Here is a 127,889-nt window from a genome sequence, read left to right as displayed (position 1 = left end):
GAAGCTCTCTCTCAGAGCAGGACACAGAGCAGGAAGGACACCTGCCTGTGTGAGGAACTCCCAGAGGGGCTGGGGGTGCCATTTGCTACTGCAAGGTGCAGAGAGAGGAGACCAAGTGACAGAGGGTCTGTTTGTCTCACTGAGGAAAGCCAGGAGGCTGAGCAATCCCCCAGAAGTTTTGTGAGTACAGGGGTGACCCTACTTATGTGTTTGCTTACTGGTAGTCCGCAAGGGGCCCAGTTTAGTAAGGGAACGCTTCATGTGTGAAGGTAGAGCCCAGTGGGCAGGATTTATATTTATGGTTTGTTTTGTATCCTGAAATGGTCACCCCTGTGTGCCTTTAAAAAGAAGAAAAGTGTCTGTTGTGGATCCTGCAGCTTACATATATTTGAATGACTTTAAAAGGCTTTCATTTTTAGGGGTTACTCCCTGTAGGGATAAATTATACAGTACAAAACATCCGCTCAAGCTAAATACTCAAAGAAACGAGTTCAGTTCTACTGAACACACTGGATATATACATATGCATGTATCCAGTGCTAGACTAAGGGTTCCTTTGTTAATCCTGTATCCATAACGCCAGCTCCCTGTATCTTATTGTTGCCTTTATAAACCCGCTCACCATTCATATTCTGTGGCCCGGGTGCATCCTGCTCCAGACCTAACTCTTCTGCTTTTGGAGTGGTTAAATCTCCCCACACAAGTAGAGTATATACCTTAAAGATTTTACCCGTCCGGCGTTGTGACTAGGGTTGCCACCTTTTCTGGAAAAAAAAACCGGCCTTCCTATATTTTTATCTTTTTTCCCTATTAATAACATTGGGATCATCCATAATTTTTTTACTGGCCAGGCCGGTAAAATACCAGCCAGGTGGCAACCCTAGTTGTGACCCAGGTGCTGCCACCCTGAGTCCATTACTAAGAAGCACGTATTCACCACATACACCATTCGTTGTGGCGGAGCCTTTCGAAGAATAGCTTGTTCTCAAATTATTTGTAAAAAAGATTTCTTCAGTTCTACTGAACACCAATGTTTTTATTTTATTAAACCCCTGGCCACCAATGTATTATTTTAATAATCTATAACAGGGGTCCCCAACCCAGTACCGGGCCACGGACAGTCTTCAACTGGGCCGCCAAGCCTCGGGGACAATTAACACGGTCCGCTGAATTAGATGCTGGCATGCCAAATTGGATGCAGGCGCGCCAAATTGGACACCGACACCCCTTTTTAGCGCTGATGTCTGTGTGGCCTTTTTACTGTGGTGTAAGATAGGCGGGATCTGGGATGGGGCTGGGGAGGGACGAGGCCCAGAAAATGTTGTACAGGGCCCTGTGATTTTTAATGGTGACCCTGATTGGGGTTATCTCATGCTGATTACAAAGCCTTTATGCTTGTATATTACTCTGTCATGTTGTAATCTTTATATACATTAGCTTTATTAGTACTGAACTGAATGTACTTGGGACACCGCAAAGCTGCAATCACAAAATACTGATATTTGGCTTTGGTTATTTTTAAGGATATATGATACGAAAACTACACCCAAAGAGTTATCCCAGCAATATGACTCATCGACACAGAACAATAGCTTTTATTATGAAGCATCAGGAAGGCTGCCAATGAACATGTAATCACATGGATTTGGAAACTGCAAATTATTTGCTACAGCCCCAATAAGATCTACATTCCACATGCAACCATTAAAATAATATAAGTAATAACCTTAGAATAAATAGTCCTACTGGTTATCAGTGTTTAGAACCTGGTGTTCAGAATACAGAAAATGTGTGTATTCTCCAACCTTTCTTCCCTATTTTTATCTGTACATTTGTTTACCTTTGTCTAATGTATTTCCATCGATATCTATCAACTAGCTTGTAGAACAGGGTCACATACCTCAAAACATTTGAAAAATGTAAAGATGGACAAAAACATCTGCCAAGCGACGTGGCCATGCACATTTTGGACACACCCCCTAATTACTGTGTCCATTTTACAAGATTTGTCAGGTTATGAACGTTTCTGGGAGTTTCAAGACCATGTTTTAGTTGTTATAATAGTTTTGCTAATGAAGCTGAAATGGCCTTTTAAAATGGCCTTTCCAGGTGAGTTGGTTTCAGATAATTCACCAGAAATAAAGACTTTTTTCAACTACTTTTTTTAATTTTCTATGTGTTACTGTTTTTCTAATACTGAAGTGTAAATTTAAAATTTTTCACCTTTCTAAAGCAGCTTGGAGGAGGGGTTGCTGACCCTCTACTGTTCTAAATTGATACATTAGTGATTAGTTGATACATTTCTTATCTTTGTCCCAGCTGAGCAGAATACCTGGGTTTCATTACAGGCAGCTGTTAGAATTGATACAATAGTTGCTTATACTCCAGAGTTGCTGCTGAGAAATGTATCAATTAAATGTTGCAAAATTGTAACAGTTTAGAGTCTGAACCTGAATTACTGAGCTGCCAGACTGAAACACCACAGACAGGGACATTAAAGTTTAAACTTAGATTTTGGCACAACAATAAAAAATGGAAAGTAATTGAAAAAAAGTATTTATTTCTGGTGAACAATCTGAAAACAATTGAACGGAACTAAACTGAGTTTAGACTTGTTTATCTTCTTAGTTACAATTTATTTTTTCTTATCTTAAATTGTTACAAATGTATCAAAGTTCATCTGCTCAATGTCTGGGCTCTCTGCCAGAAAAGTCTCTTATTTTAATTAAGTTTCAGAAGCCTTGTATATTTTTCTGGCATCAGTGCAGGAGATGAAAGAAAAACTCAGGACATTTTAGTGAGAAAACCAGGGTCTGTGGACTGAGCTGTAAAAATTGGGTCTGTCCCGCTGAAAATAGAGACATTTGGGAGGTATGGTCAATCTACACCAGTGTTTTTATATTATTATCATTATTGTGAGTGTTGTATACTGGCAAGGGATTATCTTATGAAATACAACTTTGAAGTATTCTACTAGGGACCATGTGCCCTTTCTCAGGTTTGCCTTAACGGTTAGCCTTTTTTTTGTGTGTGTTTGTGGAATGGTACTACAGAGCTGTCAACTCCCTCAATTTTATTGAGAATTACCAGATTTTCGGTTCTGTCCCCGGTCTCCAGTCACTCTGATTCATTCCCATGATTTCTGTTGATTTCTAACGATTTGCAGCAAAAATCTGGTTTGCTACTATGGCTATACAGATGATCAAATACTTTCAACAAGTAGTGGCAATGATAACAGTAGTGTTGTAGTCACACACAGGTCCCAAACTCTATGAAATGCAGTTGGCCTGTGAAGCAACAGAACTAAATCATTAATACATGGAAAACCTGTCTGGGTTGCTAGAAGTCATGGAAAGCAGATGGTAATAATTCATTAAACAGCTGAGTTAAACTGTAACATGTCTATCTATAGCTAAATGGAAAAGTGGATCATTCTAGAGGTAAAGTCTAATGATGGACACAACACATTGGAATTTTCAAGGAGTTAAAATTGTCTCTTTTTTTTAAGGCAGAGGCTTTTTAAACTGTCAGAATGATCACTATGCATTCAAATTCAGTCTTAATTTGAAACTGCATGGGTCCCAGGAAATTATGTTATTAGATGCCCAAAGGCCTTGGTTCAGAATTTGATCTATTAAAGACATGGCTTTTTATAGTCTTTCAAGTAATGTTGAATCAAATAAGTTCCATTTTTCCTTATCTGGCCTTTCACTTGTGCTGCTGTGAGCTACTGCTATTTATAGAATTTTTGGGGATGATGTCACTCTGCAGTGACTCACAGCATGCCTTCTCATATCTGACCAGCAGATGGCAACATCTCAAATGAACATCCTTTACATTTTTCAAAAATGATGTTCCATTTATTTGCAAGTTGTGACCATGTTCTGTAGCACTCTGGGAAAAGGCAGAAACAAAGAGTGACAATATAGTTAAAAATTATATAGAATTGCATGGATCTTCACTCACTATGTTATATTTTTTATCTATAAGTTACTTTGGTATGTATTTATGTATAACTTTATTTATATAGTACTACTAGGAAATGTAATGAAAAAGAAAAAAGAAAGAAAAGAACCTTGTTTTGTAACTGTATCAAATACTACACCTCTGTAGTTCAACCACTTCTCTCCAAATATAGTTTCAATTTGTTGTATAGTTTAGAAAAGGATACCCTTAATTATTGCAGTAGTCCGAATTGAAACTATGTTGGTAATCTTTCAAATAAACTGATAACACCAGATTAGCAAATTACAATGTTGCTTATTGTTACAGTCTAGTGAATTTAACTCCTCTCTACTGGATATGGCAAATCATGTGCAACATTCACCTTCAGACACCTTTTAATAATGATTCTAATAAAGAAAAAACTTTACAATTGGTATCATTTGTTATTTTATTCCGGTTTGACCCACACAGTCGATAACCAATTGAACTAAAGATTAGGAGTTGGTTACTCCCCATTCAATCACTTATAATTTAAGGTGCCGTTTATCTTATAAGGATTCCATTTCATTCAAAAAATTCATTAAATTCACTCTCAATATTCTTAATCAATTTAACCAATAAAAGGTTTACTATTGTAATTCATTAAAATGTACAATATAAAGTGACCTGTGCAATCAATTCAATGTTGAATAATTCTAATGTGCTCTGATTAATAAAGTGCCATGTGCAATTAATTAGTTCACTGTTCCATTTAGTGACTTGTGCATAAATTAATTAAAATCTAGGAGTTAATCACTATGGTCACAATTAAGAAACCTCCTGGTTATCAACCTCTTGATTAAAAGTTGAGAAAAGTGAAATTGTATAGAGGGTGGAGTTGCTCCCAAGAATATAACTATAGTTTTTTCTAAGTCCCTAGGAGCACCACAAAGATGTAGAAGGACAGGACCTGTAGGGCTGCGGTCTCAATTGTACCTTTCTATCTGTTTGAAAGAGGCCTCCCCGTGTCATCTGATAAGAGACACACATGGGAGGGAGGTCACTAATCCTGTAGATGTAGATCTTACATGGATAATCTAAATGATAGGATCTAGAGACATGTTGTGTTTCATTTAAAAACAGAAGTCTATCTGCTAGTGACAGGCAGGATCGCTACCCAGAATCACAGGAGACTCACTGTTACCTGACAAATGGTGTTTTCTGAACAAGTGTCACTGGATGAATTCCCCCTACAATCGCCTCAGCAAATACTTATCCATCTGACCGCAGTCTTGCTTCTGCCATAAGGGAACCTTACAGTTTAGCTTGGATAATCATAAAGGTATGACTGATTCCACCAGCAAAAAATAATCTTGGTCCTCCTCTCTCTCACTCAGGGCCAGAACTAGGGGTTGGCAGAACAGGCACCTGCCTAGGTGCTGGCCAGGTACCTGCCAAAGGGTCTAAACTTTTGCATTCATATTCTGCAGTTTGCAATTGGTCTTCATTTCTAATTTTTTTCTGGTTTTTCATTTATTTCACTTTTTGTAAAGCAGCTCATCACTTTTTTATTCCAGCAGCTATCTGTATAAATGTAAATTGTGTAAGAGTGTCACAAGTTTTATAAATAAACTAAGTACAGAAGAATTTTGTGAGTTATAAAGTAAAAGAATAGGTTGAAGACATTTTCAACACAAGTTTGTCATGATTTAGAAATATATACTGTATTGATATGTACATGCAATTTAAAAAGCAGTGCAATTCACATCTTTTTCATGCAGTGGGCCAGATATCCACAATATTACATGTAAATGCTTGTACAAGGGTTGAGGCTTTTGATGGCTGCATTCAGTTCAAGGACCAACTTCTGGACAGCCATGGATAGTGTTCTATCACAATTCCTGCTGGTATTCTAACGTATCCATTAACAACATGACAAACATTTTTTATGTGATTCATTTTAAAGGAAATTTGTAAAAACAGCTAAAACAAGACACCAATTACATAGATGTACTCAGTACCATTGCTGCAAAATAGGACATTTGGTTATTGTGGAAAGCTGTTTGAATGCTTGGTATTCACTATTCTATATACTGCACAAAACTGCAGACTCATTCTTCATGTAGAAATCCGATCATTAATACTTCCTCTACTTCAAGCTGTTTCTTAATGTGTTATTGAATTGTGCTCCTGCTTGTGAAATATAGTGTTTCCTACTGGATTTGATTTGAAGTCATCTGAAGCTATTCATGTGTAGCACCTGCAGAAAGGCCAAGTGGATAAGTGATATGTCTCTGCTGCCAAAAGGAAAATCAGATAATGGCTGGCTGAAACATAAGGTGCTTGAAGCACTCCGCAGTAAGCAAACAAACAATGACCCGGTGGTACAAGTAAAATAAATTTAATCATTGATCTTTATATCTTTTCCAAGTAAAGCATTTGTTGCTCTTGTGTAGTTAAATAAATGTGTTACAGATAACATGTGTTTACCAGTATATTCATTTAGTGCTGTAATAGCGCCTACAATGATGTACGGAAACATGGGATAAGAATGATGGATACTTAACTATAATACAAATAACCACACGGACACTTCTGGAGCTGGAGGTTTTAAGGGCCACAGCTTTTTATTTGTTTTTTTGTTTCCACCCAAATAAGCCTCGAAATTATCTCAGACCAAAGAAATACTGTATTTCTGAATGTGAATTTTAGCTGAGCTAAATCCCATCTAATCTCTGCAATTAATTGAACTGTTTTCTTCTTTCCTATGTCATTTCCTCCTAGATGTATAACAATATTGGGATTTACAAATTTGGCTACTTGCTTGGAAAACATGGTATATAAATCAGCCCATCTAGCGCCCCTTATTCCTATTCCCCCATATTACTTTCAATGCTCGAAATCTAAGTTTTCTGTATATGTCCTTCTCTGTGCTCTCTTCAATGACCAGTGAATAAAAGAGTGTCCAATAATGAAAACTGTATATCTTCCTGTAACCAGAATTAACAATGAATTAAACTTCAATTAATGACAGCCGGATGAATGTTTTGTATCCGTCTGATTTCCATCTTCCACTTTCTGAATTTATGTTTCTTTGTAGCCACATAAGGCTAAATGTGTTGCTGCCCCAATTTGGAAGGAGTGACTTCCATAATCATTGGGGTTCAACCCTATCTCTTTTATGGCTAGCTTGAGTACTTTGATAAATTGGAACTTTCATAGAAATTCTCCATGTTTGTGCATGAAAAAGGGGACTTTTTGATTTCCCTGTATCTGTATGAATTCTGTAAAAGCCTTAAACGGACAAAGACCCATGTGATTGAAAGGTCCCAGCCAAAGTATTGTTCCCTTCGATGATACATCCGTTTTTGATTTGCGGATTGTTATCTTAACTTTTCTTTCTGTTAATTGTACATCTGGCATCTCTAACCCACCTGTCGCTTTCTTACTTGGCGACACTAATTCTAAATGCTCCAAAGAAACATATTATAAATAACATTTTGAACATCAGTTTTTCGTATTCTGAATAACAAATTTTTCCAATACCTCTATTAGTTTTACCATCATCACCATTGTAATTGGTTTTATTGTGTCTGTTTTCCCTTCTTTATGTTGCTTTCCTTTTAGGATCTGTTTCACTATTTGGGCTTTTGAGTAACTGATCTTTCCCAATAATTTCTTGAAAATAATCCCTGCTATGTGTTTTTTGATGGATGCTACAGCCATTTGTGATTCCATACAGTCCAGTATAAATAGAATTATAATGTGTAATTCTTCTACTTTTTTGTGTCTTTTTAGAAAAACCTGCCACACGGCCCAGCTTTTTCTATATGTTCCCCAGGTCTTCTCTGCTACAGAATTATTGAGCTTATATTAGATCCCACAAGTGAATCGGGCATTGATGAGAAGTAAAATCTGCTTGTGGTGCCAGCTGTCTGAAGTGTGATATCTGAAATCGTGACAGAGCATCCTCAATGTTATTTTGCTGGCCTGGGATATGTCTTGCCTTTAACCATATGTTAAGTTGTAATGCCTTGAGTATTATCTGTCTTAGTATTTTATTACTGGGGGTGTTTGCCTGCTTGGTTATTTATGACTTGCACAATCCCCATATTATCACATAACAGTAGTATTCTTTTATTCGCCAACTGTGCTCCCCATATTTCTAAGGCTACTCTAAGGCTAGGAAGATTTCTAACAGCACCATATTTTTTGTTAGTCCCTTTTCTTGCCACTCTGCTGGCCAAATTCCGATACACCATATACCTGCATAATATGCTCCAAACCCACTTGCTGCTGCTGCATCTGTTGCTAGTTGTAAGGCCTCATGATCTATTATCTATTAATTCGAAATTCTAATTCGTAGGATTTTACCTCGAGGGTCGAATTCGAGGGTTTATTAACCCTCAATATTCGACCCTTAGTAAATGTGCCCCGTAGTGTTGTAATCTTTTTGATTATTAAAAGCCAATATAATTTTCTTCCCACAACAGGGTGCATGAAGTAAAATCAAAGTTAAATGACCTATGGGGCTGCAATACATTGTATTAATGGCTACCCACAATGTTGATGTACAGTATTAAAGCAGATATCAATCTATTTAACAGGCATTATAAGAAGTAGTTTTGTTAGAGAACTGATAACTAAAACATGATGATATAGAACAGTTTTAAACGTTTGGGATAATGGTAGAGGGTAACAAATTAGGACATACAGTTTGCATGCATGCTTACAGCATTATTATTTATTTATGTATTTATTTATTTATATAGCTGCAAATCATGTTATTTACAAGGCTTTTGTTCTTTTCAATTTCAATTGCTGATCAAAGGCAGGCACTTAAAACATGGTATGTGAATAAAATGATTTGCAACTAAGTTCTTCAAATACCTTTTTCCACATTTGCTATTTCTTAGAGAAAACCACAGTACCAAGAGAAAAGCCACCCAAGAATAGGTAGTGCCATAGCTATAAGCAAACCCAGAACCCCTGTGCTATAAGGCAGCAGTACTGACCTTTGCAACACCATGTAAACGATCTTAAAATGTCTAGTTTAGTGAATGATAATACCATTAGAAAACTCTGGCTTAATTTAATTCTAAAAATGCTATAGCCGTGTTATCTGGCATACATACCTTTAAACCTATCTTCTCTTTTTCTTGTAATCTGATTGTAACTTAGTCTTGCCCAGAACTAAAGAGAGAAAAGCCAAAATCCACAGAACTTTTCAAACATAAATCAGAATATTTGATTTCACACACATTTTTCCTTTGTTCAACAGTTTATGCAACATTAAATTAGATAAAAATGTTAAAAAGGTACTGCATATGGATACAGTGTCCCATTACCCTCTGTTATCACAGGCTACAGAAACTCAACATGGCTTTAACATTTCCAATATGAGTCTTAATAATTTGTATAACTTATTTGACATTTTGTTCACAAATATCTTTTTCTAATGAATGCTTTTTTTTTATACAATGAATGCTTTACATCCACGTATTAACAAGGATTCTCTTGTTTTACAGATCCTCTCACCTCCCATCATTACATTTAGTCTTCTCCTACAATTCACACTCTGTGTCCCTGTACAAATGAAACTACAGTATGAAATTAACTTAGTTCTCATGATTTATGATACACTGCTTAGAGTAACGACTCAAAGGTTTTTTTTGTCATACTTAATGAATAATGAATAACAGCACTGTGCATGGATAACTGTAGACAGATAATTATTACACAGCTCTGCTAATTATAATGATAAAAACTTTTAAAACAAGTTGCCTTAAAAAATCTCCAACAAGCAGTTCTACTTAAACTATACCACTAGAGGGCGGTTTACTGTCACACTGCGATTCCTTCTAGTAATATGGAAAATTAACTCAACATTTGGCTACTATTAAGAAAGATTTTTCTAGTACTATGGAAAATGAACACAACATTCGGCTATAATTAAGAAAGATTTTTGTAGCATTCAGATGTGTTTATGCCTCTGAATAATTTAAGATATCTAACTTGCATATTTACTGGGTGATAGGAGGGACAGTGTTACCATAACAATTTCACAGAATAATGTTTTGATGAAGAAGGCTGTGGAAAATGAGCAACAAGTGTATTTTAAAGGAAAAGCTGAGGTACAAATTTGTTTTGTCACCCCCTGTGACTATAGCCCTCAATCTAAATCTTGGCCATGCCAGCACACCTCCTCACTAAAAAAACACACTGGCCCAGGTGTTTTCTACTCACAGGGACCCCTTGAGGTTGCCTTGTAATGTCTACATGTACAGAATTGAAAAATCGGAACTTAGACACAAAACGTTTTGCTATACTGTGAAGCACAACAAGGATCCAGGGACAGGAAACAAGATGGTGAGGTGAGCTCACTAGAATAGTATCCCATACCAGTGCATTTTTGGACATAGAGGAGTGCTAGTCTGAGGTTAGTGCTTATAATCACTGTAGGATGCCTAACAAGAATGCCATACTCAGTGATTAAGGATTGTCCTTTAAGGGACATTTAATTATTTTCCATAGAAAATAGAAATGCTTTAAGTTATATACAGTCCCCACTAGGGGACTCAGGATTGCATTGGGGCCAGGATCACCCCTGTATGAGGGTTTAGAGATGTCGCGAACTGTTCGCCGGCGAACTTGTTCGCGCGAACATCGGGTGTTCGCGCTCGCCGGAAGTTCGCGAACGTCGCGCGACGTTCGCCATTTTGGGTTCGCCATTGTTGGCGCTTTTTTTTTGCCCTCTCACCCCAGACCAGCAGGTACATGGCAGCCAATCAGGAAGCTCTCCCCTGGACCACTCCCCTTCCCTATAAAAACCGAAGCCCTGCAGCGTTTTTTCACTCTGCCTGTGTGTGCTGAAGAGATAGTGTAGGGAGAGAGCTGCTGCCTGTTAGTGATTTCAGGGACAGTTGAAAGTTTGCTGGCTAGTAATCGTTTTGATACTGCTCTGTTATTGGAGGGACAGAAGTCTGCAGGGGTTTGAGGGACATTTTAGCTTAGGTAGCTTTGCTGGCTAGTAATCTACCTTCTACTGCAGTGCTCTGTATGTAGCTGCAGTGGGCAGCTGTCCTGCTTCTGATCTCATCTGCTGACTGCTGCAATAACAGTAGTCCTTGTAAGGACTGCTTTTATTTATTTTTTTGTTGTTTTACTACTACTACTACTACTACTATAAGAGCCCAGTGCTATTAGTCTAGCAGTGTTGGGGAGTGGGACTGGTGTGCTAATCTGCTGCTCCTAGTAGTTCAGCAGCACCAACTTTAATTTTTTTTTTTTAATATTCATTTTTTTTTTATTTTACTTTTTTTTATTTTACTACCGCTGTAGTAGTGTATAAGTTGACCTTTTAGGCATTATTTGCCCTGTAGGCATTATTTGCACACTGTTTTCTTCAACCCGCCATCTAGCTGTGTGACCTTGTTCACATTCTGTCTAAATATCCATAATATTACCGTCTCCAGAAAAAACACCGGAGTGACTTTTTTCAAGCAGCATTCATATATTTTACGTAATCCGTATCCACCGCTGTAGTAGTGTATACGTTGACCTTGTAGGCATTATTTGCACAGTGTTTTCTTCAACCCGCCATCTAGCTGTGTGACCTTGTTCACATTCTGTCTAAATATCCATAATATTACCGTCTCCAGAAAAAACACCGGAGTGACTTTTTTCAAGCAGCCATAATATATTTTACGTAATCCGTATCCACCGCTGTAGTAGTGTATACGTTGACCTTGTAGGCATTGTTTGCCCAGTTTTTTTTGGCCGCAGCCACTGAAGCACAGAGGCCAGAAAAAATATGCCATATAAATGCTGAAAATAGTCATTTTTTGCCATACGTTGACTCAACGTATATGGCAAAAAATGACTATTTTCAGCATTTATATGGCATATTTTTTCTGGCAACTGTGCTTCAGTGGCTGCAACCAAAAAAACTGGGCAAACAATGTCTACAAGGTCAACGTATGGCGAAAAATGACTATTTTCAGCATTTATATGGCATATTTTTTCTGGCAACTGTGCTTCAGTGGCTGCAACCAAAAAAATGGGCAAACAATGTCTACAAGGTCAACGTATGGCGAAAAATGACTATTTTCAGCATTTATATGGCATATTTTTTCTGGCAACTGTGCTTCAGTGGCTGCGTCCAAAAAACTGGGCAAACAATGCCTACAAGGTCAACGTATGGCAGTTGTTTAAAGAGAACAGTAGATTACTAGCCAGCAAAGCTACCTAAGATAAAATGTCCCTCAAATCCCTGCAGACTTCTGTCCCTCCAATACAGAGCAGTATCAAGCAGATTACTAGCCAGCAAATTTACTATCATCTGTCCCTGAAATCACTAACAGCTCTCCCCCTACACTATCTCTTCCAAGCACACACAGGCAGATTTTTCAGATACATTTTTGCCCTTGATCCCCCTCTGGCATGCCACTGTCCAGGTCGTTGCACCCTTTAAACAACTTTAAAATCATTTTTCTGGCCAGAAATTTTTTTTTTAGATGTTAAAGTTCGCCTTCCCATTGAAGTCTATGGGGTTCGCGAACCGTTCGCGAACCGCTCGCGTTTTTGCGCAAGTTCGCGAATATGTTCGCGAACTTTTTTTCCGACGTTCGCTACATCCCTATGAGGGTTCTGGAAAATGCCAGAGGGGCTGCTGTAAGATGCCATATTTATTTATCAAGCCGGTTGGGGGCTGTTTTGTCCTCTGTGTAATTCAAATGCCAGGGCCCATTTTTAATGCCAGTACAGACATGGTCCACATTAAAAAAAAATTAAATTCGAAAATGCAGCTATTGCTAAATTATGTGAATTTTAATACCTTAGCCATGTAAGTTCAGACCACTAAAACAGCCATTTGGTTGTCATTAATTTCAATGAAATTTTAATTGCTTTGCCCTAATACCATTTGCTACAAAAAAAATGTATGTGGTGTTATTATAATGATTTAGTTAAACAATCCAGGAATGGCATGGCTGTCCTCAATAAAGCAATATACACAGGTTATATATTTTCTTATGCTATAAATATGTGCTGATATTTCGGTTATTACAAAGCATAGATAGCATTAATATTCAGACTCAGCTTCCCCACAAGAGAAGATCACAAAGGGTGAGCAACAATTGGGAGCAAAAAAGTCACCCTATGCACAGTGCTTTTTTTGGCTGTGTGACATCGTAATACGTAGACTAGTAACAGCATTGTAACCATTGTACAGGTATGGGATCTATTATCCAGAAACATATTATCCAGAAAGCTCCAAAATAAGGAAAGGCAGTCTCCCATAGACTCCATTTTAGCCAAATAATGCAAAAATTATTTCCTTTTTCTCTGTAATAATAAAACAGTACCTTGTACTTCATCCAAACTAAGATATAATCAATCCTTATCAGAAGCAAAACCAGGCTTTTGGGTTTGTTTAATGTTTAAATGATTTTCTAGTAGACTTAAAATATCCAAATTACGGACAGATCTATTATCTGGAAAACCCCAGGTCCCAAGCATTCCGGATAACAGGTCCAATACCTGTATATTGTATATGCTATTATTGGCAGAAATCCATTACATATTTTGGGTGTTATTTCAGAAATCTTTTCCAGCTTTGTCGACGAAGCCAATGATTAACTGATATCTGATATAACCCAGACTGTTTTTTTTTTTTTATAAGGCCTTCCAATCTGTCACTTGCTGTTGCCATGGTAACAGGAAGCTCAGGAGCCCACAATCACAACATATGTGGCCTAAGCTCAGGAGAGCTTATTTATGATCCAGTAGTTAACCTTGAGTACAAAAGCCATTAAGTCCCACCAGGACTTTTGATGTACAATCAGCACGCTGTAAATTGCATGTGTCCATTTATACCCCATAGCTACAAACATGAATTGGAGTCATTTCTTTGCAAGTAGTAGTAAGCATGGTTCTAAAGGAAAAATCCAATTGACAGCCCTATTGGTATGTGCTTCATATATAAATCAGTACAGGCAACAAGCTACTGGATACTGTATATCAGCATTTCCTCCAAGAAAGTCTGCATAAACTCATCAATTGACATTGGACTGGAATATTTATGTACAACCCCTTTTTTGAGGCAGAATATGCAACAGGCACAGCAACTAGCATTGTAAATGGTGGCAGATGGTGGCACGAACCATATTAGCTGCCATATATGTGTGTGTGTGTGTGTATATATATATATATATATATATATATATATATATATATATATATATATATATATATATATATATATATATATATATGTGACATGTTTCATTACCCATTGTGTGTTGCATGTGGAATAGGCCAGGAGATGCTCGGGTCCATGCAGTGGCAGAGATCTCTACTGAAGAAGAGATAGTGGCAGCCACACTGCAGGCTCCTTGTGCAATGAAAAGCTAGTTGACAGGCTGCCAGAGCGAGGAAGAGGGGGGCAGTGAGGGGAAGACAGGAATAGGAGGAGGAGGAGGGGGAGCGGACCTGCTGCATTTCCTACAGCAGCGAGGCGTCATCATCTGCATCTGCCCGGGGAAGGAGGGATCAGCAGCAGCAGCCTGGCTTTCATGTCCACCTACAAGGGGAGCAAAGCAGCAACAGCGACCAGTTCCATCTACAAAGGGGGGAAGGGGCTGGATTTGAGGGATACTGCATTGGCTGCCCCTGCCCCCCTCGCTCTTGCAGTCTCTGCCTTTACGCGTGTGGCTGGCGAGCCATGAATTCTGCAGAGCAAACCGTAACATGGCTTATAACTCTCGGGGTGCTGGAGTCGCCCAAGAAAACCATCTCCGATCCGGAGGGCTTCCTGCAAACGTCCCTGAAGGACGGGGTGGTCCTGTGCCGGCTGCTGGAGAGGCTTTTGCCCGGTTCCATAGACAAGGTAAAGGCCCTGGCTGCCAGGTGTGTTTGCTGTGACCGTGTGCCCACTTCTTTCTTCTACACCCCCTGTCCGAGCTGGGCCGTGCTGCTGTCGCTGCTGCAAGTTGCTGCCTGTGGCACATTGCTCTCGGCAGGGGTTAACTGCAGCCGCAGCCCAACCCCCATCTCGTAGGGCGGTGTGACCGACAACTGGGGGAGGAGGAGGAGGAGGTGGGATACCCTGTACAAAAATACAAGAAGTGAAGGCGGGGGCATCACACTAGGGAGCCAACAAAATATTGGGACTCCCTTACTGACTTCAAGCCCCAGAGGAAGATCTTCTGTCTCTGTGTAGTCAAGCAATCATTAATCGCCTCTTCGAATAAAATCTCAGCTAGCTAGATATACATTATATACATAACTACACACAACAGCCTGGCCTCAGGAAAAAACAACATATAATAACATAGGAAGATGGCAGCCACCCAAAACCAAGCAAACATATTGATTCCTGAGGCTTTAAGAGAGGTGTTTTTTAGACTTCCCTGAATTTAAGGACCTGTTCCAAATGAGTGTTTCCATTTATAGTCTGTTTTGGTAAATCTTGTATTGCTTGGGTGACACTGAGGGGGAGGGGGCTGCCAATGCACACTAAGGTGTCACATGCTACTTGGGCAGATGATGCATATGACAGTTTCTCCTAGCTCTTTGTCAGAGTGGGATCTTCACAGCCTGACAGCCAGACAGATACTGCTTTCAGTAGATATTCCATTTGCAAATGAGTTTAAAAGCATTGAAATGTTCAATGTATATTGGAAAGTGCTTAGAATTATAGTCATTGATTAGGCAAAAACAGTGTTGAGGTGGAGATCCACATTAAAGGGGTTGTTCACCTTCTAAGACTTTTTTCAGCTCAGTTGTTTTCAGATAATTTTTCAATAAATATTTTTTTCTATTACTTTCCATTTTTACTTTTTGACTGTTTTTCCAAAAATGTAAGTTAAATGTTTAATGTTCCTATTTATGGTGTTTCAGTCTGGCAGCTCAGTAATTCAGGTGCAGATTCTGAACTGTTACAATTTGCTACATTAGTTGATTCATTTTTTAGCAGCATCTGTGGAATATTAGCAACTATTGTATCAATTCTAACAGCTGCCTTTAATAAAATGCTCTCCCATTGGCAAGAAACAAAATAGCTGATGGGAAAACATACGCAGTACTTAAAGGAAAACTATACCCCCCAAAATGAACACTTAAGCAACAGATAGTTCATATCATATTAAGTGGCATATTAAAGAATCTTGCCAAACTGGAATATATATTTAAGTAAATATTGCCCTTTTACATCTCTTGCCTTGAGCCACCATTTCATGATGGTCTCTGTGCTGTCTCAGAGATCACCTGACCAGAAATACTACAACTCTATCTGTAACAGGAAGAAGTGAGGAAGCAAAAGACACAACTCTGTCTGTTAATTGGCTCATGTGACCTAACCGGTATGGTTTGTTGGTATGTTTGTGAGTACAGTGAATCCTACGATCCCAGGGGGCGGCCCTTATTTTTTAAAATGGCAATTTTCTATTTATGATTACCCAATGGCACATACTACTAGAAAAGTATATTATTATGAAAATGGTTTATTTACATGAAGCAGGATTTTACATATGAGCTGTTTTATGCAATAACTTTTTATAGAGACCTACATTGTTTGGGGGGTATAGTTTTCCTTTAAAGACAAACTCCAGCTTCCAAACCAAAATTTGATAAAGAGGCACACATAACACAGAAACCCCTAATATACCCATCACAGTTATCGGTTTCTTCAATAAGTATGAATAAATGACATTTTCTATGCTGAAATCCAACCCTTTAACAGTTCTTCTCTTCTGCATCATTTGAAATCCTGGCAGGGAAGGGGGGACTAAAACACTGATGTTACAAATTGTAACAACTTCTCCACAGCTTACAGACAGCATGCAGGAACTACATAACCCACAATGCATTGCACTGAGATATTCATTTCCTTATTGAAATCACGTGTGCAGGGAATTGTGGAGTCTGGAGGATGCAGGCTAAGGACAGATGGCTGTTGATACAAAGTAACAGTAGTCTGCCAGCTCAGCAAAGTAGTCAAAGAGATCAGCAGGAGAGAAGGGGGCTAGGTTTAGGGAACTGTCAGAAATCATTAAAAATCATGAAAAGTCTGCATATTTTTTAAATGATGTATATTGCAAAGTTGCTTGAAATTATGTTTACTTTTCAAAAGGCTTAAGTTATGTTTTTGTGGAGTTCCCCTTTATTTCTTTAATTTTTCGAAGCTGCTTGAAGTTTCTACCTTCAGGCAACTTCGGAAAACAAAGCACCATATATGTTTGCCCATCAGCGATTTACTTTCTCAAGCTCTATTAACCATGAATTAATCTGAATGATGAGCAACTGATGTCATGACATGCAACATTATATAAATATAGAATAATTTGGGCTAGTCTGGTTGCAGAAAATGGGGCGGGGGGCTAATGGCTAATAACAGTGTGGTGTGTGCTTTGCTCCTCTAGATATCCACAGAGCTATTAAGGTTTGAATTTGGGGGGATGAACACTTGTCTTTTGTCTTATGAAAGTGTAGTTGTTTCCAACCTCTGGCACCTTCAGATAGTGAAGTGCCTTTGATCAGGGCTGGAACTAGGGGTAGGCAGAAAAGGCACCTGCCTAGGGCGCAATGATAGGGGGGTACTGGGCATATGCCTCTTAAATTGTCTTCTGCCTACCCCTAGTTGTTGTTTGCTCCCCTCTTTGATGGTTTTACCTCCTACAATTTCAATTATTTCCAACGGAGAAGCATTTTCAGGAGAATTGTTGCCCACTGTTGTGTATTTTTTATTGAGGGTGACAAATCTCCCCATCAGCCACTGCCCTTAATAAGGCAGTCCTGCTAGCATGTGTGAATGAATGTCACCTCTATCCTCTAAAGTAAACCAAACAACTGTTCACCACTTTTAACTCTCTACTATGCCCCCCTCTGCACCCATCACCCATTAATGTAAGTGCCCAAGATCTTGGTCATTTCTTTAAAGAAAAAAAAATATCTCATTATACTGAGCATACCATCTGACACCAATTTCAGATTATTTGCAGTCCACTCACTTCCATTTTGAACTCCTTCATTCTGTACAACACTTCAGCTGGCCATAGACGGAAAGATCCGATTGCTCGAATCCTCGAACGATTGGACTTCCCCATCTCTTGACCTGCTATTAACCATTCTGATCAAATAAAGTAGAAAAGAACAGATCAGCCGATGTTCTGCCCCTGACAGCAATTGTACAAAAGTTATGTCCGACAAAACTGGTGACAGTCTCCCACTGAAAATTGTCAGATCGGCAATACATGCAGAAAGACAGAAATCTTTTAACCTGGCCGATCGACCAAACGACCGATCTCCGTTGGACTAAAAATTCGGGACTCTCCACACACAGTCCGAAAATCGTACGAATCGAGGATTCGTACGATCGGATCTTTGCGTCTATGGCCAGCTTTAGGGGCATATTTATCAAGAATCAAATGAGTTGTGTGAGGGTTTTTCTACCTTGGATAAACTTGAATTTCAAATGTCTGCATGTTTATGGAAAAATCTGAAAAAACTTGCATGGAAAAAATGACTGGGAAAAACTTGAATCGATCGAATTTCTGTTCCGAAAACTCGAATTGATTGAGTCTTTTCTAAAATAGTATTTGAATGTGTGAGTTTGGGTGTAAAAAAAATTTGAATTGTGGAAAACATTTGATATTCAATAAATCTGCCTCTAAATTACATTCTAGCCTGCTCAAAGCCCACAACTTGCTCCCTTGACCCCATACCCTCTTGCCTCCTTTATCCAATCTCTGATACACTCTCTCCTGCACTTACCCACCTACTTAACCTTTCACTCTATACTGGTACTTTTCCATCTTTTTACAAACAAGCACTAATCACGCGTATTCTCAAAAAACTTTCCTTTGATCCCAGCTCTCCCGCCAATTATCGTCCAGTTTCCCTTCTTCCATTCACATCCAAATTGCTGGAAATACGTGTTTACAAACGCCTGGTCCAGCATCTCACTCACAACTCCCTTCTCAACCCCCTGCAATCTGGCTTCTGTCCGACACACTCAACTGAAACTGCACTTACCAGAGTAACCAATGATCTTCTCCTGGCAAAGTCTAAAGCTTACTCCTTTATACTCATGCTTCTAGATCTCTCTGTAGCCTTTGACACAGTTGACCACCACTCCTCCTAGACATTCTACACTCTGCTGCCATTAGTGACACTGCTCTGTCATGGTTTACATCTTATCTTTCTGATCTTTCCTTTAATGTTGCTTTCTCTAACTAAACTTCTACTATGTTCCCTCTCTCTGTTGGAGTTCTTCAAGGCTCTGTCTGTTCTCTGCTGTTCTCACTCTATATTACTTCTCTAGGAAAACTTATTCAGTGGTTTGGACTTCAGTATCACCTTTATGCTAATGACACCCAACTCTACCTGTCTACTCCTGACCTCTCTCCTTCTGTCCGTTTCCAGATAGATAGATATTCCAACAAAATCGCCTTTCACAACTCTAATCTGATCTAAATGCTACTGCTAGAGATTAATCTATCTCACCGCTCAACATTAGCTGCTCCCCTATGCATATCCCTTCACTGGCTCCCAGTCTCCTCCAGAATCAAATTCAAACTACTCACTCTTACATTCAAGGGCCTTAAAGGAGAAACAAACCCCTTATTAAAAAAACCCCTACCCTACCCACCCCAAATAGACCCCCCTCCCTCCTCCCCCCCAGCCTAGCTGCTACCCCGGGCAAATGCCCCTAACTTTTTACTTACCCCTTGGTGCAGATTCAGGGATCACAGTTCATGGCAGCCATCTTCCGGGTCTTTGGTAATGTGAGAATGAGACCCGTGCAGCGGCACATGCGCAGTTGGAGCAATTTCCTGGTTTTGACCACTGCGCATTCGACGAAATGGATGGAAATTGCCGAAGCACCAGAAGAAGACATGAAGACCCGGAAGATGGCTGCCGTGAACTCCGATCCCTGAATCTGCACCGAGGGGTAAGTGAAAAGTTAGGGGCATTTGTCTGGGTAGCAGCCAGGCTGGGGGTGAGGAGGGAGGGGGTGTATGTGGGGTAGGGTTTTTTAATTAGGGGGTTAATAAATAGCCAGTGGGATGCCACTCAGAGTGCTTTGTATTCCAAAGTCGCCTGAAGTTTCCTCATGAGGCAACTTTGGACGACTTCGGAAAACAAAGTGCTCCGAGTGCCATACCGCCGGCGATTTAGATTCTAGCCGACTGGAAGGCTTTTCGGGGAGAGTATTCGCCTGAAGAATAGGTGATAAGTTCCTGTGTGTCTCTGCCCTAAAGGAACAGTTCAGTGTAAAAATAAAAACCGGATAAGTAGATAACCTGTGCAAAATAAAAAAAATTTTCTTATATAGATAGTTATCCAAAAATATAATGTATAAAGGCTGGAGTGACTGGATGTGTAACATAATAGCCAGACCACAACTTCATGCTTTTCAGCTCTCTAACTCTGAGTTAGTCAGCAACTTTAAGGGGGGGCACATGGGACATAACTGTTCAGTGAGTTTGCAATTGATCCTTAGCATTCAGCTCAGATTCAAAAGCAAACAGTTATGAGACGGCTCTTTCAAAAAGTGCAGCACAGCCAGGCCCCCCTTCAGGCCTGGACAGTTGTACCCCCTGTGCCCCCTGATGGCAGCCCTGTAAACTAATGTAAAGCACTGCATAACTTGTGGCTCTATATAAATAAATGATGATGAATAGTTAATCGAACAAATGAAGCTCCCAACAATACCTACCCCTTCACTTAAGTTTAAATTGTACTTGAAATGCCAGGGCCTATTTTAAATCCTAGTCTGTTCCTGGCCATGTGCCCCAACCCTTAGATATTACAATGCCAGTTTTTTCAATGAAACATGTGTAAACAGCTTTCTGAAAGTGTATAGTGACTTGACGAGAGAGATAGCTGCATTACTTCTCATTTACTCCATGTCTAGAATGATTATTATCATGTTTATTCGGAACACAGACTGTTTTATTTAATTACGTTATTGATCAGTTCTGTCCTGGGCAAGGGCATTGTTAATGCTTGATAAATTTCTCCTGGAATAAAAACACAATTACATAAAAGTGATTTTAGCAACAATGACAGTAAATATCAATTTTAAATTACTGTTTCGACCATAAAGAGGAAGTAGCCACAATTTTGTGAAAATAATTATGTGGTAATCTAGACTTGAAAGGAACATTGCTTATATACCGGCTAATTGGAATTTATTAGGAAATTAGTTATGGTAATTAGCAATGAGCACATTTTTTTCCGCCAGGCATGGATTAATGGCGAAATTCTTCACTTCGCCATCTGCCAATTTTTCCGTGAAACAATGGCATATATCCAAAATAATTGAAAAATGTTGCCTCTGCAAGACAAGAAAAAGTTTTCCCCATAAGAAAAAACACCCATTGATTTTAATGCATGGACAAAAAAGTCGGTGAGACAAAAAAGTCGCCATAGGAAAAAACACCCATTGACTTTTATGCATTTGCGCAAAAAAGTCACCACAAGAAAAACAACCATTGACATGAATGCATTTTGAGTGAGAAAAAATTGTTGTGTTTGCGTAAAAAATTCACACATAAAAAATTTTTGCCACCTACTACAGTTTGTTTTATGATTTTTTTCCGTAGTTTCGCAAATTTTTCTGTGTAGCAAAATGGGACCGATTCGCTCATCATTATTGGTAATAATAATTGGAAATTAAGTCATTACCAAAGAGCTCTGTTTTTATACTCCAAGCATACTTTGATTTAAGGATGTGTCTACTTAAATGGATACTGTCATTATTTTTATGGTATAGTTTTTATTTATAAATTACATTATTAACTCTGCAAATAATTCACTTGACTATATAAAATGTTATTCCTGAACCAACAAGTATATTTGACATTACTCCAACTTGCAGTAAAGAGTGACTGATCAGAGCACAATTCACATGACTGGGGACACCTGGGAAACTGACAATATGTCTAGCACCATGTCAAATTTAAAAATTACATATAAAAAAATGTGTTTGCTCTTTTGGAAATCTGATTTCAGTGCAGAATTCTGCTGGAGCAGCACTATTAACTGATGTGTTTTGAAAAAAACACGTGTTCCCGTAACAGAATAAATTTAAAGTGTCAGTTGCCAAATTGTGAAAATTTTTAAGCATGCCAAATCCAAAGTAGGTATCTTATTGCTTTATGGATTTGTTGTAATGTCTGTAAATTTTAAAAAGTGTTGTATACACAGTAAAAAAAACTATTAGACTTAAGCCAAATGAAGCTATCAACATTTTTCCCTGACATTGAGTGGAGACATTTTGTTAGCAAACTGTTTGTAAAAATGTTGTGGGTGTGACTAATTCACAAAAAGGTCAAACATATGACACTAACATAACCATGCCTGCTTTTAAACAACATTTTTTGAAACATTTTGGTAGAGGTAGAAAGATGATGGAAAATTGATCTGTGAATAAGTTGATGCAAATACATTTTTACAACTTTTTACTTTACAGTCATTTTTGTAAATTCCCTCCTAAGTGTACATTAAGGGACAGATTTATCAGGGGTCGAATTTCGAATTTGAAAAACTTTGAAATTCAAAAAGACCAACCAAAATTAAATCTAAGTTTTTTTTGACTGAATAGGTCCGTTTTGGATCGAATAGGTCAGGTTTCGATCGAATTCGAATCATATGAATCGAAGTAATAGCTCATTCGATAGAATTCGATTCAAAGTTTTTCCAAAAAAAAAAAAAACCAATTGACTTCAAATTATCTTTGAAGTATTCAGTTTGGAATAATACATCGGATCTCTGGTGGCAGTTAATGAAAGAGATAATTATAGAGAAAGTGTCTGCTTTGGTGGCTTTGTGTGTGAGGTGAAGTTCTATTTGGAGTTGCTGTGTAGGTGGAAGTGAAACCCTTTCTAATATATATTCCTAAAATAACTACTTACTTTTGAGAATCTTAATTCATTTGAGACTTACTGTGTCTCGAGACTGTCAAGCTATTACCTGCTAGAAATGTAACTGTATTCTGATAGTGAAACTTCCACCTAGGGATTTATCATTGCTAGGTGGCTTCACTGCATATAGAAGCCACAGTTGCACCCATTATAGTGTGATCCCAAGGTTTTTAGCTTGCTGCATCTGTCATGGAGATGGAGCAGCAAGCCAAAAATGTATGTGTCTCTGAGAAAGGGCTCCATCATCACTCTGCCCAAGGAATAATTTGATCTCAATTCATCTCTGCTGAGAGTACTGTGACTTGGCTTTCAATAGATAGTTCTGTGTAATAAAATAATTCAGATTTCTGATTCTGAAATCCAAATTAAAAAAACTATAACTATTGCTAGGCTGCAGACTAAACTGCTTATGGAAAAGCAATATTTAAATAGGGTGGGGGTGGACTATATTCCAGAAAATGTTTATTGTGGTTTATTTCTGATTTACTATCCAAATCCAATAAGCTATTTATTACAGTGCCACACACCTTCATAAACTATATACTATTATATCTATGATTTGCAAATGGCTCTCAAGGGAGCTCAAATGTTTGCCCAGGAGCAATAACCCATAGCAATGAATCAGTATGTAGAATTCACTGGTCACCTGTCAATCTTATTGGCTGCTATGGGTTACTGCAACTGGGAATTAATTGCCTTTTATTACATATGGGGGATATGCTTTTAAGTCAGGGCACATATTCCCAAAAACTTCACAGGGATTTCTGTCAAATGAAAACCAACAACATTAGAAAAATAAAATCAAACTAGCGCATAAGTCCAAGTAAGAGAGAAAGTCAGTAGATATGGGACTCAGGGCTCTAAATAAAGCTAGCCATACACAGGCAAATTAAAGCTGCTGACTCTGTCCCAGACTGATTTGACAGCTTGCTGTCCTGTGTATAGGGTTATTTCAGTGCTGTCTAACAACTGCATGTAGTGGGTCAATTATTTCTCATACAGAGTTTGAGGGTTGGACTAAATTAAAATGATAATATCATACAGTGAAAATTAGGGAGCCTTTGAGCAGATTGGGAACCATAAATATTATTTGGGAGCCCCATTTACACCGCAAGCCTCCAGTTGGACAGCCTTGATCTCTATAATCTTGGTCAGGTCAAGATAAATGACTTTATTAAAGATGTAGCGCCTGTGTTTCCATGGGTGTCAAGTCATTTTTTCATGCACTAATGTGGGAGCAGATATACAGAAATATCTGGCTTCCTTTTATAATCACTTTAATCAGTCAGATGTTTTCTGCAGTGCTAATAGATTACAGGTCCCAACAGGAAATTAGTTAGTAATTGCCTATGGGCATCTTTTTGGAACTCTCATTCTCATTGCCAATGTCATTGTGTAACTTCCAATTAAATATAAACCAGTGAGAAAAGAGCTATTATGCAAGAGTCCAAACAGTACAGGACATGAAAGTAATGCATTGTGCCATTTCATATGAGAACCCTTTGTCTGTCTTAATCTGAGTGAATGCAAATTATGTGTGCTGTTAATGAGCCGACGAGAAGATGTTTTCTTTTACACCCTGTTTATAAACATGGAGAACCATGTATATATTATATGTCCCATGCAGAGGGCCCTTCCTGTACCATATTATCCACATTCCCCAGTATTGCCCTGCTTGCTATGACTGCCAAATTGCAGAGTTGTGAGGTGTGGTTGGTCATATATGACCACTTTGTCTTTTTCTCTGCTCTTTGAGACAATCTCCAACCAGCAGAATGTGCAGATGAAATTAGGTCAGATTGTCTTCAACAGTGCATGCTCCTGAGAGAATGGAAAGTGATATCAAGTGGCCAGAGATGTTGGCAATCAACCACACTGCAATTAAATAACAATTACCGGCAAACAGGGCAGTATTTGGGTTGTGCATAGTGCAGTTATGGAGGGCAGAGGGAGGCCTCTGTAGAATGCCTACATTCAGAGCTATCAACTCCCCTGATATTTTGGGGAGTTACCAGATTTTCCGCTCTGTCCCCAAGTCTCCCTTCACTCCCACACATTCTCCCGATTTCTGGCGATTTATAAAGATTTGCAGGCACAAATCCGGTGTCAGCAAAGTGAAGTGTGCATGTGCAGAAAGGTTTAGGTGGTTTCAGGCGAGTTTTTGCACATGTGCGTGACCTAACTTCCACTGACGTCATGTCTGGTGCTGTCACAGACCCTGTAATTTTTGGCAAATCTCCTGGACAACATGACAACTCTGCATATTTTATAAATGGTTTTGTTTTACTTTAATGACTTGTGTGGAATTTCCATTGCCAGAGTATGTTTGATGGTATAACATTGCCAGCTTTCCAGAATACACAGAAATTGGTAAAACAAAGAAATAGCAACTAAAAGAACAGAATTGTGATGCACTCATAGGGCCTAGATCCAATTCCAGCCAGAGTGATATCTGCAAGGAGTTTGTATGTGCTTGCATGGGTTTCCACCCACATTTCAAAAACATCCAAGCAGTTCAATTAACTCCTCATGCAAACTGATCATAGTGTGTATGCATGCGTCACTGTAAAGTGCTACAGAAAATGTTGGTTTATATAAATAAAGGATTATAATAATCTGCGTCTGAGACAGAAAGTGTATGTTTCGATCTACATAGGCTTTTCTATGGTTTTCTAGGTGCAAAGTGTTCCCAATTTCCAGGCAAAGTCCCTGGTTTTGACTTTCTGTCCTTGGATATTTTTATCCTAGAAATGTCCTTCAAGAAAGAATTTTAATGATTGTGTGATCAGAAATCAATTTTCAGTGTCTTTTCTCACGTTATAGCCCATATTTATTGAACTGTGATGCTTTAAATGCAATAAAGTGATAATTAGGCTCATTAAGCAGGCCTCTCTGGTGGGCAGGAGCTCTGTATTTCATAAGGGCCCAGCAACAAAAAGTCTTTGGAAATTATTTTAAAATATTTGACAATTAAGTCTTGTATTTACTGGAGCAAAACTGCATCTTACTTACTGATGTGTATACTATTATATATATTACCACGATAACTACACTGTCTCCTGCTGGGAAGCTATTTCAGCTTGCATATATTCTCATTTTAACTAGAGTACACAGTATTTGTACAGTAGACTACATCCTATACAAATGACAACTCACTTATTTTGTCTGTACTACAGCTATGATATCCATTGCTTTTGCAGTTACTGCTAGTTCTTTTGACAATGAGTAGTTTTATAGCAACATTGGATACACTGAAACTGCTTAAACCTTTTTTTAATAAGATACGTCACATGCAACACTTTACTGGGAAATTTGTTTTTTAAATTATACAAAAGGCTACTTAATTTCCAGTTGAGCTAAATATGACCCACAAGGTATCGCAGATATGTTAGTTGAGGTAAACTCACCAAATGAGCAGATTTACATGGATGTGAATGGCTAGTTTGAGGCATCACAAAAGAAATTTAGAATTAGACCAAGTCACATACTTTGAATTCACTGATTTTTGGTGGCTGCGCACAGGCTCACATTAGATTAAAGGAATCCTGTCATCGGAAAACATGTTTTTTTCAAAACGCATCAGTTAATAGTGCTACTCCAAAAGAATTCTGCACTGAAATCCATTTCTCAAAAGAGCTAACAGATTTTTTTATATTCAATTTTGAAATCTGACATGGGGCTAGACATATTGTCAAATTCCCAGCTGCCCCCAGTCATGTGACTTGTGCCTGCACTTTAGGAGAGAAATGCTATCTGGCAGGCTGCTGTTTTTCCTTCTCAATGTAACTGAATATGTCTCAGTGGGACATTGGTTTTACTATTGAGTGTTGTTCTTAGATCTACCAGGCAGCTTTTGTTAGGGAGCTGCTATCTGCTTACCTTCCCATTGGTCTTTTGTTTGGCTGCTGGGGGGGGGAAGGGAGGGGGTGATATCAATCCAATTTGCAGTACAGCAGTAAAGAGTGATTGAAGTTTATCAGAGCACAAGTCACATGACTTGGGACAGCTGGGAAATTGACAATATGTCTAGCCCCATGTCAAAATTGAATATAAAAAAATGTGTTTGCTCTTTTGAGAAATGGATTCTGTGCAGAATTCTGCTGGAGCAGCACTATTAACTGATTCATTTTGAAAAAAAAATTTTTTTCCCATGACAGTATCCCTTTAAACTCAAGACTAGGATTGCCACCAAGATACTTGGATACAGTAGGAGGGGGCAGGCTGATGATGTAGACTGTAGAGGGTGGTTGTGGCGCAAATTCGAACCAATTGGACAGAGAAGTGGAACGACACAGTATTACAAATTCACTGGCAAATATATTGCAGGTAATTCAGTAATACCTATCCATCCTTGTCTGGTATTTTACTGGTTAGGCTGGTAGAATTATGACATAGGGTTGCCACCTTTTGGCCCGGTTAAACCCAGGCAGGGGGCAGGGCTGTGACATTGGCGGGCTTGTGACACTATACACTGAAAAACTGGGCAGGTAGTTTTGACCGAGGAAGCAGTACAAAAAACCGGGCTCTCCGGGTCAAAACTGGACAGGTGGAAACCCTAAGGGGGCAGCCGTATTTGAGGTTGAGTGGCTACATCTTTCAGTGTATGGCTAGCTTGGGATGTGATTAGGGTTGCCACCTGGCTGGTATTTTACTGGCCTGGCCTGTGAAAATGATGGTTGATCTCAATGTTATTAATAGGTAAAAAAGATAAATATATAGGCTGGTATTTTTTTCCAGAAAAGGTGGAAAAGGTGGCAACCCTAGATGTGATTGTAGGTTGTGTTTTGCTGTATGCCTTCTGAACATTTAAGTAAGGCATTAATTCATCTTTAGGGTTGCCACCTTTCTTGGAAAAAAATATTCCTGTATTCTTTTCCTGTCAATAGGGAGGCATCAAGCATCATTGTGACACCCTATAATGTGAGGTACAACAGTAGGGGGTTCATTGGCAGGGCCCTGGGAATCAATGCTTAGCACTGTTATAAATGTATGGAGCTCCACTGAAGAAATGGGTTTCTGATGGCAGCCCTGCATTTGAGAATGTTGCCTTTTTTTCCGAAAAAAAATCAAAAGTGGCAGGATATGGTGAAAGCAGCAGCATTTTACTTGAAAATACGGATCCTAATAATAACACTAGTAGCAGGTTAATGCATAGATTTCGTATATCGAGACATAAGCATTGATATTGTATTCAAAAGCATTCCAGATGGTGCAGAACTACAAGTACCACCAGATGAGTTACTGGAATGCTATAGTTATCACTGGGCTAATGTACGTGGATAACAGACTGCGCCCATAGCGTGCAAGCTTTATACAGAGACAAGGGTGCAAGCAAAACTCTTCCCCCTGGATCTGAGGGTGGGCGAGAGATGCTCTTCCCTACACGTCATTTCCTGAACTAGGATTTGCTTCCTGGTAAGCAATCAAAAAACACGTTCACATTTGCATGGATAAACAAATATAGAGAGGTAAAGGAAAAGTAGAGGTTGGGATAGAGAACGCTGGTGCGTGTTTGTTTGTGTGAGCGGTGCCCTGCAGGCATGTTGTGCGTCGGTAACCAGCTGTCCGCTCTCATTGCAGGTGTACCCCGAGCCGCGCACTGACACCGAGTGCCTGGGAAACATCAGGGAGTTCCTGCGAGGCTGCAGCGCCTTCAACTTGGAAGTAAGTGTCCTGCTTCTCTTTCCCTACGGACAGGTATATAACACTTGTTCTACGTCCCTTTTGTTTTAAGGTTATTGCGTAAAATCGAATTGCAAGGGAACGTATTGTATGCTCTCTCTTGTGTTCTGGACGTGTGACTCTTGAAACAGAGAAGCAGAAGTCCCTTCACCTCCTCTTTGTCTGTTATTCAGCTGGCTTCTGTTTCATTAGTCACAACCAGCAGTGTACAGCCTACAAACAGATGCATTAATCATGTATATTAGAAAGCTGCTTAAAATGATAGTTTGTTTTTTTTTGGGTGGAGATTCGCTTTAAGTCTCAAAACATATTGCAGTTAATGTAATCATGACCCAGCTGTGGCTGTCTGTCTCTCTTCCTTCACTGGCACCCAGCTGGCTTGCAGATAAAACAAACAAAACAATCTTTTGTAATGAAATGTTAACTCTGAAATGTTGTTTTAGTGTGAGCAAGTACCAGTGTCTTCTTTATGCAGTTTTTAGAGACTGTGTGTTCCGCAGAGTGAGTGGCAAGTAGTTAATTTTGTGTGTCTGTGTGCTGGTGTCATATGTCCATGATATGCAAGATGTATGTATAACTCTGGACATGATCAAGGCACCTACCTAGGGTGCAACGATAGGGGAGTGCTGGGCAGGTACCTGTTAAAGGGTCTTTTGCCTACCCCTAGTATTTATTCACTCTCCCTTCTCCTCTCCTCCCCTCTGCTGCTCTGCTCTGAGTCTCCCCTCCACTGCTCACCCCTCCGCTGATTACCCCTCTATCACTACAGCCCCGTGCAACATCATTGCATATGTGTTCACACGCTCATAGGGGTGGGGGAGCGATGTGGCCGGCTGGCTTGCCCGTGGGTGCCCTGTCGGCTTGGCACGGCCCTGATATTTATGATTTTATTCAACAGCAGTTCTTTCTGTGCGAGTGCAGAGACAGCTACTAAAGTTAAGGTAGAAGGAATAAATGGTTTAACTGTTGTCACTGTATAAAAATGCTTCAAGTTGAAACCAGTTATGACCATAAATGATGACATCACTAAGCACTGTTTATAATGGTATAATACACAAAAGCCATGAATATCTTGTAAATTCTATCCTTATAAACGGTGAGTTCTTATGTCATTTCTGTCACATGACTCACTGAAATTTGTGTATTATAATAAAGTACCCCCAGTTGCAAAATATGAGGATATTAGAAGTTACCTCGGAGTTCCATGACCTTTAAAAAAACACTCTGCCTTCAGCCTCGTGTTTTTATATGGTCATGGAACTCCTCGGTAACTTATAATATCCTTATATTTTACAAGATGCGGTACTTTATTTATTATATAATTTACAGGATGTTCATGCTGTTGTGTCTTATGACTAAATAAAGAGGCTTTATACTTTTTAGTATAGTTGATACTATCATTCTGTTTTCCAGTTTCTTCTGTTCTAAGGCTAATGGCACACATGGCATTTTTGATGGTGGAAAAACCCTGGAGGGGAGATGCCACTCTGTACCCACACAGGGGACGTTTGCATTTTTCAGCAAAAGTTGCTTTATTTACCCTTAGAGACGGGTGATATTCCTGTCAGTGCTACTGACTGGGGGTAGTAAGAAGCCATTTGGTATTTTCCCTCAAGTGAAGAAAATACAACAATTGTATGTCTGAAATATTTTTCAAATTATTTGCTTGTATAGCAAAGTGTCTGGTTTTGTTGTTGGTCAACAACAAAATAGGACTAATGCAACGTCCAACAAGTAAAGATGGGCTGTTTTACCATTACACCAAAAATCAGTCAGTGAGAGGTAATTGTTGCACCAGCACAAATTCTGGACCTTTAATCCATTCCCTGCCAGTGGTTTCTCTGGAACTGTGTAATCATTTATGGACCCTACAGGCTTTTTTTTTGCGTTTCTCATGCATTTGAGATGCAATCAGAGCTTACTTAAACACATCCGCTTATTAATTCAATTATATTTTTCCTGTTGTACTGAAAGGCACCTTCAATTTAGCCCACTTTGCCACAGTAGTGCTAGAATTAAAAATGTTAGTTTACTTAAAAATTGTTGTAGATGCAAACATACTTCAGGTTTTGGAACTCTTCCAAAATAAGTTGTTTCCATGAAGTGTTTTGTGTAGTATAAACTTGTTTGTGAATATTGGGGAACTAGGCCTATTATGCCTAGGGCAACTGAAGTCTGCACGGATTTATTTTGATTTAATCTGTTTTACATATTAACACTTCAGGTGCACCACCATTTCACTTCTCATTAAATTCACATACATGATGTATAATGACAGTTCAGGCATTGGGATTTTGGGTTTGAGGATCAGAGATCCCACTAAGGCACTATGTATAGCTGCAAGTTTCAAGACTTCTTTCAACTATGGCCCAGTTTACAAACTGTTTGAAATATGGATCTTGACATGGTTTAGCCCTCTTGGTAATGTCTAAATCTAGGGAGAGCCAGAGATCAGTTTGGGGGTACAGTAGTTCTTGCATAACTGTATGGGGTCCTTGGCTGGCCTGATTATTTCCCAGGCCCAATCAATAGTTGACTAAACCCTACTTATATATTGATTGGTTATTAGAGCTGTAGCATAATTCTAGTTGCTTTTAGTAACTTGAGGTAGTTTTTGTCCACCCTTGTTATTATTAATGATTACATAATTAATTGTTACAAATTTATAACCAGGTTCTGTTTTTTTTTAATAAATGTAATTTGGCATTTGCATTTTTAGTTTATCATATCAAAATTTAGTAATAAAAACATTGCTTCTTGTCGGATGTTTTCTAAATAAAAGGAATATTTCACTTTTAAGTTAAAGGACCAGTAACATCAAAATTTTTTTTAAAAAAATTCGTTAGTATTCAACGAAAAATAAACACCAAGACAAATTAAACTTTTAAATTTCAAAGCCTTTATTAAGAAATAACTTACCGAAACTTCACTTCCTGTCCTCTGCAAAAAAGGCGATACGTTGACCATCCATCCTGCAGAGCTGACAGTCTGCAGCGCTTCCCCTATTCCCAGAAGCAGCAGCAGCAGTAGCAGGTACTGGGAGAGCTGGATCAGTGGGGTGTGCATGCCACCTGCTCCCCATCGATGTGCCCATCTGAGTGTGCCCAGGGCTGGCAGTGCCCCTGCTGAATCCTCCCAACAGAAAACGGCACCTCGTCTACTCCTCAGTGACTCATTCCATGTCTCCTGCCCTCAGCGCCGTGCAGCAGCAGCAGTATGTCCAGCGGCAGCCCCCACAGCATCTTGTCCAACAGGTCCGTTAGTCTGGAGGCTGCCCGCTGCTGCAGGAGAAGGCGGAAGAGCCATGCAGGCGCCTACCCGGTGTCCAGCCTCAACTCCATGGAGTTGCCTTGCTGAGCCAGTGTGTTGGTCTGGTGCGGGGAGTTGAAATCGCTGACTCTGCCAATGTGATACACCGCCCTGCTGTCAGAGATGTGGATGCTGCGATACTGCTTATTATACCGATTATTGCCCAAGCTCGCACAGATGCTGTGGGGGCTGCCGCTGGACATACTGCTGCTGCTGCACGGCGCTGAGGGCAGGAGACATGGACTGAGGAGGAGACGAGGTGCCGGTTTCTGTTAGGAGGATTCAGCAGCGGGCACTGCCAGCGCCGGGCACACTCAGATGGGCACATCGATGGGGAGCAGGTGGCATGCACACCCCACTGATCCAGCTCTCCCAGTACCTGCTACTGCTGCTGCTGTTTCTGGGAATAGGGGAAGCGCTGCAGAATGTCACTAGAATAGCCAGGAGGAGAAATCGAGCTCTGCAGGATGGATGGTCGCCGTATCGCCTTTTTTGCAGAGGACAGGAAGTGAAGTTTCGGTAAGTTTCTTAATAAAGGCTTTGAAATTTAAAAGTTTAATTTGTCTTGGTGTTTATTTTTCGTTGAATACTAACGAATCTTTGAAAATTTTTTTTTGATGTTACTGGTCCTTTAAGGGAAAATATAACCCCATTTTGTCATGAGCTCATTCAGTTGGGCTAATAGAGAAAAGGTACATAAACAGTATCTGGTCTTTTGTAAATATTTGTGTTTTTGATTTTTACAGAGACAACCCTGATTCCATAGATTCAGAGACACATTTATCAAAGGTCGAATTGATGTGAGTTTTTAAAATCTCCCATGAACTCGAAATTCGGGCAATTTATTTAAAAAAAACCCCACTATTTTGCAAACTCTGATGAATAGGCTCGACCTGAAAACTCGAATTGGATTAGAATCTTAAAGAGTATGATAAATCCCGAAAAGCGAATTTGAATTTTGAAAAAAACTCAAATCAAATTTTAACAATTCCCTAGTCGAATTTGACAGTTTTGACCATAAAAAAACTCAAAAATTCTATTTGAATTTTCAATACGACCCTTGATAAAGCTGCCCCTGAGAGTTAACCATGATATTCTTCTTTGTGTTTGTTGTCTATGTGTTTGCTTATTCCCACTACTGATAGATTCTCACTATAATGCAATTCCTTGTCATTTTCTATTGCGAACTAATGGATTCTGGGACTTGAAGACCCTTTGCTTTCCAGAGAATCTTTGCACGACCCACTATGGACATAAAGTCCTGAAATTCATCGCTTTACAGTGGAACAAAGTGTGTGTGTGGTTGTATTATACTGTCAGCATAAGACATCGTGGGAAATACCATGTTGGATGTATCATGGTTTCCTTCAATCTGTTAAATCCGATGTATAAAAAAAGAAAAATATTTATATCTGGAAGTTCAGATACCTCTTCTATATTTTCTGTTTCATTTTTAGTATAGTATAGTCCTGATCTTATCAACATTCCCTTGTTTGTATATGTTTTTATTTTTATATTTTTTTAATAAATGATCTTCCACTTATTTCTCTTGTCTGCAATTTCAAATACCGTACTATCTGATTGTTGGGGAACTGACCCCGACAATAAAGAAAACCTCATTGTTCAACGAGGCTAGAATTTTTTTTTTATATATATAGTATTCCTTTTCTTTCTATTCAAGCTTTTCCTATTCATCTTCTAGTATGTTATTTAAAATATTGTCTTGCTGTTATGGTAAATTGGACCATTAGCAACCAGATAGCTTCTGAAATTCCAAACTGGAGAGCTTCTGAACAAAAATCTAAAGAAAGAAAAGTTAAAAGAACAAACTAGCAGTTGCAAATTGTCTCCGAATACTCAAAGTTAATTTAAAGGTAAAAATCCTGTTGAAATCCACAGTATGTGCTATTGGTTCATTGTACAGAAATAAATATGACCTGGTTGTTTAATTAATCATTTTAGGAAATCAACTTTGCTGTTTTGAAACAAGAATCGAATTATGGAGATGGAAATACAAAATGCCCTAAAACCCTATCCGTACTGGGTAGCAAGCTATATGTTTGTAAATGTATGTGTCTTAGAAAAGGCACTTGTTGTAAACAGAACCTGTTTAATCACAGTGAATTTAACGTTTGAAACATTTGATATGTAGGTTATGAGTTTTGGGGCTATGCTTGGCCTTCAATATTAGTTCTATTGAACCGACAACTTGCAGCCTTTTTTACACTAAGAGGTTGAGTTTAGGCCTGTAGATATTTTTAGCTTATGTGATTTAACAGTAACCAATTGCTGGCCAAATAAAGAAAAAAACAACTAATTTAGCGCATGCCTACATTATTGCCCTTGCAGGTAAAATGGCACCTTTCACCCCATGCCCTTCTGTTGTCTGGATGACTCTGCCTGAGGCATAGGTTTCTGGACTTTTTAGACTTAAATCTCCTTTTTGAGTTACATCTTTTGCTGCTTTTTGTCAGGTAACAGAACAGTAAACAACCGCATACCTCACAACTGTCTCGTATTCTGTGGGACAGTCGCAAATTTGACAGCTTAGTCCGCAGTCCCGGATTTTTATTAAAAAGTCCAAGTTTCTCTTTGATCTCCTGCACTGATGGCAGAAAGGATACAGAGTTTCTGAAACTTAAAATTAAAATAAGAGGCTTTTTTGGCAGAGATCCCAGACCACGCAGCACCTGCACTTAGATACATTTGTAACAATTTAGGATAAGCAAAGCTACAACTTTAACTAAAAAGGTAAGCAAGTCTCGTGACAGAACTGAGACTCCGCTTAAAGGACAATTTCATCTATATTAGCAAAACTCTAATAAAACACTGCTGACAAATTTGGTTAATTGTACATGGTTATTAGGGGATGCGGCCATAAAATGGGCTTGTTAAAAAATGTTTTGCAATGAAACATGCGCCAGATCTTTTTGTTCCTCTTTCTGTTTTTGAAACGTTGGCAGGTATGCAACAGCTAACCCAAATTTAACCATGGTTTTCAGACTAGGGTCAGCCTCTTCACTGATAGGGATTTTTATTAAAAATAAGAAACTTAACAATAAACAAGATCAAACTTCAAAAGTTCATAGCAAACAAATGAAATTATAGAATCCTCTTCACTGATAGGGCCTCCCAATTTGGTAACCACTGACCTAGGACATTCTGGCGTTCTATAATACTCACTGTATATCTAGTGTGACTTTGCTTCACAATCCAGGAGTGGTTGGTTACCTGCAGGCCCGGATTTGTGTAAAGGCCTCCCAGGCCTTGGGTGGCTGAATTTTAGGGGGTAGCATGCTGCCCAACCATAACCACACTGGTTTAGAAACACTGGGGATACACAGGAGATACAAGAGTGTTTAAAATTTCTCGTGCACCAATCCCCATTGCTCCATTCCCGATGATGGGAATTTGTGCAAATAAAGGGGGGGGGAACGACAAACCGCATCGGGCCTCGGGGTGGCCGCTATGTAAATCCATATAGTCAACTACAAGATTCCTCTGCACTCAACCTATTATCAATATATTTAAGACAGAGACATTTTGTGCATACTGCTACTGAAAAATGCCTTACCCTTTAAACAACACAGGGATTGTTTGTCCATATATTGCAATATATTTAAGCTGGCCAACTACGTCAAAGTCATCCCATATCTGGCCAGTCCTACGCTTAATTTTCATCTGATTCATTAAGAATTCAATTGCTTAATTATACATTTTACAAAGGGACTAAGTTTTACCTGCAACTTACTAGCTGCTTTCAAAGTAAAACTCCCAAACTTGGCTGCCCTTTTATTAGACACCAGTGGGATCACCTGACTATAGCTGGGAGGGGTGGGAGCTACAACATGGAGCTGGTCACTGCTCCTGTATAACTATAACAAACAAGGGAAAGTTGTGCTCACCACTATTTTTTAAAACCATTAGGCGGGGGTGCAATGAGGGTGTGACCACAAAATACATATAGTCAACTACAAGAGGTCCTCTGCACTCAACCCATTATATGGACAAACAATCCCTGTGTTGTTTAAAGGGTAAGGCATTTTTCAGTAGCAGTATGCACAAAATGTCTCTGTCTTAAATATATTGATAATGGGTTGAGTGCAGAGGAATCTTGTAGTTGACTATATGTATTTTGTGGTCACACCCTTATTGCACCCCCGCCTAATGGTTTTAAAAAATAGTGGTGAGCACAACTTTCCCTTGTTCGCTATGTAAATCCAGCCCTGGTTACCTGCATAAGCAAGTGTCTTGTTTAAAGCTAAAATGTGTGCAATTTGGAGTGTTCATTCTGGCAGAACAGTGTTTTTTTCCCCTGGCAGTGAAACACCCAAAATTACCTGTGCATGTATGGACTTTTTCAGTTTCAAGCTCTGATTGTGGCCTTAAGGGGCAATGTAATAAAAGTTGGTAATGGAAAAACTATTCGCAATGCGATAAGTTATGCCTTTGCACGAAAAATTTTTGCTTTGGACGAATTTAATACAGCTTTTGCGAACCCTTAAACTGTTTAGCGACCACTTCCGACAGTGAAAGACCATATGTGAATTATATAGTTTGCGCCAATAAATGTAACAAAACTTCTTACTGAAAAAGTTATGTTTGCGCCAAAAGATTACGACACCTTCAATCACTTCTTAAGAGTGCGCAATTAAAATTCGCAATGCAATAACCGTTTAAGGAACAATATAACATTGCGAGATGTGGATTTTTAGTTTTATTGGTGCAAATTGTTTTTCTCTTTGGGACTTTAATTACATTCCAAATCTCTATTGTGTATCGTTGTTTTCTTTCACTATGTCCTTCAGAACCTTCTATTTTTTGCTGAGGATTTGGTTGTGCACATTGTCTGATCAGGATCCACTGGTGTGTGTGCTAGTACGTAACAAACAACTGGAGTGTCCTTCTTTTTCTGTTTCTTGGGTAGTTTAAACCTCATATTATTATACCATCAAGCAAATTGATGCAGTAATACTGCTTGAGCAAATCGCCTTATAATTGTAGTGCAGGCTAATGACATTCATGCATACAATTCATCTTTTTCCAGCATGCCATATTTACTTACTTTTAGGAAAACTATCTTATTTATTCACTTTCTGCTGTCTGTGCAAGTGAGAGAAGGAATATGTGGTTAAGTGTGACAGCTGCCAGTTTTAGTCTTCTCTCTTTTTTTTGTTTCTAATCTGCTTTGATTTGTGCAGATAATCAAATCAGATTTTTTTTATAAAAAATCATTTTTCTCTAATAAAGCGTTAGACTTATTTAGTTTATTTAATGTTAATTAATTTATTAGTAGACTTAAGATATGTTGATCTAAATTATGGAAAGTCTCGATATCCAGAATACTGCAGGTCCCGAGCATTCTGGTTAAGTCTTATACCTGTACAAGCATTAACTTCACTGACCATTCTGCTAGTTAAGTTCACAATGACAAATCTCTGACCAGTCTTAGCAAATTAGCAAGTGTTCTGCACCCACAATTGCAAGCTGTACTGTTACTGTACAGCTTTATATTACTTCAGTATTTAGCTGCAATTAGTAGAGCTTTACTGAGACACAAAAAATGTCTTTGAGTTGGATTATTGTAATACAAAGGATAACCAATGCAGATTGTACCTTTTGTTTCCAAAAGCAAATAAAAAAATGCTATTAGTTTAAGAGCTAAGGCAAAGTTTAGAGAGGGAGAATTTTATGACAGTGTTTGATCACAGATTTTTGAAGTAATGTAGCTTTTAATGTCTCCAGAATGCATGTCTCTTGGTTTAAAATTTCTAGTGGGCCAAAATGTTGCTGTATATTTCGCTTACCACCTATACAAAATGGCATTACGTTTCTCAGTGGGCCAACGGTATTTAAGATGTGTTTTGTAATACTGAAATTGCAGATTACCTCTCTAGATTCAGACTTGTAACCACTGGAAAAGTTTAATTCTCCATGTTTTAGAATTCATGGATGGTTCATTCACAATTCAAATACTGTCAGGTTTGTGGTTGTTTAGGGTTACCATGGGAATAATTCCATGGTAAATTTTGGTTTACATATTGTAATAAGGTTGGACACAAGGTGAAAGCACTGCAGCTATTGTCTAAAATACTTATATGAAGTCTTGGTCTTAAGTTGCCATACTACCTTTCCAAACCAAAGGGCATCTTTTCGGTTCTAAGTGAACATAGAACTCTGCAGTCTGCCAGATTGAATAGGAGCATATTTTTCAAAGTGGGGAAGTGTGAGCTTGTATCAGCCCCAGGGTCTTTTCATTTCACGTTTTAGCTTGTATTCCCCTAAATTAGTTTCATGACTTCCAAATGACCTTATGCAATGTCCTATTGGGAAAAAAGGTATCAGAATGTTATAACAAGCCTATAATCGTAACAGGCAATATATATGGAACAATCTTTTGTTTCCATATTTGTTTTCTAGACATTATGTAGTTGTGAGCAGCAAAGATTGCTCTGCTGATGTAACCTCAGCCGCAGTAAATAATGTCCTTCATTGGCCAAATTATTGTTAAAAAGGAATACTAAGTAAAAGATTTTGGAAAAAGCTGCTCCCTGCAATGTCGTCATCCCTATTTTAATTTGGAGCAAAATCTGCAATTACAAAATAATTTTCTTCTAAATCCATAATTGATTGCCCACCCTGACTCCATATAATGGTTCCCTAGGTCCTGGATTTAAGTTGTCACTCTCTAGTCCAGATTCATTATAGGCAGGGGACAGTTATCCTTGAAACACAATAAGGGTAATTTATGTGACCTTCTGTGCTCATTAGAAAACACTTGTGCCCCCTGCACTGAGTGTGGGGTGACAAATCAGGGAAGAGCAGCAGCTTGTACCTTCTCCTTTTCTGTACCTTGCACCTCTATTTCCAAAAGCAAGACACTATCTTCATATAACTTTAAAAATTGCTCAGCTTTGGCTGTGATGAAATGCCTTGTATGTTGTGCTTCAATCAACATGGAAAATACATAAGTGTTTTAAAAACAAAGGAGTCAGAAGTACCATAAATTGAGGAGCTGGAGTCAAAGGATTATGTGCAGATTCCACAGCTCTGGTATTAAGAACCACAGGTCTCTGCACTCAAAGGCCTGCAGCTACTTGCATAATGCTGCACACAGTGGGCAAAGTGCAGATTGAAGGCTTTTTTTTTCTTTCCCACACTGCATGTGGCATTGTAAATGAGCCCTCGTGTGTTTGTGTGAACACTTATAAATGTGCTACTAAAACTCAACTTTTTCTCATAACATACCTCCCAACATTTTGGAAATAGAAAGAGGGACAAAAACATTTGGCGCACATAGAGTTGCAAAATTTTTTCCACCACGCCCATTTTTGTGACCCCCTAATTACCATGTCCATTTTACAAAATTTGGCAGATTATGAAAGTTTGAACTTATTTCTGTGGTTTTCATGTATTAACAGTTTTGCTATTGAAGGTGAATTGCCCTTTCAGTTGTGTTCTTATCTTATCTAAAACCGTTACATAAGTATGTATTCTGGGCTCTCTGCCAAGAGCCAATTAAGTTAGAAACTTCGTATCTTTTTCTGGCAGTTCAGTGCAGCAGATCAAAGAGAAACTCGGGACATATCAGTCCATATCCTGGACTGCGGGTTGTGCTGTCAAATACGGGACTGTCCTGCTCAAAACGGGACGGTTTGGAGGTATGCTATAATTTAAAAAAAAAAATAAAATCTGTATAATAAATAAATAATATAATATAATATAATAAAAGTCCTTTTCAAATTAAACATGAAACATAATATAATATAATGAAAGTCCTTTTCAAATTAAAAATGAACCTAAATTAATTTAAGTGCCCATACCTGTTAAAAAAGTTATTTAAAAAATCTCAACTATCAATCATATATTACCTGCCTTAGGCATAGAGGCATGACAGGTAATTACTTTCCCTTTCCATTTTTCACTTCCTAGATGTTACTGCACTCCTCACATTCCTCATCCCTCCTCATGTGCCTGGGCATGGGCATGAGGACCCATATTCTGTCACATAAACAAGATTTTTGAAAGATGCAAAACTTGCCTTAACAACAGTGTCCACAAAATGGCGACTCCCTGCTTACTTTGCCTGTTAACTCCCAAACTGAAGGAAACACAATTTAAATGTATATAATGTAAGTAAAGTTTACTTGGTTTATCTAAAAAGATAGAAAAGTATTTGGAACTATTTCTTCAGTTGACTGGTCCCCTTTAATTTAACAATAAATCTCATAGAAATTGTTTCAACTTCTCAGTGGGGGAAAAAGAGTTGCAACAGAATTGTGTGACTTTTTCGAGTTGTTGGCCAGAAAACTCAATTTTATCGGGTTAGTGAATGAAAACCAGCATCAAACACCCCAAAACTTTGGAGAATCCTGAACCTAAAACGTATTCCAATTGTTAAAGGGACCACCTGCTTTTGACTTCTACATGCTTTTGACTGGTTTTAGCTTAAGAATTTTTTGGATCCAGATTTTTAGCAGCTTCAGAGCATAATGAATCTTGAGTTTTTTCCCTTTAAAAACTTAGCCTGAAAAATTTGAGGTTTAATAAATAGGCCTCTACATGTCTGCCTGGATTGCATCCACAAATACTTGCAGGCATTAATTAATTTCATTATATTAGGCACTGTTCCCAAATTTCCTATTAAAGGCGGAAAGGCCATTAGGAGTTAAAAATACTGCAATAAAAGGGTTTTGCTGTGTTTTGTAATGACTGTTTAGGGCAGATAGTTTTCTTTTTACAGAAATGACAAACCCTGTAAATCGACATGCACTACAGATTTTTACACTGAATTGGTTTCAGGTATAAGACGCACAGATGCATGCAGAACATAAAAACATGATGCAATCTGTGCCCTGGTCATTCCACTGTTCCCTGCACCAGAACTGCTGTAGTGAACAGAAAATTCATACAGTCTACACAATAGCCCTGTGTGCTGTATTCATTGAATTCAAGTTATGTCATTTTAAAAAATGATCTTCACTAGGCAGAATCACAGAAAGATCCTACATTCATACGAGTAGTCCATTAACAGGCTAGAAGGCAACTGCCATCCCCAGCAGTTCACAGTTTGTTAAAACATGACAGGGTTATAACATTGTGAGTAGTAGTATGGCACCCAAATTGTTACAAATTGTAATAAGGCAAGACCATGCTACCACTTTAAGCCATTAGCCAGGCTGGCATATATCTGTCTGTCTATCATGTGTATGTGTGTGTGTATATGTATGTGTATATATATATATATATATATATATATATATATATATATATATATATATATATATATATATATATATATATATATATATATATATATATATATATATATATATATATATATATATATATATATATATATACACACACATATTTGTTGCATGTATATGTTGATGTGTATTATTTATATACAGCTTGGTGTCAAAGAGATGAGGATCTAGGCCATTACCACAGAGAGCAGAAATTTTAAATATATAGTTCTACATGTATACAAAGGGAGCAATACCCTGTAGAGCTTACAGTCTATAAATGGTATGTAAGTTAGAGATACAAATGTAATCCTGCTAAAAGTTTTATACATTCATTCTTTACTGTATATTTTCAAAAAAAAAAAAAAAAAAAAGTCACTTGAATATTCCCTTTACCAATTGCTTTATTAGGAACTCTTTACAGGGATTTAGTGCTGGCTAGGTTCCCACTTACTATGAGGCACAAAAGTAGGACTGATTCAGAGTTAGCAAGATGTCATTGTGTGATTTATTTTTTTGCTCAAGGTGTGTTACCGCCCAAAATATTGTGAAAGAATTGCCAGAAAAGTCCACGTTCAGGAGATCTTGGCAGGAAATCTCAGCATTTCCCAATAAATGCCTGTCTGTTGTATTTTGTTATTCTGTTGTCCAGCAATAAAAATGCTCTCCACTCACTGAGCAATAAATTTTGGAGCGAGCAGACTATGCCTTGAAGATAGGCAGAAACAAAATACTTGCTGTGACATAAGTCACTTACAGCAGTTTCTTGGCAAAGGAAATCTGAGGTTACATAGGGATAACATCTGAAGTATAGTTCTCTGTCAGACAGCGATTCCCTTGGATTGGCAGCAATATTCAATTAGCATGCAACGTATATATATTTAAAACACAATGAGTTATGTGTTCTCTTTTGCTCCAAAGCCAGTGTAAAATGCCTTTAAACCATTCTGGGTAGCAGAACATTCAGTTTTTTTTAACATTGCCAAGTAAGTAAAAATTTAAGATGGAAGATATTTCTGTTTAAATAATCATATATTGCGATACTGCCAAGAAACTTTCATGGCTTAGAAAATAAGTACATGCTCCAGGTAAACTCATTTACTTGTAGCTTTTGCTTATATATAAATCGCACAGCATTTTGAAGCTGGTTTTTAGACTCAAATTACTGTGCGGCTTGTGAATCTTTGCTTGAAGTTCACATTTTTCATAGTGTGAAAATAATCCTCCGATCTCCATAGTAATTAACTGATCTGTTTTTCTACCTAGATATAATCAAGTTCACACAATTCTGGTAACAAGTCTTTAAGAATATACTTGAATGTAATTCATGGCCTGATCTTGGTCATAGAGAACCAAGGATTCGGATTTATTGTGTGGGGCAATTCTAATCAACTTTTGCACTCTGGTTACACGGCAAACGTGAACATACTGTATGTAGCTATTGTTTATTATTATTATTATTATTATTATTATTACAGTGTTTTTAGAGCGCCAACATATTGCAATACTTTTAATTGTATAAGTAATACACAAATAGTTTTATTCTATCCAGTTTTAAAGATTTTTTTTTTTATAATTTGCTTTAAATTCTACACAAAATGAATCTCACTCTTTCAAATATTCTACAAGCATCCAATAACTGTTGCCAATACATTCAAATAGTTTTTTTTTTCCCCTTTGAAATTGTACGATTAGGTTCTACAGCCTTAAACCCACACAGGTTTTAAATATATTCACAAATATTCAAAAATAAATACTGCTAATTATATTTCTAGTCAAGCAGGGTCGCTCCTGCTATGAGCCAAAGTGAGGAACTTGCCTCAGGCGGCAGTGAGCGGCCAGTTACAAGGGGTGGCAAAAATCTGCCTCTTTTAACTTTAAGAGCCGAATTTCCAGGGCTGAACCCGGAAATTCGGCTCCGCTAGTGCAGAGAGCGCTTAGAAAGAGTAAGAGAAAATATCCAATAAGAAAAAGCTTAGAGACGTGTTTATGGATATGGCAAGATTTATGGCCCCAATTTAAATGCATACCTCCCAACTGTCCCGTTTTTTGCTGGACAGTCCCTATTTTGACAGATCAATCCACAGTTCCGGATTATTACTGATATGTCCTGATTTTCTCTTTGATCTCCTGCACTGAACAGCCAGACAAAGATACAAAGCTTCTAACTTAATTGGCTTATGGCAGAGAGCCCGGAATATGTGGCAGGTGCACTTAGATACTTGTAACAATTTAAGATAAGCAAAGAAGCAGTTGTAACAATTAAATGAAATTTAGAAATGTATTTTCTAAACGGTGTTTACTGTTCCACCCTAGAGTCTCATCAGCCTTATAATGATACCCATGCATTTGAAGTAGTCCACTGCAGCTCCCCATTCTTTGATCATAGAAGGCTATCTTTTGAGTGACTGTGGCACTGCACATGCTTTGTCTGCTCTGTGCTGCTGTTGAGGTCATTTGGGAAATCATTAAAACAAGAAAACAAAACCATTTTACTGGTAAAGTTGCATTTTGTTGCCAATTTTTCTGTTCAGTTCTCTCTCATTTATATTAGTTTTTAGTCACACTACTGCTTAATTGCTGGGGCAATCAGGACCCTAGCAACCAGATAGTTGCTGAAATTTTAAAGTGGAGAGCTGCTGAACAAAAAGCTAAATCCAATAATAAAAAATATAGAGCAATTGCAGTTTGTTTCTTTTTTTTTTTTCTTAAAACATTCTTACCATTAAAACATATTTAAAAATATCATTGTGAAAAATAAATGTGTCTAATTCTGTTAGAAAAGAGCTAATCAAAAGCATGCTTCCTCCATACGTGGGTTAGGTCTAGGTATGTCTCCTTCTGCCCAATCACAACATTCTAAATCTATTAGTATACATCCAGTAGGAAGCAGTGAGAAAGCCATGCATCCTGTTATTCATTCTACTTCTGGATGCTGTTGAATGAAGAGCTTCTGAAAGAGCACACAATGAAGGTCTATTGGCTGCCATATATTTGCAATTTGAGAATACACTGTTAACCATTATAGACTCCCCCCCCCCCTATAATAAACTATTCTTTCAATTTTTTTTGCAGACTTTTGATGCCAATGACCTCTATCAGGGGCAGAACTTCAACAAGGTGCTAAACTCCCTGGTGCTTCTCAACAAAGTTACAGCAGGTAAGTAAGAATAGTAATCCAGAGATTACTATAAAAGGAACGTATTTAGCTTTTTACCTATTTGCTTTCCCTTGACAAATCCTTTCTCCCTGAAGGTTGGGGTACCTCATTTTGAACCTAGGTATGTTTGCCCACTCCGTAAAAATGTGCCCCTTTTGTAGTTTGCTAATTTGTAATGATAATATGTATACACTGCACTGTTTAATATATTATTGTTTTGTGATAATTGTGCAATGTAACTTTTTCTGTGAATTTTTTCACAGTAAATTTGGCAGCAGATTGGAAGGCAGAATGGAAAATAACCCTTTGACAAAAGGCAGAATAGATCATGGCATAAATAAAAGCAAAATATAGATCAGTTGACCAATTACTAAGAATAGGCCAGTTTATAAAACACTGAAATTAATTTAAAGGTGAACCTTTCATTTAAACCCGTAGCACTCTCTTATCTTCCAGCTGTTTCCTCTGTGACCTACAGGACACAGGCTATAGTCCTGAACAATGAGTATACAGCTAAGCAGAGGGAAAACGGAAGTCCTATCCATCTCATGCATACAAATGCAGACACTCTGACTATTTATACAAACCTTTTCTTACGTTGTTTTACTGCTGTTTTCCTTTGTAACTATTGCTTCCATTCTTCAGGAATGCAGTGTGTATAGGATTTATATATTTTATAAATGTACTCCGTTTGCAACCTTTGCCCAGTCATAGTGCTCAAAATGGCACATGGAAATAATGAATGATTTTAGTGTCATATAGTTAGTACTACCTGTATTAGTAATTTTTCACTACTGAAAGAGTTCAAGTATACTTTTCTCTGGTTCTTCCTCTTACACCTATGAGCCATGGCACATATACTTCTCTTATCCCACAAGCTGGAATGCTGCATAAACTGCTACTTTATTTGTTTCCCAAGTATACATTTTTTGTGGATTTAGGCAGGGGTAATCAAGAATGGTGGGTGTATTGGTTCAATTCTAGTGCTTTTTAATTTGATTCAGGAAACACAGTGGCATGTGTGTACTACAGTATACTTCAGGATGTAAAAATCCGAAATACTAATTATGTTATGAAATTAAAAAAGGCCTGTAAAGGTCATAGAGAGAACAGAAGACATTAATGTAGGTTTTCATCGTTCTGCTCAATGCAAGTTGAGGGTGGTAGCTGGGCAACAAGACCACTCAGGGCATATGATATATGTGCTAGCCAGGAGCATGCACAGTTCTGCTTGAAGAACCAAACTTACAGTTTAAAAACGGAAATTTTAGCTCTTAAAGTAGACACTGTCAAAAGGCAGTATTTTGTAATGTGCTATTATCTGCAGTTTGCTGTGGGTATTTGGTGTGTGTGTGTGTGCTTGAGTGATGTCTTGAGCACACATGATACCATGTGGGGAATAATACCGCACCAATGTGCAGTGGTACAAGTAAACCTGTAAAATATATCTGGGGGTGTGGACCACATTTACTACATAGCCTGAATTTCTACATTGACTTAAGTAGCTGTGTGTTTTTTTTTGTTTTTTGTTTTTTTTTACTGTGAGCTGCTGACTCTGCCCCTTTAGTCCGAGTCATTAGCTCATTGACCCGTGTCTGGAGCATGGGAACAGTTGGCTTGATTGAAATCTGGTTGAAAATTGGCCGATCTATTATCTATTGAGCAGTGTTAGAAAATCCTATTGGGTGAGGACTGCGTCAGCCAACTAGTATAGTCCACTTCCTGATCCTGGGACCAAATTATCCAGTCAGCCTGATTTGGCTCTTCATGTGGATAAGCAAGTTGGTTAGAAATCTTATGATTGGGTGACCTTTAAATATGTATGTTAGGTGTTATTGTTCAAATACATTTTCCCTTTCACTTCTTTGCTGTTTTCTACATTGTGCTGTTTTCATACACAAATACAACTGTTTGTTTCACTCATTATATCCATTTATTTATTATATAAAGAGGAGTAGGGAATATGTTATGTCATGTGAGACTTATTCTGTGTTCTGTTCCTAGATATTGGCTTGGGAAGTGACTCTGTGTGTTCCCGTTCATCCTCTCATCGGATAAAGTCCTTCGATTCCCTTGGGTCACAGTCAGTGCTTAGCCGCTCTTCAAAATTATTGCAGAGTCAATATAGGAGCTTGGTGAGTAACACCTTTGTAATTAGAAGATCTACTGCTTGTTATTGGAGGGTTATGACATTCCAGTTTTACAAAGATGCTGTCATTCCTTGAAAATGCACACTTTGTTTTAGGCTGAAGGGGTAACTGCTGCATCTAAATAGCAGGCCCGGAATGGTTTCTTCATAGATGCAGACAAAGCAAAATTTTCCTGTATAATAACATAGTAACATAGTAAGTAAGGTTGAAAAAAGACGCATGTCCATCTTGTTCAACTTTTTTTTTTTTTTTTTTATTAACTACCTATCTGCTTGTTGATCCAGAGGAAGGCAAAAAACCCATCTGAAGCCTCTCCAATAACACCTACCGGTAATCAACCAATCCATTAGGCCAAAGTGTTTGACATTTAACTTTGGGATGAGGCAAATGGTGATTAATTTTGGAAAAAGTAAAATCCATCTCCTAAGAAGGTTCTCTGGAACTCAATTGTGTTTTATTTTTTTCCTTGCATAAATAGTTTCTGTAGACATTTGGAAACGGCTCAAACCAAGAGAAATTGCTGTAAATTAAGAAAAAAGGTGTTCCCAAAATGTCAAATTACATAAAATGGAGATTAAAGGGGAACTCCACAAAAACATAACTTAAGCTTTTTGAAAAGACAAAACTATTACAAGCAACTTTGCAATATACATCAATGAAAAAAAAATATGCAGACTTTTCATGATTTTTAATGGTTTCTGACAGTTCCCTAAGCCTAGACTCCCGATCTTCTGCTGATATTTCTGACTACTTTGCTGAGCTGGCTGACTACTGTTACTTTCTATCAACAGCCAGCTGTCCTTAGACTGCATCTTCCAAACCTCACAATTCCCTGCACATGCAATTTTAATAAGGAACAGAACATCACAGTGCAATGCATTGTGGGTTATGTAGTTCCTGCATGCTGTCTGTAAGCTGTGGAGAAGTTGTTACAAGTTGTAATTTGTAACATCAGTGTTTAAGTCCCTCCTTACCTGCCAGGATTTCAAATGATGCTGAAAGAGAAGAACTGTTAACCAGCTGGATTTCAGCATAGAAAATGGCATTTATTCATACTTTTTTTTAAGAAACCGGTAACTTTGATGGGTATATTAGGGGTTTCTGTGTTAGATGGGCCTCTTTATCAAATTTTTGTTTGGAAGCTGGAGTTCCCCTTTAATGTAAAAGAAACGACAACACAAACCCTAATATATATATATATATATATATATATATATATATATATATATATATATATATATATATATATATATATATATATATATATATATATATATATATATATATATATATATATATATATATATATATATTACACAAAAGCCATGAATATCTTGTAAATTATAGCCTTATAAACGGTGAGTTTTGATGTCATTTCTGTCACATGGCTCACTAAAACTCCTCAGTAACTTATAATATCCTTATATTTTACAAGAGGGGGTACTTTATTCACTATATATACAGTTAGGCACATAAATCTTTGGACAGAGACAACTTTTTTCTAATTTTGGTTCTGTACATATTACCACAATGAATTTTAAATTAAACAACTCAGATGCAGTTGAACGGCAGACTTTCAGTTTTAATTCAGTGGTTTTAACAAAAAGATTGCATAAAAATTGTGAGGAACTAAAGCCTTTTTTTTTTCAACACAATCACTTCAATTCAGGGGCTCAAAAGTAATTGGACCATTGACTCAAAGGCTATTTCATGGGCAGGTGTGGGCAATTCCTTCATTATGTCATTATCAATGAAGCAGATAAAAGCCTTGGAGGGGGAGTGCTTGTATGTGGATGATTTTGCTGTGAACAGACATGTGGTCAAAGGAGCTCTCCATGCAGGTGAAACAAGCTATCCTTAAGCTGCAAAAACATAAAAAAACCTGTCCGAGAAATTGCTGCAATATTAGGAGTGGCAAAATCTACTGTTTGGTACATCCTGAGAAAGAAAGAAAGCACCGGTGAACTCAGCAACGCAAAAAGACCTGGATGTCCACGGAAGTCAACAGTGGTGAATAATCGCAGAATTATTTCTATGGTGAAGAGAAACACCTTTACAACAGCCAAACAAGTTAACAACACTCTCCAGGAGGTAGGCGTATTGATTTCCAAATCTACCATAAAGAGAAGATTGCATGAAAGTAAATACAGAGGGTGCACTGCAAGTTGCAAGCCACTCATAAGCCTCACTGGACTTTGCTAAAAAAAATCTAAAAAAGCCAGCACAGTTCTGGAAAAACATTTTTTGGACAGATTAAACCAAGATCAACCTCTACCCGAATGATGGCAAGAAAAGTATGGAGAAGGCGTGGAACAGCTCATGATCTAAAGCATACCACATCATCTGTAAAACATGGCGGAGGCACTGGGACACTAGTGTTTATCCATGATGTGACACAGGACCAGAGCCGCCATCAGGGGGGGGACAAGTGGCCCGGGCATGAAGGGGGGCCCGGCAGTGCTGCAGTTTAGAAAGAGCTGGGCCCCCTTTGCCAGCGCCGAAGATTTGCGGCCAGCCGAACAGCCGAAATTGTGCCGAAAAGCTGAAACTCCCGATACGGCGAAAAGACCCGAAGCCACAAAAATAGCTGAAGTCCTGAAGCGCTGAAAAGACCCGAAGTCACGGAATTTTTTTTTAAAAAAGCACCAATGGTTTTTTTTAAAAAACTTTTATGGGTGGCCCTGGCGCCAATGCACAGGACAGAAGCAGCCGAATGAATTCTGAAGTGTTCAGAGACACTGTCTGCTCAAATCCAGCTAAATGCAAATTGATTGGGAGGCGTTTCATAATGACCCAAAACAAACAGCCAAAGCAACCCAGGAGTTTATTAAAGCAAAAATGGCTGTCAGTCACCTGATCTGAACCCAATTGAGCATGAATTTCACTTGTTGAAGACTACATTTCAGACAGGCCCACAAACAAACCGCAAATGAAAGCCGCTGCAGTAAAGGCCTGGCAGAGCATTAAAAAGGAGGAAACCCAGAATCTGGTGATGTCCATGAGTTCAAGACTTCAGGCTGTCATTGCCAGCAAAGGGGTTTCATCCAAGTATTAGAAATTAACATTTTATTTGTTTAATTACTTTTGAGCCCCTGAAATGAAATGAAGTGTTAAAAAAGGCTTTAGTTCCTTACATTTTTATGCAATCTTTTTGTTCAACCCACCAAATTAAAGATGAAAGTCTGCAGTTCAACTGCATCTGAATTCTTTCATTTAAAATTCATTGTGGTAATGTACAGAACCAAAATTAGAAAAAAGTTGTTAAATAACCGTTGCATTATTTATATAATCAACCTTTGCATTATTTATATAATCAACCTTACAATCAAGTATTCCTTGCACAGGTCTGATGAGTTTATGTATAATGACCAGACTACAAAATAAATGTATTTCTGTAATGGTTTATTTTAATTGTATTGAGGCTTAAGCTGGTAATATGAGTGGGTGTGCTATAATCATTATAGCAATGAAAGATTTATTTTACTTGAATGTATATAGTAATTCATTTTTATATTGTACTGATAGATCAGTGATGTATGCATCCATCTTTTTATCTTAGTCTAATAATTTCTGTATGTATTATAAGGGAAGGCAGCCTAGTTGTAGATTTGTGGGAAGATTCTTAAAATATTTTTATCGTCCATAGCCTCCTCATGGACACAAATTACTTCTTTGACATCCCCAAACAAGCTATATAAGAGATAACAGACCCACAAATTTGAAAAAATAGTGCTGTAATAGTACAAGATTAATCTCGAACCCTCTACAACTTCAATTTATTTTTGCTGTATAAATAGTTCATCGCCAAGAAAGCTATAACACCTTACACATTTTTAGGAGTGGAAAAAAATTACATATTTGTTACTTTGCTTCCTTTAGGACATGACAGAAAACAGCAACCACCATATGGTGGTACGGGCCAAGTTTAATTTCCAGCAGACGAATGAAGATGAGCTGTCTTTTAACAAAGGGGATATCATTCATGTCACACGCCAAGAAGATGGTGGCTGGTGGGAAGGCACTCACAGTGGCAAAACAGGATGGTTCCCAAGCAACTATGTCCGAGAAGTAAAGTCATCTGGTATGTTGTTGCAGTTCTAAAGGGATGTCATGTTGGTTTACACATTGTTCAAGCACAACAACATAATTTAGTTTGATATGTATTCAGTCACATAGCAATCTCAACAGGAAGTATGAGGGAGGTCTATTTTCTTTAAAATTTAAACTTTTTTATTGTTTGCTTCCCTGTACATCACTATGAAGAAGCTGGATAACCTGGTTTCTCAGGATTATGGTAATTGCCTCCTAGTGATGTTTGCTTGCCTGTCTAGAAAGCATTCAAAACATATTGCCCTGTAAACCATTCCAATGCCCTTTAGGTGCTGCATCCTCGTTTCTAGTGTGTGTGGAGATAACAAGAGAAGCTGGGAGACTTCAGAGTTAGTGACAGAATCAAAGCAAAAAGAAGGCCCTGGAAATTTCATGTGATATCTTCAAAATAAAAGAATATCAATATGCTCTGCAATACAGGAAATGCGTTTTACTGTAGTTCAGATTGATAACGCTATTTTTAGTTTTCCAACCAGAGGGAAAGACATACCGATTGTTTCTAGTTTCAGCTTTTAAAGGAAAACTATACCCCTAAAATGAATACTTAAGCAACTGGAATATATATTTACATAAATATTGCCCTTTTACATCTCTTGCCTTCAACCACCATTTCGTGACTCTATCTGTGCTGCCTCAGAGATCACCTGACCAGAAATACTACAACACTAACTATAACAGGAAGAAGTGAGGAAGCAAAAGGCAGAACTCTGTCTGTTAATTGGCTCATGTGACCTTACATGTGGTTTGTATGTGTGCAAAGTGAATCGTACGATCTCAGGGGGCGGCCCTTATTTTTTAAAATGGCAATTTTCTATTTATGATTACCCAATGGCACATACTACTAAAAAAGTATATTATTATGATAATGGTTCATTTACATGAAGCAGGGTTTTACACATGAGCTGTTTTACTCAGTATCTTTTAATAGAGACCTACATTGTTTGGGGGGTATAGTTTTCCTTTAAACACATCATAAATGTGGACTTTGACTACCTTCCATTTGAGAAATGGAGCCTAAAAAATGTTTTGTTGCATTCTGTTTCACTTAGACCTTTGATGAATTACCCATTCTTTCTGTATGCTCTTTTAATAAAAATATCTGTTCTATGGTATTTAATTTGCATTTTCAAAACTCTTTAAGGGAAATCTAACTGCACTGCTTCAGTAGGTCAATTATTTTCAGTTTACCTGCAAGTTAATATTATTTCACATGAAGTGGGCATGGCTGGGTTTGTAGGTCTCAGAGTAGGTTTCCTGCCTTACTTACTGCCTTCATTTTCACACTCTCTGATTGTTAATTCCAGGTTTATGACGATACAGGTTTTTAAATAATTATAATATAAAAAAGTATGGTCTAAGTAAAATATTCATGTGTCCTAGATTATATTATTTTCCTCTCTAAAATGTTTTAAAGACTGTACATAAATGTTTATAAATGCCCTTTTCCCTTTCTTTAGAAAAGCCAGTGTCTCCAAAGTCCACTACACTGAAGAGCCCACCTAAAGGGTTTGACACATCTGCAATCAACAAAAGTTACTACAACGTGGTGAGTGGTTTCTATTGGGCAGCTGCATGATCAGCTACTTGCACAAATATGGTATCATCTCAACTTTTGGCACTCAGCGGTGCTACTGCAGTCTATGCAGTATGTTGCCAAACATGTAACCATTTTGTTATATGAAGGATTAATTACTTTATAGTTTGCTATGTAACGCTTCCAGATATTCCCTGACTGCTCTCTTTATTTTTGCTTAAGGGTCATATATATGGATCAAATCTTTCGCTTTATAATTAATAATTTGTTATTTGTTTGTCGAGAATTTTGCTTACAGTAACTGAGGGCAGTGCATATAAATGGAGCTGTAAGAAAATAAATAGTGTTTTATTGTAACAGGCTACTATTGTGCAATATGTGACAGGAGTAATTTTAGGACTTTTCTCTTGTGGCATGTTAATGGTTTAAAGCTGACCTGTATGCCAGTATAACTTTGCTGTTTTTTGGCAATTTTATAAATAAGAACCCCCCCCCCTGCTTAAATTATCCCTTGCACCTGTCCCGGGCTAGTAGAATAAAAGCAGCTCTACAGCACAGCCTAGGTCTGCAGCAGTGGGACAGGAAACAAGATGGCAGTGTGATGCTTGCTAGAATAGTATCCCACTTCTGTGCATTTGTCAATGAAGATGAGAACTGGCCTAGATTATAATAACCAGGTCCAGCCCAATATGCGGTATATGCCCAAACTGCCCTCCACAGCATACCTCCCAACATTTTGGAAACAAAAAGAGGCACAAAAAAGTTGGCACATGTAGCGTGGCAAATTTTTTTGACCACACCCATTTTTGTGCCCACACTCCCTAATTACCATGTTCATTTTACAAAATTTGGCAGGTTATGAAGGTTTGAACATTTGTGTGTTTTTTTTAGTTATTACAGTTTTGCTAATGAAGGTGAATTGCCCTTTAAGCTGTGAGTTAAACTTTTCCCAAGGGACCGGTTATCTTATATTGTTACAATTACTTATTTGCTTACCTTGAAATTGCTTCACAAGTATCTTATCAGCTGCTGCAGCTGTTCTGGGCTCTCTGCCGAAAGCCAATTAAGTTAGAAACATTGTTTATTTTTCTGGCTGTTCAGTGCAGAGAAAACTGGAATTTTCAGGTCAAATGAGGGACTGCAGGCTGAGCTGTCAAAAGAGGGACTGTCCCACTAAAAACGGGACAGTTGGGAGGTATGCTCCACAGGCCCATGGTATCGGCCCAAACAGCCTTCCAGACGTCCACTGTATAGGCCCAAACAACCCTCCACAGGCCCAATAAATAGATAGTGTTATGGCATCTTAACAACAGTCCCAATCTATTAATTGCCTTTCTGGGTCTGATAATTCTCTGTCTGTTGCTTAGTCTTCCATTGTCCTTTAATATAATTCAAGAGGAGTAAGACTCCCAGAATCTCTGCCAATACTTCAGGGATTTAAAAGCATATGCTTTTTGTAAGGGGCTCCCCCTTTGTGGTGTTTTTTAATATTTTTGTATTTGCCATTTATTGAATGCAATGCACGCTGGTGGAAACTGGTTTTAAATATATATGGAAGATATTTATTCTGAAACAAGTGTTGTCTTAAAGGTGTAATGTGTACACATACACATACACACACTCACACTGCTCAGGCAAAACAGATCCTCAGACAGGAAGTTCAGGTTAGCAACACAAAGTTTTCATGCTACTACCTGTTGTTTATTTTCCCATCATACAAAACATAAAGAGGCAGAACTTCTGTGCATAAGAAGAAAACAATAAAGTAAAATCACACCAGATTGTTGGTTTCAAAGCTCACAAAAACAAAATTCCTTTCTGCTGACACAGTTCTCCTAGCTTATTCAGCTCCCTCAGCACACCCAGACTCCCCTTAAATAGTCCCACCTGCAGACTAATTTGGCCAGCGTACTTTTCAACCATTTTCCAGGGTCCTAGCCTGTCTTACCCTGGAGATTTAAATGAGCCAATAACTCAGCCTGGACCAGGGGCAGCTGGGAAATTGACAAAATGTCTAGCCCCATGTCAGATTTCAAAATTGAATATAAAAAAATCTGTTTGCTCTTTTGAGAAATGGATTTCAGTGCAGAATTCTGCTAGAGCAGCACTATTAACGGATTCATTTTGAAAAATTTTTTTTTTCCCATGACAGTATCCCTTTAACATTGACAACGTCAGTATACATTATACAACAAAGTCTTTCAATCATAGTGTATCATATAATCTCCAGTATTAAAATAACTTCACCCTAGTGAAATAAAATACATGGTGGCCAGGTGTGGGGTTAAAAACATCAGCGGGCCTCCAGCCCAACTTCTGTGGTCTGAGTTAAAAACATTTGGCAACGATCGCCTCTCCCTTAGACCGGGAGGCGTAAAGTGCACCTGTCAGCATATCACAGAGCTATGGTATGGTCCCTTCGCCCATTACATTTGTCGCCACCAATCCAGTTACGGAATTGTATATAGAGCAGTGTCGCCGTCTATATCCATCTGCATAGCCACCGTTCGGTTCCGAAACAATTTAGCTGTCCGTGACAGGAGTCACCTACCCACCGTATCGTGCAACGTTGGCATGTGACCGTCACAGGGATCTCTACTTCCAACAACTCGCAATGCATTACTTTGGCAGCACCTCAATCGGCTCCCATAGCACAATACTGCTTCCGACTGGCACCTCCGTCTCCTGGAGACCACCAGCATTTTTTATTTTTATTTCACTCGGGTAAAATGATTTTAATACTGGGGATTATATGATACACTGTGATTGAAACACTTTGTCGTATACTGTAAACCAACATTGTCAATGTTAAGAAGTTCAGACCACGCCCACCAAGTATGTCACTCTTGGCGCCATTTTGGAGAGGGTTTAAATAGGTATGTTTGTTATGCACAATTTTCTAGTCCTGAAGACGGCTCAAGTGAGGAGCCGAAACATTGAATTAAATTTTTTTCGAGACCTGATTGGTGCGGTCTTTTTTTCGAGACCTGATTGGTGCAGTCTTTTCATTTGGGTGTGTGTGTGTGTGTGTGTATATAGATATATATAGATATATATAGATATATATAGATATATATAGATATATATATATTGTCTAGACTAGATGTTTTTGAAGATTCATTCACAACATATTTTATGCTTGTTTCCAGAAGGCAAGCAGAATTATGTTATACTGGGGTGCAGTGAATCTTAAATCTGTGACAGGCTGCATTGTTTTTGGCACAATATCTGATAAATAGCATTAAAAATTGGGTCTCCATCTGTTTCCTTTTCTTCCATAAAAGACCACATCCTGTTATTCAAGCTGCTATGTTACTGCATTGAGACAGAATAACATAATTTTTATTCTAAAGGAAAGATTATATCTCTTTGACATGGAGTCCTCCTATAGGGCTGCATTGTGCTTTCTCTATGAGGAGACAATAAACCATTATATAGGTATATGTTATTCTGAAATGCCCTGAACTGGGGGATCTTTCGAACTCGAAACACAATGCCTTACGACTATTGGACTCCACTTTTATTTACATAAAAAAACAAAAACCCAAATGAGTACCAAAGCAAGACTCATGCTATTTTATATGATATTAAATGTAACACAGTCTTACAGTGACCAAAATCAATAAAATATATTGCAGTTATATCATGATAATGGGTATCTAGATTATAAATCATATGCCTTTATGGAATTTTTTCATGGGAACTAATTTTTTCATGGGTCACCTTCACTGTATTCCTTTGCACTGCTACCATGCATGCCATTGGTGAGTCTCTAAACACTATTCATTGCATTTAGATATGGGGACTAAAGAAAGTTATGACCAAACTCACCCAAAACTCACAGTAGATAAGGTGATTAAGGGGTATTACACTGTAGTTTTTGTGTACTGAAGAAACTCCTCCCCATACATGGAGTGTAGGGCATACCTCCCAAATGTCCCCTTTTTCGCTGGACAGTCCCAATTTTGATAGCTCAACCCGCAGTCCCGGGTTTGTTACTGAAATGTCCAGACTTTCTCTTTGATCTCCTGCACTGAACAGCCAGAAAAAGATACAAAGTTTCTAACTTAATTGGCGTTTGACAGAGAGCCCAGAATAGATACTTAGATACTTTTGTAACAGTCTAAGATAAGTCTCTTGGGAGAACTTAGACTCACAGTTTAAAGGGCAAGTTTGAGAGTTTTAGGTAAGGTTTATGTGCCCTCAAGTTGATTAATCTTTTATATATCCGGTAAACTGTCCTTTTCTTTTATAATTCAAATTTAGCATACCCCAACCTTCTGTGAATCATGGAATCTATGATCTGAAGCACTAAAAGGGTGATATCAGGTAGTCTGAGTACTTATGTGTACCCTAGGTTATCGGCCATGAAGCAGCCTGTACTAGTGGTTTTGGGTGGTTTCCATCCAAGTGAATGAGAGGAAGAGGCATGGGCAGGTCCTGTAGCGTCTCCTTAGGCTGACAGTCACCAGACAAGGAAACACTTCCTGTGCTGTTAGACCAAGATCTTTACTGAATGTCAGCGCTTGAAATAATAATAATTATAAATAATAATAATTTATAGTATCCAGCATTATAGTCCTGTAAAGAGACTATCACATTCTTCCAGTGAAAGGATAATGCTGCCATCTGCTGTCTTCATGGTATAGATGCACAATTCATTGTATACAGAGTACATCATTTGATTCATGATCAAGTTTTTCCAGAATATTTTGTGGAAGTATCCCTTAAAGGAGAAGGAAAGGCCCATTTAATTGGGGGTGCCAAAAGTTGGGCACCGGGGGTTCTTCCTGCGAGCACCATACTGTGATCGACTTCCTTCTTCTTTCATTAAATTTCCCTGGACAGACGCATGCACAGTAAAATGAAATAGGCGATTTCTTTGTTAAAGTTTGGCTTTTCACGCTACTGCGCATGAGCACAAGCGCGAAGAAGAAGAAGGAAGCGATTGCTCTGTGATACCCGGACCGGTGCAGTTTTCTCCTGCACCTGCTGGGGGTGTCAGGTAAATATATACAATCACTTGGGGTGCCTAACTTTTGGCACCCCCAAGTAAATACAGCCTTTCCATCTCCTTTAAGGCCAGTATGTACACAAGTGGAAACAATGCAATCTGCCACTGGCCTAAATCTTTGAGAAACTAGGTGCATTTGTGGTGGCATCAATAGTGACTGAAATATTTGTCACCTCTTTATTGCCTATGGCTGATGGTACAGGTATGGGACCTGTTATCCAGAATGCTCGGGACTGGGGGCTTTCTGGATAACAGATCTTTCTGTAATTTGGATTTTCATACCATAATCTACTAGAAAATCATTTAAACATTAAATAAACCGAGTAGGCTGCTTTTGCTTCCAGTAAAGATTAATTATATCTTATGTGGGATCAAGTACAAGCTACGGTTTTATTATTACAGAGAAATCATTTTTAAATATTTGATTACTTGGATAAAATGTCATCTTTGGGAGACTACCTTTCCGGATCTTGGAGTCTATGGCCACCTTAAGTCTAAAATGTATATTCATTCAGTAGCTGTATAACAAGCTCTTTTATGCTTAGTTGATTAAGGCATTTTGTGTTTGTGATGGTGTAATAGTGGATGATGTTCCATGTTAATGTCACAGGTATGTGTCCATACACATCATTGGCCCCCCTGAGGAAGCCCATTTAGGGCTAAATGTGCATTTGGCCTTGGCCTCCAGGATTTCTGGGCTAGTAGTGCACTTCTTCAACATAATGTTCATGAGAACTGCCCAATGGGTGGATGTCCAGCCTGGTCAGTTGTTGTTTAGGTTGCACACATGAGGTTCTCAGGTTTACAATGTTTATAGGATAGAGGACTTACTTTTCTAGTTTATTTGCTGTATTGCATTGTTCCTTTATTCTGGAATATAAACACCACAATTTATAGTCCTGCGTGGGTCCATTTTTTTGAAACCCGTACTTGACCTGTACCAGCAACCTGCAATCCGCATTCTTACCAGCTTGGACCTGCTACCCGACCCACAAATACCTTATCTGCAACCTGGACCAGTGACCCGGCTGACCATCAAGAATCAGGAAGTGCTGTCATTGTAAACCAGAAGTGACATCGGAAGTAGGCGTGATCGGAAAAAAAAGGGGTAAAACGGGAAGTGCAGTCATTGTGAACCAGAGTGACATCATCGGAAGTAGGTGTGATCAAAAAAAGGGGAGTAAACAGGAAGTGATGTCATTGTAAACTGGAAGTGACATCGCTATTGAGAAGACCCGCAGCCCGACCCACGACCCACAGAACTGCTGACCCACATCTATATCCACTAACCCGCAGGTTTTTGCGAGTAACCCACCCGCTGCAGGGCTCTACCATAATTTCCACCTACTTTCATTATACTATATTTGAGTGTAATTAGATGTGCCCTTTATTGGACCTAATGTTTATTATAGGTAAGGGATCTTTCTATAATTTGGATCACCATACCTTAATTTTACAAAAAAAAAATCATTAAAACATTAATTAAACCCAATTAGATATTTTTGCAGTAAGGAATAATTATATCTTAGGATCAAGTAAAAAGGAAATACTTTTTAAAAACCTGATATATATTTTTTTTTTAAAAAAAAATAAAATAGAGACTATGGGAGACAGCCTTCCCGTAATTTAGAGCTTTTTGGATAACAAGTTTCCAGATAACAGATCCTATACCTGAATATACAAGCCTATTTTGTTGATAGATATATTTTGCCCAGGCTTTTGTGAGCTGCTTCAGGGGCAGAACTTGTTGAGACCATCATCCATCCCCAGTTTGCTTATCTTCATCTTTTCTTTGATGTGGACTCTTTAAAGAATAAAAAAATAAATCCAGGATCTCTGCAGATATGTTACGGACTACAGCGCAGCCGGCAGGGCAGCGACACCGACAGTGAACACAGTCCCTCCACCAGCACTACCGCGGCCTTCAGTTCTCAGACTGGCCCCGGCGGGACCCAATCTCTCGGCTTCATGGCAGTTGGGGCAGTCACAGGTGGCTCTGCCCGAGTAGCACCAAGCTAAGGATATGGGCAGAAAGTACTGGCAGTGCGGGCATTACCCATTCTCGTCCGCGCTCTCCTCCACCTCGATGTTCTCGTTCAACTCACTGTCGGAGGAGCTGCAGTCGTGTCCCCGCTTCATGGCTGCTGCTGTGTGTCTGTGGCTGCTGCTCCCGCTGTGTGTCCGTGACTGGCTGCTGACACTGTGCTCCCTGCTCTGCCTCTGCTAAGCCAGCCCTTTCCCACGGTCCCAGCGCAGCCGGCCTGGGACACTTCAGTACTGGTGGTGGCGGTAGTGCAGGAAGCGGAGGGGGAGCGGCTGGGGCAGGGAGTGGTGGAGGCCCGGGCAGTCACCTAACGGGCCCTTGGGGGAGTCCCTGCACTCCGCAGCTCGACGCTACTCGGGCAGAACCACCTGTGACTGCCCCAACTGCCTTGAAGCCGAGAGGTTGGGTCCCGCTGGGGCCAGTCTGAGAACTGGAAGCGGCGGTAGTGCTGGTGGACGGACTGTGTTCACTGTCTGTGTCGCTGCACTGTAGTCTGTACCATATCCCCCCAGAGGGGAGTGCAGGGAGCCGTGCAGAGATCCTGGATGGAGAGCTGCACCGGCCCCAGGACTTTGCACATCGATCCAGCTGGCTCCAACTTCCCAACAACTGGAGGCCCCTCCAGCCGAACTCACTTCCCCACAACAATAGCAGGAAGAAGTGTGCATCGGGAGACTAGGAGGAGGATGAAGGCGATGCCTGTCAGTGAATAGCCAGGGAGGAGAAATCGATCGTTGCAGGATGGTTGGTCGCCTTTTCGCCGTTTCTGAAGCAGACAAGAAGTTGACTTTCTGTAAGTTATTTCTTAATAAAGGCTTTGCTATTAAAAAGTTTATTTTGTCTTGGTGTTTATTTTTCGTTTTTTAAAAAATTTTTTTATGTTACTGGTCCTTTAACTCATGGTTGATACTCTTAAAACAATGTTGTAAAAGCCAGTTTCCTCCAGCAAGACAGCTCTGTCAATCCATTGTTGTTAAATTGTTTCTATAGCCAGAGCCACCAGGACAGACAATAGAAAGGGACAGACAAACACTGCTTTCAATAGCAATACAAATACAAAAGTCTTCATTCCCCAGCAAGGACAGGTCTGTCAGTCAGCTTACTTGTTTTACATTGTAAAAATCTGAGCCATCAGGGCAGAGAATAGAAAGGGACAGACACTGTTTTCACTAGCATTACATATACAATAACTTAAAAACTATAGAAACTTTGTAATAAATGTATATTACAAAGTTGCTTAGAATTATGTTTTCTTTTATTAGGCAAAAATATTTTTGGGGTTGACATATCCTTTAAATCTGATAGTTCATACTATTAATGCAAACGTCCCTACTAATAATACAGCTGCAGCTTTAACCTTGTTTTATCAATCATAGGCTCACCTCCTTGCTAAACAAAAGCTTGTTATCACCACCTACAGGGTGTCTGCTGCTTATACAAATACCATACAAGAAGACAGGGCCTCGCAGTAACAGGGCATTGATGATACTGTTTGGGGCATGATCAGCCCAACTAGGTTTTAAAACGGCACTCTTTAGAGCTGGTATTCTGTCTGAAATGAGGAAGGCCAAGTTTAATTACAGACTAGGTAGAGTTTTGCTGGAAAATGTAGTTGTCTTTAGCAACAATTTTGCTTCGTAATGCATTAATGTAACATTCACTTTATTAAAGGGTTGAGCAAGGTGTCCATCGTTCTACAGCATTGTTCTAACTCGTGTTATGAAATACTGTTGTCAATAAATAATGTAAGCACTTTTTTCTTGCACTGGCTAGTAGGCTAGATACATTTATTACACTTCTCTAAGGATTGGCTCTTTCACTTTAATGCCATTAGGTACTCTTATCAGTAGTAATTGTGGGAGTATTAAGGTACCCATACGCATGCAGATCCACTTGTTTGGCAAGGTCTTTGCCTGATCATCTATGTGCGGGGCCAAAGCTGGCTGATCTGATTGTTTGTCCCCCAGGCCATCAATCGGATCATAACGGCCGCATGTATGCAAGCCCATTGTGAGACCAAACGCTGTTCCTGACTGAAGTGATTTTCAAACTTGGAGATTTTCAACTGACTTGTTTTGAAGGAGCTTATTTGGCAGCTTAATTCTGAAGTAAATAAAGTTGTAAGACAGGGAAAGGGGGCTTCTATGTAAACCAAGGGCAATGCTTATGTTTTCAGCAATTTACATTAATCATGATGGGATGGGGACATTTTGTCACCCGCAATGAAGGAGGTCCAGTGTGTCTGTGCTGTTACTCTTCACATCTTATGGTGCTGTATGGCATAGCCTCATTATAAAGCCTGTGTGAGGGGCTTACTGCCGTGCATTTCTCCTCTGGTACAGAAAGTGAATCTGATTTCTTTACATAATGTACTGGCCAGGGTTGCGAGACAACCTTTTACATTTGTTATGATATGGGCATCTAGAATAATTAGATTATTTTCCCTTTTGTTACATAAAATTTATGTAATTTTGCATTTAACTTTTTCTTTTTTGTTCGTAGGTGCTACAAAACATACTGGAAACAGAAAGTGAATACTCTAAAGAACTCCAGGACATGCTTTCCAACTACCTGCGACATTTGCAAACTAGTGAAAAGTATGTTTTTTTGTTTTGTTTTGTTTTGTTTAGTTTTGTTTTTTTAAACAATATAGTCATCCTCACTTATGCACTGCATTCATTGACTTTGCTGGTCCACACATAGAGGTAGACTTTTGAGTTCTGGAATGATATCTGTAGTGGTTTGAGGCTCGTGTGTTATACAGTGTTAGGGCAAATTCATTTGTAATATAGATTTCTGTAATTTATCTCTCTTTAGGTATAGGACTGGTTGTAGATCTAAATAGTAGTAAGTACATATAGTATGCTTTGATCTAAGCATAGGGTTGATTTATGAAGTGTAATGCAAGTGCAGCCAAATGCATATTGCACTCCATATCAGGTTCCACTCTTGATGATTTGCTGTAGGTCTCTGTACTATGTTTTAGAGCAGAGAGACCTGCTACAGCCCCCATGAATACAGCACGTATGCCTTTTAAAATGGGTGTTTGTCTGGGCAATCTTTCTCCTTTTAAAAGCCATAAGCAGGGGAGGATTAAGCCTGTGAAACAAATGCTTTGGTCTTGCCAACCTCTTTGCTTATAAAAGCTAATGGTTGAGGAGGATAAAGCCTGTGATGGAGACATTTTCCCCAAATAATACAACCATGCAGGGTGCTGCCAGCCTATGAAGAATATAAACATAGATAAATAGTTAGGCCTATGTGTTATGTTGACTTGCCAATTTTATGATTACAACTGTGCAACCCACTGTTTTTGAAATGATATACTAATTACCAATGAACCAGGACCAGGGAATGTGCATTGATCAATGGCCCTCTTCAGTCAGGAGCATGTGTAGGGGGCATTGGAGGTCAAGCCTCCTCAGAGTGGGTTTTAATTCCAGAGCTCTCTTGTGCTTACACACCCCTATACTTTGCACCTTGCACGCATATTGTCGCAAGACAAATATTAAGGAGAATGCATTAGTACAAGTACCTTTGTGAACATCGTTTGCATTGATACACTAGCCCTTCCTTAACAAACACTGATTTTTACTTTCAGATTAAGCCCTACAAATATCTCTTACTTAATGGGGAACCTGGAAGAGATATGTGCTTTTCAGCAGATGCTGGTACAATCATTAGAAGAATGCACCAAGTAAGTGTTTCATACAATCTTTTCTGCTTTGGATATTTTCCTTACATTCTTGCATTTGGGTTTTTGTATAATGTAATATTTTATGGTGTCTGCAATTCTTCCTGACAGAAGGCAATACATGGCTGTCAATGACAGTCATTCCTGTAGTATTATCTGTGAATCATTGGGAACCAGGCTTAATGTATGCTGTAGAGCAGGGATCCCCAACCTTTTTTTTACCTGTGAGCAATAGTCAGATGTAAAAAGAACTGGGGAGCAACACAAGCATGAAAAAGATTTTGGGGTAATTGGCTATTTTGTAGTCCCTATGTGGACTGGCAGCCTACAGGAGGCTCTGTTTGGCAGTACACCTGGTTTTTATTCAACCAAAACTTGCCTCCAAGCCAGGAATTCAAAATGAGCAAGAAATCTAGATTAAATGAAAGAACTTTTATACAGAATGCTTGGGACCTGGGGTTTTCCAGATTATTGATCGTTCCGTAATTTGGATTAGATAAACAAAATAGAATGGCTTTGTTTCCAATAAGGATTAATTATATCTTAGTTTGGATCAAGTACAATGTACTGGTATGGGACCTGTTATCGAGAATGATCAGGACCTGGGGTTTTCCAGATAACCGATCTCTCCGTAATTTAGATTTTAATATCTTGGGTGATATTTAACAAAGCGTGAAGTAAGAGATTGCCACAGTGCAAGAGTGTGAAACTCTCCATTAATTTCTATGGGATTTTGAAAGGCGTATTTATCTAAGGGTGAACTTTAGATAAATACTTTCACCCATTCTTTTAGAAATCCCATAGAAATGATTGGAGAGTGGCAGAATCTCACTCTAGTGCACTGTGGCAATCTCTAACTTCACCCTTTGATAAATTTACCCCCATAAGTCTACTATAAAATGATGTAAACATTAAATAAACCCAATAAACTGGTTTTGCTTCCAATTAGGAATAATTATATCTTAGTTTAAATCAAGTGCAACGTAATTCAGATACTTGGAATAATATGAAGGTATACTACAAGTTAACTGCACAATGTTCTAAGTGTTTAAATAGTGTAACCTTTTACCATAGATTTGTAATTGGTGGGAAAAGTAGCTTTTTTTTTAGTATGTTAAAGGATAGTATGCTGAAGAAAATTAATTACAAGGTATGTTCACGTTTATGCCAGCTACCGAGAAAAATATAGAACATATGATAGCAACCCATTAAGCAGCACCACCTTGTGGTGTATTTTTGCTATAACGGCGTCCTGTTTTGTGAGCCTAAAATGTTATAGCACAGTATACGTTTTCAGCATCTGTCCTTTTCTGCTGTCTTCTGCTAGTAGAATAGCTTAGCAATTTGAAATAACAGCAGACAACAAAGCAGATGGGAGAGGCACTGGGGCTGTATTCTTGCAACACATAATTTAATGTGGTTATATGCAGTTCGGGTGTGTATCCGCACTCTAATCCGTCTCGCATATAATGGGTGCTTGATATAAATCGTATACAAACTTGTCATGAAGATCAGCACACCAGCATCTCTTATTAGTGATTGTTTATTCCACTGTGCATTCCAATGTTTCAATCCACATTTTGGACCTTTATCAAGGATTCTGTGCAAGTGATACATATGAGTTTAAATACTCAACATTCAAAAAAAGTTATAGTGACACCAACATTTGCATATATTAGTCCACCAATCACATTACTGATTAACCATTACCTTACATCTTTATCTTTCAATGGGTTATTCATATCTGTTTCAAATGCAAAGACTTAGAGGCACATTTATAAAGGTTCAAAATTCGAATTCATGTGTTTTTTTTAAACACCCCTAAACGCCCAAAATTCGAAATAAGACTAGTCGAAATTTATTTCTAAAATCGAATTTGTTTAACTTGAACGAATTTAAATGATCCAAAAACTCGAATCAACTTTGATTAGAATTATAAAAACCCAATTCGAATTTAAAAAAAACTCGATTCCAGTTTTTTTTTTCTCTCCGAAAAAAACTTGAATGTCAGGAAGGCAATAAACATCACCAAATTGATCCCTGGACCTCTCCCATTGACTTATACAGTAATTCGGCAGGTTTTAGGTGGCAAATAGTTGAATTGGACTTCTTAAAGGGCAAGAGAAGCCGTGACCTGACCTGAAATTCCACAGTAATTGTGACAAGCAGTGCTTAGTAACTCTGTATAAAACCACTGCAGGGACACACCATACAGACTGTAGTAGTTTGCAGACAGTCCCACACAACACCATTTGACTCAAACTCCAAGTTGCGCCATTCTTTGCTAACATGGTACATTGTGCAGGCAGTAAGAAAGATTACAAAACTAATATTACTGGCACTCGGCTAACCCCCTGCATAATGCTTATAAAACTACAGAGGGGGGTTGTATACTGGTAATCCTAATTATCTAACTTGCAAGAACTAAATACGAAGTAGCAAAAAAAAATAGCAAGAACTGCAATAGCTTTTTCATTAAGTATGTTCAGCCCCAGCCCTATTCATTAAACTCCTTTTGAACAAGGGGTTATATTGCCCAGTTAATGCCTATTTGTGAAAAACAATCCTTGGCCAGCATTGCTGTAAATGGTACAACCCAATTATAAGTATATTAACAAATACATGTGTATTCCATTAGGGCATAAAAATTACCCATACACTTATCTGTGCAAGGACATCCTTCATATCTTGGATTTCCCCGCTTCCTTTATTTATTTATTTTTTTGGATATAAATCGTTTAATTGGCTTTGTCTGCATATTCTCTATACTGACCATTAAGTTTCTTGCTGAGAAGTTTGTCAATGTGTTATGCTTTTGACACTAGTCATTCATTTTATGTTTTATTTATTTACAACTTTTAAGGTAACAGTAGATTATTTTTGTACATTTTTTGTGTTCCACGAAATGCTTTCCAGCAACATTTGGCAGCGTAGCACCATTTCTCTCTCCCTTAACTCTTGCTGAATTGTAATGTATATCCAGCTTATTTCAATTCTCAGGTCTCCTTTACTTTTATTGTTGGGCGTGAACTACTATGTAAAGTTCCAAAAAAGCCCTCTAGTATCAGACACTTACTTTGGAAGGCAGTGTCCATGTAAAACTTGTTTTTGCAGTAAAGTGGTGTATTGCACCCTAATAGTCAGCCTTTGTTTCTTGACTTTCATTGTTTTTCTGTTTTAGGTTACCGGAGGGGCAACAGAGGGTTGGGGGATGCTTTGTGAATCTGATGCCTCAAATAAAGAGTCTGTACCTTGCCTATTGTGCCAATCATCCTTCAGCAGTAAATGTCCTCACACAACACAGGTAGGACTTCTTGCAAGTAGTGTGTAATGTTTCAGAGCCACAGACATTAACTCAACTGATGCTATACCTTACTTCAATGTATTTGGCATTATGAGTTTTGCAAAAAGTGAAACCAAGTTGACTTAGTATTAGTATTGTTTCTTTTATTCCAAAAATCCTATAGGACATTATTAATAATGCATTCTTATTTCTTATTAAGCTTAATTGTACATTTTTCTATTGGTCTTTTGTTTATGTGATAAAAATTATATTAAATATAGTGCAGTTCTTTTCATGGTTCCATCATGTCAGAGATCTGTAACCTGCGGCTCGGTAGCTGTTGAGAAGATATAACTTGTAGCATCCTGGGACATCATGGTCCAGCCAGTTCTGAATTTACACTGTGCAAACACAAAGTTTTTCATTCATGATTCCCTGCATGTAAACTGCCTCTTGATATACTTGGTCAAGATGAAAGTGTTCTCTTTCCAGATGTGGATGAGCAGAAGCCACATAGTCATTTAATATAAAATACATAAACACTTTAAAAGGAAACACAAATGGTGAGATATTGGCTTTAGAGCAGTAGTGATGTATCTACTGTAGGAAGAAAACACCATCATTTTTTAATTGCCATTGTTTTTGGGTGGGTGGTGGTGGGGTGGGGGTTGAAGTTGCTTGCATTTTTCTCAGTTAACATTGTACAGGTTTTATTAAGGCTGAAAAATAAATGTTGGCAGTTCGGGCTTATTTGGGTCACAATATGAGAGGATCTTGCCAGATTTATCCAAAGTGGGGCCAATATGGTCAGATCCCCCACTGCTGGACTGTTTAATCACAATGGGTCCCATCCAAATCTATCAGCTCTTGTTGCATTCATAATGCAACTAGATTTCCTCATCAATATCTGGTAACCTTAGCATTCAATTTAATAGGATATTGGCCAATTTGGCATTCAGCTTTTATGCATTTATGATACTTAGTATTATGTTTTCTTTAGTCTTTATTTTATTAAGGTTGACCTGTTTACCAATATTTATGAAATTTTATATAAATTAGGGCCTCATAGGGCCCGTATATCTCTTGGGGCCCCCTGCAACCCAATGGTCTGCTTCCTCTGTAGTTATGCACTTGCATCAGCAGTTGCTTGTTGCCAATATTTCTTGGCTCTTTCTAACAAACTAAGTTAGCAGTGTTAACAATTTACTGGTGATAATATCACACAATGCATTTTAGCAGATTCATCAGAAAATGCAAGAGTAGGATTGGTGTTTGTGTGAGAAACCCCTTATAATACACAAGAGCCATGCATATCCTGTAAATTATATCATTATAAACGGTGACTAGTGATGTCATCAGTTATAAACGGTGAGTAGTGATGTCATTTTTGTCACGACTCACTAAAACTTGTGTATTATAAATAAAGTTCCCCTTCTTGGAAAATATTAGGATATTAGAAGTAAATAATATATCTGTAGTTTAGGGTCTGCAAGTAGAAATTGATAGCTCACCACACTAAGGAAGAGACCCAGGTGCACCGCCCTGAGCCCTCAGCACAAGGAGCAGACAAACCGAAAAAACTTTTTGGAGCAGGCACTCAATGAAGGCGATCTTCCACCAGGCAAATAAATTCAAAGTGAAAAGTTTATTGTGCCCACAGCTTTATGCGTTTCATGATAAACACTTAATCATAGGCTGTGAATAAAGTACCCCCTATTGTAAAATATAAGGATATTAGAAGTAACCTCGGAGTTCCATGACTCGGCCTCTTGCTTTTATAAGGTCATGTAACTCCTTGGTGACTTGTAATATCCTTATATTTTACAATAGGGGGTACTTTATTCACTATATAATGTTATAACATTTTATATGGTTTTCCCACTAGTGTTTAAACATTTGCCAAAGAAATAGCATACATCATTTGTCTTGAAGTCCATTGCTCAGCAAAAACCTCCTATGTCAAGAGCATGTTTCCTAGCACTAAATTAACAATAGCTGGCCCTGTGGAGGGGTAGGAGCTGTTTCCCAAGGAAGATAGTGTTGGAATTCCTGTGGGTGACAAGAACAGTCAAGCTATTCTGTAGCTTGGGATGCATTTAGATTACTTTTAGATGACTAGGGAATTAGCAGCATGTTTTAGGAAGCAATATTCACTTTAAAGGGTTTAATAAAGACTTTTTCCAATTACTTTTAATTTTCTTTATGTGACCGTTTCTCTATTATTGAAGTGTAAAATTAAATTTTTCACCTTATGTCTTTTTAAAGGGGGGGGGAGGTTGCCAACTCTGTAACTCTTCTAAACTGATACATTTTGTTGATATATTTCTTATCTTTGTCCCTGCTGACCAGAATCCCAGCCTGTTACAATTGATACAATAGTTGCTTTTATTCCAAACATACTGCTGAGAAACGAATCAACTAAATGTAGCTAATTGTAATAGTTCATAATCTGTACCAGGATTATTGAGCTGCCAGACTGAAACACCAGAGACAGGAACAGTAAACTTTAAGCTCCAATTTTGGAAAAAATGGTAAAAAATAAAAAACAATTGTAAATCAATTGAAAAAGTCTGTATTTCTAGTGAACAATCGGAAAACACAACTCAATTGAAAAGTGTTTGGAAAGTGAACAACCCATATAACCTCCTTCTCACTTCTATTTTGTGGCATAACTGATTGTACCATCTATTTAAATAGTTTCATATTCCACCCCACTTATAAAATCAAAGTAATGCGTTTTCGGAAGTTTCCAACCTCGGGTGACTATGGAAAACGCATTGCTGCCTGTGCTTTATCGCAGGTGACTTTTCATTATAGCCTATGGGAAAACACACTGAGGCAGTTCGGGGAGATTGTCGCTCAGAAGACGAGGCGATTAGTCGCCAGGCAACAAAATCTTCCCGAATCTCCTCGTGTGAACTAACCCTAAGGAGCGTCTGGCCATAGCCTAAGTGCTTATCTTCTGCTAATAGCATGTAACAACCATGTGCAAACTAAAGCTGGCCATAGTTGTGCAGGTTTTAGCCTTGTATCCATTGAACAATTGAACGTCGCAATCTTCAGACCTGCCACTAACCATTTAGATTAAATAAAGTAGTAAGAGAACAAATCAGATGATGATCTGCCCCTGACAGCAATCATGCAAAAGTTATGTCTGATAAATAGTAGTGACAGCCACCCATTGATATTGTCAGATAGGAAAAACATGCAGAGTAATTATCGTTAGCCAAAAATCATACAAAACTTCAAATCATACGATTTTATATTTGCGTCTATGGCCTAATAAAGGCTACGGTTTGTGGAGCTTTGCAGTAATTTTGGCCGTCCTGTAAAGTGTTCCTTCTACAACTGTGTCCTTCTTCATCATGCAATCCCATAACTACATGCCAGGAGGGAGAGAGGGAAGCAGTTAATCACAATCTTGCTGCCAGTGCACCATTAATGAACTGAGAAAATGGGCAATTTGTTGTTCACCTCCTCATACATGGTGGAAGTTTTATTATAAGTAATAAAAATATAATTTTGCCTTCACATTTTTTTTAGCACCAAACAAAGTGTTTTACAAAAAGGTAACTTTGTGTAGCAAATGTCTTAACTGTGGTGACAAAACATGGGGGGGGGTTTGAACCTCCCTTCATCAGGAGGTTGAACCCCCGCCCCCCCGAAATGTTGATCTTACTGGTGGTATAATAATAAAAAGAGGGACTGCAGATAACTGTGTGTGCGCAGATCCGTGAATTCACTACTGTTGCTGGGTCGACGGAGGACCAGCACCACCATTGCAGTGAAAGAGGAGTTGCGGGAGAGTGGTAGATATAACGCAAAACATGGGCTGTAAAGTGGTTGCTAAGGGGAATTCTAAACCAAATGATCTTTATTGGGCTCAGCTGCTGAAACTGATAATACTTGTTTGCACTGCATGCCATTATCCTAAGGTAAGTGTATCAAGTCAAAGCACAATTCATCCCTGACAACTGGAGCATGGATAACTGAGTAAGGAGCTCTTTGTCTGTCCTGCTCACTGCCTCCTCTGAGCTGTCTTTTATGCAGAAGGAGTGATGTCATTCTCCCATCAGCAGCCCAGAGAAAGGCGTCCCAGCCTTCTAGCTCTTAGGACACAAAAAACATCCAGCAAGTGTAGAGCTGCATAGCGACTTACTGCAGTTTGTACAATGAGGTGCCTGTGTGCCGTCCTGAGACCTGTCAGTGCTGAAAGCTCCTGCTCTATTTATTACAAACAGAGATCAACATCAGAAGTGTGAGTCATACCAGCATTTTCTATAAAGTAGTCTTCTTGCTCAGTTAGCCATTGCTCCTACCTCTTTGCTAAAGGGTCTCCTAGTGAGCCATCTGTTTAAAATAGATGTAATTGGATTACATCTCACGCTAAGGTTATACAATCACTGGAGGGAAGGCAATAAAAAAGGCTGTTGTGTTGTGCTAAAACTATTCAATTTGGTTCTAAGCAACACAACCCCTTTTTATTTAAAAAAAAATATTTAAATAAAATTTGTCATGACTGCAGCATGAATCTAACAACGCAGATACATCATTTAAGATGGTTATATATATGAATATGTGGTACATATAACCTTTATAGGACTGGGAGCTTTAGTTACTTCCTTTACTTACACAACTACCATGTGACCTGTGCAATTGCTTGTTGGCACTGTTATTATATTCTCCTTTTGTCTCACCTTATGCTCATACTTTTATAGTATGTTATGTTGATAGATTACTAGAAACAAACTATTGATTTCTTAACATATTTTATGTTGATACCTCAAATGTTCAGCTTGTGTGTCTAAGTGTGATTTGTTGGTGCCTTAGAAACAGGGCTTGTGTTGGGTCTTTTTGCTTGGGCTTATTGTGTGTTCTACAGCTTACAATGCCTGTCAGCCGAATGCAGAGATGTACTGCATAGCACGTACAGCCATTAGAACTGTTTTTATGAATGAACTTTTGTCCTATTCTGTACAACTGGAAACACAAAATCCTTCTAATTTTGTTGCTCCCTTTCAGCAAAAACTGGGATTCTGTCACCATGAAGGCGTTAACACCAAAGAGCTAGACCGTTTCTCTTTCCTGTTACTTGCTTTATGATGCATTAGATTTAGTTCACAAACAACTCTAAACAGATTAATACCTTTAGAGTTGTCAAACCATGTATTAATTCCTGTTACCTTACTCACATACATGGTATAGATGTATTCCATTTTAAATTAGCTTGCATTGACTCCTGTATTTATGGATGCCAAAAGAATGTCTTAGGTTTACCTTGTCAAAAAAATCCCCATAAATATCCTGAAACAAATGTTAGCTGTTTGAGTGTAAATAAAGTTAATAATAGAGCATATGAACCATTGCCTATAACTTTTTACATTCAACCTCCAGTTGTGTGACAGATCCTTATCTCAATACCTAGGTGCATATCTATGCCCTGCCTACTTTTGTCTATACATTGTGGCATTCTCCTACTACTTACAAAAGTTAATGGGGGAAAAAATAATTCCATATAATTTAACCCCTTGTTACACTATCCTAATTTCTACTTGTTTACATCTTGAACTAAATTTGAATTAATTTTTCTATAACAGTACTAAATAAATCAATTCTTTTTATGTATTATGGAAATAGTATTTTGGGTAACCCACAATATGTGGTACTTAATAGAAGCGGTTTCAGATGGCTGTATAGTAATGAAGACCGGTTAGGAATCTGTCTACCTGCTATTAAATGCTGATATTGAGAAAATATTTGCAAGATTTACATACATTGTATTTGTATGTATGTATATTTTTATTTGTATAGCGCTCCTTGAGGGCAAAGCACTGTACAGCAAAACAATAAATTAGTAGTAACAAACAAGGGGTCATTGAAATAAAAAGTAACAAGTGCATTATTAGAAATATAATTCACATAAATATAAAATATAATTACAATACAGATTAAGTGCTCAGTGTCAAGGAAACAAAAGGCTAGAGGACCCTACTTACAGTTTAAATAAAGCTGAGTTCCCATACCGGGAGTTGAACCTGGGCCGCCTGGGTGAAAACAAGGAATCCTAACCATATTTATCTGTGTCTTGTGTAAAGGTAACATTAAATATCTTCCACATATCTAAGCTCTCAAATTGGGAGACTTTTACAAAGGTAGAATGGAAATTGCAGTACCTAGTATTGGAATAACCTTCTTTTAATAAAACATATTTTCATAATGCATACTAGGTTAGCAAAACAATTATGCTGTTTTAAAGGGGTTGTTCACCTTCCAACACTTTTTTTTCAGTTCAGATTATTCACCAAAAATAAAGACTTTTTTCAATTTCTTTTTTTTTTTTTACCGGTTTTCCAAATTCGAAGTTTAATGTTCCAGCAGCATAATCTGAAATGTTACAATTTGAGACATTCAGTTATTCTCTATTAGCAAATATTGTATCAATTTTAACAGCTGCCTTTAAGACCCCCAGATACGGGCCGATAAAAGCCGCCGACAGCCGAGTTGGAAGCTTATTGGCCCGTGTGTGGGGCCATCCGACGTGCGTCCCTGATCAATATCTGGCCAGAAGTCGGCCAGATGTTGATCGGGCAGGGTAAAAATCCTGTCGGATTGCGGCCGCATCTGTTGGTTGATGCGATCCGACCCCCCGTATTGCCTCTATTCTGAACCGATCGTTGTGCCCTAGGGCCCACGATCAGATCAGCCGATATCGCCCACCTCAATGTGGGCATATCAGGAAAGGTCCGCTCGTTTGGCAACATCATTAATGAAACTCATGGATTCTGCTCAGCAGGGACAATATAAGAAATTTATCAATTTAGAAAAGTTTGCAGAGTTGGCTACCCCCTTCCCTTCTGCTTTAGAAAGACATAAGAAGGTAAGAAAATTAAACTTTACACTTCAGTATTAGAAAATAAGTTACAAATAGAAAGTAATTTTAAAATATCCTTATTTCTGGTGAACAGTCTGAAAACAACTGTACTGAATAATGTGTAGGAAGGTGAACAACCACTTTAAACAGCATGATTGTTTTGCTGGTGATTTACGGTTACCCCCAAACTTATTTTGCCCACACTTTTTCTGCCTGAAACGTTTCTCTTCAGTAGTTTTTATGAATATTTTCAGTCTTACAGGATCATGACATTTTTAATAGTCTGTTTAGAAAAAAAGTTGAGCTTCAAGTAAAAACAGCATTGGCTATGTATTGTATAGTATATATTTATCTGAAAGGTCAATCTGGCCGGTTGCGGAAGCAGACTAAGAGATTGCCCAGGACTGCATAAACATTGTGTTTTCAGCTGAGAAATACAACTTGCTGTACTCCATAAAGCAGAGACAATATCCAGGAGCAATGTTCCCTCTTTGGTTCACAAAATGTGCTACTTTATGTGCAGTTCACAGTTATTATGCACACTGATTTGCTTCTCTTGTCTTTCCTTTGACAGTGAGGAACTTGGCGAGTTCATGGAAATGAAAGGTGCCAACAGCCCAGGGATTCTTGTACTGACAACAGGTCTGAGTAAGCCATTTATGCGTCTGGACAAATACCCAACACTGCTGAAAGAGTTAGAACGACATATGGAGGTATTTTAGGAATTTTTCTTTATTTTGCCAATCAGAAAGACTTGTATATCGTAAACACAAGCACAATTGTTTTAATTTGCATTAATAATGCTCTAGTTGTGGATCACACTGCAAATATTCCTTTATCATATTATTTAATATCAGGCATGTTTGTAATATTCTGTAGTGTTTTGTTTAGCTAGGACTACAAAGTGTTAGATACAGTATGTACTGTAAATTTAATAAATCTAGCTCAAAAGTGTACAGAAGCACAATGCATCCTGATACTTCAAGGAAAATGACTTTGTGATGTAGAATTAAAAACATAATAACACTGCATGGAAATGTTTTCGGCGGAAGATATCGCTAAGATATATTTGCCTGTTCTGAACATGGAAAATTATTTATCTGTTTCAGAAGATAACACTAATGAGTTAACCTATCCAAGAGACATGGGAATTCACTTGTTTTACTTTAAGGGAAATTTTCTTAAACCCAATAAATGATTAGAATTGTATTCAGACTGGTTTTATTCAATGTGTATTCAAAGTAGGTAGTGTTTCTATGAGACATTGCTGCACTTGCATTGATTTATTCATTACTATTGGAATGGCCCATTAAACACCAATACTCACCAGGAACTTTTCACCTGCTTTCCCAGTAGTTAAAGAAAGGCAATTTGAATATGAACGATCCATGGTTCAAATTGTAGCAGATCCTTCTAACTTTCCTTCTTTCTTAATAAGGGACATAGTCCACTTGGTCGATCAACTTCAGTTTGAATGTAGTAACAAAGAATGGAAACCTGGGTAGGGGAGAATAGTGACTGATTACTAATAGCAACTATGATGTTATTTGTACCTGTTTTGCCAAATTAAAGGTACAGTATAGTTTCAGGTTTTTACTAATCGTCATAATCCACTGAACGGGCTGTAACTGGTGGTCTTCGTTCCAGGGGAAAATTTCTGGGTTATTTTCTAGCCTGCACAAAAATACCATACCAAATATTTCTCTGCTTTAAGTACAATTTTGTGCTGAAATATATAGTAGCCTTTTTTTGCTGCCTGGTTTTGAAAGAAAATAAAGTATGACACAATTTATTTTACAGAGTAACTTTTATTTTGTACCTGTTTCAGGACTATCACCCAGATCGACCAGATATCCAGAAATCAATGACCGCGTTCAAGAACCTTTCTGTAAGATAAGATCATTTATATTATAAACTGCAAAGAGAGGCAATCTAAAAGTCAGATTCTGAATGAATGCCATGTATTTAGTTCAGCTCCTCTCAACAAATGAGTTCAGATTTTGCACATTATTTTAGAATGTTACCAAAACATTGAGCATTTTTGGATTTTTGGTTTTGTTTTAATTTTGTGTCTGTGAAGCACACACTTGAAATGTTTTAATTTTTGTCTACCACAACGGTGAAGTTTAAGTACGCTCTCTGTCACAAATACTGTAGATATCATATATTTTTTTTATTTAAATTGTTAGTTTTTTTTCTTGTTAAAACACAATACAGACAAGCTGCCTGAGAGTTATAGATTGCAGATAGTTGATGGCTGCTGCTATCAGACTGCGAGATTAGGACATTACAGGATTGTAGGATTGATGAAATTCCAAATTTATAAATAAATATACATTATCAATATTGATTCTGAATATTATTGAAAACATTTCTCTGCTCATTCAAATGGCTTATTCAGTTCAACTGAAAGGTAGGTAATTCCCAGTGTTTAAACCCTTAAAGAGATACTGACACCAGAACTCTTTTTTTACATCCATTTTTACATGTTCCTGTATGAGGGGCTGCTATATTTGTGCAGCAGGAATCTGTTAGCATTAGAAACTTTAACTGACAGGCTGAGATGAGACAGTCAGGTTTAGGAAACTCAACTAAGAATTACTTACAAAAACAAACCTCTCCGCAAAAAACTCAGCATGACCTATACGTAACTTTTAAAGTACATTTATATTTTAAAAAGTTGTTTTTTTAGTGTCAGTATCCGTTTTAAGAGTTACAAACTTCCAATTGCAATGGTTTCATTGAACTCATTAAATTAAGTGTTAATTGTAACTCACAGAGGTGTGAAAGTGTTGTGAAACTAGAAATCTTAAGGATGTGAAAAATGACATTGTGTGTTACTGACAAGTAGTGCTACCGGCTGCCCTTCTCTGTTTAGGGTTGTTTTTTTCCAGTTGGGCATAAATTACCTCCTTCAAAACATCTATCTTCTATTATCTATGCCCATTGGTGTATTTGAAGGAGTGTCCCATTTCCATCAGATGTTGACAGACTGCTAAATCTTGTCCTGATGAGGTAGCCCCCTATGTTAGGGTATTGATTGGTTTGAAAAACACAGGCATGTGATGTTTGTTAATTCTCCTTTTTCTGATATTCTAGCCATATAAGGGATGGCTGCGTGTCACCTGTATGGGTTTTGGTCTGGTGCCAGGATTCGGGCTTTTTCAGCAGGATTCGGATTGGGCTGAATCCTTCAGCCCAGGCGAAACCGAATCCAAATCCTAATTTGCATATGCAAATTATGGGTGGAGGGGGAAATCGCGTGACTTTTTGTCACAAAACAAGGAAGTAAAAATGTTTCTCCCTTCCCGCCCCTAATTTGCATATGCATATGCAGTTCGGTATTTGGCCGAATCCTTTGTGAAGGATTCGGGGAGTTCGGCCGAATCCAAAATAGTGGATTCGGTGAATCCCTAGTTTTAATTGACCTAAATGCTGTTTTGACAAAGTCTTCAAAGCTCATTTGACATGCTTGCATTCCTTGTCTCATCATTGGCTGTCATTTTTCAGCCCAATGGTGTAATGAGAATCAAGAATCAAATAGTGATCAGTATGAATGGGTTTTCTGTATACTTCAGTGTTAAGCCTCCCCCCTCCTTTTGATCAATATAACAGTTAAATAATGCCAGTTTGCTGCCAGATGCTGTTCTATCTATCGTGTCCTGGATTAATGAAAGTCTTTATTGACATGTTAATAAATATCTTGACAGTAAGAAGCTATCGCAAACTGTCTGCAAAACGTATTTACTGAATGCTAATCATGACAGTTCCCTTTTAAGCACAAACATTTAAAACCGTTAATATAAATACAGTTAGGTCCATAAATATTTGGACAGCAATAACTTTTTTCTAATTTTGGTTCTGTAAATTAATGCAATGAATTTAAAATGAAACAACTCAGATGCAGTTGTACTGCAGACTTTCAGCTTTAATTCAGTGGGTTGAACAAAAAGATTGCATAAAAATTGGAGGAATTAAAAAACCTTTTTTTAATATTTATTGACCTTATGGAACTGTAGAAATGTGAACTAGGCACCAGACTACATCTAGTAACAATAAGGCAAGTCTATTGTGGGAAATCTTCACATCTTGTGTGCCTTTCTGTGCTTTCAGGTTTTATGAATCTCATGGTTTATTGTTTATATAATTAGAATCACTTGCAGGAATTGAATAGGGGATCAACTGAAATGAATCACTGCTGTTTATTTATTACAGCAATAAATAAGTTCTGTGGCTCATTTACAATATTTATTTAGCTCTGAGAAACTGAAAACGTCAATCATCATAGCACTTTATAGTAAGAAGACAGTTCAACACAAACATTTGCAGTCTGGGTTTTATTTATAGTTTAGTAATGATCATTATTTTCTCCCACAGGCACAGTGTCAAGAAGTAAGGAAAAGAAAGGAACTGGAGCTGCAAATCCTGACAGAAACCATTCGAGGATGGGAGGGGGAAGACATAAAGACGTTGGGCGCAGTTATATACATGTCCCAGGTTTTGATACAGTGTGCAGGAAGTGAGGTAATTTAGTGCGTGTGCAGAATTTATATATTTGTTTTCCACTTCAGTATTTTTATAGTATGTCTATTATTCTGACTATTATGAAAGTTATATGGTTTATACATAGTGATTATTTTCAAAGTATGTTTCCTTATGCAGGCCAATATATAAATGGGCTTATCTGTCTGCTTTTATACATATGAAGTTGGGTCAGGTCATATTTATTGTTCCAGCTGAGGCATTCTTTATAGTGCCATATACATTTTTGTCTGCTTTAGGGCAGTGGCACAAGAGGCTACTTGGAGAAGGAAAGGTAAGATCACTGGAGGCCGAACTTTTGGTAACCAAATTTTTTTGTGTTCCTGCCCGGCCCTGGGTTCTTCTCAGCGAGCACCATGGATTGATCTTTTTCCACGTCATCTTTCGAAGCTATCCTGGGGCAGATGCATGTGCAGAAAAGTAAAAAGGCTTGTTTTTTTTGTTTGTTAAAGTTTGTCTTTTCACTCTACTGTGCATACACTCCCATATGAAGAAGCAGATTGCTCCATGGTGCTTGCTGAGAAAAACACCAAACCAGGGCACTTTTCTGCTAATAGGAGCACTCTCCGAGGATACAGGTAAGTGAATACAATCATCGGTGGTGCCTGGCACCCCAGTGATTTCTTATTTCCTTCTCCTTTAAGTGCCGCACTCTTTGGTATTCCTAGAATTCAGTGCCCTTAAACTGAAAAGCTTGCAAAGTAGCCCCATATTCATTGTATTGTAAATTGCATAATAAACACCAGTACCAGGCTGAAGTTGCCTAAAAAAACATCCCTTTGCATTCTAATACTATCCCTTGAGAAGTGTCATTGCTACTAAAAACATGGTGTTTCTTCTCTTCCTCACCTGCCAATTTACTCATCAGATTGGACATCTGAATAATCTGCTGAAACTGCCTCCTGACCTGGTGTACATGTCCAGATGGTGGGGCAGTATGGTCATGAAGGGATCCTTAACTTTTGAATGTTATTTGCTTGAAATGCATGGATTTTATGCTTAGGGGAAAAATGTAACTGATTCAGAATACTTGACATTTGTTATGAAAATAAGGAAAATAAATGAAAACAGGCTATTTTGCCCTTGGGTGAATGAGGCTCTGTAACATCACATTACTACTGGATGAACTGAAAGAAGAGGTCTGCACCAGATACTCTAATAGCCTGCAAGTTATTGTATCCTTATAAGATTCCATATATGTGGTATGAAGTCTGAGGGAGAGTTAATTTTAGTTTATAGAAAAATAAATAAAATAACCTGGCTACAAACTTTTTTTTGACTGGCCAGCTAACTCCAGTAGCAAGGTGGTACCTCTCTCATTCAGGAATAGCAATTATACTAGACAGTCTGTGTCTGTCATGTAAACAATCAAGAAACTAAAGGAATGAACCAGTTGCTAGAGGTTGTTTGATGATTGTCTTTTCAAAATGCATTCCCAAGAAAACTATAGAAGAAATGAGTACACCAACTGCAATTTTTTCTATTATCCTGTCTTAAAAACAATCTACTAATAACACTTTTTTTATGAAGGAAAAGAATGAAAGATATCTGCTGCTGTTTCCAAATGTCTTGTTAATGTTGTCAGCCAGTCCACGGATGAGTGGTTTTATATACCAGGTAAGATAGCTTGGATTCAAAGGATTAGTACATTTTTTATTTTATTTAATTTTTAAGCTCATTAAGGCCTCCTAAAACTAAAACCTAAAACCTTTCCAAAATTGATTAAATTATATTTCCACTATCATCTTTCCCATTCTTGCAGGCTTCACTTGCACTAAGTGTTACCTTAAATTTAACTTTGTAGGCTTCCTGCTTTGTTGATTTTGGACTCTTTTATTCCTCACATCCTATCCCACAGCTTGGATATGTATAACATTGCTTGAAATGCCATTACCTTATCTTAGAAACTAACAAAATAATTAATTATCTTATTTGTCATCTTTATTACTTCAACTTAATCCATACAGACATTGAACTCTACTGTGTATTATTACGGTCCCTTCACTGGTCCTAATTTACTTCTGATTCTGATTCCCGATCTAAGGAGTGAGTAGTGGCATAACTAAGGAAGATTAGACCCAGAACACTTTGGAGAACTGATTCCTGCAGTCCTTTCTTGCCGGCTCCTCGCTCTACCCCTACCCTCCAGTAAATTACTCCCACACTCCTGCCTGTATGACTTTAGCCCAAATCAGTCATTAGTTGTTTTCTAAGTAATCCAGTTACTGGTTACCAAGCTCTAGCCAGTTATCTCTGGGTAAGCTGAATTGAGATGCTTATTTATTAAAGGTATAACATACATTCTATACTTGGAAAAGTTTTGTCAAAGGCATCAGTGATGTGTAATGTTTGCTCATTTGTCTGTAAGTACTAGCACAACAAAGTTTTACATCTTTTATTATACTAAATCTAATGTTTTTAATTTGATTTATTTATTTTGCATTTGGTGCCATCTAATGTTTAGCATGCACTAATATAATTTTTAACATTCTCTCAAATGATTTAAGTCTTTGGCAACATAATAAATATTTATTGGCTAAATCGCTGCTAAAAGGATAAACATTTTAAACCAAAAATGTTAAAGGCAAGAAATATATTACTGTACTAGCAAGACACATGGTAGAAAAGTTGACGTTTACATGATTAGCCTTGAAAAGTTATGAAATTTAAATGTAAACCCTTATGTCATTTCCATAGAAAGTAATTCTCCTGAAAAGGTACAAATTCAATATAATAGATATCAATGTTTAAGCTTGTTGGTTCAGCATAAAATTTAAGTCCCAATAACATAGAAATGTGCCCTGAAACTCAAAGTCTGTAAAAACTGCTCAACTGGAGGAATGCAACACATTTAATCTATTTGAAGAAACTGCTGTGCAGTGGGACTGCAGAATGATCTGCCAAATCTGATTTTTGAAGGGGTCCATACCCAGAATTGGTCTATACCACAGTGATAAATATTATCCTGTAATTGGTTTTGGGTCTTTTTACTTTATGTAGGACAATAAAAAGCAGCATGTAATGTACAATTTGTCACATCATAAACCACTGCTTCACCCAAAAATGTGTGGTTTCTTTTTCAGGGGAAGATACCACTGACAGGAATGTGTGTGACAAAACTTGAAGATAATGAAAATCATAAAAATGCTTATGAAATAGCAGGTAGCATATTTCTATCTAAATATTTGCCAGAGCATAAACAGAGTAAATAAAAAAAAAAATGTTAATTTGAGTCTGAGAGTCCTGGATAAATGATTGATTTAGGTATTAGAGTGGCAACACGTTTATATCACTTTCCTGAGAAGGAAGTAATCTATAATGGCATAATGTTTTAAAATGTGCATTCTAATTTTTATCACTATGAAGTAGCAATAAAGGGCAAAGTAACCAAGTATGACCATGTACCAGATATATATCATTTCCAGTTGCACAGATATGATGTGCTTAATACATATATAAATATCAGTTGTTGATTAACTACATTTTTTACAACTTCACTCTTGTTACCATGCATTGCCTGTTTTAAGTCAAATACGGTATCCACTTAATTTCTCTGTGAGATAATTTCTAAGTTGTTGATATGAGACAATTTTTTTATCTGATGTGGGTAGGATATGACATAAACTTTGCTTGTATTTAGTGGTATTGCCTTTTAATTCCTTAACTTTAATGAGATGCTTAGGGTAACCTTCCCCAAGTTTCTCACAGTATGGTGGTCTTCTTTGCTATGTCTGGTTATACATTGATCATTAGAATTCTGGACTTTCTAAAGCCCAATCCAATACTTTAAATTTATGGACTTTAAACCTTTGTTACAACAGCATGAATGCTTTGGATTACTATCATTATAGAAGAAAGTTTTAAGTTTCTGCCCAATGTCTTGAGATGCTGCTTTAGAATATCTTCATAGCCGTCATTCTGCATTATGAATAACACTACATTGATAGTATTCTTCATCTAAAAATCCTCAACATTCTTAAATTTTCATAGCAATAATCATCATGGCCAAATGTGTCTATTTTTGTTTCATGTGGCCAGAAAACCCTCTTCCAAAAGCTAGGGCTTTCTCCGGTTGATCTCAGTCTGGCTTTGGTATGTTGGCTAGGACTATGGGCTTCTTTCTTGCAGGACAGGCTTTTAGGCCATGGTGATGATGAGCTATCTTAAAGGAGTTGTTCACCTTCTTATTAACATCCCTGTATGTTATAGAATGGCATATTCTTAGCAACTTTTCAATTGGGCTTTACCTTTTTTGCAGTTCTTTAATGACTTTACTTCTTTTCTGCCTCTTTCCAGCTTTCAAATGCGGGTCAGTGACTCCGGCATCCAGAAAACTATTTCCCTGTAAGCCTACAATTTTATTGCTACTTTATAGTATCTTGTCTTTCTCTTGAATCCCTCTCCTATTTATCTTCCAGTCTCTTGTTTAAACCATTGCCTGGTTGTTAGGGTGTAACTCTAGATTTGCTGAATACAAAGCTAAACAATTATAAAAAAAAGAAGAAAAAAAAAGAAATGAAGACCAATTGTAAATTGTCTCAAAATATCACTGTTTACATCATTATAAAAGTTAGTTTAAAGGGGAACTACCTAATGATGACTGTTGATGCTTTGTTACCTATTGCCTCCATCTCCTTCACAACTTCCTTTATTGTTGCTCTGGGGTTCAGTTGTCCCTTTTAGCTTTTTTTTTTTTTTTTTATCCTTGTTGGTTAATTTAAACCTCCTTCCTGAACAATGCTATGTCTGTGTGGTCCCAAGATGCATATCACAGTTTGTGCAGATGCTTTTGTGACCTTCAGCTAGGGTTGTCACCTTCGGACTTTAGTGAGACCGGGCAGGGGGGTGGTAGGTGATGTCACAAGGGTAGAGTTGATGACATCAAGGGCTGGATTTAGTGACCTCATAGGTGAGGTTCAGATGTGCTGATCTGTGATTTCCTTATTTTAAACTGTGCATGCAGTTTTGACCTGGACAGTCCTTCTGAAAACCAGACTGTCTGGGACGAAACCGGGCAGCTGGTAACCCCACCTTCAGCTTTTTGTAAATTGTCGCAAAAGAGGAACTGGAGGTCCACAATTTTGTTTATGATGTTTTCTCTCAGTTGCTTGGATTTTCCTATGTTTTCAAGGGCAAACCGGAAGTGTGAGGTAGATCCTAATAAAGCCACAGGTGCACTCCAATTTAACCTGTAAGACAATTGGGTCATTACATAACTTTCTGGAATTTTCAGGGCTGTTTATATGCACCAAGTGGACTGCCTCTTTAAATTTGTGACCCACAAGAAACCAGAAATGATGAATAAAAAAAATACAATCTAAAATAAGAAGATACGTATTTGTATTAACATGATGATGGTAACATGATGAAAGTAAAGTTGTACAAAATTGAGTTTGGATATTAGGTGTTAGCCTAGGTGAACGTGAACTCAGCAGAGAAATATATATTTAATGAGCATTTCATCTTTAGTTATTTTCTTTTCTGATTTTGTTATAGGTAACATGATTGAGAGGATCATAGTATCATGTAACAACCAGCAAGATCTGCAGGAATGGGTTGACCACCTACATAAGCAAACAAAGTTCACTTCATTGACAACCCCTACAATCAAACCCCACTCTGTGCCCTCTCACACTGTAAGGATCATTTAAAGTCTCCGTTGGTTTATGTGTGGAGCCTGGGAAACAGGCTCCACACATAACTAGAACACATAACTTAGCTAGAAAGATAACACACTTATGATGTGGGACCCTAAACTGGCTCATTTATATCTCAACTTGCATATTAAAACCTACAAGTGTCATGTCAAAATCCATAGAATACTATGTCATACAGAAAAATGTTAAACTATTTTTTTTTAAATGCAAAGCAAAGATGTTATTATAGTGCACTTTGTGTGATAATATGGTTAAGCTCCAAATACTTCAAGTCAATCAATATGAAAACTCAGATGCTGATTGGCAGATCTGGAATGTTTTCTATATGCTTATAAATTCAAAACGAAACCAAAAAAGCTTTGAAAGAAAATAGTACTTTTAAGGCAGTGTCAGATGCAATTCTGGCTGCTTTGAGAAATTGTTATTTGAGTAGCCAAACTTGTGACGCCAGAGTGTCTTGCACCATTCCTACTTACCTTGAAATGAATTCCCTGCAAGCATTTGTTTCCTAAAACCACAATAGTCTGCACCACCCAACAATTAACTGAAAAACACTTGAATGGCCATTTGTGGGGAAGTCAGTGGGATGGTTTTGGCTACTTAAAACTGGCATTCAAAGCTCCTGACTCACATTATTTGCCATATATTATACTTGTTTTATTTGAATGCTATGGTAATAGATGTTTTTTATTCTTCAGCTTCCTTCTCATCCGGTCACACCTTCAAGCAAGCACTCAGACTGTAAGCCAATGCCACTAACACCAGCCTATCACACATTACCACACCTTTCACACCATGGAACTCCACATAGCACTATTAGCTGGAGTCCTTTGGAACCACCCAAGACCCCCAAACCTTGGAGCTTAAGTTGTTTAAGGCCTGCCCCTCCTCTTCGTCCCTCTGCAGCACTGTGTTACAAGGAGGTAAGAGAAAGGCATTATATGTTATTTTTTTCTAATGACAACTAAAGCCAGAGATAAAAACATCTACATTAACATTTTATAATAATAGAACTTAAAAAAAAAAGTTCTTCCACAGTTGCTTCCTTTGCTTTACTGCAGAATGGTCTTATAGGCTGTTCAGTTGCTTTCAGGTTGTTCACCAGAAATAAAGACTTTATTTCCCAATTACTTTCGCTTTTCTATTTGCGAGCGTTTTTCTGATATTGAAGTGTAAAGTTTCATTTTTCATCTTCTAAAGCAGCTCTGGGGGGGGGGGTCGCTGATTCTAAATTCGTACATTTAAATTGGTATGTTTAATTTATAATTTTTTTATCTTTGGCCCTGCTGAGCTGAATCCCTGAGTTTCATTAATACAATAGCTAATATTCCACAGATATAATTAGTTAATACATTTCTCAGCAATATCAGCTAAATGTAGCAAATTTTTACAGTTCAGGATGCTCTTGGATCACTGAGCTGCCAGACTGAAACTTTTAAAAATTAAATTTTATAAGCAATTGAAAAAAGTATTTGTTGTGAGCAATCTTAAAACAACTGAACTGAAAAAAAAGTGTTTGGAAGACGAATAACCCCTTTTAGAATAATTTGGTGTCTATACATTTTTGAGGAGAGTTGTTTTTGTTTAGGCGGTGTTTTCATGTATGTCATTTTTGGTCTTTACCAAAAATATGTCTTTAGCATGCGCTGCTTATATTTAGAGACATTTTTACATTACAGGCTGAAAAAAGTGTTTTTTGAAACTGCTTTTGACTTCCATAGGCAATTTCTTGCTCATTGCTTTGTTTCTTTGTTCCACATTATGTTAGAGGATGTCATGTATACTCAAGGTAAGGGGTAGGGATCTGTATGTCCTTTTGGAATGGCATGTCCTGCTGTAGAGCAGATCCGCTGTGCACTGTGGCTAATTACCTTTTCTTGAGGCCTTCTCCCTCTGAATTAGACAAATTGTTTTCCTTTGATGGTAAACAAAAGGTGTCAAGCCCCCTATTCCTTCTAGATCCTCACTCCTGCCCTTGTTCCCTTTAGTGGTTACCCAAATAGATTTGCCTCACTTGATGCTTAACACAGTGAACTGTCTCTGTGCTTGTTTATCACTTGCAGTTTTCACCCCTCTTATAAACAGCTTTGGACTTGATCTGTGTCTTAGTTGCTGATACATTTAAATATATGCAGTTACACAAGTTTTTAGTAAGCAGCTGGTAATGTTCTGCACATAGAGGCACTGCCAAAAATATTTTTTTTGCTTGCTTTTGAAAGCAATGTTTAATATGTAGCATTCAAAATTGGTGTTTAAACACATTATTGTATTTATTATTTGTATTATTTATGTAACCCATCATAAGCATCAGTCCCTGCCCCATTGGAGCTTACAGTCTAAGTCCCTATCACACACACCATGGTCAAGTTTATCAGGAACCAGTTAACTTGCCCGTATGTTTTTTGTGTGTGGGAGGAGAGTAGAATACCCAGAGCTTGAAATCATATCAAGGACCCCAGCTTTGCAAGGTATTAATATTAACCAATAATCTACCATGTTTGCATAGGGCAGTGTCCTAATCCACCTTTCTTACCAGTAAGGGAATTTTAGCCCTTGCATACTGAAAAATGAGTCATGCAAGATCCTCTCCCTTGGGTTGTGTTAACACAAGTAGTGGGGTTGATTTGAATATTTAATAAAGAAGAGAAAGCTAGTTCACAATATATTAAACAAATAGTATTTAAAAAAAATATTGAGCACCAAAATCTAAACAAATAATTTTTTGCAATTATATTCTCTGCCAAGTTTTCAGTGTGGTAAATACTAAAATATTGCATAACAGAGCACAGATCTTGTCTGAAAGTCCCTGATCACCAAGCTCAGTGCAAAGATGAGTCATGCACTTTGCTTAGTCTAAAATCCCTTACTAAATCTAAAAAGATGCTATATTTTCAAAATTGAATAAACTAACTTTCTACCAATGCTGCAGTTAACGAACATATGCACATTTTCAGACACACCGGAAATACTGAATTTCGATAAAAAAAAGCGAGTACATATAAGTATCTTCTGTTATGCATAGAACTCTATATAACAATGTGTTTGGAATCCTGGGTATATGTAACAAAATAGTTTTCTTCTAATTCTAGTATATTTTGCTTATTGAGAAATGTCTCTAATAATTTGATGAGCTGATCTGAGTGTTGCATTTCTTAGTAGATCTTTACTTTTTTTTTAATAGGACCTCAGTAAAAGCCCCAAATCAATGAAAAAATTACTCCCTAAACGCAAGCCAGAACGGAAACCATCGGATGAGGAGTTTGCTTTGAGGAAAAGTAAGATGCTGTTCCATGTGTGCACTGATAAAAGCACACCTTCAACTTTATGTGACAGATCATGCTTCTGTCAATATGCACTTATTTATGTAACTCTCGGGCCACTAGTCATTTTGCAAAGACGGTTATGTGGGAAACTGGTCTGTATATAATTCAAATCATAATCTGCGTCGCAGGCCATGGCCCTTCTGCCACTCTGCATTTGTGATATAATTACATTAGGGTGCCTATTGAAATAAACCAGATGGCTTGTGTTCATGCTGCAGTAAGAAAAAATATCAGAATGATACAGTAATACTCTGGAGAGACAAAACAAAGAAAAAAAAATAATATACATTATTATAAAAAGCCATAGATGAAAAAAAGTATAGTAGCTCCCTGCAAATTGTTCTTCTCTTATTGCAGAGTTTTCCACTTTTCTAACCTTTTACAAAAGCTAAACAGTACCCTGACATTACTATGTTTATTGAAAATTCATGAGGAAGCAAGGTTAAGTGGCAGCAGAATTTCTCATTTAATTTGCACTTGCACAGACATTTTTTGAACATGTTTTGCTCTCTCATTTTAGTGGTATTTCCTGGGGGGATTTTAAGTTTACCTAGAAAAACTATACATTGTTTTTTTTTCCCGAGAGAAACAGGGCTTTCTAAATTTTGCATTTTTTGTATTCCCACTTCTGGAACAAGATTTAGAGCTCTAAATACCAAAACAATTCGAAAAATTTGCCGTTTCTCACAACATATGCATTTATACTAGTGATGCACCGAATCCACTATTTTGGATTCGGCCAAACCCCCGAATACTTTGTGAAAGATTCGGCTGAATACCGAACCCTAATTTGCATATGCAAATTAGGGGTGGGAAGAGGAAAACATTTCTTCCTTGTTTTGTGATGAAAAGTCACGCGTTTTCCCTCCCCACCCCTAATTTGCATCCCTAATTTATACCAAAATTTTATATTTATTTTATGCACAAAAATTCAACTGATTTGGAAAGCCCAAGTGTCTCGAACGTGCCAATATCAAATATGTATAGTTTTATGAAGATCCAAGCAGTAAATTACTCAATTTCAAAGCACTACAGTAGAATATGGTGTACTTTGGATTACCAAGTATCTGCCATTTAGAGACCCCATAATGAAGTTAGCGTATACATCTTGTCGTGAAAGTCACTTCAGCTACTAAATAAAAATCAATTTACTGTATTTTTGGATAAAAACACAAAAAAATTTACCCCCAAAACCATATATTTTTGGAAAGTACACATGTAGGCGAATCCAAAAATGGGTAACCATGTCTTTCTACTCCAAACAAAGTTGCAATACTTTCCCAAAATTTTCCATTCTGATGAAATAGCTGAAAATCACCTCAAAGCTTCCACTTTCTAGTATCTTATTTCACACATAGCCTTAGGTACCAAGAGAAAAAATCGTAAATAGGAGCGCCAGAGGTCTACGGAATAGTTCAAAGACTATTGGGCATAGGATTTCCAAACTATGTTGCGTTTAGAGACCTCCAAATACAAACAGTACATATAGATTTTCACGGCTGGCACTTTGGCTGCAATATAATAATGTACCATAAGACCCCTACAAGTACTGAAACCCTAGAAAACAATATATTTTTGAAAAGTACACATTCTGATGAATTAAAATGGGTAAATGCATCTTTCTACTGCAAACTACCAAGCTCAAAGCTGTGCTGAACATAGGCAGTTTTTATGAAATTTCGGAAAACCGTCACAAATCTTCCATTTTACCCCATTATATGCCTCATGTTACGTAATGTATCTGCATAAAACATCCCAAATATGAATGGCAGGGGTCTGCTGAACAGTTTGATGTCCAATATGCATAGATTTACCAAATGATGTGGCATACAGAGACCAAATGAAAATAGTGCATATGAATTTTCACAACTGACACTGCAATATGAGCACCCAGTATGTGTATTATGTGTCATATGACCCCCTAACAGTATGGAGACCCTACAAAACCATATCTTTTCAGAAAGTACACATTCTGATGAATCTAAAATGGGTAAATACATCTTTCTGCTGCAAACTGCAAAGCTATGCTTACCGTATAAGCTTGCATTTTGTCCCATTATTTGGCCCACATTGCATAACGTATCAGCATAGTTTAATGCCCAAAATACATAGATGTACCTCACAGAAACCCATAAATGGATATACAGCAGCAAAACAAAGTAACAAAGCAACAAAGCAGTGCGAATTGCAATAAAATCACTAAAATCCAATAAAACCACAAAAATCAATGGGTTTTTTCACCTGGTGTAATCAACTGTCAGAATCACAGTTTGAATATTTTAGCTTGGCCAAATTAGTTTTATGGACAGAAACAAGCGAACAACATCTACACAGAGCTGCAAATGCAATAAAATGGCTGAAAATGCCAGAAAATGGCAAATAATTAGGGATGCAAAAAAAAAGACAATGCAATTTAAAAAAAAAAAAAGGCACAAAATTGTGTAAATTTGCATGTGTGTGTCTACACTTGGCAAATTGCAGGGTTATATCCGCGTGTGTCGACACTTGATAAATTGAGGGTTATACGGGCGTGTCTGAGTGCTGTAAATGTGTGTGACCCCCTGACCCTCCCACAAATTGTATGTGTGTAAGTGTGTTTTAGTGTAATATGTGTGTATTTGTGTGTGACAGATTGTAGAATCTACAATCTGTGGCATTTAAAGGGTTAGACATCAGCGGGATTATGTAATCATATGCCCAGATGCAATAACAGGTAGCATTTACTGGTGCAAAACAAACATCTGATTAGTCGCAATGGGTTACCACACCTGGGAAAACGTAGTGCTTTTCATTACATATAGGGGTAACTGAATAATTTCCCTGTCTTTGCCATGAGTGATGGCTTTTCAACCCTTTCCTTTATGGTTAGCTGATTAACATTAAGAGATATTTACTAAAACGACTTTTTTTCACCAAACTCCCAAACCTGCAATCCCATCAATTTACAGATAAAAATTCTCAAAAAAATCTGTTCAAGGAAAGTCGTGACAAAATAAAGCGCCAATTCAGATCTTGCGAATTGTTACCCTGAAAACTATAACTTATCGCATTGTTGAACCAAAACCAGTGCAAAAAGCCCGAAACTATTGAGAATCCTTAAAGGGGAAGGAAACCTCGTCGGCGCTAACCCCCCTCCCTCCTCCCCCCTGGCCTACCCCTCCCGCTGGGCAAATGCCCCTAACTTGTTACTTACCCTTCTGCGCAGGTCCAGTCCAGGGAGTTCACAGGCGACATCTTCTTCCACGCGATCTTCTTCCTCCTTTGACCGGCGTTTTGGCGCATGCGCAGTAGGATCGTTTCGCCGGTACGGATCTACTGCGCATGCGCCAAAAGTCACGCGCATGCGCAGTAGATCGTACCGGCGAAACGATCCTACTGCGCATGCGCCGGTCAAAGGAGGAAGAAGATCGCGTGGAAGAAGATGTCGCCTGTGAACTCCCTGGACTGGACCTGCGCAGAAGGGTAAGTAACAAGTTAGGGGCATTTGCCCAGCGGGAGGGGTAGGCCAGGGGGGAGGAGGGGGGGCAATACACGGGAGGGGGGGAGGGGGTTAGCGCCGACGAGGTTTCCTTCCCCTTTAAGGTAAAAAAACATGTTCCAGTTGTTAAAGGGACCATCTAACATTGACTTCTACATGATTTTGACTGAAGTTTTAGCTGATTTTCAGATTTTAATTAATTAATTAATTAATTAAATAAATAAGCAGTTTCAGAGTATAATAAATCTCGAAAAATTCAAGTTTTTTCCCTCTAAAAATTCAAGCCTTTTCCTCTAAAAAAGCAAGCCTTTTCCCTTTAAAAAAAAAAAAAAAGCGACCATAAAAAAATTGAGGCTTAATAAGCCCCCAAATTTCTGATGTTTTCCAAAGAAACCTATAAAGTCTTAGGCAGTCTGGGAACCTTTAAAACTTCCTGTAAAACTTCATCCATGCTGAGGCATCCGGATGACTTTCTTTCAGCTTGTTTATGTAGTACACTTTCCACTTCTGCACTGGATCAATTTGTCGTAGCTTGTTAATCATATCATAACAGTGTACCATAATATGACTTGCTTCAGCTGAGCCCTGCGTACTAACTCATAATTCTTGCTGTCTAACAGGTACAGCTGCACTAGAAGAAGATGCTCAGATTCTCAAGGTTATAGAGGCCTATTGTACGAGTGCCAAAACACGCCAAACATTAAATTCCAGTGAGTGTTTATTTGTATTATATATTTTCATGTCAGTGAAACAAAACATTTATGCAAATCATTTTTATGTCACAAATCTGCGCAAGCAATGGGGTAAGACTTTACTACATCGCTATATACTTACAGAACAGAGTTGCATCACAATGGATGGCTGCTTTCCAAATCTATGTAGCATAAATATGAATTATTCAGTTATTAGATTTTCATGGCTAAGGGAGATTTATATGCAACTTCTATGTTAATAGGCACCATACCATTCAGTTTTAGCAGCTGCTGTCAGTCCCACAAAGTGCTTCCCTTGGTTGATACCGATAAGCAGAAGCTTCTAAATGCTGTTCGGTTACGTCAGTCTGGATATTGGTTATCCATTTAGTCATAAAATAAATTTTGCTGCATTACATGGATGCTACAGCTCCAAGTATTCTAAAATATCTTTCAATGGAATTGTGTTTTTCTGTAGAAATAGGTGGGATTTGTGTGCAGGAGGGAGAAGCAGATGCATTTTCACTACACCTCAAATGCCCCCTAAATGAGAAATGTGATGGCAGACACAAAGTAGCACAAGAGTGAGGCAGTTTTATTTGCTAGAGAAAACAGCAGGGCAGTTTTTGGAGGAAATGAACCATTGGCTTGGGGAAGAGTGAGAACCACTGAAAATTACTCCTAAGATTGAAGAAAATAATGAATTTGTACAGCTAATTGTTCAGCTAAATGAAAAACTATTATCTTATTTATATGTGTTGTTTATCTGCTGTCTTTAATAGGAGATGTTGACGTTTTTTTAACAACACTTTGCTTCCAGTGATTCTATATAATTGAAGAATGTGTTTTGCCACATTGTAAACAGACATTAGTTTAGCCATTTCATCACAACAAGGGCTACTCTAAAGAAAATTATGGAGAATGCTTCTGCTGAGAGAAGCAATAAAGGCTCATGCACATATACTGTAAGTGCAGAGATGGAGTTTATCAGCCAGTATAACAACTACTTTTGCATGTAGCACGTGATTACCTGGTCCTTCAAAAGGCAGCAAACCCCATGCTACTTGCAATGTCTTACAAATAGATATCTACTAAAGAGCACACAAAGCAGCATGTTTTCACTATAGTGTTTTATATACATGTTTCAGCTGAACCAGCCTTCTTCAGGTACATAGGAGGAGATGGTGAGGGAATAACAAAGGCCAAGTTCAAATGACATTAGTAGTAAGGAAAACAACATATTTAGTTTCCATTTGAATGACTATAGTGGCATCAGGACAAATAATGTATCTAGTGTGTATGTAATGTATTTAATGCTAAATCTATCTAGAGCTTTGTTTGCCAGGTTTGGATTTATTGTCCATAAAACCAAAGCACCAAAATAGGGAAGTGCCATTTACCATTCTGTTCTATTTAAACAACATTTTAAACTGATTTGCGGTTTTTATGTAACATTTAAAGGAGACAAATAGAATATGTCTGTGTTTCAAATGAGGGGTGGGCATGTCCTAACGGACCCTGCCAGAAGCACAGTAGGATGGGGATAGCCCATCACAGCCCTGTAGTCACACAAGCAAAGACAGACATCAGTTCCTTATCAGGTCAGCCTAGCTGCTGATTTCTATCATACAGTGCAGTTTGCTGAGTGCTGCCTACTCCCCTGCACAACCAGAGAATTCAGTGGGGAGGGCTAGTTAGGTTTTGGGGGAATCTTTCAATAAATCATCCCCAAACAAACATTTTTTTAAGCACAGTACTTCTATATTTAGAGGAGTATATTGTACTGGCATATTTTTGTTTTTACACAATGTGTATCCTTTAAAGTGGACCCGTCACCCAGACATAAAAATCTGTATAATAAAAGTCCTTCTTAAATTAAATATGAAATCCAATTTCTTTTTTTTATTAAAGCATTCATAGCTGTTGTAAACTCATTTAAAAATATCCGCTGTCAATCAAGTATTGTCTGCCCCTCCTCTATGCCTAGGCATAGAGGCGGGGCAAGCAATTACTTTCACTTTCCATTCAGAACTTCCTAGATGTCACCGCTCTCCCTACATTCCCCCAGCTCTCTTAACGATTTAATTGTGTAACCAGTGCATGGGGATGGACATTGGGTCCCTGTCCCTTGGTGCACAAACAAGATTCTGAGATGATACAATGCTTGCCTTAATAACAGTATCCACAAAATGGCTCCTTCCTGGTTGCTATAATTATGAGTTCCCAGACTGATGGAAACAATATTCAAATAATTTATACAGTGTAATTAAAGTTCATTTTGCTTGAATAACATGATAAAATAGGATTTGGATAATTTTGTTTGGGTGACGGGTCCCCTTTAAAGTACTTTGTAGCTGTTGCTACATAAATCCATTCTGATGGTAATATAATCCTTTTTGGGTTTTTTAAATGTTTCAGCAGCCTTAAGGCAGGATGTCCACATTGTGGAAAAGTTCTGGGTAATAAATCCGATACCTGTATTTCTATGTCTTGTATGCTTTACTCTGTTTATACATTTTATCGCACGGTAGACTGGTTGTATTTTTTTACAGCGTTAAAATACAGCAGGTAAGAAAAGACCAAGAAGAGAGCAGTCTGACAGCTTGCACAGTCTTGTGAACTGTTAGTAAGGTTGTAATGAACAGCACTCCCTTTCTGCTGCTGCTTCTGCTGGCCTGCTTATCTACCATCCTAAGTGTGCTCCTCCCATGTGCTTTTCTGCTGCCGAATAGTTGAAGTATCAAGCAGAGTTAAGTGGCTTTTGCAGTCTTCCTACATGATTGTTCTTCAGGCTTTTCCCAAATGCTTTTTGCTCCATGGTGTAGCCTTTATGCTCTGCACAATTTATTTATTTATTTTTGTGCCAAAACTAGTTTTTCAGAATTTTCAGAATTTGTGTTAAATCTACACCAAATAAGTTGCAGAATGCTCTGTAAATGTTGAGCAGTTGTTAAATGTGAAATATTTTGTGTAATCCAACTAAAATTTCATAATTTCATCACTATGATAAACTAATAGATTAACATATATTGTCTAGAGTGATTTCTTTGGAACAGAGGAATCTGGTGGCTGTTGAACTAAATTCCCTTCATTCTAACCACCTTCAACAAACCTTTGATAAATGCAAGATTCAAAGCCTTCTCTATTTGCTATAATGGAACTTCAGATTCCCTTTCTTGTAGAACTCTAGAAACAGAACGTGTGTCCTCTGTGTGTAGTCAGCCTGTTTCCCTTGACACACTAACATGTTGTGTGAGCATTGAAAATGTTTACTTAATATCTCTCCCCAGTGTGGAGTGGAGAACTCCGCAGACACAATAAGTCTACCTGAAAATGTAGGTTAGTTAGTTAGTTAGTTAGTTATTCCTTATTTCCATTCATCTATATTCTGACAGGATTAAACTAGTTTACTAAATTTATTTTTTTCAGTAGCAAACTTCTACAATTAATGCAGTGGCGCAATCAGTTGTGCACATTTACTGGTATTGACTGGTCAGCATGCCCAGTAACCTAAAGAATGTTGTGCATATGGCATCGCACACTCACAAGCACCTGAAAGACTTACACGTAATTCTGGTCCAGTATAAGGAAAACCTTTTCAAAGAATACATTAATATAATGCTCAGAGATTGGCTAGTGGCCAGTCAAAGATTAATGTAGCCCCCTTAAAACACACAGACACATGCAGAGCCACCCCCCTCCAAAGCTAATCAAGGGCTAATCTCCACAATGCATCTTGGAACAGTTTTGGAACTGTTTATTGAAGCAAAATTCACAAAATGCATTGACTGGTTCTATTTTTTTCCCTGGCTGCAGTTTTATGTCATGAACTTTTTAACTTATAAAAACTACGAAGCTCTGGTGTTCTTTTTAACAATATTTTCTTTTTTCCCTCTCTCCCCATCACCCTTTTTGCTTTTTGTTTTGTTTCATGTTACATTTTTGGTTGTGGCTACTCCTATCCTGTTTCCTCCTCCTTTGTTCCTCCATCCATCTCTGCCTCTCCACCATTGCTATTTCATTTCACCCATACATCCTTAGCATGGCAAGGCACTGACCTGATGCATAATCACGTCTTGGCTGATGATGACCAATCAAGTCTAGACTCCTTGGGTCGTCGCAGTAGCCTTTCTCGCTTGGAGCCTTCAGACCTCTCGGAAGACTCTGACTATGACAGTATATGGACAGCCCATAGTTACAGAATGGGGTCTACTTCTCGTAAGAGCTGTTGCTCATATATCTCTCACCAGAACTAATGCACTTCTATACTTTTTTTCTTAACAAAATGCTTGTTATACCACAACCTACTTTTTCTTAGATGTTTACTCGTGTTTCTTGTCTCTTTAATGTGATTGTTTTGACAAATGAGGTAGTCTCTGGTACTTCCTAAAATGCAAAGTGAGGAACCTCTTCAAAGTCAAATACAGTCTATATTAATATTATCAATCCACAAAGGTAACAAAAAAACATATGTATTGATAATATACCTCACAATGCTTGTAGTAGATTTATAGCTAAGTTCATGTGAAGGGGACTGGGGGTTTATTTATTTTTACTAGGGGCAGATTAATAGCCTGTCTTTAATTTGAAGGAATAATTTTGTGCATTTTTGTATTTTGAATAACTGACACCATAACAATATGTGAGGAATTTTGTGAAGATATAGTTTTGTATAGAGGTAACTCATACATACTGTAAGTTACTGGGGAATCCATCTTATGCTCTGCATATGTGTTTGGCAGTGGTAAGGCAATGTGGAAAATGTAACACAGGCTTTCAAAATGACTACTTTATTTGCAAACTCACCACTTTTAAACAGGGATCGGAAATGAGGAATGAAACTGCAGATTCCCAGCTCCTGCTGCTGCCACCTCCCTACCCCATTGTTTTATGTTGTGTCCTTTTTTTGTATATGAATACAAGATTTTCAGTATGTGTATTCTGAAAACATCTTACTCCAAAGTATTTTAATATTATTATACTGCAGTAAGATATGCAGCCCGCTATTCTAATTAGGCCTTATGCACTCTATGGTATTATACAATCTCATCACATGACAGTTGCAATAAGGGATCAGAACTTTTTTGGGCTTTAAAGCACTTTCTTTTTAGGAAAATGTTCTCATCTGAACCAATTATCATATTGTATTATCTACCCAATTTTATATTGGGCATACACTTGAACTTCTCAATATCAAAATCTTTTTTAGAAATTTGGAATGTTATAAAACCTTGACTAGGCAATAACAGTAATTTTATTCCACATCATTAAATCTTACATTAAAATTTCCAGTAAGGTTTCATAAGGTTGGGTTCAGAAACCAAAAAATTCCATATGCATGTAAATATGTGGAAAACATTTAGAGACACAAACCACCTTTTCAAATAGAACATCACAAATTATTTTAATCTTCTTCTGATTTTTTTTTAATTTCAGTATTATGAGTTTATTTTTTAAAAGTGTATTTAATAAGTTCCTCCTTTCATGTTTCTAAACTGTCCAATTTGGTATATCTGTTGACACATTTTCAGCACTATCATTAAAATGTCATCAATATATCTATTGTAAACATTTTCAATTATAACTGCTATGATATTAACGAAGCTTAGGGAGCATCCTTATTATGGACTGGAGCTCTTGCCTATACTATTGAGAATATTTCAACGAATTTATTAAATATATAACTTGTCTTGTTAGATATATGAAGGGAGGAAAAGAACAAAAAGGCAATTGGAAAAATAAATTTGTTTTGTATTGTTTGAAAAGAGTATGTTTTGTAAAGGAAAACTGAAAATGTGTTTTCTGATGTTAGAAATTATATAAATAGCTGATAATAAAACACAATTGTAATTGTCAGTGCTCCCCCCCTCCCATAATTGATATACTCATTGTAATCATTCCTTACCTATTTCGTTCAGATGCTTACATGCTGTCCTTGACCCGTTGCTGCCACTGTATCCTAGTGTTGTTCAGAGATTCTGAAACTGTTTTCGTCACCACAAATCTCTAGTAAAGCAAAGGATTGGTCATACACTTTGCATGCCATAGGCTATAAAATCATGTTCATGCATTCATGCGATGACTTTAGTTTGTCTGTAGTGCTGTAGTCAATTATGTCCAATTTGCTTTTTAACTACTACATATGTAACTAATAAAATCTCAAGGTACAACGTGCAAAAATATTACACACAAAGGGGAATATTTATCAAACAGTGAAATAAGGGCTTGTTAGAGTTCAGTAGAATTAAATTTCACTGCTCAATTTATTTCATTTGTTAAATATGTCTCTAAACATTTCTAATTCCACTCTTTCATAAATATGTCCCAAAACACCACTTCATTTGCCAACAGTGCACCTTGCACCTGGCCATAATTAGAAATACTGGCAAGCAAAGATTTGTATATCACAGTGAATGGCATGCAAATGGTTGCAACTTGGAGTTCCACATGCAGATCCATATTTTCTTCCTAGCATGCCATTCCAAAGGCACTAGGCAAATCTGAGCCCTGTACCTGAATACCATATACCATAAGTGGTAAGTACAGAGCTCCTTTGGGTTGCCAAAAGCTGTGCTCTTATGCCAGATACACAACTGGTACAAGAGTATAGCAGCCCAGACAAGGCACTATTGCTGCATGTATTAATGTTGCACCCCTTTGTATTATTAAAAAAAACCCTCTACAGTTAATTTCTCTGTTTTCATCTATCCACATCAGGTAAATAAATGAGTTATGCTTTTGTTTAAAAAAAAACAAAAAAAAAAACATTTTTAAAAACCCATAGTTGGATGAATGGCTAAACATTAAGGGGTATATTTATCAAAGAGTGAAGTTAATAGTGAAGTTCCGCCACTAGAGTGAAATGCCGCCACTCCCCATTCATTTGTATGTGTTTTTTTAAAGGCGTATTCATCAAAGGGTGAACTTTCACCCATTGATAAATACGCCTTTCAAAATCCCATAGAAATGAATTGAGAGCTGCAGAATTTCACTCTAGTGACGGAACTTTACTCTTTGATAAATTTACCCCTAAAAAGGAGAGATCAGTCTGAAAGATGAAAAGATAGCACCAGCATCTGGAATTTAAGGCACCCAGGGGTTGTTTCGGGGTTTTACACCCAGCACAACCATTTCCAGCGCCGGAGTGGATGTAGGGGGGGGGGGCCCACGTTGCTAGTACGAGTGAAACTAGCAGGGCTGAAATTTAAAAATCTGAATTTTGGCTCCTTAATTTACCAGGAGTGGCTTTTTTGCCACCCCTTTTAACTAGAGGGCTGCTGCTGTCTGAGGTGAGTTTTTCAACTGGGCTTATGGCAGCAGTGCTCCTGGAGGCAACAAATTTATTAATAGTCACTTTTTATACAGTATTTACTTAATCTGGGTTATACTGTACCCCCAAACCTAGTATTTTACAAACCTAGTCTTTTTCAATTCATGTCTATATGTATCGGCTATAATTAACCTTCCCATATAGTGCCATTTACACTCAGGACTACCCATTGAATATTTGTCCATTTGCCCCGTTTCTTGCAGCATCATGCTGCCTTTTGTATGGATTATTTTCCGTTGTTTTCTTTTGATGGGCCTGTATTTCAATGGCATGTGTGACATTCTTAATTTTGCCTTTAGCTGATCCTGGAAAGCTAGTTGCACACATGCAAATAGCTCTAAGCTACCAGTGCATTTTAAGAAATGTCTAAATCACATGTGAGAGTGGGGCCTATCTGAAAGTATGAATAATATACTGATACACTTTTAGTGAAGCCCATACTATATTTTATGTATCATTTGTTATTCAGAAATATCTGTAAACTATGATATTTCAAATATTTATTTTCTCATATTGTACATAACTAGGAGATCTCATGCTTAAGTTCTATGGTCGATGCCACACTTTTACTTTTTGAAAACAACCATATATATTGCCCAGTGCTTTATTTTCGTATTGCCTGCATGGCATTATCACATCCTCTGCTGGACTACACCATTCATGTATGCTATAAGTTAAAAATATGCAGTTTGGCAGCAGTTGGAGCACTGAAGGTCTCCTATGACTAACTAATAATACATACTTTATTCCTTTGCATGCGTCATTATGGTTTTGTCCAGTTATAAAAAAAAAATGTCAGAGGTAGAAGGCCAAGTCTATATCAATAGGCACTTACCCGTTCTATTAAAGTAGGAATGTCAAAGCTGTAGCCTTACTGTTGTTGAGCTGCAACTCCCAATGTGTTGTCTTGGTTCTCCTATAATAATGTACATGTTATAAGAGGCGGACCAGTGGGAAATACTAATTCTGTATTTGTGTTCCCAAATATTGTCTGCCTCCTATGGACAACATATGATGGGCAGTTTAGACTCTCCAGTAATAATACTAAAGCTTTTTGCAGATTCCCCAATAACTGAGAGTTGTCCTGGGGTTGTGTCATACAGTGCAGAATCACTGACATGTTTAATTTTTCTTTACTAAGGTGCTTTTATATATTAATATAACATGCTCTTATAAAAGTTTCGCTGCCTTTCTAAGGTTGTCTGCTGCATCCCGGATTATTTTGTCATTCTCTGGGAGTTGTACCTCCAAGACAGCTTTAAGGATATCATTTGACATCCCTGTTATCAAAATTTCTAACCTGCCAAGTGCATTTGGGGGTCTTTTTATTTTTTTATTTTTTTTTATTTGATTAACTCTCAGCTTTTGATATTATTTATGACAACTTTTTACTTCAGAAACCTCCAATCTCTCTAGAAGATGTTAACATGTTTGTAAAGTATTGTGAACTACTACAAAGTATTACAAAAGCAATTTTATTAGTACTTTAACTGCAGTATTACACCAATGTTTCTATTTTTGTGGGACTTAAAATTTATGTTTATGCAATTCTGTATCATATATACATATTATATATAAATATACATATATTCATGTAAATAGCTCCTTTTGGAGCCAAGTTAGAGGGTAGACTGTATCCTCTAGATCCCTCTCCACCCACACAAAATGGTTTGTTACACAGTATTTCCAGTACAGTATCATTATGTTCATCTGTTAGAACATTTTGCTAGTCCCAACCAAACCTAATTCACAGCTCTATGACTAAGCGATACAAGGGGTGGCCCGTTGCCTTTGTTAAGACTTCAAAGAATTAAACAGATGTATATCTGAATGTTGTGTTGTTCAATATACATATGCTCTGTGGTTCCTTATTACACTTGAGTATCTGTCTTTATTTAAAAAAAAAGAAAAGAAAAAAAAAACAAGTTTATGTTATGTACAGTTCAAATAAATTTTGCCTTTGCTAGCTTGTGCCTTCATCTGTGAATTATTCTTTATTCTGTGCTGGTGGAGGAGTTGCATTGAACAATGCATAATTGACTTTGCCTATTTCAGATATAGTCCATGAAACTGGCAGAATCTCACTTTGTCAGACTAAAACGATACTCCCAGAAACAGTCTGACATTTTTCAATTTGAAAATTCCTAGCATCTGTGTTGAAAATCTATACTTTAATTCTACAGTGAATACTCTGCTCACAGTCTAACCAAGGCCCTTTGGAATGTACTATTTTTTTTTATTTTTTTTTTTAGTTTCTACAAGGTGGTCCATGATGCTTCAACTTTTTTTATTGTTCCCTTCACAGTCGCAGTGCAGCTCTAACACTGTAGTTATTGGGTAGTAAGCTAATTCTGCCAGATGCTGTTCTCTGCTTGTAGAGGTACAGCGGCTTTATCAGCGATCAGAATATTATTCAGCAGCACATTACATTTTCTAACTTCTCCATGCACACAATATACACTATTGCTGGGGAAAAAAATAATTGCATGTTCCAGGACAGACACTGGATGCATTGCTTTTGTGCCCTTGTGGCAAACAGCCAGAAAATGAACAGCTTTGAGATCACTTGTATGAATTTAGCCTCTCAATGGGGAGCAATTTCCTCATTCACACTCAGGGGCAGCTATTTCAGTTGTGAGATTTTTCAGTTTGTCACCAGGGTAAAAGTTTTTATTTTTCCAATTCTGTATTATATACATATACGCATGTAAATGTATTAATGGTGATGAACTTGAGACTCCAAAGGCATCTATAGTGAAAAACATATGCCATTTCAATATATATTAAACAGTTTGAGTGGTTTTAAAATTGTGGCTGTAATTTCAACTGAAAGCAGTATTTTTTGTGTCTCTCTTCACTGCTGGTTCTCATTTTTGAAATACTTTAGCAGAGGTCATCTCTCTTCCGGGCACAAATCTGTAACTCACAATGCCTTGCCTACATCTTTTAATTGGCTGTGCTATATTGTTTCAATAGTCATGTACCAGTGAAAAAATAGTAAGACAGAAGGGTTTTTATTCAGTAGCCTATGTATTCACAAATAAGATTTAAACTTTTCTAATTTACTTAGAATTACATTGGGCAACATTCTATTTTTGGTTTTCAATTCTTTAAGTTCACGGGGTTCTATTTGCCTTGCACGTTTGCAATTCTGTTGAAAACTGACAACTAATAACTGTAACTGTTAGACCCAAAGGATAAAAGTTATGGGTACATATATTGTCATGTCATTATATTATCACTGATGACAAAAAGAAAAAATGGTTAAAAAGCACCAGTATAAATTTGCCCTAGAGTATATCTATCACAATATGAAAATAACTCCCCATTTTTCTCCAGAGGGAAATTTCACAGCTGTCTGTTTTATATAAAATTTTAAGAAGCATGGTTAATAAATGGTGAACGCTCATTTCACCCCTTGGTATATAATATAAAATATGACAGTTTATTGCATTTATTCAAAGACTTTTAAAAAAAAAATTGTGCTATATGTAGGGATCTTTTAAGAAGAAAAACTCATTTACATTTCTAGAAGAATTTTTGAGCCTGAGGCAAACGGTTATATCCTTGCACATGTTATTCTTTTTTATGTTCTGACAAACTAAACTTTTGAAGTCACAGCTGATGACATAGCAGCATTTATCTTAAAGACAAGTTCAAACAGAAGAACATCCACCAGCAGACTGGTAGGACCTAAGTTAGGATGCTTGCAGCAGGTGGGATGAGGGTACAGGTTCTTCTGCTTAGCATTGTACTTATTCAAGTAAAGCAGACTGTCTAAAAGCACAGAGTAATTGCCTGTATAATGCATTTTCCTTGAAGTGCCTGAATCTGTTTCTTCCTTATGCAATGCTTTCTGGAACTGTAATTCCACCAGAATTGTGAAAAATACTTCTTTGTATTCTTTTATTATATTTCATGGAGTACAAAGTGCACTTGTCAAGTCAATAGGTAAAAGTCCAGTACCTTGACTGGTATTTGTAATACTGTGTTTGTTCTAGAATGTATTCATTTGAAATGATTTCTATGGTGTAATTATAGTCCGCACAGATGTGGCTGGCAAACACTCTCACCTTTGAATGTTTTCTTATCTATATTTTAAGCACTGGTAATATTTACCGATATTAAGCAACGTGGACTACAATTAAATCTATGTAGTAGTACAAGCAAAACTGTTTTGTGTTTGTTTTATGTGTATGTCTCTGTAACGTTATATCTTAAGATCTGAGTTTATGCCATTTATAAGATTGAATTGTTCAATTTATTTCTTTAGTTGAAGATCCGGATTAACAAATATGCAAATTAATAAAACTTTTTTTTAAAATGTATTTCTTTTTTTAAAATTCCTGTGTTAGGTAAGTTGTAAATATGTAATACTTTATTGATGTTGTAATCAACTGTGTAATCTGTAAAATCTGTGGTTCTTTTCTTTGTGGCATGGAAAAACTTTTTCAGGTATGTTCAAACCAGTTAGTCCTGTATTCAAGGTTAAAGTCCATTTAGCTTAGACCATTTTAAGTTGCCTACAAATATTTTATAACCTAACCAACTGTGTGTGCATACTATATTATTTTAAAGCATAAACGTATTCCATATTACAGTATTCAGTTGCCAAACCGTAATAATAAGAATGCAGTTTTATGAAGCAATAGGAGGCAAGGGAGCACTGCACTCTACAGTTGGCAGTTGCAATGAGATTTAGGCAATGAAACCAAAGGGATCTTGCTGTTACTAGACCAGAATCAATAAAGACCGTCTGACTGTAAAAGCTTAACACACCTGAGTATTCTGCAGACTTAAGAATGCAGTAAATAGTACAGAAAAATTGCCAGCATATGTTTTAAATTCATCTATTTCACCTTTTGTTCCTTAGTTTGCCGCAATGAAGCAGCTCCTCAAGTATTGTTTCCGGAAGAGGAGAAAATTATAGTAGAAGAAACCAGGAGTAATGGACAGACCGTTATAGAAGAAAAGTGAGTAATAAATTTAATACATGTATACTGCCAGCGCCACTTATTGTAACATATTCAAGAGCTGTGTAGCACAGTACAGGTTGCACACTGTGAACTACAAGATTCACCCCTCCACTGAATGTCGTCTATCATAGTGGTTTTTAGTGATTGGATTTTACACAACACTTTAAGATCACCATATCACCTTCTGTGTTCTGGCTAGTAATATTTTCATTTTTTTTTTTTTTTGCTTGCTAACAGATGTTATACCTTCATATGAAGCTTTTTTTTTAATAAACTCTCTTTAAAGTGACACACTAAAAAAATACTCCAAGAAATGTTAGTATCTCTTTAAGGAACATTTTCCTAACTAATTTTGTATGTTTCCTTTTAAATAAAACAAATACTCGTGTTCAGAGAGTTATATCTAGTATAGGTAAATCTAAAAACAACTGGACTTGCTGAATAATCAATGAAGACGTTTCACTACTCATCCGAGCAGCTTCTTCAGTTCAACTGACTGGTGTGGGAAATTCTCGGCATATAAACTCTTCCACTAATCCAATCACAGTGCACATTGTAACTCTTCAAAGAGGTGACATCTGAAGAAATTCACAGAGGTGTAGATTCTGTGTAGTTACTGTGATAGGATTATCCAATGTGTCATGCAACTCCTAGAAAGGTAGTTACTTGTGAGAGTTGCATGAATGGACGTGTGAAGTGTTCTGAAACCGCCGGGGTACAGATGTTAGAACAGCATTGTATGTAGCAGACAGGTGATGTGGAAGGCCCCCACCTTTGTTCAGGGACGGTTTCTCCACCTTGACATGAAGCGCCTCTTTCACGCCTCGTTCAAACCAGCGTCTTCTTTATCCAATATTTGGACCTTGCTATCTTCAAAGGAGTGTCCCTTGTCTTGTAAGTGTAGAAAGACAGCTGAGTTTTGCCCTGTGGAGTTCGCCCTCCTATGCTGAGCTTTCGCTTGGTGAGCAGTTGTTTTGTCTCCCAATGTATAGATCTGTGCACTCCTCGCTACACTGGACTCCGTATACCACATTTGCTTTGGTTGGATCCTTTGGGTGTACCAGTTTTTGTCTCAGTGTGTTGCTAGGTTTGAAAAACACATGGACGTGGTGTTTGTTAAAAATCCTCCTGAGTTTCTCAGACACTCCAGCTACATATGGGATGACTATGTTTCGCCTACTATGTGTCTCTGGGTGGTTATTTCTATTGGTGTTCCTGTTGGGCTTGGTTGCTGCTGTTTTGACAAAGGCCCATTCTGGGTAGCCACACGCTTTTTAAAACTCCTCTAAGACGTTTTTGCTCTTTGTCTTTGGACTCTGTATCAGTTGCCACAACTTCCGCCCTGTGGTGCAGAGTTCTAATGACACACAGTTTGTGTTCCAGCGGATGGTGGGAATCAAACAACAGATATTGATCAGTATGAGTGGGTTTCCTGTATACTTCCGTCTTCAATTTACCCCCCTCTTGGATGCATATCAAACAGTCCAAAAAAGGCAAGTTTGTTCTCGTGGACATCTTCCCTTGTGAACTTGATGTTATTGTCCACTGAGTTAATGTGTTCTGTAAAGGCTGCCACTTCATTGGATCTGATTTTAACCCAAGTGTCATCCACATACCTGAACCAGTGACTCGGTGTAGTTCCCTGGAAAGTAAGTAAGGCCCTCCTTTCCACTTCCTCCATGTACAGGTTTGCTACAATGGAGAGACTGGAGAACCCATTGCACAGCCATGTTTCTGTCTATAAAAAAGGTTCTTGTACATGAAGTATGTGGTGTTAAGACACAAATCTAGCAGCAAACATACTTGGTTGGGACTGAGCTTCGTTCTGCTGCTGAGGGTGTTATTTTGTTGCAGTCGATTTCTTACAGTCTCAATTGCCTCTGTCGTAGGTAAACATGTGAACAAAGAAGTGACATCATATGATACCATTGTTTCTTCTGCCTCTAGTGTAACGCCGTGAATCTTGGTTACAAACTCTTTGGCATTCTGGGTATGATGCACTGTATTGCCTACCAACGGGGCTAAGATGTTAGCCAAGAATTTTGCAATGTTGTATGTCACTGAATTTATGCTGCTGACAATGGGTCTTAGTGGGGCTCCTTCTTTGTGTATCTTGGGGAGTCCGTATAAACATGGTGTGGCTTCTCTGGGGTACAGGCGGTGGTATAAAACAACTTCCAGTTGTTTTTAGATTTACCTATACTAGGTATACCATGACCTGGATGAATGGAAATCTTCATAGTCATGTTCAGAGAGTTGCTTAGTTTAAAAATGAATGCTTTGTAAAATCAGGCTACTGATCACTGAACTTTATTTGTGACCTTCAGTAATATTTGTTATCACCATTTGATAGGCTGATGTACATATAATAAACTCTTCACCCAGTAACCCATATAATTTAACAGACATACTTGGCATTATACTGTAGCTCAGTGATGGCCAAAAACAACTCGGAGATCTATGATCTTCAGTAACATCCTATTGTTTTGATGAGTTGTATTTTTGTGATGATTTTTTCCCCTTTTTTCTTTCCTTAGGAGTCTTGTTGATACAGTTTATGCATTAAAAGACGAAGTCCAGGAACTTAAACAGGTTTGTGTTTTCATTTTCCATTTGTTATTGTCTTTTTTTTCAGCCATAAATGTCAAATGTTTTACCAGGTATGATTAAGTAGGCAAAATGTTATTTACTGCTTATTGTGGGAGCAGTTATGCATATCCAGGTTTAGGTTTACTATTCAGCTGAATTTAATTTTAAGCTGCATGATAAATTCACTATATCCCTAGTTAGGTTGCAGTGAGCATGTCCTGAGGAAGGATCTTGAATCCGAAACATGTCGTGTATATTTCAATAAAAAGATGACCATTTTATAAAGCAATTGGTTTTATTGGTTATAAAGCAATTGGTTCAATTGGATTACTTTTATTTACAATTTGTGAATGTTTGGTCTGGCAGTACCTGACTCTGAAGGTTGAACCTATTACACTATTAATGACTAAAGATCCCATCACTTTCTAAATCTATATACCAGTGCTATGAGGCTTTAATTGAAATTGGCCTACTTGGCTTACTTGTCCTTAAAGGGAAACTGTCATTGGAAAACATGTTTTTTTCAAAACACATCAGTTAATAGTGCTACTCCAGCAGAATTCTGCACTGAAATCCAATTCTCAAAAGAGCAAACAGATTTTTTTTATATTCAATTTTGAAATCTGACATGGGGCTAGACATTTTGTCAATTTACCAACTGCCCCTGGTCATGTGACTTGTGCCTGCACTTTAGGAGAGAAATGCTTTCTGGCAGGCTGCTGTTTTTCCTACTCAATGTAACTGAATGTGTCTCAGTGGGACATGGGTTTTTACTATTGAGTGCTGTTCTTAGATCTACCAGGCAGCTGGGAGGGAAAGGGAGCTGTTATCTGGTTACCATCGTTCTTTTGTTTGGCTGCTGGGGGGAAAGGGAGGGGGTGATATCACTCCAACTTGCAGTACAGCAGTAAAGAGTGATTGAAGTTTATCAGAGCACAAGTCACATGACTTGGGGCAGCTGGGAAATTGACAATATGTCTAGTCCCATGTCAGATTTCAAATTTGAATATAAAAAAATCTGTTTGCCCTTTTGAGAAATGGATTTCAGTGCAGAATTCTGCTGGAGCAGCACTATTAACTGATTCATTTTGAAAAAAATTTTTTTTTCCCATGACAGTATCCCTTTAAAGACAAAAAAATTGTACGCAGATTCATCCCTGAAATGCAGAATATAGTCAAAACGAATCTGAATATATAATATGTATACTGCAGCTGATTGTTATCTTGAAAGCACCATCACATTTCTGATTGTGATTGTTTATTTCTTCATTAGGATAGTAAAAAGATGAAGAAATCCTTGGAAGAAGAACAAAGAGCTCGCAAGGAGCTTGAAAAACTTATAAGAAAAGTCCTAAAGTACATGAATGATCCTTCTTGGGATGAAACCAATTTGTAATTATCAGTGTCTTCCTCTTTTCTGCCCAGGGATCAAAAGAGTGGCGCTCTCTGACATTTGGCGAGCCTTGTTGCATGGGGGGCACTGCAGAATGAGATTTTGCTGGATCTTAGCAGGATTTTCACTTGCACTGGTTTGACACCATTCATAGGTGACTCCCCCCAGACACGTCAACAGCTGCAGATGTAAACCTCAGAGAATTTGGACTGTACCAAACCAATAATGTTTTTACCTTTACACGTTAATTACCTCATTTTGCAAGTGCGGTTGCTAACTGAAAATCCATTTTTCCCCAATGATGTTATAAAGAGCTATAAATAATGTATTCCTTTTTCTTGTATATAATGTTTTGAATGCTTACATGTGAAAGGCACTTGGGGCTCTATCTTTTTTTTCCCTCCTACTTTTTCCTTTAAATATTCATAATGGTCACATGGACATACGTTTCTGCTATGACAGCATCCTTTAAAGCAGAATTGGCGAAAAGAGTCAACATCTCAAATGCTTTCACACAATTAAGGCTATGTCAAATAGTTTGTTAGGCCATGTATTTAAGTAATTTAATTGCCTTATTTATATACATGTAAACAACACAGTTGTTTAAAATACAGCAAACAATGGGAATCTAGAGCCATTTTAATGTAAAACTGCTAATTACACGTGACCTGTGTTTATGCATATATAAATATATATTTATTGCTTAGTTTTCTTCCTGTCACCAAACACTAACATTAATTATTTTGTTGGACAACTAACGGCTTTTTTATTTGTCAAGATTTCACTATAACTTGAACACCATGAACAAATGTGTTATTTTATAATTTCAGAAACAAATGAAACAACAATGAGAACGCATTTGTTGTTGCATTTTCCGTGCAGTGATTGCCATGAGCTACCTGTAACCCTCACATATTGCCCTACAACAAAGACCCAAGCCACACAGGGCTGGATAGAAACTGCCTAACACTAGAAGTCACAGATTTATTCCTGTTCAGTAAATAGGCTGTACCATCATACAGTATATGGGCACTATCTGCTCGCAGAAATTCCAGCAAAGACTACACCCAGTGTGTTGCAGGCCTAAAAGTTGTAATTTTAAAATGAAGCCTGGAACAGCTGTAAACTCATATACCTATATTACTGCTTCTGTGCTGTAAAGTAAATTGAGAGTTGTAAATATATGCATACACATGCAGATCTTGGCTGCAAAGTTTTTATGCTCACGCCAAGATCTGCGTGTGTGAGGCCTAAAAGTTGTAGTGGGTGTTTTGAGGCACAACTTCTCTATGCTTGAGACACTGACTAATAAAATGTTATGTAAATGTAGATGCCTAAAATTAGGCAGGCCATCACTGTTTCTTTGACAATCTACTTTAGATAATCTTACTGAGCTTATTATTGGTTTTTAGCACTGGTTATGGTGGGAGGTGCAGGATCTATATAATCAAAGTAACCCTTTTTTATATGCAAAATTGTTAGTGTTTCAGACTTTACGAGCTTAAAGGGGATATAAAGTCTTCCTGTTAAGTTAAGGGATTCTGAATCATAAAACCAAGCAACTGTGCAATATACATGCTTTACTGTACAAATGTAAAGAAAGAGTAAGAATAAATTAAAACATGTACAGTATATTGGAAAGTTGCTTGTTTTTAGGCGTTCTATTAGACTCCCTTAACGTAATAGGAAGACTTTACATCCCCTTTAAGCAGACCCTCCAAATAGCAACTCCCAGCATTCTCATTGATACAGCGGAACCCGAATGCTACACCTAATATTTTTAACTGAGCACTAGTCTCCACCCACAGCATGACTGCCCATACAATTTATAGCAACAAGGACAGCTAATCTGTATTTCTTTCCCCTCTTCCTCCACTTTGCTTTATTGCTCTTAATTGTTGTAACATAGATATGCAAAACTAATGTTCATGGGGAGAAAAGCCATTTGTTAATAACTTCATAAATGCCCCAACTGTTTAACTATTTTGTCATGCGGACGTGCCATAGATTAACATTCCATTTGAAGATGACAAAAACTTTGAAAAGAACAAAAGGCCCCCCAGTATATTAGGATCTGTCATGAACAACACTGGATTTAGCATGTGACACTTTCATATTTACTTAATACTACAATGGGGCTCATCTTCTGCAGTCTGATGTTGTATTTCATATTGTCATTGTATTGTTTTCCTATATGCCTTACATGTAAAATGTTAAGAATCAGTATAGTTGTGTTTTGGTACTTTGGATGTCAGAGAAATCTTGCATAAAATGACTGTTTTGTAAATAGGAGGGGGAAACATTTGAACTTATCCTGGAAATAACAAACATTTTCTACAAATATCTAGTGCTGATTTTTTTTTAAAAAAAAAAAAAGAATGTACTTTTTTTCAAATATTAGTAAAATGTGTTGATCCTGTATGAATGAGAATCGGTAGCATTCATGTAAATGTATGTGAAATTTCCATAAATATATACTATAGAGCTTAATTAGAATCCGAAAAAGGAGCATTTCTTCTGTGCAGGAAATGTCAGTTGGTTCCTGATTCAAAATAAATGATACCACTTCCTGTTCTGCAGACCTAGAAACAGGAACCGTGTAAAGGTGATTTTCTTTCCAAGAGTGTAATTTTCTCTATATAAATAGAAAACACAAATCTCACTGGTGTTTCTGCCAGTATAAGAAATCTTGTACATCGATATCCGTGGATATTTGTAAATCCTGTTTTTTATGTAGAAGTAACTTGTATTTAAGCTATATTTTGGCTAAAGCACTTGGCTTTCCAGAAGATTTCTAAGGTTTAAGACTAAAGTGCTTGGTCCTGTCATGAAAATAAAGAGCAGCCATATTGTTAAAAATAAATGGGGTTGAGTGGGTGACCCAGTATGGAGGGTTGCATTGCTAAGTATACTTTTTGTCTGTGATCATTTCACATTTAGTCAAGCAGAGTTGTATGCAGTAGAGCTGATGATCAACATTTGTAGAAACTTACATATAAGGCATTCACTAAATTGGATGGAGCACTGATGACAATGTGTTGCTTATTGTATGGACCTGAGTCCGGAGAGACCCCACTAATAACCTTACTCCAAGTAGAGAATGTACCAATAAAGGAAAACTAAACCCTAAAAATTAATGGTTAAAATGCCATATTTTACATACTGAGCTTATTCTGCCAGCCTAAATAGCATCAATGATCCAGGACTTCAAACTTATCACAGGGGGTCATCATTTGGGAACGTTTCTGTGACACTTGCATGTTCAGTGGACTCTGAGCAGCTGTTGAAAAGCTAAGCTTAGGGGTCGTCACAAATTGTCAAACAGAAAATGAAGTTTGTCTGTAATATAAGCTGATGCTACAAGGCTGATTATGAAATGATGGTGCTAGTTGCAGTGGTTGCTGAGCTGACGTAGAAATTATCTGTATTAAGTACTAATCAGCTTTGTATTGTGACATTACTATTCTGTATATTGTGAGTTGGTCTCTAAGTTCAGGTAATTGACAGCAGCACAAAGCATGTGCAAAGATTCAACAGAAAAGAAGACTGGGGCATCTTTGGAGACAGCCTAGCAGCCCTGTATCAAATGGTTTGGCAAAATCCAAATAGATAACATCTACTGATCCCACTCTTTCCAGAATTGTATTTACCTCATCATAAAAAGCAATCAAATTTGTCCGACATGTCCTACCTTTCATAAAGCCATGCTGATTACTGCTCATAATGCATTCACCAGGACACAATTTTGAATGTGAAGCCTTCAAATAATTTGCCCACCAAACATGTCAAACTTACTGGCCTATAATTCCCAGGCTGAGATCATAATTCCTTATAAAAAATATAGGAATTACATCATCTTTCCTCCAATCCATAGGTACTTTACCAGATTAAAGAGAGTCTGAGAAAAATCAAAAATAGAGGCCGGTGTAAAACTGAACTAATCTCTCTTAGTACCCAAGGGTGTATTTCATCTGGCACTGGTGCCTTGTTCATAATTTTTAGTAAAGCTTTTTAGTATGAACCATATCCTGAGTCAGCCACTGACCAGTTTGAGATGAGCCAACAGTGCAGCTATGAGGTGGGTCTTGGAACTCGGACTTCTCTATTGTATACACTAAAGAAAAGTACTGATTTAGCACATTTGCTTTTTCAGTATCTCTTACAACCATACTGGTGTCATTATTTAAAGGAGCTCTCCTATTGTGAAGCTTTCATAGTTGGATTTGTGCTTTAAGTTTTATGTAAAATCATTTTTGGGTTGATTGTTAATAAATGCTTATGTTGTTTATTTTGGCAAATTGTTTCCTATTGTGTTGCCATGACCTGGCAGTGAGTTCAGGTGGATTCCCGTTGTTAGTAGTTTAGGAATATAGAACACTGTGTGCATTATTGAACTGTGATTGTCGAGTACAATTTAGGAGAAATTGCTTAAATTGAAATCTAAAGCAGCTATTCTTAAATGCCACTCTTGAATTGTAATCTTCTTTATAAAAAGACTGATGATTGCTTTACTCCAAAGACCAGGGTGCCCACTCATCTGCAATGCAGACTCCAAATTACTGGGAAATCATTTGTAAATATTCATTTATACACTCAAGAAAAGACATGCAGACATTCATTCATCTGCAGCATGTAAATATTTATACTTTCTGTACCATGCATTGTTCTTAGTTTTCCTAAAAGAAGAAATTTGGAAAATCACAATCATCATACAATTTAAATACAGGTATTGGACCTGTTATCCAGAATGATCAGGATCAGGTACCTTAAGTCTACCATAAAAACATGAAAACATTAAATAAACCCAATGGGCTGGTTGTGGCTTTAAGAAGGATTAATTATATCTTAATTTGGACAATGTACATGGTACTGTTTTATTATTAAAGAGAGAGAAAATTATTGGATTATTTGGATAAAATGGAGTCTATGGAAGACAGCTATTCCGTAATTCTAAGCTTTCTGTAAAATGGGTTTCTGGATAACGGAGGGGAGATATTTGTCTGATAAGTGCTAAAGATGCCTGTTGTTTTGCATGTTTGCAGGGCATTTTTTAAATGTGGATCAGGTTTGCATGTGTGCTGATATTCATATTATTCATATATGATTATTCATATATAATATGATATTCATATTACTTTGTGAAGTTCATATTGTGTTGGTGAAGTTAAGTGATGTATGCCTGGTGTGGATAGTTAGGGAAAAGGAAAGGCACATCAAAAAATAAAGTGGGGGCACCACACCTTGTATATTCAAAAATCCAAATCTAAAATAAAATTAGGAGGGAAAAATCTTACTGTCCACCCCATTGTAAGGGTGAATGTTATCAATTGGAAAATGGAAGAATGTAGTGAGAGTTCCTAAGAATCCAAAACAAAATACGAAAGTACAAGTACAAAATCATTTATTAGGACATAAGGAGGAGGCCAAATGTGTTTTGTGCCTATTGGGACCTTACTCATACTTTAGGTAGTGGTAGTGCCCATATGTGAGATATGTACTTTAGGGGAAAGACAAGGAGAAGAAAGGGAAGAGCACTACTATACTAGGTAAGTTTGAGAAATAGTACATATTGTTGTTTCCCCTAGGGCTCCTCACCCACAGAGTGGCTCTTAGTGTGAGTTTAGGACTATTGGCAATTCAGCCTTCAGTGGCATGGATGTTTAAAACTTGTTGTTTTAACTTAATAGAGTTGTTTATGTTTAAATTAAATAAACTTTTAGTATTATGTAGAGAGTAATATTCTGAGACAATTTTCAATTGGTTTTCATTTATTATTATTTGTGTTTGTTTTTTTAGTTATTTTTTTATTCAACAGCTCTTCAATTTGCAATTTCAACAATCTGGTTGCTAGGGTCCAAATTACCCTAATAACCATGCATTGATATATGGAAAGGGAGAGGGCCTGCATTAAAAGATGAGTAATGAGTAGCAATAACAATAATTTTGTAGCCTTACAGAGCATTTTTTTAAATTGGTGTCAGTGACCTACATGTAAAAGCTGGGGAAAGTCTGGATAGTCAAATAATGAAAAAAATTATAAGATATAAAAAAATGGAGACTAATTGAAAAGTTGCTTAGAATTAGCCATTCTATAACATACTAAAAGTTAACTTTAAGCTGAATCACACCTTTAACTCTTACTCCACCTGGTGTTAAACACAGCTACTGTGCTGACTGCCATACAAGTAGTCGGGTTCGTGCAGGGATTTAAAATACGTCCTGGCAATTCAATTAAACAGAGGCCCAAACAACTCTCCACTAGCCTTAAAAATAGTGAATGTCTATGGTATCATACAGCAGCCCCTCTGAAATTTGCCAGAATCAACAGGTTCTCAATAGTTTTATATGGATGGGGTGAAAGGTAATGGCAATGGCCAAGCCACATGTCAGTAAATGATACAGTATAAATGATTGTGGTTTCAGTGTCTGATAGCACCATGGAATAATTTTGGGATCACCCCTGTTTGCAGCATCCAAAGGTATTGGCGTCTCTTTTATACAGAATCAACAGGTTGCCAGTCCAGGCCTGCAAGTAGGGTTGCTATCTTTTAAGTTTAGAAACTCCGACCTGGGGGACATTGGGGGCAGAGCTGATGGTGGTGGGGGGCTATGATTTGGTGATTGTCAGTCTAGGTCCAGTCTGGTTTTCTTAATTTGGAAAACTGGGCAGGTAGCTATGACCCAGGCAGCCCTTCCGAAAACCAGGCTTTCCAGGTAACAACCAGACAGGTGGAACCCTACATGCTAGTATTATACTGTACACACCTTCTTTGCTTTCCCTTTACTCCTTATACAGCATTACATAAAAATATTACAACTTTTGCAGGAGTCAAAAATGATGTGAAATCATAGTTTTTTCTGTGAAGCTTTTGATAGCAAGTTATGCCTATGACATTTTGACACTGGCACTCAATAAAAAGAAAGAAGACCAAAAGTGTAAGAGGAGGTTGATTTAATTGGAAAGCCAGCAGAGATCTAAGGCAGCTGAGGCAGAGGATGCACCCTTTCTCTGCACAATGGCATTGGTTGAAAGCTGTATATAAGGTGGCCTTATTAAAGTGACAAGGCAATTTAATTCTTTTGTGCACAATGATTCTACTTCATTGATTTACAATAGGAAGGATATAATTTTGCTGGTGTTGGCAAAAAGCTCAAATGTCACGCTTTTCAAATTGTTACACTTGCCTTGTTTGGGATGAATAATGAATAAGTCACCCTTTGTATTTATTCAGGAATATTTAACAGTAGACAAAGAGCATAAAAGGCAGAAATGATTGTCTGATATATATTTAAAATTAAGATCAACATTGTGATAAATGCTTCCTGTGCAGTAATATGACTTATCAGATAATTGCATTATCCTTTAATCAACCACACACGTTAATTGCATTTCTAAACCAAAATAATTAAAACCTGCATTAAATTATGATTTGTAGAAGAACCCAAATGTATTTATTTTGAATTAATGCACTTTTTGAAGTGTATTATATTTATTCAATGTATATTTTTTATATTTTGATATTAGAAGAGTACGATATTGGATTCATTAAAATGTATTGGAATGAAAAGGCTCTTCTTCAACCCCAAACAGTGTTCAACAGTTCTACTTAAGAAAAGGGGCTATCATCTAACTTCTATAGTTGGGCATACTGACATTATTGAGCTCAATCTTCAGTTAGATCTCCTAGAGGGTCTCTCTATGGCAGAGATCCCCTTTAAATAAAAAAAGTTGGGGAGCAATATAAACATGAATATAAGGGCTGTGATTGGTTTTTTGGTAGTTTCTGTGTGGATTGACAGCCTAAAGAAAACTTTGGTTGGCAGTACACCTGGTTTTTATGCAACCAATACTTGCCTCCAAGCATGGAATTCAAAAATAAGCATCTACTTCGAGGCTACTAGGAGCAACATACAACTGGTTTGTGAGCAACATGTTGCTTGTGAGCCACTGGTTGGGGATCACTGCTCTACAAAAGGCCCAAAGCCACAAAAGCAGCTGAAGCTGAATCCCTGACCACCATTTTTTTCAATTTGTAGGGGGGACCCTGGCCACTAATGGGTTTTTAGCACTGTAATGAAAGAAGTTATTCTTTTTATATATACAATGGTGGCTCTGAGTAATACTTTGATAAAAGTTTTGTACAAAACAGTCTTGTAGGAAGGAACTGTTGATCATAGTTTTGTATAACAGAGTTTTGTAGGACAGAACTTTTAAACCCAATATTTGGTATAAGACAGCTTTGTAGGAAAGAAACTATTGAACTCAACTAGTCAATGATCTAATATGTTTATGACTCCTTTTAGTTCTTAAAATGTTTATGATTTCTGGATGTCCTCATGGGAACTTCCTTAACTATAGCCAGGGGCAGAATATGTACTCAAATACTAATAACCAATAAGATCTCTGCTTCAGGTGTGCTTGTTGGAAGCCTGGCCAGTTCCTTATGAGCACACAGGAAGCAAGATCTGTTGTTGACTGAATAAGGGTCTCTCAGTTGCTTGGTACAGATGAAGAAGCTTGCTTCCTTTGCTGAAATGGTTATGTATATCTTATTCTCTTACAAACCTTATATGTAATAAAGTTTTGCTTAGCATGCTAGGTGTGGTGTGTAAATTATTTCCGAGAGACTTTTTGGTGTGGGGTCTAGAGAGGTGCCTGTGGTGGTGGGTGGGGCCCAGAAATTGTTGCCGTACAGGGCCCCATGATTTCTGATGGCGGCCCTGCTTGTACCTGTGAGGATAGAGCTGTGTGCATCTATGACATGCCTATTACAATGTAAGATGGACATTTTAATTTTTCTTAGTCTAAAGAATCAGAATGACTTGAAACTGTGGCCAATAAAAATAGTATTTAGAGCAATAGAAATAAAATAAAAAGCTTAGATTACTATGGCAGAACCCATAAACTTACCTTCAGAAGACAGTTCTTCTGGTGTTGAGGATGATTATATTGGACACTCCCAAAACTGTAAAGCAAACACTTGTCTGTGCCAAATAATCTTTGGCTATCCCAATTTATTAAAGATAAATGTTAAAACTTGATGATATTTTATGTTAATGTGCAAGTCAAGTGTTGCTGAACAAGCTGATCATATCCATCAATTTTCATGAATTTTTCTCTGCTGAGATCATGCCTTATTTTGATGTCTTACCACAGAAGTGCAGAGGTTAGCATTGCTGCCCTGTAGAGTACTAGGTTTCATACTAGTCAGAGCACTATGTACACAGAGTTTCCATGTTCCAGATGTTAGCATGGGTTTTTTTTTTGCCACACTCTGTTTACCTACTGGTTCAGGATAAGACTGACCCTTATGTGGTGAGGCCAAAATTTTAGGTGGATGTGCGGGCACTAGGACCATGCAGCCTAGGGGCGCCACATGGGGGAATCCGGCCCTGTAAATGTGATAGAGGCATTCGATTGTAAACTGCTAAGGAACAAATGTGACTGCTGTAAAATATCTGCTAAAAGTCTGTGGAATGGTGGTGCTATATAAATATAGCATAATAATGAAAAATCTATTTAATGTTTAGTCTTGGAATAAATAGTTTTCTTAATATTCCAAAAGTTCAAATTTATACATACTTTCATACAGACAGAGGATTATATTTATACAGATGTGTTTCAGAACATTGTAATAATAGTCATATTAGTTGTAAGTTCCATCTGACCCTCATTGTTTACATACATGCTGAATGAAGTCTCCATGATAGAATAGTCATTCATGAGTAAGGTTAGAAAACCGCTACTTGGTCATTTCAACATGTAACCATATAACGTGGAAACACCCAACAACTAATTAAAGGGGTTCTTAACCCAACATTTTTAATTAGTTGCTTGTGCTACATTGTTTTAGAACTCAGAACCAGTAGTTCAGAGGATAAACAGTCTGATGGGTACTGCATGTATATTTACAAATACATTCGAAATGATTGAAAAGTTGTAATTATTATTAATTTGAAAATTCCTTAATTTTTTTTCTCAACGTGTAGGCTTTATTATCTGGAAACCCATTATCCAGAAAGCTCTGAATTACAGGAAGGCCACCTCCCATAGAATCCCTTTTAGTCAAATAATTCACTTTTTTTTAAAAATTCCCTTTTCTCTGTAGCAATAAAACAGCACCTTGCACTTGATGCTAACTGAGATATAAATGATCTTTATTCAAAGTAAAACAATCATGTTTAAATTGTTTTTTAGTAGACGTAAAAGGGATTCTGTCGTGATTTTTATGGCATAGTTTTCATTTCTAAATGACATGGCTTATATTGAAAATAATTCCCTCTACCGTATAACATTGAATTCCTAATCCAACAAATGTATTTTTTTCAAGTTGAAATATTGGTGTGTAGGCAGCCATCTAAGGTATTTTGCCTGGTCATGTGCTTTCAGAAAGAGCCAGTGTTGCATTATGTAACTGCTTTCTGACAGGCTATTGTTTCTCCTTCTCAATGTAACTGAAGGAGTAGGACATTGATTTTTACTACTGAGTGCTGTTCTTTTATCTAACCAGGAGCTGTTATCTCTTTACCTTCCTATTGTTCTGTTGATTGACTGTGGCGGGGGAGGGGGTTGCTATTACTCCAACATGCAGTGCAGCAGTAAAGAGTGACTGAAGTTTATCCGAGCACAAGTCACATGACTGGGGGCACCTGAAAAAACAGACAATATGTCTAGCACCATGTCAGATTTCAAAATTAAATATACAAAAATCATTTTTGCTCTTTTGAAAAATGTATTTCAGTGCAGAAGTCTGCTGGAGCAGTACTATTAACTGATGCATTTTGAAAAAAACATGTTTTCCCATGACAGTATCCCTTAATGGGGAACTAAAGTCTAGAATAGAATAACGTTAGAAATGCTGTATTTTGTATACTAAACATGAACATGAACTTACTGCACCATAAGCTTATTAAAACAAATTATGCTTTCAAAGTTGGTCACGGGTCACTATCTTGTAACTTTGTCAAACATCTTTGCAAGACCAAGACCACGCACACTCAAACAGGACATTATTGTATTAGAGAGGGTACAGAGAAGGGCAACTAAGCTGGTAAAAGGTATTGAAAATCTTAGCTATGAGGAAAGACTGGCCAAATTGGAGATGTTCACGCTGGAGAAGAGGCGCTTAAGGGGTGATATGATGATTATGTATAAATATATAAGGGGATCATATAATAATCTCTCTAATGCTTTATTTACCAGTAGGTCTTTCCAGCTGACATGAGGTCACCCATTCCGATTAGAAGAAAAGAGGTTCCGCCTAAATATTCGGAAGGGGTTTTTTACAGTGAGAGCTGTGAAGATGTGGAATTCTCTCCCTGAATCAGTTGTACAGGCTGATACATTAGATAGCTTTAAGAAGGGGTTGGATTGCTTTTTAACAAGTGAGGGAATACAGGGTTATGGGAAATAGCTCATAGTACAAGTTGATCCAGGGACTAGTCCGATTGCCATTTTGGAGTCAGGAAGGAATTTTTCCCCTTCTGAGGCAAATTGGAGAGGCTTCAGATGGGTTTTTTGCCTTCCTCTGGATCAACTGGCAGATAGGTAGTTAATAAAAAAAAAAAAGGTTGAACTCGATGGACATGTGTCTTTTTTCAACCTTACTTACTATGTTACTATGTATGTTACATGCTCAGTGTGTTCTGAGCTGCTGTTGGGAGGCTAAGCTTAGGGATCGTCATAAATTATCAAAACAGCACAAGTCAAATAATTTCTGCCATAGAAGCTGATACAGCAAGACTTATTAATAATCAGAATATGCAGACTGCACTGGGTCCTGTGTTGTCATGTAATCTAATGTGGATTTTGTGAAGAACCAGTGGCTGCAGCAAAATGAGCCTTTAATGAGAATCCCAGTTTAAATCTGGCTCAATGCACTTTGTCCCTGCCACTGGAGTTGAAAACATTAAAGGGGATGTAAATAAAAAATTAAAACCAATATAAATCTCTATACAGTCACCAACTGCTCTACAGGGAAACAAACAAGGCTGCTTGAGTTCTGCACGCTGGGAAGAAAGGTGAGGGTTGCCCCCTGCTGTTCATAAGTATGATCGTTTCCCTGCAGAGCAGCTAGGGACTGTCTGAAGTTTCCTATCCAGAACAGTCAGAGCAAGTAAAACGAAGGGGGAATTTCACTGCATACAGTCAGGTTTTTTTCTGTATCATTCTAACAATGTCAAGGGTTATAGAACTGATACTCTCGGCAAGCCCATTAATACAATTGTGTTAAAATAATAATCTATATTATCTTTATCTCCTGTTGAAAGCTGGTGGTTCTTTCCCCAGTCTTTGTATTTGAAGATTTACTTAGTTAACACATAGGGGCACCTGTGATACATTATAAAGAGTCTTAAGACCCTGCCCTTGTACAGAGTGTTATTTTGGTTGCAAGGCAGGGTGATATTGAATCTCTGAAATTCATTTTTTATGATAATTCTCTGTAAATTGTAGTGCAATAAACTCCTCAGGCCTGTCTTTCGTTTCAAATCCATGAATCAATCAACTGCAGGCCCTTTTGGGTCTTTTCAATGTTCAGTTATCATTTAGATTTGACATGTATTGTGAAACCTAAGCTGGCTCCTCTCACTGGTCTATCATTAATTCCAGCCTTTGCCGGTCTGAAGTACAGTGAAGGATGACTGAAAAATCATTGGCCCTCTTCAGTTCTGTTATGGTACAAAAAAGCATTGCAATATTTTTTGTCTGTTTTTTTTTTTTCTCCAAGTGCTTCCTACGTCAGGTTTCAAAAGGAAGCAATAAAGCCCATTAAATAGTATGAATAAAAATCCTTTGAGGTTTAGGCACAGACTTCTTTTCTTCCGCATGTAATCAAACTGGAGCTGAAATGAAATTGAGTTTTCTGATGAAAATAGCCTTTGTTGAAGGGTTGAAGGGAAGGCTGGTAATTCATAAACAATAACCTGCTCTATTGTGCGGATAATAATATATGCAGGTTCTTTCAACAGGGTAAAAGCCAGTCCTAAAGCACCAAGATACAGTAAAGAACTGGAGGAAAATGCTTGCTAGAATAATCTGACAAGGTCTTTTACTTCCCAGATGAAATTGTACTTTTCTTTTATCTGATGGTTGGGGTTTAGCCATTGATTTGTTGCTGCCACACAATATTTGGTTAATTATGAAGAATCTCATGCTGTGCTCATCATCGTATCTGGGAAAACTACTGCCAGCTGCTGGGAACAGGCTGGTGCTTCATGTTCATTATTCCTCGGAGCAGCTCAGAGTAACACAGCTCATCGCAAACAACTGGACGACTGGGCTATAGATACAGAACGGAGACTTGCCCATCTCTCTCTCACTCAGGTATGTTTTTGCCTTTGTCCTTTTATTGTAAACTCTAGAGAACTTGCACATTTGCTGTTTGTCAGGAAAAGAGTTTGCCTTATGGGATTAATGTCTGCCTAATTCTAAGATGATTGCATTGAATGGATAAAGAGGGTTATTTCAGATATTGGATTTGCTGGCTTAGAAGGCTAAACTGTAAGTAGCAGATCTAGACTTGATTCAAACTAGCAGCCAACTCCATGTCCCTAAAATACTGTGCTATCTGCGCTATAGTCAGCACTGAATTTGTATAGAACAATTAAAAGCTGTGGGAATTATTATGTTGTATATCTTTTTAAAGTAGGGCTCAGATGTCTGCTTGCAAAATAATACATTTACTGCAGTTTTTATAACTCTTGGATAACAGGGCAGCACAGACCCAATACATACAGTTTATCGATAACACAGCATAATACAGTATATTATTGGGAACTTTCTAAAGTATGTTCCCAAAACAGAATCTGCATCTTACTAAAACTGACACTAATACTTTATACGTGTAGCTATAGGATTAAAATTGGGATTTGAACATTCTCATCTCATTGCAGAATTACTAAAATGTATAACAGCATATTGATTCTTTCTACTGGTACTTGCAATACTGGCGAATGCCTTCTATTCCTTGCAAAGATCACAATGCAACAAGTAGAAGGCAGGCTTGAGAACAACCTGTACACAGCGACATAGGGAGGAAAAGAACTTCCCACCTTTTATCTTGCTTTGTCGTACTTTCAAATAGTTAATAATGATTTACATTTATTGGTTGGGATAATCGTAAAAATTCATATTTCATGTTTATTTGAAAGCTAAGTTACTCATGGGTTGATGAAGTAAAGAATAGCATGTTGGATATTCCATATTCATGGAAGCTGATTACTTACTTGAATTGGTATTGCTGTGTTGCTTCACTATACAGCTTTTGTGTTCTAGTAAGAATTTAGTCTGTTTAATCTGCTCTCCTTGTATTTGGCAGCACCTTATTCTCTCATAATGACAATATAAGAGGATGCATGGATTTATAGAGAGGTTGCACTTTTCACTGTAAATTTTAGTTTATATGGTCCCTTCATGAGAAGAAACGTATCTTCTTTAAACTGAGCTTTCTCACACTCTGTCTGCTTCTGCTCCCCAAAATCTTTCTATTTTCTAAATGGATTATCCTGGTTGAGTGGGTGTCCCATGCTTTTTAGCACCATCACTCTGCATCCAATAGAGGTGCCCTTTTAGGAGCATTTACGTTCTAACGACTTCTAGCACAATTTATACCTTCTGTTTACTTTGAATAGTTTGCTAGCCTTTAGGGTATGTTTCTTTACCAACGCCATTAAGAAGAATATCCAAACAATATCTTTTGCAGGTTCGAAGTGATTCATTTTTCAATATTTTTAAGGCAATTTTGTTTGACTTTAGTGGATCTGATGGAACTGTTTTCATTTGGCATGTAAAGATTGCATTTATTCTGTTTATTTTTAAAATAGATATTTTGCTTGGCATGTAAAGATTGTAGTTATTCTGTTTATTTTTAAAATAGATATTTTGCCTTCATATACAATGATAATATGTCCTCTCAGAACAATGGCAATATATTTACTTATAGGGGATTCCTCTTCCAGATGAAATTATTCATGCCTGTGTTGATTTTTTTTTTTTTTTAACTCATTTTAGTTAAACAGCCATTTGGTTGATAGATCCCTACTTTGTCTTGAGCTGAGGCTTTGTATCACCAGAACTGATTTATACTTTACACCAGTGATCCCCAACCAGTAGCTCGTGAGCAACATGTTGCTCTGCAACCCCTTGGATGTTGCTCTCAGTGGCCTCAAAGCAGGCGCTTATTTTTGAATTCCAGGCTTGGAAGCACATTTTAATTGCATAAAAACGAAGTATACTGCCAACAGAGTCTCTTGTAGGCTGCCAGTCCACATAGGGGCTACCAAATAACCAATCACGGCCCTTATTTGGCACCCCAAGGGACTTTTTAATGCTTGTGTTGCTCCCCAACTCTTTTTACATTTGAATGTGGCTCACGGGTAAAAAAGGTTGGGGACCCCTGCTTTACACAATAGGATTAAATGAGCTCACCATTAATTCAGTTATTATTCTGCTTGCTTTTCAGTAACAGAGAATAAAGGATTGCAGTGTGGGGCACAGAGATAAATGTCAGAACGGTATATTGTCCTCAAAATCTGTATTGTTCAACCCCTTCTCCTTTATAAAGCAAGCCTTTTAAAACTTTTCTTCCATTAAAAATGTTTTTAAGCACACTTTTAATTACTTTGACACTGTGGATCTGCCTCACACCATGGATTATATTAGATAGCTTGAATGTGTTCTTTGGGAGGGATGTAAATAAACATCTAATACAATGAAATAAGTTCTATAGATGTTAAATAATACAGATATAGGATCTGGGGTTTTCTCGATAAGGGGTCTTTCCATAATTTGAATCTCATACCTTAAGTCTACTAAAAACTCATTTAAACATTAAATAAACCCAATAGGATTGTTTGACTCCAATAAGAATATATATTAGTGAGGATCAAGTACAGGTAGTGGACCTGTTATCCAGAATGCTCGGGACATCGGGATAATGAATCTTTCCGTAATTTGGATTGTCATACCTTAAGTCTACTAGAAAAACAGATAAACATTAAATAAACACAATAGGCTGATTGTGCCTTCAATAGGATTAATTAGATGTTAGTTTGGATCACGTACAATGTACTGTTTTATAATTACAGAGAAAAAAGGAATCATTGAAAAACAAAATTGTATTATATGGATAAAATGGAGTCTATGGGAGACAGACATTTCCTAATTTGGAGCTTTCTGGATAATGGGGTTGTGGATAACACATCCCATGTCTGTACATGGTTCTGTTTTATTATTACAAAGAAAACGGAAATCATTTTAAAAAACATGAATTGTTTGATTACAGTGGAGTCTATGGGAGATGGCATTCCCGTAACTTGGAGCTTCCAAGTTTCCAGGTAAAAGATCCCGTGCCTGTATTGTTTATATCTATCTATCATCTGTCTATCTCTCAGAAATAGAGCTCACTGTTCTATCATATATTCCATTCTGATCAATAAGCTCTGGGCCACCACACAAAGCTCTGAGGGCCCCAAACAAAGACTAATGACCTTCCAGTTGAAATAGACCAAAATGTCCATCCTGGGTTACTGAACACATAAATGGTGTTTTTGTAATTGTAATTAAGAATATAATCAAAGTTGAGTTGTCAGTGTTAGATATATCAGCACACAGCAGTTTATTAATAAGCAGGTTGTTAAAGAGGTATAAAGTGTCCCGGGCAAGTGGTCCACACTATGCAAGATGATTCTTCAGTGAGAGCTTATTTTACACTATATGTATATGTGCAACTAAACAAGGATTGTTTACTTTCCTGCAAATAATAATGGCATTCTCCCAATGTTAGATAATAACAACATGACTGACAGAAGAGGGATTCCTCTCTTTGACAAATTATTGTCTGTTCAGAAAAGTAGATCCTCTTGCTTCCTGCCATGCCTTATGGTATGACATTATAAAATCAGTATTATGGCACACAAAGTGAGTATCTCAGATATTAGTCTCTGCAGGTTTTCCAGGCAAAGGTTACAATATGACCAAGCAAACGGAATTTCTTCCCTTTTGAGTCCACCAGGAAGTTTTGTGATCTTGCCTGGAGGTTTTTGAGAAAAAATCAGGCCATTATGTAAAATACTACAGTCACCACTGGTTTTATTGATAATGTCATCCACATTAGTGCTCCTGATCTTAAAGGGGTGGTTCACATTTAAGTTAACTTTTAGTATATCATAGAACTACCTATTCCTAGCAACTTTGCAATTGGTTTTCGTTATTTATTTTTTATAGATTTTTTTAATATTTGCCTTCCTCTTCTGTCTCTTCCTAGCTTTCAAATGGGAGTCACTGACTACTGTACCAAAAACTATTTCTCTGTGAGGCTACAATGTTATTGTTATTTTTACTTATGTTTCTATGCAGGCCCTCTTCTATTCATATTCCAGTCAATCAAATCACTGCCTGGTTGCTAGGGTAAATGAGACCCAAGCCACCAGATAGCTGCTGAAATACCGAACTGGAGAGCTGCTAAACAAAAAGCTCAGTAAGTGTAAAATCAAAAAAGATTAAAACGGAAGACCAACTGTAAGGTGTCTGAAAATATCAATGTCTACATCATACTACAAGTTAATAAAAATGTGAACTATTCCTTTAAAGCCTCCTTCATAATATGATCCTATACAGCTGGACTGTCACCAGACCAACTAATCATGCTACTTTGGTGACCATTCATATAAGTGCAGAATTGTATCAATATCTTTCTTTTCCCCCCCTATTTATCAATACATTTTCTCAAAAATTTCTTGTGGGGGGGAAAAGACTCGATAAAATCGTGAAAAAATCCGAATCATAAGATATTCTTCGTTTTGTTGCAGAATACTCTGACTTTTTCAGATTTGACGCCCGAAACCATGAAATCTTTGGATTATTAAATGAAACCAAGTGCAGGTCACAAGATTTTCAAAATGTAATCTGCCATTGCCATCTACATGAACTTGGCAGGTCTGAGTTGAAGTACTTTTTTATTCGAACTTTTAACACCATTGGGGTTTAATAAATCTAGAAAAATGTGAGGTTTTTTTTCTACGAAAAATTGTGTTTTTTTCCCCTTTAAAAGTCCGACCAGAAATAAATCGGACATTAATAAATAACCCCCTATTATAAAAATAGTGATAGGCAAACCACTATCAGTGGTTTGCCTGTATTCTGCATTTGGGACAACATATAGCTATAGTAGGTGCCAGCCCATTACTGTGCAACACAGATGTAATGGGGAAATAGAGTAAATAGTGTTAGTTCGTGGAATTGGTGTTTTAAACCATATGTATAAAAAAAGGAACTTACTAAAACATAAACATTGCTCGGGTATATTGCCTGTTTAATCCAAGGGACCATATTGTATCTAATTTATGTATCCAATACATGTCTTTGTGTTTTAATTGGAGTAATCTGTTGTCACCTCTTCTTGGTGCATCAGTGTTTCAGTGTGCTACTGGATTTCTTCTATGGATTGTGTAAAACCTGAGTGGCACAAGAGGGTTTTCCAGTATCAGCAACTGACACCTTCATGGGTCTGCAATAAGAAGGTTGAACTCTCTATACCCTATACACGTTTGTGGAACTTTGTCATTGTTAACTGGTTTCAACAGGACTTATACTTACACACTCTACTTACAGAATTACACGAGAGGCTTGCTGTAGATTTCCAATATATTCCTTTTCTGAAAAACATCTCTCAGGCCTCGCATACCTTAAACCTTAAGTATTGTAAACAGGCGGGTTTAGTGTCGGACTGGGCTGGCGGGACACCAATAAAAAACCTGGATGCTAAAAGAGGATGCTAAAGCTACGATCAATGTGTGCACCTAGCTTTCTTTCAGGGCTCTTATATACAAGCGTTTGTTTCTGCTTTTTTCAAATATGCTGAGTGCAGAAAAATGCATATAATGCTTTTTTGTTTTTTTTTAACAAAACTAAGGGGCCGATTCAGTAAATTCGAGTGAAGGATTCGAAGTAAAAAAACTTCGAATTTCGAAGTATTTTTTGGGCTACTTCGACCATCGAATGGGCTACTTCGACCTTCGACTACGACTTCGAATCGAACTATTCGATTAAAAAATCGTTCGACTATTCGACCATTCGATAGTCGAAGTACTGTCTCTTTAAAAAAAACTTCGACCCCCTAGTTCGGCAGATAAAAGCTACCGAAGTCAATGTTAGCCTATGGGGAAGGTCCCCATAGGCTTGCCTAAGTTTTTTTGATCGAAGGATATTCATTCGATCGTTGGATTTAAATCCTTCGATCGTACGATCGCAGAATTTGCGCTAAATCCTTCGACTTCGATATTCGAAGTCGAAGGATTTCAATTCCTAGTCGAATATCGAGGGTTAATTAACCCTCGATATTCGACCCTTGATGAATCGGCCCCTAAGTGTGTTTTTTTCTTTTCCAAACACAACCCTCTATGCCAGGAGTGCCCATACTTTACTAATGCATGGTTTACTTTTATGGATGTTGTCCCATTATGATTTACATCCATAAAATATTGTTAGCATTCTGTTCCATGGAAAATATTACTTACATATTCATTTATGAGAATATGTATATGCGATGTTTTACTAACAACTATTTATTATGTAACTTTAATAAATACACTGTCATAAATATTTGAATCAAAAGCATGGGACAGGAGGGTTATTTAGTCAAACTGTTTGTTGACAGTGTCTTGAGATCTACTGATCTCCAGCTTAAGGTCTACTGGTAGATCCCGATCTACATTTTGGGCACCCCTGCTCTATACTGTTGATAGCTGAACACATGTCAAAAGCAAGAAAATGCAGTATGCTTAGTCTAAACAAATGCACATGACATAAAATGCAACTAATGTAGAGTGTGGGTAAATAATACCACTAGGCGCAAATTCTACTGCAAAGGTAGTGACACTTGAAAAAGAGCACTGTGCTCGAAACATGTCGTGTGTTGGTGATTAAAGGCATCTTTGCAGCAGAATTTTCGCCTAATGGTATTCTTTACCCACACTCTACATTGATTGAATCGTGCTTGGGATGGAAGCAAGGGTGTAAGATACCTAAAAAATACTTTCAAGGGTAAATATACCAGTTTCTTTTGTTTTTTATAAAATGCAACTAAGAATGCTCATGAATACAGCCATATAATGGAATCATTTAGCCAATGTGTTTATTTGCGTTCAAACCTGTGTTTAAATGCGAGTTAAATGCAGAAAAAATGCCAGTGTGTAAGAGTCTTAAGTCCTTTTAATGTATTCCCTCAGGGGTACAGGGGTAGCTGTTTAACCCACTTGTATATTTCTGGGCTGTAGGAGGAAAATGGAACAGCTAGGGGGAAATTCACAAAAGGTGAGCTAGGCTAAAAGTTGCCTGAAATGTTCCTATACCCTGGAAAATGATCTAACACCAAGGGGCAGATTTATCAAGGGTCGAATTTCAAAGTAAAAAATGCTTTGAAATTCGACCATCGAACTAAAATACTTTGACTTTGGATGTCGAAGGATTTTTTACCGAATTTGGCAATCGAACGTTCAAAGTAAAATCGTTTGATCGTACGATTGAATCATTTCATCGATCGATCGAAGGATTTTCCTTCAACCTCTAAAGGCTTAGAAAACTGGTCCAGAAGGTCCCCATAGGGTAACATAGCACTTCGGCAGGTTTAATTTGGCAAAGTATTGAAGTAGAAGTTTTTTAAAGAGACAGTACTTCGATTATCGAATGGTCAAATATTCAAACTATTTTTGCTTTGAGTCTAAGTAAATTCGAAGTCGTAGTATACTATTCGATGGTCGAAGTATCCAAAAAATTACTTCGAATTTCAAAGTTTTTTTACTTCGAAAATTCCCCCAAATTCACTTCAAACCTTGATAAATCTGCCCCTTAATAAGTTTATCAACCTCTCAAATGAACAGCTTCAATGTGTGATTTTCATATACAACATTACACCAAAATATTTTCAACTCAAATAGTTGGAGCCACACAATTTGGTCAG

At 37.6% G+C, this 127,889-nt stretch overlaps 1 protein-coding gene across 12 annotated transcripts; it reads left to right on the top strand.

Annotated features, from left to right (window-relative positions):
* The first annotated feature begins 14,242 nt into the window (after positions 1-14,242).
* Positions 14,243-109,273, top strand: arhgef7.S (Rho guanine nucleotide exchange factor 7 S homeolog). Of its 12 annotated transcripts, none has more exons than XM_041583125.1 (24): positions 14,243-14,812; positions 28,434-28,517; positions 44,168-44,252; positions 46,257-46,387; positions 50,282-50,483; positions 51,970-52,058; positions 61,607-61,701; positions 62,706-62,801; positions 65,980-66,102; positions 73,527-73,665; positions 74,781-74,840; positions 77,330-77,476; positions 79,025-79,111; positions 80,578-80,656; positions 81,791-81,838; positions 82,991-83,130; positions 83,850-84,074; positions 84,920-84,940; positions 86,333-86,426; positions 90,573-90,662; positions 94,686-94,862; positions 102,848-102,947; positions 105,488-105,542; positions 106,813-109,273. In XM_041583125.1, exons 1-24 carry the CDS (start codon positions 14,648-14,650, stop codon positions 106,933-106,935), a joined length of 2,655 nt encoding a protein of 884 aa, XP_041439059.1. In that variant the 5' UTR covers positions 14,243-14,647; the 3' UTR covers positions 106,936-109,273. The 12 variants fall into 12 exon arrangements, with proteins under 12 accessions (XP_041439059.1, XP_041439060.1, XP_041439062.1 ...); XM_041583126.1 differs by having other exon boundaries at positions 14,244-14,832; XM_041583133.1 differs by lacking the exon at positions 14,243-14,812 and adding an exon at positions 28,143-28,268.
* Positions 109,274-127,889: the final 18,616 nt, after the last annotated feature.

The sequence above is a fragment of the Xenopus laevis genome, chromosome 2S (assembly GCF_017654675.1).
Source record: "Xenopus laevis strain J_2021 chromosome 2S, Xenopus_laevis_v10.1, whole genome shotgun sequence".
Lineage (NCBI taxonomy): Eukaryota > Metazoa > Chordata > Amphibia > Anura > Pipidae > Xenopus > Xenopus laevis.
Note: the sequence above shows the minus strand (reverse complement) of the source record. Positions and strands in the feature narration are given on the sequence as shown.

Bases quoted from the DNA above. Each gene is read 5' to 3' on its own strand.
- arhgef7.S (XM_041583125.1), top strand. From the start codon at position 14,648: ATGAATTCTGCAGAGCAAACCGTAACATGGCTTATAACTCTCGGGGTG. The intron at 86,427-90,572 runs GTAAGATGCTGT...GCTGTCTAACAG, and splicing joins GGAGTTTGCTTTGAGGAAAA to GTACAGCTGCACTAGAAGAA. The intron at 102,948-105,487 runs GTGAGTAATAAA...TTCTTTCCTTAG, and splicing joins CAGACCGTTATAGAAGAAAA to GAGTCTTGTTGATACAGTTT.